This window comes from Canis lupus, chromosome 30 (assembly GCF_003254725.2).
Source record: "Canis lupus dingo isolate Sandy chromosome 30, ASM325472v2, whole genome shotgun sequence".
In the NCBI taxonomy this organism is placed as follows: Eukaryota; Metazoa; Chordata; class Mammalia; order Carnivora; family Canidae; genus Canis; species Canis lupus.
Genome location: NC_064272.1, coordinates 38,154,176 through 38,291,721, shown reverse-complemented (window position 1 = coordinate 38,291,721; position 137,546 = coordinate 38,154,176). Strand labels below are relative to the sequence as shown.

Genomic DNA, 137,546 nt, shown 5'->3' with positions numbered 1-137,546 from the left:
CAACACACTCACCTGGACTCGGGAGATACACACCCACTCGGGCAGATACACACCCACCGGGACGCGGGCCGGAGGTCCCTAAGGCGCCGGCCGACCGCAAGCGCAGCGCCGAGGCGTCCCCAGCCGCTCACTCCGTCCACCCACACGGGCGACCCGAGCTTCACGGGCACAGACAGGAGACTGAGGTCACACACGCGAGCACACGCCCCCGCGGACCCACGGCCTCCACACACACACACGCACAGACACGCGCGCGGGCGGAAAGTGAGGTCACGCACACTCAGTCGCGGACCGACAGCGAGCGAGGCTCCCGGGGCTCCTACCGCGGGGCCGAGAGGACACAGCCCCCTAAGCCCCCAAGGTCCTCACCCGCGCCTGGGGCGGCTCGCGCAGCCCCAAATACCGCGATATCTCAGCCGCCCCTGCCGCTGTGTTCCGCTCTAGCGCGTAGCCACGCGAGAGCGGCCTGCTACCCACGTGAGGCGCAGCCTTCTGGGAGTTGTAGTCTACCTCTCTGCTTCCTGGTAGTTGTAGTCCACCTGGGAGTCCTGCCGCGAACGCCAGGTCCGAGCTGCTCTTCGTGGGGCTGGCGCCCTCTCCGGGGTCTGGCCTATCTGCCCTCCTCACCGCACACGTACGCACTGCTCATCACTGGGCACTTAATACTGAGCTTTGCCGAGCTTTCCTGTGTTTTAAATGCACAGGTGACAGAGCTAAATCAGAGGGCAGCCCGGGGGGCTCAGCGGTTTAGCGCCGCCTTCAGCCCAGGGCCTGATCCTCGAGACCTGGGATCAAGTCCCGCATCAGGCTCCCTGCATGGAGCCTGCCTCTCTCTCTCTCTTTCTCATTAATAATAAATAAATAAGGGCAGCCCTGGTGGCGCAGCGGTTTAGCGCCGCCTGCAACCCAGGGCGTGATCCTGGAGACCCTGGATCGAGTCCCACGTCAGGCTCCCGGCATGGAGCCTGCCTCTCCGTCTGCCTGTATCTCTGCCTCTCTCTCTCTATGTGTGTGTCTCTATGAATAAATAAATAAAATCCTTAAAATAAATAAATAAATAATAAATAAATAAATAAATAAAATCTTAAAAAAAAAAAAAAAAGCTAAATCAGACCTGTCCCTGCTCTTGAGACAAGCAGGGGGACAGGAAATTAGATTAAGATCCTCCATGAAGCAGAGGGACCAAACAACTAGAGGCAGAGAAGCCCTCAGAGGAGTCACTCAAGCTGAATCCTGAAGGATGACCAGAAACTTAAAGTTCCAGCACAGCACTTTCGGGCAGCCTGGGGAGCTTAGCGGTGCAGCGCCTGCCATTTGGCCCAGGGCATGACCCTGGAGACCCGGGATCGGGTCCCACGTTGGGCTCCCTGCATGGAGCCTGCTTCTCCCTCTGCCTCTCTCTGTGTGTGTCTGTGTGTCTCATGAATAAATAAATAAAGTCTTAAAAAAAAAATTCCAGCACAGTGATCTAAATGGAGGGCACACGCTCCTCCAGAGCAGAGAGAGCATACGGGGTACCCTTCGCTGCTGTCTCTCTGCCATCTTCATTCTTCACCATCCAGAGACAACCCTCCCCCCCCTCCAAGCCCTGTGTTTGTTGAGGTTGCTCAGTCAGCTGCCAGTCTCCATCAGTGAGAGCTGAGGTGGGGTCCCTCTGTGTTCTACCCTTGCTACCCTTGCCCTTGCCTGCAGTGACTGTCTGGACCAAACCACCCCCCATCCATTAATCCAGCCTTCCACTTCCTCCTTTCCTCAGGCAACTCTGAACTCCTCCTCCGAATAGGACAGGCAAGGTGGCCTGTGTGGCCTTTTCAAGGCCTACCCAAGGTTGCCTCGGAGAATCACACAGAGGTGTGTGACTTCTGGCCTCTGGGAATGACAGGCCACAAACCCACTTGACCCACCCTACCGCCATGTCCCACACCCCCCAGTGAAGCTCCACACAGGCCCACATGAAGACACAAGATGCAGCAGGGCACACAGGGCCAAATGTTCCCCTTTATTATGGTTCACTTAGTTACCACAGACAGACATTAGCTCAGGCAGATCAACTGCCAGTTGGACAATGGTCTGTGTCTCCCAGAAACAAGGAGGAGCAGTAGGCACCAGTAAAATGCAAAGCAGATCACTGGCTGGCCAGACCTGAGGATTCCCAGAACTGACCTGGGCCTTCCTCCACCACACCCCCAACCCAGACCATCCAGCAGAGATGAATTCATGCCCAGCCCCCATATCTCATACTAGTTCCCTCCCTAGGAAAGTGCATAGTTGCCTGGAGATGCAGCATCCCAGGGCCTGGACCAGCTAGGCCACCACACAGGTAGCAGGCCTTCCCAAGAACAGAGCCAAGGCATGGCCATATAGGTCTGGGCCAGGAAAGAAGAGAGGCAGGTGGGACAGGAAATTGACTGCAGGTGGCATCCAACAGGGATGAGATCTACCACAGGCCTCCTGGGGCTACCAGAGAGACTAAGAGAAAGGGAGCCAGAGGTCTAGGGCAGGGGAGAGGAAAGGCGAAGAAAACCTAGACCTTGGGTCTCTTCTTAGGTACTAGAGGCTGTGACACCTGCTTTCTGGAGAGAAAATGGTAGGGCAGAGAGCCAATCATATTCTGGCCCAAGCCTAAGGGACCATTAGGAAGATAACTTTTCAGAGGTCTTGGCTCCCCTTACAGGAAAATGAAGTGCCTGGAGCTCTAAGCTCAGGATGGCACCTGGAAGCCCAGATGTTGGGTTCCAAGCTGGAGCCAGCCCAGAGTGACCAAGCTGGGTTGGCTACATTTTGCAGGCCAAATAGCCCAGGCAGGAGATGGGAGGATGGAAAATAGGCAGCTGCTCCTTGGGTGAGAATCCACTCCCTCCAGAACTCAGAAAGAGCCAGGGACATTTTCACAATGCTTGGAACAGAACATCCCCACGGGCCTTAAATCACTATCCTGCAAGGGAAAGGGGGTCCTGACAGGGTGAGGAAGGGCCAAAAAACAAGTCTAATAGGCAGAAGGGAAAAAGCAATCTTGATTTGAAAACAAAAAATCAAACCAGAGGGCTTCTACTCCCACCCCATCCAACCTGAAATCCCATTCCAGCCATTGTGCTTGTGGACAGGACTGGACATGTGCTTCTTCCGGGGCCTGAGTTCAAATGCCCAGAACTGCTCCATGACCAAAAGCAAGCTGGGGTGGGAAGAGGCATGCTCTCCTCTCACTGGGCCCCGTCTGCCTTCTCCTTCGATCTTCCCAGCCTCTGAGCCTGCCACTCTACCAGACCCAAGCAGAACAGCTATTTGCTCCTAGGAATCCAATGGTCATTCAGAGATAGCTGGTACCTGCCCAGTGGGCTTGGGCCAGCCAGATCTCACACAGAGACCAATAATTATTTATATATCCTTGGCTCCAGTTGCACCTTTACACCTGAACATTACCTGGACACCACCCAGCTCTTCAGAGAAGGCAGTGGAATCTGCCCTCATGGATGGCAGATGCCACTTAGCATAGGATGGGGCTAGGCTAGCAGCTGAGGGTATGGGGAGGGACACAGGCAGAGAAGTTCAAGGGGGCTCTGGGAAGAGAAGGAGGGGAAGCAGGACAGAGAAGAGAGGAGCCTACTCCTGCAGGCCAAGCTCTGAGATGACCCTGCATTTCCACTTTCTGGGAGTCGGGTACCCAGGTAGGCTGTGCATCTCCAGCTGTGTGCCCTCCTACATGGCGCCTAAGGCTCAGCTCCTGTCTACTTCCTTGGTTTGGGAATGGGCTCAGTCTCAGGAGCAGATACAATTGGGACACTCAGCCTTGGGGAAGACAAAGATAAGCCACATGGGGAAGAGAGAGACCCTGGGCAAGAAAAGAAGCACAGGGAATCTGACACCAGGAAGAGAGGAGGGAGGAGAAAGAGAGAGGAGACCAGATCAGGAAGAGCAAAGAAGATCCCTAGCCTGTCTCCACCTTCCTATCAACCCCCCCACCCCAATGAGTGCTAAATACTGTTACTTCCCAGTGACATCAAAAGTGGAGACAGTTTCAGCTCATAACCCTGGGGAAGGAGCCAGGCTTTCTGCTCTGCCTCCCCCTGGTTCATGAGGGGTCCCTGGGCCAAGGTCAGAGGGGGCACCCTGGTGGAGGGTGGGGGCTGGTTTAGTTCTAAACATACATCTAGCACCGCAACAACAGAGACCTCCACTGCATACTATTTCACAAGGGGACATGGACACAGCTACCACCGCACGGGACAGCTCCACGTGCAGCCCACAGCTCTCGGGGCGCTGAGAGCAGAATCCGAAGGAGTGGGGGAAGGGGGAGTTATATATATATAACTCTGATTCTTTGTACAAAGGTGGGGAGGAGAAAAGGGAGGGAGGAACCCTGCTTGGTTACCACAACAGACAATGTGGCTTGAGTCCCCGGCCCACTGACCCCCAGCCCTGCCCTCCTGGTAGGCGTGGATGGCTCACATCTCATTGGAATATGTGTAGTTGGGGGTGGCGGAGTATTGAGTCTGCGGCTGATTCATGGCCCCCTGGGCCGCCCCCATGGCTGCGTTCTGGGCCGCCTGCTGCACGTGTGGGTTCTTCCAAGCCCCCGTGGTCCACTCCTCCTGAGCTTTGCTGAAACTTCCCCCACTGCCCCGGTAGAATTTATGAACCTGTAGGAGGAGGAGCACAAGGAAAGGTTAATCAAAGGGAAGGGGCAGCCTATCCAGGAAACACTTGGAAGCCAGAGATAAGTCCCTGTAAAAGCCAGTCCTCCCTCCCACACCTGCCCTGTGTTCTAGGAGCAAAGTCCACCAAGCCATTCTAGACTGAGTCCCTTGGAAGACCTCTGGGTCCTCCTGTCACATGGAGGAGGGGTTGTTACAGATCGTAGCCCCTTCCCAAAGCCGCCCTCTCAACCTTGAGGTGACCACATACCATGCTGAGGGCGATGAAGGAAAACACAGCCACGACCGTGAACATGATGGTGGGAATGAGCATCACCACTGCTGAGCCAACATTTGTTCCGAAGAAGGAGATGGTGGCGATCCAGCCGCTGCAAGAAGAGGCCAGCTGTGGGGCTGCCAGCATGGTGAGAGATAACCGGGAGCCACCCCACCACAGCCAGGAGCCATCTCATTGTCACAGGGAGGGGCCACAACATCGGATGCAAAGAGATCATCCAAAGGGCCTGTGGCAATGGTTCAGAAAAATCCTTTCCCAGGACTCAGGAGATAAGCTCCTCAGACTAAAGCTTCCTGCCCTTGGGTTCTCCCATGATGCTTCCTGCTCTTGGGTTCACCCCTTGGTAACCTCAAAAACCACTGCGAGGTTCTCCTTCCCCTCTGCTGCTATGGCTGTGTCTACTACACTACCCTGAATCCTCTTGCAGGCCAAACAGCTAGCCCAAGATGTAAACAAAGGACACACCCAAGGTGCCACAGATGCCCAGGCATGGGTCCATCCCAGACACCCCAATCTCTTACCAGACTCCCCAGCCTGGGATGCCCACGGCCTGGATGATGCTGATGACCAGCTGGGCCATGAAGGTAAAGAAGAATGCCATGAAGCTGAAGGAGCTGTCAGTCCTGCAGCAGAGGAGATGATTCTCATTAACTGGGTAGAGGGCCAGGGCTTCCCCTATCTTCAAGACCCCCCAGGCCTCTCAAGTTTAAATGATTATACAATGGACAGAAGACGCTTACAGGACTTAGTGGAGAGGCAAAAACGGGACCATGTTTACATGGATCTTCGCAAGCTTCTATGTGTTAGTCTTGTGTGTGCAACATTACATAGGGAGAGATCTCCCTACAAATGGACCAGTCAGATGCACAGTAAGTACATGGAGGGTTGGCCCTACTGGCATAGAAATAGATGGGTCAGTTACGGCAGGAATAAATGACTCCATTGTCAAGGGGATGGATAAGCTTACTGGTACCAAGATATGTAGCTCTGCTGGTACATGGATGGACGTTCCCATAAGCTCAGAGACAGAAAGTCCATTGGTATAAGAATGGAACCCTACTGGAACTAAACTAGCCTAACTGACATACGGATAGATGATCTGATTGGCAAAGACATTTGAGGCCCCGTTAACGCTGAGATGGATTCTCCATTGGCACCAAGACAGATATCCTTGTTGGTATACGGATGAATAGTCCCATTAGCACCAAGATTGAAAATTCATTTTACACAAGGTAGACACCCATCGGCACCAAGACAGCCCCACTCATACATGGATGGGTGGTCCCTTTAGCACAGAGTTGGATGACATCATTAGCACATAAACCATGTCAGTAGTACATGGATGACTGATTCCATTCGCACATGGATAGATGGTCCGCTTGGTACCAAATCAGCTGGCCCCACAGGTACAAAAATAGGCAGCCCAATTGGGACAGGTGGCCCCATTGGCAAATCTGACATACAGCTGCCTGGGGAAGGCAAAACAAAAATAGACCTAATCTCCATGCTGTGTGCACCCAAAGAAGTGAAAAAGGAAGTGAGGAGTGAGGAAAGAAGGAACCAAGGCTCTGCCTCCTAGCTCTCTCACCCCAGCACTGCGTTCTCAGGAAGCCCACATCCTATCGGCCATCTGAGCTGAAGATGAACAAGTGAAAGTGAGTTTGGAACAGGGGGTAATAAAAAAAAAAGGGGAGAGAATATGTAAAGAAGAAAAGGGGAGGTAGGCAAAGAGACAAGGTTAGGAGCTGGGGTCGGCACCAACCACTTACTTGAAGGCCTTGTAAATGGGCCGAAACCAGCAGACGTAGGAGCAGGGTGTGAAGAGGATGAGCCAGAGAAAGGCGAGGCCAAAGTTGGTGGCTCCCCCGCCTCCGATCAGCCACGCGAGACAGCCCACCAGGTTCACGGCCAGCGTGACGCTGTTCACTGCAGACCCAGGAGCACATGCACACACAGAGACAAACACCAGGTGCACACACAGACACCCAGGCCCATGCACAGACACGTGAGCAACCAGACATGGACACACACCCATAATTCAACAGACCCACAAGCAAACAAATGGAAGCAGCACAATGTACAGAGAGGTAGAGACACACAAACATACATGAGAACCACATTTACAGAGATTCGCGCCCACAACCACATCAGTGAATGCACACACACAGATACATGAGACACACATACATACACACACAGAAGGAGTAGAGACTGTAAGAAAGAAAGCTGGGAGCTTAGACCAATTCCCCTCCCATACCCACTCCTAGAGATCTGAGAAATCTGGAGAACAAAGAGTCTCCAGACCATGAACCCAGAGCCTCAGCCCGACAAGCCCCACTGAAGGGCCCCAAAGCCTCCAGGTGGTAGAAATGCTCTTCTCCTGGGCACCTGGTGGCTCAGGCAGTTAAGCATCTTCCTTCAGCACAGGTCATGATCCCGGGGGTCCTGAGATCGAGTCTTGCATTGGGCTTCCTGCTAAGTGGAGAGTCTACTTCTCCCTCTACCCCTCCTCCCTGCTTGTGATCTCTCTCTCAAATAAATAAAATATTTTTTAAAAAGAAAACAAATGCTCTTCTCCTTCTTAAGAATGGCCTCAGCCCTTGGCCCTCCCAGGCTCACAGCAATCACCAAGCCCAAAGCATCGGAAACCCTTACATCTTCTCTTGCAAGGGGCACAAAAAGTGGAAAGTAAAGGGCCTTGTAGCAGCATCTCTTCAAGCCATTGTACCATCTGCCCTGTTCTTAAATGGGGCAGGCAGCATTGGCCGGGATTTCAGTCTTTATCTACTTCATTTCTGAGACAACTACCATGCCACTTCCTCCACAAAGCCTTCCTTCACTCCTGCAGCATTATTCATGTCCCATCCCTCCGACCTCGTGCAGACTTGGGCTGTTCTGCATGGTTCCCCAAGTACAAATCCCCAGCCCATCAACCACACTAGGAGCTCCCAAAGAGTAGAACTCAGGCTCCCACTCCTCTGTGCCCACCTACTCTAGATGAACTCAGAACCACAGGGTCACTGAATCACAGCCAGCAGAAACCGTAAAGACTCATGCTGGCATTAACATACACTCAGGGCTTCTGACATCAGGGTGCTTCCTTCCTCCCTTCCTCGAACATTAGATTGAGTCCCTTGAAGGCTCCAGAAAGACCCGCTGAATAAACCAAAGGCAGGGGGCCACAATCTTGGCCTCAAACAACCAGGGATCTGGTTCTTGGCTTCTGAATAGAGCCCTTAAGCATCTCAAGGGTCATAGGCATTTCCTTGGGAGCAGAGCATCTGGCAGATGCCTAGTGAGGACTTAGGAAGGTATTTATAGCCCTTAAATCCAGCTCCTGGATGAGATCTTCTCAGGGGCAGAGTTCTCAGAGCCTGGGGCCAGGTGGGGTGCTCCCCAAGACTGGCATGACAACATGGTCATCTGTGCGGGTACACCCATCTTGGGGCCCCTCATAACAAGGGTGAGCATTCCTTCCTCTGCACTTCAGCTGCATTTCTTCCATCTCTGTTTATTGCTCCCCCCACCCCAATTTCCGAGAATGCTGGAACTCCCAGAACTGCTTTTACTTGCTCAATACATAGAACAGACATTAACCTGTTTTTATATTGGTTACACCTCTCCTCCCAGTCCTGTCTCCCTCTAGCTCACTGGTGCTCGTGCCTCTACTGGGATTATTCTACTACTTCTTTGGAACAGATCCATTAAAATGGCCACTCAGCTTTTCACTACCTCCATTTCTCTCCCTGTCCGGATTTGATTCCATAATTCATTACGTGTTTTCTAATGCTCTCCCCTGCCTCGTTTTCTGGTCACATTCCCCCTGGATGGACACAATTCCCATCTGTACCTGAGCTGAGTGCTGCTAGGAAAGAAGGAAGCCTACGGAGAAGCCTGCAAGGACCATAAATTCATCAGCCAAACTCAAGCGGACCCTGTGAATGGCCTAGAAATTTTAGGGGTCATGTGTCTTTGGATAGTGTCCTCACCCTCTGTCCACAAATGTGCTTTCATTCTAATCCCACTTTCCTCAAAGCTCCCATTCCTGCTTCTACATCACATTTGATTGGAAAAAATAGAAGCCATTAGAGGCGACCTCCTCGTCCTCTTCCCCACATCTACAGACCTAGCCACACCTGCCCCATCTCTTCCTTTCCTCATGTTACTTGGAGAAAGGCTCCTTCTCTGCCCAAAGGCGAAGCCAAGACTTGAAACTGAGTCTGTCTATCCTACACTCCTTCTACCATCCCATGAAGAACCTGCAAAGACAGCGTTCTTTACCACCTCGCTGGCATGAGCAATCACCTCCCCAAGTCAGCAGCTAAGTGTGGGCTGACTCAAGGAACATCACATGTGACAGACCCTGGCGGTGGTCCACTGCAGGTCTAAGGTTCCAGGAGGCCAGGTACCCACTCAGGAAAGCCAGCCTGCCCTCCCCCTCCTTGTACATGCCTGGAAGGTACTAGCCTGGGCACAGCCAAGTCCCATCCCTCTAAAATGATACTTTCCCACCGACCTGACACAGACTATCAGCAACTAGAGCCTTTAAACTCTGGACCTCGACTCTGTAGAACATTAGACCTCTATATTCTTAGAGAACAACACAGAACTCCTTGGAACCATAGTGATCACTGACTCAAAACTCTCCTGCTATAAGTGAGGGGACCGTTGCTTAGGAAGAAGGACAACCAGCCCAATTTGATCCCATATCTCCCAATTCCCAGTTAATGCTCTTTTCTCTGAGCAGTTTTCCAAAGGAAGCCAAGACAAATGTGGCTTTGAGACTAGGATTTCTCTCTGAATCCAGAATCCCAAGGTCCTGGCAGCCACTGGAGGCTCCCTGGCAAATCACCCAAGCGGGAAGGGGAAGGGAGCACAAGAAAAGAGAAATGATACTGCGGCCAGAAATGCTCATCCAGATGCTCTGTGAATGAGAAGTGGAGGGCAAGGGGATGAGGGAAACCGGGGCCCAGATGGGGGGTCGGCCCATGAAAGGAGGCTGCTGGGAGATGGCCCATGCAGATGCTGCAAGTGTGGCTGAAGGACAGCCAGGCCTACGGGCCCCCATCCTGATGGCCAGCACCCACCAGCCTTCCTCCCTCCTCCTCCCACCCTCCATGGCCCGCCCCCATCCCACAGCACTTACACATCCAGAGGTAGTAGAGGCGCTTGGTCATGCTGAGATGCTGGGGAGGGATGTCTGCCTCAAAGTCTTGGTAGAAACATGGCTTCAGGGGGATGAATTTGGGCAACGGTGGGAAGTTGTTCACTTTCTCTGTGGGTGAAGCATATTGCACAGCATCACCTTGAATGTTCCCCTCCCTGATGACCCAGTATGATCCTCCTTGCCCTGGTTTCAGCTGCCCGCCCCGCCCCCGGCCCCTGTGGTCACAGGCTACACTGCAATCCCCACCTGGCCATCCCTGGTTCCTCAAGTCTGCTCTTAGGTTCCCAAAGTAACCAAAGGCCTCGAGGCAGTGTTACCATCTCTCAGAAGAACAACAATTAAATGGTGTCCAGTTCCAGGCAGATGAAGCAGGATGGGCGAGCCTGGAGATGAGGGTTTCTATGTGCACACCAATACTCCTGTTTTCTGTTTATCTGGTATGGTGGGGCATCAACTAGATAGTCTCTCAACGTCCCTCCAGCTCTGGCATTCTGTACCCGAGCCTTTGGAAACCAGACAATTGAGAAGCCAGAAGGAAAGGGTCTCACAGTATTAAAGAGCAATGGTGACCACGGGACAGGGAGTGAGCCACCTGTGCTGCTGTATCAGTCAGATGGCCAGCAGGACCAGGGCATCGGGATGCTCAATCAGAGACCTGACAGAGCTGGACAGTGTCATGCTGAGGGTTTTGGAGATACAGGCCTCAGTGGGGGACCAGGAAAAGCCTGGGGACAAGAGGACAGAAAGAACTCGACCTCCAAAAATCAGGGGATAAAGAGACTAGGAAGGGGGCACCCATCCTATGCTCACTTGCATGTTCTATCCACGCGACCCTGTCCTTACCTGCCATGATGGCACCGATGGCACCAGCCGGCCCAGCGGCCTGCCCACGCCTCTTTGTCTTGACCTGGAAGGAAAGAAAAGCCAGAGCATGATGAGGATCAGGCCCAGCTCAACCGAGTCCCTCTCTCAGGCCTTGCAGGGTTAGAACCTGGTTCTAATGCCTACAGGGGGGTGAGCCCAGGCACTCCTGTCCTTTGCCTCAAGGTATAGGGTCTATCTTCAGAAAATCCTATTTGAGGAGGGGAAAGATACCTGGGAAGGGACCCCCATGAGAAGGCAAGTGACAGAGAAGGCCTGAGGAGACTAGAGGCCTCTGAAAGAGAAAATTCTTTTTATTTATTTATTTATTCATGAGAGACACGTGGGGGGGGGGGGGCAGAGACACAGGTGGAGAAGCAGGCTCCATGCAGGGAGCCCGACCTGGGACTCGACCCCGGGTCTCCAGGATCACACCCTGGGCTAAAGGCGGTGCTAAACCGCTGAGCCAGCCGGGCTGCCCATGAAAGAGAAAATTCTGTTCCTTGATCCTGAACATGACAAAGCCGGCATCACTCACGGCTGGCCTCCCCTCTCTCCTGCCTTTGCCTTCGGTCATCTGTTGGGGATGTGTAATGTGTCAAGCACCCGGAGACAGCGTAAGACAGATGTGGCTCCTGCCCTCTGCATGAAACAGTCAATAACCTGTGCAGTACATACTCTAAAAGGGAAAGGTGGCTACCATGAAAATATGCACAATAGATAGCAAGGTGATCTAACCTGGTAAGGGGAGTCAGGGAGTCAGGGAAATTTGACGTAAGCAGTGAGCAAAGAGACCTGAAGAATACAGAGGAGATGCCTAGGGCAAGGATTCCTTCCGGGCAGAGTAGAAAGCTTGCACAGACTCTGATGTAGGAAGAAGCCTCACACTTTTAAGAAAGGGAAAAGCAAGCTACCTCAGCCAAAGCAAAGAGTACAAAGTGGAAGCAGCAGCTGGAGAGGTGAGGTGGGGAGTGATTCTTGAGGCGCTTAGGAGGCCAGTTTGAAGGGACCCTGAGGTGGATTTGGGGAGTGGGAGGAGGGAGGCCATCAAGAAGACTCCCTGCCAGCTAAAACCGTAAGTGCATGATGGTGGAGCTATTCACTGAGAGTCCCATCGTGGGAAGAAACCAAGAGAACAGACACAGTGTCCCAGGGAGATAAGAAGTTGCCTTATGGACACACTAAGTCCCAGTTGCTGTGAGAACCCCCTCACCCCAGACAGGGCTGCCTTGTAGACATTGTGAATATTCAAAATCGAAAATGGTCTTTGTGGGTGCCTGGGTGGCTCAGTGGCTGAGCATCTGCCTTTGGCCCAGGGCATGATCCTGGAGACCCAGGATCAAGTCCCACATCGGGCTCCCTGCATGGAGCCTGCTTCTCCCTCTGCCTGTGTCTCTCTCTCTGTGTCTCTCATGAATACAAAATTTTTAAAATCTAAAAAAATAAAGAAAATGGTCTATGACCAAGTACTAAGGTAATGCAACGCTTAAAAGTTCAGTAGAAATTTCTATCAAGGTTAAAAGCAGGCAAAATGAATCTGTGGTGTTAAAAGTCAAGATGCAGGAGAGGAAAAAAAAACTAAAGTCAAGATAGTTTTACCCTTGGGGGAACAGGGAACATACACAGAGGTACTGGTGATGGTCTGTCCCTGGGCCTGGGAGCTGGTTACACAGTGTCAACTTTGTGCAAATTCATCAAGCATGAGACTACACCCTTCTGCTCAGGGTGTGATCCCGGTTCAGGATCGAGTCCTAATCCCAGAGTCCTGATCCCGCATCTGGCTCCCTGCGAGGAGCCTGCTTCTACCTCTGCCTCTCTTTCTGTGTCTCTCTTGAATAAATAAATAAAATCTTTAAAAAGAAAAGAAAAGACATCCCCTTACACAGCTGCATTAATTGTAGCACTGTTTGTAACACCAAAAGATTGGAAACAATTTACACATCAATAGGGGATGATGAAATAAAGGGTACAATCATACAGTGGACTGTTCTGCAGTTTTTAAAATGCTCTGCAAAATAAAATAAAATAAAATAAAATAAAATAAAATAAAATAAAATAAAATAAAATAAAATGCTCTGCAGCTATATATTTATTTTTTTTTATTTTATTTTTTTTTTTTTTTTTCTCTGCAGCTATTTAAAAAAAAATACTGGTGTGGAAAGATCTCCACCATTACTAGTTGTTGAATAAATGACATAAATATAGAACAGTCTAGTCTAGACAATAGGCAAACAAAAGACAAAAGTCAAAACAATATGCTATCTTTTATAGTAAAAAAATAAAAGAGGGGAGAGGAAAATAAAAATATTTTTTCCTTTTGACTCAACAATCCTACTTCTGCTTATTTACCCACAAATAAGAAACAATAAATACATGTCATTCAGTGTGACTCTATTTTGCAATAGCAAACTGTTGGAAGTGACCTAAATGCAACCATTTGAATAAACTGTGGTGCATCATTCAATGGAGTAGCTGTAAAAAAGAATGAAGAGGATCTCTATTAACTGCTGTAGAACAGTTAAATGAAAAAAAAGCAAAGTACAAATAAGTATAAATAGTATGCTACCTTTTATGCAAAAAGGGGAAGGATAACATACAGACAAAGCTGCTTATTTTTGCAAAAGAAACACAGGAAAAGTAAACCAGACACTAAAAAAATGGTCACCTACGTGATGTCAGGGCTCAGATGACTAATGAGACTTCCCTGGGTAAAGATTAATACATACTTTTGTACATATAATATCTAAATACTCAAGAACTTACACCAGAATGAAAAGCAAACCCTAAAAATGAAATAAACAAAAGCAAATGAAGTTAACTGTACAGGAAATTGATAACACGACCACATAGAAAAAAGAACTGGCCAAATAACTTGATCAGAGCACTCTGTGTTCTCTTAAAAGGATATATCTTAAGGATAAAAATAACTGGAAAGAAAGCTTAAGGGGGGGCACCTGGGTGGCTCAGTGGTTGAGCACCTGCCTTCAGCTCAGGGTGTGATACCAGGGTCCCGGGATCGAGTCCCACATCAGGCTCTCCTCAGGGAGCCTGCTTCTCCCTCTGCCTGGGTCTCTGCCTCTCTCTCCGTGTCTCTCATGAATAAATAAATAAATAATCTTTAAAAAAAAAGAAAACGAAAGTTTAAATATAAGCAGGTTTACTGTTACCGCTGTTACAGTGCGGTGATGCTGAAACTTTGTCATGTGTATCATAGGAGAGAGCACGAGTGTACAGGGTGGATATCGTTGGGACGTGGGTTCTCACTGTTAAAACATGGAGAGAGAATATGCAATGTGGGAAGGTAAGAGCCCTATGATGTTGAATTCGAAATGGAGGAATCAGTATGTACTCACGGCTTAAAAAATATATACGGATGGTCTCAAGCCAGGACAAGGAAATACCAGGAGAGCCTAGAACATCTTGTGGTACCAGAAACAAGTAGGTATTCAACAAATGGACGCATGTCAAAAAGACACCAGTTTGAGGGGATCCCTGGGTGGCGCAGCGGTTTGACGCCTGCCTTTGGCCCGGGGCACGATCCTGGAGACCCGGGATCGAATCCCACATCAGGCTCCCGGTGCATGGAGCCTGCTTCTCCCTCTGCCTGTGTCTCTGCCTCTCTCTCTCTCTCTCTGTGACTATCATAAATAAATAAATAAAAATTAAAAAAAAAAAAAGACACCAGTTTGAAAGAGCTACCACCAGCCAAATTTGATACAATTAAGAGTCTCAAAAATAATGATAGTAATATATGACATCCTGAATGTTAAACAATAATCCATGATACACCAAAATGCTCTCAGGAATTTTCATTTGATGGTGGGGATCATAGGTGATTTTTATCTTCTCCATTATTCCCCTATGTATTTTCCAAATTCTCTACAATGGATATATACTACTTCCTCAATAAGATAAATAGTATTTAAAATACAAAAGTTGGGGATCCCTGGGTGGCTTAGCGGTTTAGCACCTGCCTTTGGCCCAGGGCGGGGTCCTAGAGTCCCGGGATCGAGTCCCGCGTCAGGCTCCCGGCATGGAGCCTGCTTGTTCCTCTGCCTGTGTCTCTGCCTCTCTCTCTCTATGTCTATCATGAATAAATAAATAAATAAATCTTTAAAAAGTATAAATAAATAAATAAATAAATACAATACAATACAATACAATACAAAAGTCAAAAATAAATATCACTATTTTGTGGTGAAAAAAAATAATAATCCATGAGTCCAAAGAGACAATCTTATTTTTTAAAAAGAGAGGGAATGGGCAGCCTGGGTGGCTCAGTGGTTTAGCGCCTGCCTTCAGCCCAGGGCCTGATCCTGGCGTCCCGGGATCGAGTCCCACGTCGGGCTCCCTGCATGGGGCCTGCTTCTCCCTCTGCCTGTGTCTCTGCCTGTGTCTCTGCCTCTGTGTGTGTGTGTGTCTCTCATGAATAAAGTCTTTTAAAAAAATAAAAAATAAAAAGAGAGGGAAGAGTTCTTCTTTGCAGAAAAGTTAGCCATAAATGTAGGAGTGACAATTAGAAAATCTCCCAGCTCCACCATCACTAATGTAACCGCTGATTCAGGCAAGAATCCTCAATGGCTTCCAAAACCACTGGACCAGAGACTATGGGGAGGAAGAGTCACGGTCACAAAGTACCAGCCCAGCCCAAAGGGGACTTGCTAATTACAAAAGGGAACAGGTATTTTTATCGTGAAAAAAGCTGGCAGATACAACCTTAAGTGATCACACTTAACATCACCAATAATGGGACAGATGAACATTATGGCCTCCCAGTATGATGTACCAAGGATGCACTATCACCTATGTAGTATTCCTGCCCCAAAATGTTTAACTTGAATCCAATCATGAGAAACAAACGAATTTAAGTTGTGGAGCATTCTAAAAACTAAACTGGCCTGGAGGTGCTTGGGTGGTTCAGTCAGTTAAGCATCCGACTCTTGCTTTCACCTCAGGTCATGATCTCAGGGTCATGGGATAAGGTCCTGGGACTGAGCTCAGCAGGAAGTCGGCTCGCTGCTAGTCGGCTTGCTCATCTCCTTCCGCCCCCCTCCCCAAACACTAGCTCTTTTAAATAAATAAATCTTTAAATAAATAAATAAATAAATGAGTGACTATTAAAAATTAATAATAATAATTCATAAAAATAAATGAAAACTAAACACATCTGGACTGTTAAAAAATGCCAACATCCAGGGGCACCTGGCTGGCTTAGCCAGTGGAGCAACTCTTCATCTCAGAGTTGTGAGTTCAAGCCCCCCACTGGATATTGAAGTTACTTAAAAATAAATCTTGGGTGCCTGGGTGGATCAGTGGTTGAGCAACTGCCTTTGGCTCAGGTCATGATCCTGGGGTCCTGGGATCAAGTTCCACATCAGGCTCCCCCATGGAGGGCCTGCTTCTCCCTCTGCCTGTGTCTCTGCCTCTGTCTCTGTGTCTCTCATGAATTTTTTTAAAAGATTTTATTTATTTATTCATGAGAGACAGAGAGAGAAAGGCAGAGACACAGGCAGAGGGAGAAGCTGGCTCCATGCAGGAAGCCCAATGTGGGACTCGATACCAGGTCTCCAGGATCAGGCCCTGGGCCGAAGGCAGGTGATAAACCGCTGAGCCACCCAGGGATCCCCAAGCACCTAATATATGTTAAGCAAATACTAACAGATCTGAAGGGAAAGGTAGACAGCCACACAATAATAATAGAGGATTTCAATATCCCACTGTCAACAATACCTAGATCATCTAGAGAGAAAATCAACAAAGAAACATTGGATTTGAACTATACTTTATACCAAATAGACCTGACACACATCTACAGAACATTCTGTCCAATAGCAGCAGAATACATATTTTAAGTACGAGGAACATTCTCCAGGATGGCTCATATGATAGGTCACAAAAGTCATGGCAATTTTTTTAAAAGATTTTATTTATTTATTCATGAGAGACAGAGAGAGAAAGGCAGAGACACAGGCAGAGGGAGACGCAGGCTCCAGAGAGGGAGCCCGATGTGGGACTTGATCCTGAGACCACGGACCACGCCCTGAGCCAGGGGCAGGTGCTCAACCACTGAGCCACCCAGGCGTCCCAATAAAGTCTTTTTTTAAAAATCTTAAATAAATAAATAAAATATTAAATAAAAGATTTAAATTAAAATCTTACATAAATTTTTTTTAATTTAAGATTTTATTTATTTATTCATGACACACAGAGAGAGGCAGAGACACAGGCGGAGGGAGAAGGAGGCTCCATGCAGGGAGCCCGATGTGGGACTCGATCCCAGGACCCCGGGATCACACCCAGAGCTGAAAGCAGAGGCTCAACCACTGAGTTACCCAGTGCCAACAAATAAAATCTTTTTTAAAATGACAACATCCGGGATCCCTGGGTGGCGCAGCGGTTTAGCGCCTGCCTTTGGCCCAGGGCGCGATCCTGGAGACCCGGGATCGAATCCCACGTCGGGCTCCCGGTGCATGGAGCCTGCTTCTCCCTCTGCCTGTGTCTCTGCCTCTCTCTCTCTCTCTCTCTCTGTGACTATCATAAATAAATAAAAAATTAAAAAAAATAAAAAATAAAATAAAAATAAATAAATAAAATGCCAACATCCTAAAAGATTTTTTAAAGTAAAAAATAAAGGATGATCTAAACTAATGGAGACTAAAGATATATGGCAACAAGAACCAACGCAACGTGTAAGTAAGCCTCGATTGGATCCTTGTTCAAAGGGGAAACACTATAAAGGTCATCACTGGGATGAAAAGGAAACTAAATAATAATTATTGTGTCGATCTTTACATTTCTTGGGTGTGATAATTTAATTGAAGTTTTACAGGAGAATGCCCTTATTCTTAGCAAATATGTATTCAAGGGCTTAGGAGTAATGTGTCATATGTCTGAAACTCGCTTCAAATAGTTCAGAAAATAAAAATGACATAGATACAGAATCAAAGCAAATGTGGCAAAAGTTAACAAGGTGTGAATCTAGGCAAAGCAATATAAATGTCCCTTCTACTTTAGTTTGGTGTAAAAGTTTTCAAAATACAAAGTTGGAGAAGAGTATGAATAATGTCAGGAATAGATTATAAGGAATGAAAAAAATGCATAAGTCCATGGAGATACCCAAAAGAAAAGGAAGGAAAGAGAATGTTCTAATAAACATAAATGGAATGACAATTTTTAAAAGTCATTATCTGGGACGCCTGGGTGGCTCAGTGGTTGAGTGGCTGCCTTTGACTCAGGGTGTGATCCTGGGGTTCTGGGATCGAATCCCATTATCAGGCTCCCTGCAGGGAGCCTGCTTCTCCCTCAGCCTATGTCTCTGCCTCTCTGTGTGTCTCACGAATAAATAAATAAAATCTTTGAAAAAAAATACAAACAGAAAATAAATGAATGAATGTATGAATGAATGAATGCCAGGCAGAAGAAATGAGCTGGCAAAGAATGAGGAGAGCAGTCACTGAGGCAGGAGGAAAATCAGGAGCATGGAGTCTCCAAAGTTAGGAGCAGACAGTGAACAAATATGACAGATGCCACTGAGAAGTCTGGCATGAGAAGGGCTAAAGACTGGTGTGTGTAACACTCAATAACAACTAGTCATCTATGCCCCGGGCAAGAATTGTTTTGATGGCCACAGATGGGTGAGGGTGGGCAGAAGTAGAAGTCAAATTAGAGCTAGTTGAACACACAAGCTGAGAGCAGGCATAGAAAGCTCTTTGAAGAAGCCTGTCTAGGAAGAGAAGAGAGACAGGTACTATGTAGGTGGGCTATGGGGTCCTGGGAGGGCTGCAGCTGCTGGGTGTTTAAGATGGAAGTAAGCTAGAGATGGGAAAGATCCAGGCAAGCTGCAATGACAATAGAAACAGAGGTTAACACAGAGCAAGCCCCTAATAAAGGGAGAAGGATGAGGTCCAGTGCCGGGAGGTGGGACAAGCCTCAATACTAGCAAGTGGGAAGGAAAACATGATGCAAACAGATGCGGGTTTGAGGCCTTGGAAAGGACAGTGAGAGTCCTGTGTATCTGCTTCAATTTTCTTTATAAAAGAGGAGACAGGATGGGGTTGAGAGGGAAGAGGGAAGAGTGGAGAACCCAGTTAAGTCAATGGGCAATTATAACACAGCCTGAGAAGTGTCGTGGAAGAGCAAGTACAAAAAGCTGTGAGAACACAGAAGAGCCCCTCCCTGGTCTGTCCTGGAGGAGCCATGGAGGGCTTCAGAGAAGACCTGAATCCTGATGGATGAATAGGAGTCAGCCAGGGAAAGACAGGGAAACAAGTGTGGAAGTCAGGACAGCGATAGCATGGCATATTCAAGGGACTGAATGAAGCTCAAAGCAAAGGGAAGGAAAGAAAGGCAAAAATCATGTTGAAAGGTAGAAGGGCTGGGTCATCCTGGCCTTGAAGGCTATGGGCAGAATTTGGGCTTTATCCTCAAGAGTCTTGAAAGCCACTGAAACATTCTATTCCTCTCCTCTTTAAAAAAAAAAAAAAAAAAAAAAAAAAAATACCCTCATGGGGTGACTGGGAGACTCAGTCAGTTAAGCATTCAACTCTTCATTTTGGCTCAGGTCATGATCTCAGGGGTGTGAGATTGAATCCTGCACTGGGCTCCACACTGGGCCTAGAGCCTGCTTAAGATTTTCTCTCTCTCCCTCTACCCCTCCCCCCCACAAAAAATAAAAATAAAATTAAAACCAACAAAAAGAAAGAGCGCCTTGTGTTAACTAGCTATAATTTAAATAGAAACTAAAAATATGTATATATAGTCTCATAGGTTTTTTTTTTTTTTGTAGAATGAAAATGTTTTTAGCTTTGTATAAAAATATTTGGGGGATCTCTGGGTGGCTTTGGGGATCCCTGGGTGGCTCAGCGGTTTGGCGCCCGCCTTTGGCTCAGGGCGTGATCCTGGAGTCCCGGGATCAAGTTCCACATCAGGCCACCTGCATGGAGCCTGCTTCTCCCTCTGCCTGTGTCTCTGCCTCTCTCTCTCTCTCTGTGTGTCTCTCATGAATGAGTGGGTGAAATCTTTAAAAAAAAAAAATTTGCAAGTTAAAAAAACAAAGTGTATAAAGTTGAAAATAAAAGTTCTTCCAAATCTACTTCTCAAAGGCCATCTCTTTAAAAGATTGACCTCTAGATTTCTGTTTTGCATATATGACAAAAACAAGATCATTTTGTACATGCTGTTTTACAACCTGTTTTTTTCCACTCAACAATATCTCTTGAAAATTTTTCATGTTAATGATACAGGTTATCTCAATATTTTTAATGATTGATCAACTGGATCGACAACATCATGGGCCATGGAGCGGTGAGGTGTGTCATGGGCTATTTGGCAGTTTAGAGGTCACAGCTTCAGGAAGTGGTAGGGCAAAGGCCAGCTGCCAAGAAATGAAAACAGGAAAGAGAAGAAGGGACAAGTCTAGCAGACTCATCTTTCAGAAAAATTGCTGAGATTTTAATACACACACACACAAAGATTATCAGTGGCAACACTGTAACACCATGTGCCAAAGAATGAATAGTAGTCATGTTTGGATAATAAGATTATAAGTTATTTGTTTTCTTTCCTTCTATCTTTGTTTTCGAAAATTTCTACAATGGTCTCATATCACTTTTTTTAAAAGATTTTATGTATTTATTCATGAGACACACACAGAAAGAGAGGCAGAGACACAAACAGAGGGAGAAGCAGGCTCCCTGCGGGGAGCCCGATGCGGGACTCGATCCCAGACCCTGAGATCACGCCCTGAGCCCAAGGCAGAAGCTCAACCACTGAGCCACCCAGGCGTCCCCTCATATCACTTTTGTAGTAAGATACAATAGGTTTTAAACAGCAGCAGCTGGAGGAGGACATAGGGTTAGAAAGGTTTTTCCAGATAGGATACTTGAGTATATATATTTGGAAGTGGGAGGAAGGCATCAGGGAAAACAGTGGCAGATACAATAGAGAGTGAAACAGCTGATGGACACTGGGACCCCAGAAGACAGAAGGGCCAGCATCCATAGCACAGAGTAGACAGCCCTTCTTCCACTGGGATTGAACAACCAAACTCAAGAAATGGAGAAACGTGGGCACAGTCCTACCTCCCACACACCCACCCAACTCTCCTCCTTGGGAGCAAAAGGCTTTGCGAAAGTGGTCCAGTTTGGGATACTTCTCCACAAAATGGAATGGGGAGCTGATGGGAAGAGGGGAAGGGTTTCTAAAGTGACAGAGGAACAGCTGAGGCTGGAGACCATGCACCGACATAGAACCAGATTGCCCTGGTATGTGATAGCACCCAGAAACTTTTGTGTTCTGAGTGTAGAATCCAGAAATGGGGGGTCTGCTGCTGTAGTGGGACACACAGACAAAGTGGTATGGCTGTTGAGGCATGAACCAGAGAATGGTTAAAATCCTGGACCCTGGGGTCCAGGAAGGACATGGAAGGTGTAATGCTCATGGAACAGAGGAAATGGAGGTACCAGAGAACTAGAGGTCTCCTTGAGATCACAAAGCAGATAAAATGAAGTTGGGCCTGACGGTGCTCAGAGGATACTGTAGTTTAAGATTTTAGAGGTAGTCACATGCCAATGATGGCCAGATTCAAATGTGGCTGGTAGAAAGGATGGTAGAAGGAAGCAATGGAGTGAAAGACTGTGGCCCGGCACTAAAATCCTCCATAAAAACAAGGAGGAGGGAGGCAGATAATAACTTGGGTTGTGGGATGGGATGCCTGGGTGGCTCAGCAGTTGAGTGTCTGCCTTTGGCTCAGGGCGTGAACCCGGGTTCCTGGGATTGAGTCCCATTTGGGGCTCCCGGCAGAGAGCCTGCCTCTCCCTCTGCCTGTGTCTCTGCCTCTCTCTCTGTATCTCTCATGAATAAATAAATAAAATCTTAAAAAAAAAATAACTTGGGTTGTGGGAGAGTCAAAGGAGGAGACTCCAACCCTGCTCCAGCCTGACCCCCATCCTACTCCCGGGGTTTCTCCCAAAGGTGTGCCCATGGTTACAGAGAAGTCAGTGTAGCAAAGTATGGATGACTCAGTGCAGAAGCCAGAGCACAGAGCAAGGCTGCTAAGACGGAAGTTCCCCACTCTTGCTTTACCTCTGATCCGCTTATCACACCCCAAGCCCACATCCCCAGCCCTAAAGTCCCAGAACTATGAATCATCCTCAGAAAACAGCACTCTTCTGGCATGTGGCTGTCACTGTCCTGTGATGCCTGTTCAGTACCCCTGCTGATCCTGAGCCTGGCTGGCATTTTAGGCATCTGCCTTCGGCTCAGGTCGTGATCTCAGGGTCCTGGGATCAAGCCCTGCATCAGGCTCCCTACTCAGTGGGAAACCTGCTTCTTCCTTTCCTGCTCCCCCTGCTTATGCTTGCTTCTCACTCTCAATGTTAAATAAATAAGTAAAAAAAAAAAAAAAAAAAAAAAAGACTTAAAAAGCCTCCCAAGGGGTGGGAGTGGAGCACCTGCTGCCCTTCCCCCATCAGGCTAAGCCCACAAACTTCTGTCAACCCTGCTGTACCATGCTTCCTCCAGGAAGCCTTGAAAGATTCCAGGCTATCAGTGGGGAAGGAAGCACAGCCTGTAGAGGAAATGCTGTGGGGAGGGGGCAGAGAGAGGGGGAGGAAGGCGAAGGGAGGAGGGAGGAAAAGAAAATGAAGAACTGGGAGGGACGCTCTAAACTAGATCAAGCAGCTTCCTCAAGGGAGGACAGTATTTAGTCCTATTATTTCTTCCCCAGAGAAAGGTGCTGGCAAAGAGCCGCCCAAAAGGGGAATCAACTTGTTCAGAGGTAGCTGGCCAGCCAGGGAAAGAGTTAAAGAAACAGCGGCAGAGCCCAGAGCCCGAGGCCCCTCTCCAGAGTTCTCTTCCCCGATCCCGCTGACTCTCCACCGGGTTTGCTACACCCGCGACCCTTTCTTCTGTGAAGAGAGACATTCGCCAGAGACATCCTCTCTCAGCTCCAGGGACTCTGCCTTCAGGCTCCCGGAGTACGCCCCGGTCAGATCTAAACTAGCAAGTTTTGTGAAGCCCCACACAAAATCCCCCTTGTCAGTCATGCCCCTGCAAGAACCATCCCCCTCTTTCAGGGCCCTGTGCCTGTGCAGGTAGAGCAGGTAAGGCTTGGATCCTTTCAGAGTCCCCCTGCCCCATGGGCACAGGCACAGAGCTGGGGTCACAGGCGGGCTCCCCTCTTAGCCCATACCACTCCCTGGGAATGCCCTCTGGACTCTCCCCCCAACCAAATCTCCCCTCCCCCAGGAAGTCCATTCACTGGCTCTTGCCTCCCTTTCTCCTTCTGTCCCTGGGAAAGTCGGCCAGGCCCTAACTGATCCCCCCATCCCGGAGCTGGGGCATTACGAGATGGTGAATTCTCAGTAGGAGTCCCTCCTCGGTTTCCCCAACCCCCTGCCAGGAGCTCCTCGGGGCAGGGACCGGGATGCATCCCCACGCACCTCACCCCCCTCCTCATGGTCACCTCCTGCCAACACGGGAACGAGCTACCTCGGCGTCACCCCTCCAAAACCCCGGGCTCCGGCAGCCAGTGCACCCATCCCCCGCCGACTAAAGGTCGGCAAAGCAAGGGAGGAGACCGTGGGGGGGGGGGGGCGGTGCACAGGCTGGGTCCACCTGCAAGCACCCACAGGAGGCCACCGTCACCCCGCCGCCAGTCGCGTGCGCCATCCCCCAGAGGAGGAGGCCGGTTTCCAGGGAACGCCAGGTGGGGCTGGGGGGGAAGGGGGCCCGAGCCCAGGCTCCAGGGTCTGACGTCACCCAAGACCCAGGTTCCCGCTGCGGGAGCCGGGAATGGGGGTGGTGGGGGTTGGGAGGCCCGGGGCCACCTGGAGCGATCTTCTCCCGCCCCCGACGGGGAAGGTCACCTGGAGCCCACCTCTCCAGCCGCTCGGCCTGCCCTGCCCGCCAAGGTGGCGCGGAGGGGGGCCCAGCGGGACGGGGGTCACCGCCCCTCGCCCTGCGCCCAGCCTCCCTGGAAAGCCCTGCCCCCGGCCTGGAGGCCCAGGACTCACCGCCGCCGCCGCTCGGCTGCAGAAAGGCCGCGGCGCTGCGCCTGCTCAGCCTGCGACGCGGCGCGGAGCCCTGCCGGGAGCCACTCCGGGGCTGGGGGCCGGGAGCGCGCGCTCCGGGAGGGATGCTCACGTGCCCGCGCCGCCCGCGCCCGCTGCAGCCGCCGCTCTCGCGAGACTCCCTCGCCTCCTCTAGGGCCGCCGCTCCTGCGCTCGCGAGAAGACAGGCCGGCCGCCCCCGCACCTTGCGGGAACTGTCCGAGGTGCTAAGTTCCCAGGCACCGCCCGATCCGGCAGTGAGTGGGCCCCGAGAGGGCGAGGGTGCACGGAGAGCTAGGGCCGGGAGAGAAAGGCCCGGAGCTGGTAGCCTGGCACCTGTAGCCAGAGCCTCAGCTTCCAAATCTGTAAAATGGGGAGAATAACCTCCACGCCACTCCGAGGGACGTATCAGAAAGGAAGAGCTTTGCGAGCAGGACACCTGATGAAGCTCCTTGAGGTCCACAGGCCCGAAGTGGCAAAGAGAGGATGGAGGGTGAAAAATCATAGACGAGGGACGCCTGGGTGGCTCAGCGCCTGAGCATCTGCCTCCAGCCCAGGGCGTGATCCTGGGGACCCAGGATCGAGTCCCACGTCGGGCTCCCTGCATGGAGCCTGCTTCTCCCTCTGCCTGTGTCTCTGCCTCTGTGTGTGTGTGTGTTTCTCATGAATAAATAAATAAAATGTTAAAAAAAGAAAAGAAAAGAAAATCATAGACGAGGGGCAGCCTGGGTGGATCAGCGGTTTAGCGCCTGCCTTCGGCCCGGGGCGTGACCCCGGGGTCCCGGGATCGAGTCCCACGTCGGGCTCCCCGCAGGGAGCCTGCTTCTCCCTCTGCCTGTGTCTCTGCCTCTCTCTCTCTCTGTATGTGTGTGTGTGTGTGTATCGTGAATAAATAAATAAAATTTAAAAAAATCATAGATGAGACAGACAAGACATATGGAGAATGGACACATAGATCTATGGAAATATGGAAATAGGAAGACAAGAGAAGAGCCACTAACATAGAGACATAGAAACATGGAGAGACAGAGAGAAATGCAAACAGATCAAGATTTGGAAAGAAAAAAGATATGGAAAGATAGAAGAGAGAGGGAGAACATGATGAAGTGAGAAAGAGATGAGAAATAGGGACAGGCAAGGTACACAAAGGAATAGAAAGACAGAAGTTTAGCAAGACACAGAAAAAAAGAATGAAAGAGACTGTAATACGCAGAGATGAACACCTAAAGAGAGTAGAGACTAGGGTAAATAGTTAAAAAGCCCGGAACTAGTGACAGTGAGAGACCCGCTTGGAGAAATGGGGCTGAGAGTGAAAGACAAGCTTTTATTGTGAACAGTGTTTATGTTGCAAACCTCCTGTGGAGACCTCTAAAGCCAGGGCCACCCTCTGTCCTGCCAGCCAATGGCTCCTGCCCTCCACAGCGCCCTCCACTCACACCATCTTGGGCCTGGAAGGGAGCCTCAGTGGGTGGGAGACACTGAGGGGATTCTTTGCCCAGAATAAGGGCCTATTGTCTGGCTCTAGCCTGCTGCGAGTAGGGCCACACTCCCACAGCTGGGATGGAAAGGGGGTGGGAGTGAAGAAAGGCAGACAAGAAACAGGGAGAGGGAAGGGAAGGGAGGGAGTCTCAGGGACTATGGAGAGTTGAGTAGGATGCATAATCTAGCCACCAGGCCAATCAGGAGTGGAGAATCATGTGATAAAGGGAAGGACACTGGGTTCTGCTGTTAGTCCTGTCCCTGGTTCACTCATATGGTCAGTGCTCTCCCCCTGCTATAATGCAAGCTTTAGCAGATTTACAGAGCCTTAGGGAGGACCCAATAAGATGAGGAATGGGAACCTGAGGACATTTTCAAACATGGCTCCTACAGGAGAGATGTTGGGAGTCCATGTGAGCCTCAGGAAAGATATAGGGGTTGACATGAGCCTTTTGGAGAGGGGTCTGAGGTCCACATGGAAATTTACAGGGTAGGGAATCCTGGGTGGCTCAGTGGTTTAGCGCCTGCCTTCAACCCAGGATATGATCCTGGAGACCCGAGATCAAGTCCCACATCGGGGTCCCTGCATGGAGCCCACTTCTCTCTCTGCTTGTGTCCTTGCCTCTCTCTGTCTCTCATGAATAAATAAAATATTCTTTAAAAATAAGTTTACAGGGTGTATGTCTGGATTCCACATAGAATTTACAGGAGATATCTTGTGGTTCCTGTGGGTCCTATGGGAGAAATGTTTGGGTTCCCAACTGATGACCTCAGATGATTTTTCTTCCCCAGTTAGGAGATTCAGAAGGGCTTCTTATCTGTCCAACAAATAAGGCAGGAAAAGCATCCAGGCCCAAAGTCATAAGCCCATCTCTGTCCCAGTGGATTACACCTTTGGAGTGTGGGTAAATGGGAAGGAACAATGTTGTCAGTGATAACAATCATTTAAACATACTTTTATTCAATAAGCATTTGCTGATCACCTACAATGGGTGGTTAGAATATGGACTGACGAAGCAGACTGCCTGCCTTTCTCCAGCTGTGTTAGTTTGGTCAAAGTACTCATTCTTACTGAACATTAGTTTTCCACATATATAAAATAAAGCTGGTGATAACAGGACCTGTATCTAGGTTTTCTGTGACAATGAAATGAATTAATACATGTAGAAACATGAAACACAAAGACAGTACCTAATACACAGTTAATAAGTGCTTGTTTATACTATGTGCTGAGCACTGGGAACATGTTTTTCTCATGGTTAGGGGCAGGAATGAAAAAGCCTGAGCCAAACCATGCTATAATGCATTTAAAGCTTCTCACATATGGCAATTGTCACATGCCACTCACCAAAGAATGTCATAGGGCTAATGCATGAGAGACAGAAGATACGCTCTCTCTAGAGGATGCAAGGCATGACAGACAGTGGGGACATCTAATTGCAGGGAGGGAGCAAGTAACTGGGAGCAATAATCCAATCACTCATTGGGCCAGCTCCAGGCTGCTTGGCTTTTCTTGCCCAGCTATGGTTGAATGAGGCAGGTCCACCAAAGCACCTCTGGGATAGCACCTGTTACAGGCCAGTAAACAACTGAAAATAAAAGAGGATTTTTCTAGCATTTACTAAACCATTAATATATCTGAGTAAGATGTTAAGCCTCATGACTATTCCATGAAGTTGTGCTATTATCCCCAATCTGTACATGAGGAAAGCGAGGTTCAAAAAGGTAAAGTGATCTGCCCAAGGAAATAAAATGGATGTATCTAAGACATGGAAGAACCAGTATTTTTAGGTTGGGTTTCCTCAGAAGCAGGCACTGAGATAAGGATGTGAGTACAAATGGTCTTTTTGAGAGATGATCCCAGGAAGCTCTAGTAGAAGCAAAGAAATGAATGGAAACCAATTCAAGGTACAATAATGAGCAGGTTACCACTGTGGGCAATGGTGGCAGGGGTGGCAGGCATCCTACTGGGGACCTCTGAGACACAGTGCACAGTACAACACAGCTGTCCTGCCAAGAAAATGAGGAAACTAAGGATTGAGAACTGCTCCTAGCACTTCCAGACTTTCCTGTGTGCCTTCTGAGCAGAGAAATCCCTCAGGCAGCAAATCCCAGGGACTTGCAGTAAGAAATCATCAAAAATGGTTAAGGAAGTATGGAGAGAACACTATGTAGTAGCATCTACTACAACCAAAATCTAAACTCAGTCTATCTGGCTCTCAAGCCACATCATGCTGCCTTCAAGGTAACCCATTAGTCCTTGAAGTTTGCAATATGGAGTCTCCTTTCTTAAGAAAGAAGCTCCTACTCCCCATCCCACCCCATGCTTCTGGTCTCGTGAGATACCAGCTCCCTGACACCTAGCATATATGCTTGATCACGCAGCACTGCATATACGATGACACACATTCTTGCCTGCAGAACCATGGCACTGTCAGAGCAGTTCATCCAGTCCACTTACTACCAAGGTGGGGAACCCGCAAACTCAGAGAGTTTACCCTAGGTAGGCCCCCTGGACAGTGCCTCTCCCCCTCCACACATCCTCCCTACCACCTGCTCCCTATATTTGTCTTCTCTCCCCCACCAAACTGGAAACTCCACCAAAGCAACCCACAGAATGGGAGAGAGTGCTGACAAATCACATATCTGATAAAAGATTTGCATGTAGAGTATATGGAGAATTCACACAACTCAATAAAACAATGAGGGACACCTGGGTGGCTCAGTAGATTAAGCATCTGCCTTCAGGTCAGGTCATGATTGCAGGGTCCTGGGATTGAGCCCCGCATCATGCTCAGTGAGGAGCCTACTTCTCCCTCTGCTCCTCTCCCCACCCCCCCTCTTTCTCTCATATAAATAAAACCTTTTTAAAAAATACAATGAAAAATAACTCACCTTTAAAATGGGCAAAGGATCTGAATAGAAATTTCTCCAACGAGGAGACACCTGGTTGGCTCAGTCAGTAAAGCATACAACTCTTGACCTTGGGGTCGTGAGTTAAAGCCCCACATTGGGCATAGTGCTTACTTGAAAAAGAAAGGAAGGAAGGAAGGAAGGAAGGAAGGAAGGAAGGAAGGAAGGAAGGAAGGAAGGAAGGAAGGAAGGAAGGAAGGACGCCTGGGTGGCTCAGCGGTTGGGCGCCTGCCTTCAGCCCAGGGCATGATCCTGGGGTCCCAGGATTGAGTCCCACATCGGGCTCCCTGCATGGAGCCTGCTTCTCCCTCTGCCTGTGTCTCTGCCTCTTTCTCTGAGTCTGTGTCTCTCATGAATAAATAAATAAATCTTTTTTTAAAAAAGGAAGGAGGGGATCCCTGGGTGGCTCAGCGGTTTAGTGCCTGCCTTTGGTCCAGGGCGTGATCCTGGAGTCCCGGGATCAAGTCCCACATCAGGCTCCCTGCATGGAGCCTGCTTCTCCCTCTGCCTGTGTCTCTGCCCCCACCCCTCTCTATGTCTATCATGAATAAATAAATAAAATCTTTAAAAAAATAAAAATTAAAAAGGAAGGAAGGAAGAAAATTTCACCTAAGAAGATATACAGATGGCTGATACAAGCACATTAAAACATACTCATCGGGCAGCCCAGGTGGCTCAGTGGTTTAGCGCTGCCTTTAGCCCAGGGTGTGATACTGGAGACCTGGGATCGAGTCCCACGTCGGGCTCCGCGCATGGAACTTGCTTTCCCTCTGCCTGTGTCTCTGCCTCTCTCTCTCTGTCTCTCTCTCTCTCTCATGAATAAATAAAATCTTTAAAAAAATACACGCATCATCATTAGTAAATTGAGAAATGCAAATCAAAACTACAATGAAGCACCATTGTGCATCCACTAGAATAGTTATAATCAAAAAGACAGATACTAAGCACTGACAGGGATGTGGAAAAATTGGAACCCTCATACTCTGCTGATAGGATTGTAAAATAGTGTAGCCACTTTAGAAAATAATCTGGCAGTTCTTCAAAAAGTTAAACATAGAGTTACTGTTTGACCTAGCAAGGTATAAACCCAAGAGAAATAAAAACATAACTTCACAAAAGACTTGCAAATTGGTTGCAACTTTATTCATAGTAGCTGAAAACTGGAAACAGCCAGCAACAAGAGAATGGATAAACAAATTATTATATATTCATACAATATAATATGACTCAAGGAGAAAAATGAATGAGCAATGGATACATGCAGCAATATAAATGAATCTAAAGGGTAGCCCTGGTGGCGCAGTGGTTTAGCGCCGCCTGCAGCCCGGGGTGTGATCCTGGAGACCCAGGATCGAGTCCCACATCAGGCTCCCTGCGTGGAGCCTGCTTCTCCCTCTGCCTGTGTCTCTGCCTCTCTCTTCGCTCTCTCTGAATGAATAAATAAATAAATCTTAAAAAAAAAAATCTTCATTTAAAAAAAATGAATGAATCTAAAATACATTATATTAGGCAAAATAAGCCAGACCAAAAAAACCAAAACAAAGCTATACTATATGATTCCACTTACATGAAGTTTAACAACTGGAAAGTTAATGTGATACAAATGAACCTAGGGGCTGCTGATTGTGGGGTGGGTGGGAGGGGCGAGTTGACTGACTAAAAAGAGAACAATTTTTTCTGGGGCGATAGAAATATTCTAGATCTTGTTTTGGGTCGTAGTTACAAGTAATATAAAATTATCAAAACTTATTAAACTGAAAACTGAAGATCTGTGTACTCTATTGTGTGTAGGTTATAACTCAGTTTTGTTAGCTTGAAAAGATGGGGATCACTGGAACAGCTTGAGTGTAGGAAACAAGTACAATTCCCAATCCCCAACCTCTTGTGGGTGTCACAGGCCCTAGTCCACGGTGGCTTCTCAGTGCTTCCTTCCTGCTCCCAGCAGTGCCTCCGATGGACCACTTGGGGGCAGCCACGCCCGCAGTGACTAACACTGGCAAGAGCTGCTTGGCCACCAGTCTGGTTGCTCAGCAGGCAGCAGAGCTGGGTGCAGGGAGCCGGATGGCCTGTGCAGCTCATGTTCATCGCCGCCACCTTTTACAGTCTAGCCAGAAGCTCTGAACATGCAACACCTACTGTTTACTTGTCGAATTAGCACAGAATTGCCCATCCAAACCTGACCCCACTAACTGCAGGCATAGCACGCCCGGGGGTCCTCAACTTTCCATCCTCTGTCGCTATTGTTCCTGCCCACAGCTGAGCATTGCTCATGGTGTTCCTTTGGCTAGCTGATTCTTACTCATCCTTTGAGCGCCCATGTGAGTCTCAGATCCTCTGGACACCTCCCTGGACTAGATTCCTCAGCACCTTCCTTCCTCATCACCCAGGGCTGTATTATTACCTTCGTATCTGACTCCCCATCAGACAGTTCAGGGCCAGGGGTGAGGGAGCAGGCCGTCCTCTGTGTTGCATACCCTCATCCCACTGCTAGTCTCAGGGACAGTGGACCTCAGTTGAGTAGTGTGTTTGGTAAATGTTTAACAATCAGCTCTTCAGGGAAAAAAAGTACCGATATATTTATTATAAACTTTACTGATATAAACGATGTGTAACACACAACTTATACATAATAAAATATACAATACAGTTTATTATCAATTCCATATAGCCAATCAATCCTCAAAGAATGCTTTCATTGGTCTTTCCTTTACTCTTGTCTCCATAACCTATAGTTACAATTGATGAATGAATGTGATAATTAACAAATAAATAACAATACGTCAAACTCTGTGTTTGTAAGTAATTTCTGTGCTGTAAGTACATCCCCCATGGCTGATTTCAAGCTACTAACATGATGTTACTAAATGCTGGGTCCGGCAAAGAGGCACCACAGCATACTCTTATATAGTGTTACTGCCACAGCGATACAAGAAGCGTACCTTAATTCAAGAGCATGAGGGCAGCGCAGGTGGCTCAGCGGTTTAGCGCCGCCTTCAGCCCAGGGCGCGATCCTGGAGTCCTGGAATCAAGTCCCGCGTTGGGCTCCCTGCATGGAGCCTACTTCTCCCTCTGCCTGTGTCTCTGCCTCTCTCTCTTTCTGTGTCTCTCATGAATAAATAAAATCTTTTTAAAAAAAGAGCATGAATAGTAAAATGTCATAAAGTTATTAGAAAGCGATGAGTTTTGAATGAGTTTAATATTTTCTTTTACTGCAACAAGCTTAATTGTAAGCTGATATAATGAAATTTTTAATAATGGTTATAGTTGAACAGCAGATTACAAAATTGAAATTTTAACAATTGGCTCTCATGGGCCAGCATGAGCTGCTTTTAGCACTCATATTAGGCTTTTCACTATTGATTTCAAAGATCTGTCTGCTTTATTCTTTTGTTTGTATATGCAACTTACTATGAAAATAAAAACATGGTTATGCATATGCCTCCAAAAATCATCTTTCTGGACCAACCAAAATAATAACCAGTTAATATCATACATGACAATCCTCAGAATATTTTTGGTTATCACCAAACTCAGAGACTTATAGCCCTGGCCTTGTCATCCAAAGGCAGAATGGGCCACTGTGATGCTAGGCTCCCTTGTATACTTTGACTCAGGGTTCCCTGGGTTCAGGCCTCTCACCTCTTCCCAACCCTCATTTCTCTCTGGAACCCCAATTCTGTAGCGTCCCCAATTAGCCTCTACTTCCTACTCTCTCAAACATTTTTGTCTGAGAACAATTTTACTTTTTTTTTAAAGATTTTATTTATTTATTCATAGAGCCACCGGGGCTGCCCCAATTTTACTTTTTTTTTTTTAAGATTTTATTTAGGGATCCCTGGGTGGCACAGCAGTTTGGCACCTGCCTTTGGCCCAGGGCGTGATCCTGGAGACCCAAGATCAAATCCCACGTCAGGCTCCCGGTGCATGGAGCCTGCTTCTCCCTCTGCCTATGTCTCTGCCTCTCTCTCTCTCTCCTTGTGTGACTATCATAAAAATTAAAAAATATATATATTTTATTTATTTATTCATGAGAGACACAGAGAGAGGGGCAGAGACACAGGCAGAGGGAGAAGCAGGCTCCCTGTGGGGAGCTCCATGTGGGACTCGATCCCAGGATCCTGGGATCATAACCTGAGCCAAAGGCAGATACTCAACCACTGAGCCACCCAGGTGTCCCCATTTTACATTTTTATAATTATTTTTTTTTACATTTTTATAATTATTTATAACACCATAGAACTTTGTAAACTTGAGTTATTTACCAATATTTACTATATTATAAATTAAAACCAGTAATTTAAAACTTTTTTCTCCATAATTTAATTTAAAATAACAATGACAGGGGCACCTGGATGGCTCAGTTGGTTAAGTGACTCTTGATTTTGGCTCAGATCATGATCTCAGGGTCTTAAGATCAAGCCCCATGTCAGGCTCTGTGCTGGGCACAAAGCCTGCTTAAGATGCTTTCTCTCCCTCTGCCCAACCCCACCTCATTCATGCATGCTCTTTCTCTAAATAATCATCATCATCATCATCATCATCATCATCATCATCTCATTACATGGTAACATTAAAAAATTTATATTTTCCAAAACAAACACACATATAAAAGTAGTGAGAAGTATGGCACTGTTCTACAATTTTGCAGATCTCTTTAATATCTGGATTCATAGAAGATAACTGAAGTCCCATATCTGCTTCTGCATTTATTATTATTTTTTTAATTATCATTTCAGTCGGGGGAGGAGGCAGAGGCAAAGGGAGAGAGAGAATCTTAAGCAGACTCTATGCCCAGTGCAGAGCCCAACAGAGGGCTCGATCTTACCACCCTGAGATCATGAGCTGAGCTGAAATCAAAAGTCGACTCTTAACCAGCCGAGCCACCCAGTCACCCCTGCCTCTGCATTTAATCTGTTGAAATATCATATCATGCAATCTTTGGAAAATTCCACTGAACCTTTGTGAAATAATAAGAATGAAAAAGGCAAATAATGTATTAGTTTGTTATAAAAAGTTTTGACCTCTGGGGATCCCTGGGTGGCTCACCGGTTGAGCTCCTGCCTTTGGCCCAGGGCGTGATCCTGGAGACCCAGGATCAAGTCCCAAGTTGGGCTCCCTGCATGGAGCCTGCTTCTCCCTCTGCCTGTGTCTCTGCCTCTCTTTGTGTGTGTCTCTCATGAATAAATAAATAAAATATTTTTAAAAAATTAAAAATAAATAAAACTTTTGTTTTTTTAAATATTTTATTTATTTATTTATGAGAGACACACACAGAGAGAGGCAGAGACACAGGCAGAGGGAGAAGCAGGCTCCATGCAGGGAGCCCGATCCGGGACTCCAGGATCACACCCTGGGCCGAAGGCAGGCTCCAAACCGCTGAGCCACCCGGGAATCCCCTAAAAAAACAAAAGTTTTAATCTCACAGCTCTCCCTCCCCTCTCTCCGGCCAAAGGAAAGGTCTTAAGGACCTCCAAAGATCCCTGAATCACACTTTTAGAACCACTCGCTGTTCCAGACCATGTCTTAGGGTGGGATGCTGACTTTTCACACTCAAAGAAGCCCAGCACTCGTTCATTCGACAAATACTGTGCACTGAGTATCAGACACTGTTCTTGGGTGCTAGAGATGCAGCTGGGAACAGAACAAAGTTCCGGCCCTCACAGAGCCTACATTCTAATGGGAGAGATTGAAGGAGGAGGATTGTTATTTTAGGGTGGTCAAGGAGGCCTCTTGAAAAAGGTGACATCTGAGCAGAGCCTGCCAACTCTGAGGGAGCTGGTGGGATGCACCCTCCAGGCAGAAGGAGCAAAAAGTACAACAACCCTGATGCACAAGTATGTTCGTAGTGTTGGAGGAAAAGCAAGGAAGCTGGTAGGGCTTAAATGGGATGAGTGAGGAGAGCGGAAGATGAGGTTAGAGGAGGGAGGAGTGCTCAGACTCTGGGCATACTTTTTTTTTTTTTTTAAAGATTTATTTATTTATTTATTCACAAGATACAGAGAGAGGCAGAGACATAGGTAGAGGGAGGAGAAGCAGGATCCATGCAGGGAGCCTGATGTGGGACTCGATCCCGGGACTCTGGGATCATGCCCTGAGCCGAAGGCAGATGCTCAACCATTGAGCCACCCAGGCGTCCCGACTCTGGGCATACTTTAAAGGGATAATGACATGCATGAATCCATGCCCTTCTTTGAGGCGGCAGCAGGTTATATTCTCCAAAAAATGGCCACAGCAATATTTCTAGCCCCACATGTTCTCCCAGAATATTGCCATGTCCTATCAAGAAGTAAAGCGTACTTCCTTTCTCCTTGAACTTGGGCAGGGCTCAGTGACTTCCTTGATAACCAGAATGTGGCAGAAATGACATTGTGTGACACCCAAGGCTAGGTCATAAAGCACAACATGGTTTATGTCTGCTTCTCTCTCTGTTACTAGATACTCACCCTGGAATCCAGTCACCATGCTGTGAGGAAGCGCAAACTAATCCAAGCAGACAAGACCACATGGAGAGGCCCACACGGGGATCTGAGGCTTTCAGGTGACAGCTAGCAGAACCAACAGACAAGCAGGTGAACAAAATTTCAGATTATTTCAGTCCCCAACCTTCAAGTCCTCCAGCTGAAGCCACAGATATCATGGAAAAAGAGAGAAGCCATTCATTGCTAAGCCCTGCTCAAATTCCTAACTCACAGGGATGCCTGGGTGGCTCAGTGGTTGAGCGTCTCCCTCTGCCTATGTCTCTGCCTCTCTCTCGGTCTCTCATGAATAAATAAATACAATCTTAAAAAAAAATTTCCTAACTCACAGAATCTGGAAGCATAACAAACTATTGCTTTACATAAAGACGTTTTGGATAGTTTGTTATGCAGCAATTGGTAACTAGAACAGAGGCCTCTTGCCATTCTATGTGACCTTTCCAAAGTACTAATCTAATAATATAGGCCTGATTAAAATCCTTCAATGACAGGGCCTGATCCTGGAGACGCGGGATCGAGTCCCGTGTCAGGCTCCCTGCATGGAGCCTGTTTCTCCCTCTCTCTCTCTCTCTCTGTCTCTGTGTGTGTGTCTTTCATGAATAAATAAATAAAAATCTTTTTTTAAAAATCCTGCAATGAAAAAAAAAAAATCCTGCAATGATTTCGTAGGCTAAAGTCAAAGGTGGTGATCCCACCAAGGCATTAAAAAAATCTCAGCAATCACTCGGCCTTCTTCCCTCCAGGTTATAACTGCGCAGCTTTGAGATTCAGGCTGATGGATGGTAGTCCCAAAAGCAGATTAATAAGAAGGAAGTAATAATAGTCTGGCATGGGCAGTGCCTAGTTCCAAGAGAAAACCCAGGGTCTCCTTTCCTGGCTATTCCCCCACCTCTTCCTCCCACCATAAAAAACAAAACAAAACAAAACAAAACTCCTGGTCCATGAGGGATTTCCAGGTGAATTTGTTAAAAGTTTAAGTAGAAATCGCAACTGTGAGCCACACAGACCTGTAGGTAAGTGTGTTTTAAAGTATGAGTTACTTGATGTGTTAGACTGTCCACAGAATGGCCACCATTTCTACAAAGGCTCCCATGGCTGTATATGAAGGTCAGGCCTTCCGCTAAGAAGTACAATTTCCCTACAACTAGAATCCAGGCTGGATATTTATCTTGGTTTGACCAACAGACTGCAAGGGAAGTAATAATGTGTGGCATTAAGGCTTGGGCCTTGCAAGGCATCACGGCCCCCACTGTCATCTTTTGGGGATCATGCCACTCAAGAAATAAGCTTGAGACCATGTGGAGAAAAGCACAGCCTGCAGCCCTGGCCATTCCAACCAGCCCAGCTCAGTCACCAGACATGTGAGTGAAGCCACCTGTGGTGTTCCAGCCCCAGTCGAGCTCCCAGCTGAATGCAAAGGAGTGACCCCAGCCAACATTGTGGTACAGAAGAACTGCCTAGCAGAGTCTAGTGAAACCACAGAGGCATTAGAAATAATAAATTATTATTTTTAGCAATGATGTTGTAAAGTGATTTGTTACCCAGCAATAGGGGGCTGAAACAGGTTGATAACATTTTTAAAACATGAAGCTGTCACATAAAACCATGACATTTTTTGGCTTGTTTTCTTGAAAACACTTGGTCTTCAGGGCAGAATCTGAAGGATGTGCACCCCCAACCCACAGTGAAGACATGTGGGCAGAAAAGACAACTACCTCAGAGATCTGCCTGTACCCATGACCTCTCCTGGAGGAGGCAGGAATGATGGGGGCTAGTGACACCCACTCACAACTCTATTATTTTTTCCGAGGCAGGTTCACCAGGAAGGCCATTAATCAGCAAATATACATAATTTCTAGGCAGAGGGAATTCTCCCAGAAACTCTGCAAACAAAATGATGTTCTTTCCCCTGATGAACTACATACAATTTATCTTCTGGGACAGTATGTACAGGGCACCTTGTGACTTACTTCGAACAATAGATGGCAGGCACACTTGGTTAACTTCATCTTTTGCTCAAAGGAAGGAAAGACATAATTAATTACCTGGTGGTAACAGGGAACCCTCATGGCCATAAAGGGGATTTGACCAAGCAGCTCCCTGAACTAGAAGGAGCTCCAATTCACCACCTTGATTTGGGGGTTCTGTTCTGGGCTGGTAAGTAGGATGGGGGATGAGGTGACAGGGATCTTAGATCAAAAAGACCCGTTTCTATTCTCACCACCACAGAGAGGTAGGGAAGGGACAATTGCTTGGAAGAGAGGTGATCCAGGGAAGAGAAGACTGTTTCCTGGCATCTTCCCAGGGCTCCAGACCCTGCCTGCCTCTACAGCAACAAAATGATACGGTTTTTCATAAGCCTGACTCTAACAGGACGTGATGGGAGAAGGTTCTGTATATGTGATATTGAGAAAAGCTGAGACAGCCACTCCCCATTGAAATGAAGCCAAAAGTGTTAAATCACACACAAGCAAATTAAAGCCACTGGGCCCGCATTCCTGCCTAACAGCTGGGGCCCGACAGTTCTGGCTGCCTCATGGAGGTGAACATTCTGTTCTGCCTATGTTGTTTGCTTTTTTGTTTTTACCCCACCTTCCATCTGCCCCCAGCTTTACTGCTCAGTAGCTGAGTGCGCAAAGGGTTTGTCCTGTCTCTCAAAAGTAAGAGTAATGATCCCATAGCAGTACTGGGGGGATAACCTGAGACAATTCCAAGAGGTAAGTACTATTACCACTTACATCCCCATTTCCATTTAACAGGAGATGAAAGTAAGGCACAGAGAAGTTCCAAAGCTTGACCAAGGGCACAGCTAGCAAGGGGCAAAGCTAGGATTCAAACTCAGGCAATGGGCTCCAGAGTCCACACTCTTAACCACCCCACTAGCTGCTTCTGGGTGTTGGATGGGCAAGCATTTTATAACTTGTGGGAAAACTCAGTGCACCCCTGATGGATAGTTTTAATTCTAGGAAGGGATAAACTAAGCACCCTCGCTCTATCCCAGGTCAGAGCTGGAAAAGGAAGAGCAGCCCTGGTGCCCTCCATCCCAGGCGGAGGAGAACTCTACCCTGGAGTTCCAGGACCTCCGTTATGGATAACTAGGGAGGCTGATAGTTGATGGCTTTCAGCCCTGCTGCCCCTTCCTCCTCCAGGAGGGGTCTAGTGCCAGGATTAAGAGCAGATTCTGGGGATACCTGGGTGGCTCAGTCAGTTGAGCTTCAGACTCTTTATTTCAGCTCAGATCATCTCAGGGTTGTGATATCCAGCCCCACATCGGACATGTGCTGAATGTGGAGCACGCTTAAGATTCTCTCTCTTCCTGGATGCCTGGGGGGCTCAGCGGTTGAGCCTCTACCTTCGGCTCAGGGGATGATCCTGGAGACCCGAGATCGAGTCTCACATCAGGCTCCCTGCATGGAGCCTGCTTCTCCCTCTGCCTCTCTCTCTTTCTCTCTATCATGAATAAATAAATATAATCTTAAAAAAAAAAAGATTCTCCCTCTCTTCTCTTCTGCCCCTCCCCACACTTGTGTGCATTCTCTCTCTCTTTTTATTTTTTTTAATATTTTTTAATTTTTATTTATTTATGATAGTCACAGAGAGAGAGAGAGAGAGAGAGGCAGAGACATAGGCAGAGGGAGAAGCAGGCTCCATGCACCGGGAGCCCGATGTGGGATTCGATCCCGGGTCTCCAGGATGGCGCCCTGGGCCAAAGGCAAGCGCCAAACCGCTGCGCCACCCAGGGATCCCTCTCTCTCTCTTTTTAAAGATTTTATTTATTTATTCATGAGAGACACACAGAGAGAGGCAGAGACACAGACAGAGGGAGAAGCAGGCTCCATGCAAGAGCCCAATGAGGGACTTGATCCTGGGACTCCAGGATGGCACCCTGAGCCAGCCAGGCATCACCACCCCCCTCAAATAAATAATCTTTAAAAACAAACAAGCAAACATTTATTAAGTGCTTTCTGTATGCCAGGAAATACATTCAGCTTTCCTGATTCTTTCCACATATTTGCTTCAATATGTTGATTCCTGATTGCCTCTCCTCCTAAATTTGCCTCCCAAATACTCCCCTTCTGCTGCGGTTTCAAAATATCTGCACATTTTTTGAACCTATTTCCTCAGGAAATAGAACCTAATTCCTCTTCAGAGGAAGCTGGGTTACAAAGTGCACTGTGGCTTCCTTCTCATCCTGTCTCTCTTTTCTCTGTCTCTCATCACTTGTTCTGCAGAAACCCACTGTTATGTCATGAGCACATCTATGGAAACATCCAACGTGATAAGGAACTGAGGCCTCTAACTAACGTGAGTGAGCAGGAGAGCAGTTCCCCCAGACTCAGTTGCCATCTTGGCGGTGACCTCAGGAAAGGCCCTGAGCTAGAACCACCCTAACACGCTGTTCTTGGGTCTGTAGCCCTCAGAAACTGTGTAAGATGTGAATTTGTTTCAACCTGCTGAGTTTGGGGGATAACTTTTTATGCAGCAATAGATAATCACTGTACCTTCCCCACTGTAGAAACCCCCACTCTCCCCAAAATCAACTCAAACCTTTACTGGGCAGCTTAATCATTAGAGTTTCCTCCTCTCTTATACTCAGGTGAGGTAGTAAAGTGAGTCAGAGCACCTGCATTCAAACACCTGTGGTTGCTGCTTTTTAGCTGTGATGATTGGGCAAGTTACTTAACCTCTCTGTGCCTCAGTTTCCATATGATGGAAAGGGAGATTATGAAAACTGAATCAGGGAATAGATCTTTGAGAGCATCTGGCCCAATGCTGGGCACTTGGTAGGTGCCTGGTAAGTCTGAGCTCCCTCTGGCCCCCTTCAAAATTTAGTTTTGCATGCTCCCAAGTCCTTGCCCAGAGAGGCTAGGACTAGGACCAGCGCTTTAGGAGCTCCCCATGCTCATTCTTCCTACTACTGGAGACAGAGGAGGAGACCTGTCCTGAGCCTGGGAGGTTCTCCCAATCTTGGGGTGAGAAGAGATTTGTCCACTGAGGCAGGGTGCACTGCTGGAAAGGTCCTTTTGCAAGGCAGGGACTGGTGCTGCATTAGCTGGGCTTGGGCTCCAGCCTAGCCACCCCTCCACCTCCTCTGAGAGTGCAAGGACTATAAGCTGCCACTGACAGTGGCATATAGGAAAACTGCTCTTGCCAAGGTTTTGCCCATTTTCTTTTCTCCCTCATCTCCCTTTAAAATTTTTGTAAAATTTTTGTAAAATGTATTTTAATCTCAGATAATACATGAAAAATATTCGCCGACATTCCTGAGAATTTACCAGCCAAGTTCCTAAGACTGCTATGTGTCTCACAGCCAGTTTAAGAGACAGGTGCCTACATTAGCCCCATTTCATAGCTCAGAAAATCAAGGCACAGGAGTTAAGCAAATTGCCCAAGGTCACACAGAGGCAAAGAAGCTCATGCTGCACGGTCAGTGCCTCCTTTACACAGGCTGTTCCGAGGCTCCGCGCTAAATTCTGTGTTCAGTAGGTCTTGAAGAGGCTCAAAAAACTGGATGCTGCCTCAGAGGTAACAGATGCAGTATGCTCTTTTCTTAAAGATATTTTAAAATACATTTACATCTACAAACACGCACATATGGAAATAGATTTCTCCCCACCCGTCCGCCTTAAAAAAAAAAAAAAAGAAAAATACTTGTGGCCCCACCCAGCTCTTTTATTTTTTTTTTATTTTTTATTTTTTCCACCCAGCTCTTTTTAACAGAAAGCCTCGACCGTCTTTCCACGTTTCTCACCGTCGCGGGGTCGCGGCGCAGTGATCTGCCCACCTGCCCGGAGCCTGAGCCCTCTGCTCCGCTCCCATCTGCGGCCGCCGCTCCCCGGGGCGCATCCTCCCTCCGCGCGGCTCCCAGGCCGCGTCCGCTCTCCCGCACCGCCCTCCCCGCCTCCCCCCTCCCCGCCCCCGCGCGAACCTTCTCGCCTCTCCCTGCCCCCCTCCCGCACCCCCGCGGCCCAGCGGGAGCGCACAGCCGGCGGGCTAGCACGCGCGTTGACAGGGTAATGAATGGCTTCGGCGGTAATTAGCGACCCTGCGGCTAATCACGATGTACATTTACATTTTAAGTGCTGCAGAGGGAGCGGGGAAGGGGGGGACGCGGGCCCTTCCCGCGCTCTCCCTCCCCTGGGGAGCGGAGTGAATCCAGCGCCCCACAGCTGGCGGGGCGGGAGGGGGCGCCTTGGAGGGCCCACCCGGCGGCCGCGGAGCAAACCCGGAGCTCCCAGGCACCTTCCGCCCAGCCGCAGCCCTAGGCCCTCCTAGTGAAGGGCCGGCGCAGGCTTGCATGCCCCTGCGGATGGCGAGCTCGCTCCTCCCCGACTCCCCCCCCCCCCCCAGTTCCAGGGCTGGCTCCCAGGCCGAGCCGAAACAGCTGCCCTCTAAGTGCCACAACTACCCCGCGCTAACGGAATGTGAGGTTCTCCGCTCCCCGCCACGCGCTGCAGGCCGCCTGCGTGTTGTCTGGAGGCTGGGGTGCCTCGGCCTCCGTGGCTGCCCCTCGCGGGGCCCGCGGGAGCTGGTGCACAGCCCCAGTCGCGGCTCCAAGCGGAGCACGACCCCGAGGGCCCCGAGCCCAGCGCGCCGAGTCTACCCTGCAGCCGTTCCCCGAGGGCGGTAGCGGGGTCAGCCCGGGGTCTGAACAGCAGGGGCCGGGACCCAGGACAAACCCGATGCCGAGGAGGCGACAGGAGCGGTGGGAAGGGAGAGGGGCACCCCGGCAGGCAGCCCGGGCTCAGGGCCGGGCCCCGCCACCCCCAGGCCCTGCCAGGCCGCCCGCACTTTCAGGCTTCCCGGCCGCGCCTCCGGGGCTCGCCCCGCGCTGGTCGCCCCCACCCGGGCCGGGGCCGCCCCACTCCCCCGCCCGACGGCGCGGGCCAGGGCAGCGCTGCGGGGGGCCCAGTGCCTGCGAACTTCGCGCCCATCCTGTCCTCCCACCCCAGCCCCCGCTCTGTCCCGCCTCTCCCGGCCGGCGGGGTTCCCGGAGAGGGGCACCCGGTGGCTCCACACCGCCTCCGCGGCCTCCACTTCCCACCTGCCACCCTTCTCCCTCTCAAAACCTGCCTTCCTCGGGCCTCCTTTTTGGAATTGGACCCCACTGGGTGTCAGGGGGCCGCGGCTGACCGTCAACGAGTTCCTCCCGGGACAAGGGGGGGGTCCACGTCACCAGGGAGCAGCGCCGGGCTTACCCCAACAGTGGACGCTCCACGCGCGGAGGCGCGCCCTTGGGAGGGGCTCTCCCGGGCTCGTCCCACGCGCCGCAGGGGCAGCCTGGCCCACAGCCTCACCCCCGGCCCGGGCCTGCCGGGGTCCGCGAGCTCCAGCTCCGGCTCCACCCGTCCCCGGCCGCCGCGACGTGGCGCTCCGAGGGCAGCGCGGGGGGCAGCGCGGGGCGCAGCTGCAGCCGGGCCCCCGCACTCTGCGGCTCGCGCCCCCGCCGTCCTTGAGGCGGGAGGAGCGGCTCGGGCGCGGGGGGGACGGGGCGAAGGCGTTCCCCCGGGGGGCGGGGGGCAAAACCTCCCTGCGAGGGCACGGGGGGCGCAAGGGCTGGGGCGCCCGGCTCCAGGCGGCTTTGGCGTCGCACACACAGTTTTTACGCAGGTCGCCCGTTGACGAGGGCTGGCTCAGGGAGGGCAGATGGCGACTCCGGGGGAACTGCGCCCCGCAGCTCCGCCCCGGCGCCGCCGCCGCACCTCCCCGCGCACCGCTCCGGTGGCGGGACTCGGGACTGGATCCCGGAGGCGGCCGGGGCTCGGGCGGGGGCGGGGCCTGGCGGGGGCGGGGCCTGGCGGGGGCGGGGCCTGGCGGGGGCGGGGCTCCGGGCTCCGGGGCGGGGCGGCCGCTGAAGGCGCGGAGCCCGGGGCGCGGAGAGCGCGGCGGAGAGCGGCGCCCGCTGGAGCCGGTCGGGGGCGAGGATCGCGCCGTCCCAGCCCGCCCGCCGGCGTCCGCGGCGCTCCCGCACCCCGAGCCCTGCGGGCCCTGGCCAGGGGCGGCGGCGGCCATGCAGCCCCAGGGCTGAGGCGGCCCCATGGCCAAGTCCGCGCCCCCGCGGTCCGGGCAACGACGGCGCATGGAGAACTTCCGTAAGGTGCGCTCGGAGGAGGCGCCGGGGGGCGAGGGGGCCGAGGGGGGCGGCCCGGGCTCCGGGCCCTTCGCCGACCTGGCGCCGGGCGCTGTGCACATGCGGGTCAAGGAGGGCAGCAAGATCCGGAACCTGCTGGCTTTCGCCACGGCCAGCATGGCGCAGCCCGCCACGCGCGCCATCGTCTTCAGCGGCTGCGGTCGAGCCTCCACCAAGACCGTCACGTGCGCGGAGATCCTCAAGCGCCGCCTGGCGGGCCTGCACCAGGTCACGCGGCTGCGCTACCGGAGCGTGCGCGAGGTGTGGCAAAGCCTCCCGCCGGGGCCCGCGCCGGGGCACAGGCCTGGAGAGCCGGCCGCCAGCCTCAGTGTCCTCAAGAACGTGCCCGGCCTCGCCATCCTGCTCTGCAAGGACGCCCTGGATCCGCGCCAGCCCGGCTACCAGCCCCCGGACGCCCATCCGGGACCCTCGTCGCAGCCCGCCGCGCCGACGTCCAAGCGGGGCCCGGGGGGAGCCGCGGCTGCCGAAGGCTCCGCCAAGCGCCTGCGACCTGAGCCCGGGACCGCGGAGGAGCGTCCGATGGCCTGAGAGCTCGCGGGGCCGGCCCCTCCTGCCCCCGGAGCCCCGACCTTGAGCCGCATCTCCAGCCTTTCATGCCCCGGTGCTCGGTGCCCGGGAGGTGCTCGGGACGTAGCTCCTCGCGCCGTCAGCACCGGGCCCGGGGCTACGGGGCGGGGACCCCAGGGAAGCGTCGTGGGCGCTTGGCTGCTCCGCCACTTGGGCTGCCTGGAGACGCACAAGTCCACCGAGCCATGCCGGGACCTTCTTCGGGGAGGGGACGGTGGGCAGGGGGACTCTTGAGCCTTGCCCAGGACCCCCGAGGATTGGAGGCATCCGGTGTTCCCGAGGACAGTGTGTGGCCCCAGGAGAGCTCTTGGCACCCTCTCCACCGTTGGCGGCTGAGGCAAGGGGCGAGGAAGGACAGCAGACGGCTGGAAGGCAGGACAGTGGGGGGGGGGGGGGCGGTCTATGTCACCGGGGAAGACCTCTTCCTCTCTAGTTTCCTTACCCTGCTGCTGTTAAGGAGCATCCTGCTATCTTGGTGCAGGGGCGTCCCCATGGGCTCTAGCTCTCTTAACAGTCCCCCTTCCCCTGCTGGCCCAGAAGGACAGACCCCAGACAGAACTCTCTGCCTTACCCCCTGAGCTGGAGTCCTGCTTCCAATAAAACAAACACAAAAATGGCTCTGGCCCCAGGTTTCTTTCTTAGCACTTAACCTATGTGGAAACTGCTTTGGCCTGTGGCCTTGGGTCTCCATCCCCTCCAGCCTGCAGTCTTGTTCCAAGGTGGAACAAGGGGCACGTTGCCCAGTCCCTGGCCTCTTCTCCTCTCAGCTTTCTGTCTGGCTCTAGGCTCAGGGGCTGGTAGCCAGAAGGGGGCCTTTGTGGCCCCCCCCCCCCCCCCCCCCCCCCCCCGTGCACCACCACTGAGGGAAAGAGAGGAGCTCATTGCTTTCCTGGGAAGGCAGGCAGGCTGGCAGGCCCCAGTGAACTCCCCTGGGGGTCACTGCCAAGGGAGGCACACCCCACCGGGCTCCCTAAACCTGCCGCCTCCTGCCAATTGACAGCCATATCCAGAAAGCTGGCACCAAACCCCTCCTCGCCATCCGTAGGATCTCCCCTTCACTGCTCTCTCAGAAAGGACAGCACACCCTTGGGAGAGGGGGAGGAGACAGACTGAGCACAAATCCACTGCTGGAAATTACTATTCAGCAGAGAAGCTGGAACTTGGGCTGTGAATCACTGCAGGCTCCCTGATAAGCTGCTGCCTCCAGCCCTGCACAGCTGTCTGTTGAGAGATAACAGCCTCGTAAGCCTCTGGGTCCAGCTCAAGTCAGCTGGGGCTGGGGGTGGGGGGAGGAGTGCTGTGTGCCGGAAGGACTTTGGCCAGTGAAGGCGGACGGGGTGCTGGGGGGGCACGTAGCCCCAGGATCTCAAGCAGACCCTACCACTTGCAACTTAACAGCAAGTACGGAAAGAAGATGGGGAGGAATGTTGCTGGCAAGACCCTGAAATCAATCACTCCAGTGACAAGAGGTGAGTCTCCGCAGCTGACAGGAGGGGCTCTTTAGGGAGTTCCTCCCCCACCCCTACCTCCCCTTGAGCTTTGGATCAGTGAGCCCCGTCCCCCAGACTCAGGCACTGTCTGCCCTCCCCAATTTCTTGATGAGTCCTGCAAAAGGCCAAGGGGTTTATGTGTGCTTGTCCGACCCTCACGGGTGGGTGGTCCGAGAAGGTTGGAAAAAATCCACTAGCCTGACAGCTAAGCTGCCCTGGGCTGATCCTGGGCTTGTGCATTGAAAGTAAATGATGAAACTTGGAAGAGGTCCTGCATGGTAGACTCTTAAAGAAGACTGGTCTTGGTTCTGGAAAAGGGCCAGCTTTCCAAAACCAAGATCTGAAGTCCTGATTGCCAGGTCAGCAGGACCACGCAAGCAGAGGCTTTCTTTTCTTGTTGGTAGGGAGCAGATTAAGTCCCTTTCCTGCCTAGAGATTGTTTCCTCACCTTCAGAATATTAACCTGCCCTGATGGTTGACTGAGTCTCTGCCGCCCATACCAGAAAGCAGGTTATGAAACCTTTTTAGCACCCCCACTCCACCCCCGCACGTTCAGTTCCTAGGCTTTTGATAGGTACGCACAAGGACAGTAGAATCCAGCACACCTGAGCATCCTACCCCTGCCTTACCCATCCTCTGGCCCTGCCGACCCAGGAGCAGGCTCCGAAGGAAGGGGACTGATACCCCTTTGCACCCCCACCCCCAAGACCGAGGGGGGAACCTGAGAAGTTCTGGGATAAGGGGGGTGGCTACAGGAGCACCTCAGGGATAGCTCACTGACTACTGGCAGAAGTGGAGGGAACGGAAGCAGCTCTGTGAGATCCCATCTTTCCACTAGTGACCTCTGTCTGGGAGCTTTCTGGGCCGGGTCTCGGGGCACTTGCAGACTAGGGGTGGCAGTGAAGGCTCACATCCACAAAACTGTCAGGTCACAGTCAAAGTCTATTTGGAAACATAAATGTATCTATCAGCCAAGGCCAGAGCTTGTGGTCAGGTGGGCAGTGGAGCCCTAGCTGGGCATTAAGGGATGTCGTGTTGTGGTGCCGGCTCCTAGGCACACAGTGTGGCTGGGGGCAGGGCAGGGAGACGTGTAGGGGGAAGATCACAGTATAATCCGACATTGTTCCCACCTCAAGGATGTCCCAGTTAGGGGCACCTGGGTGGCTCAGGCCCAAAGTGTCTGCCTTTGGCTTAAGTCGTGATCCCAGGGTCCTGGAATCGAGCTCCTGCATCAGGCTCTGTGCTCAGCGGGGAGTCTGCTTCTCTCCCTCTGTGCTTGCTCCCCCTCAAGTAAATAAATAAATCTTTAAAAAAAGAAAAAAGAAAGGAAAGGGACACCTGGATGGCTCAATGGTTGGAGGCTGCCTTCGGTTCAGGTCGTGATCCCAGGATCCAGGATTGGGTCCCACATCAAGCTCCCGTGAGGAGCCTGCTTCTCCCTCTGCCTGTGTGTCTCTGCCTCTCTCTGGGTCTCTCGTGAATAAATAAATAAGTCTTAAAAAAAAAAAGGAAAAGATGTCTCAGTGGAAAGAAAGTTGTAACACAATGCAATGATAGTGGGAGAAGGTGAGAGCTCTGAAAAGGGGCACTTAATGCATCCAGAGATGCTGATGGAAGTGGTTGTCCAAGGATCAGGAGGAGTTAGCCACCAGAATGGGACCGGACAGGCAATTCCAGGCAGAGTACAGAGAAGTGATGCTGTGTCTGGTGTAGAGGCAGCCACAAGTAGCTGAAGGGTACCTGGCAAGAGGCAAGTGGGGCTGGAGTACCAGATGGGAGCCAGGTCACTGGGAGCCACCCTGAAGGAAATGGGAGGCCAGTGGGAGCCAGGGAGTGCCCAGTCTGATTGGCATTTGAGAAGGATCCCTCTGACACCTGTGTAGGTGGGGGGTGGATTGGAAGGAGCCTGACCATCCTGGTCACAGGGAGGTAAGAGATGGTGCTACAGGATTCGTTTTACTTTGGTGCCTTTGCTTCTTGGTCACGCCACTTCAAAGAATGAAGAGGTGGCCAGGCAGAGTGGTGGGCAGTCAAGCAGGGTTTATTGAGTGGTAATACAAAGCTCCCCAAGAGGGAGGGGACCGGAGAGGGTTGCCACAGGAGTTCCTAAGTCTAGGGCTTGTTGGCGGGCTGTTTTCACCTGATGAACCCTCCCTGAGCCTATCATCCAATCAGGTTTTTGTCACCTAGCTATCTCTTGGGAAAGGGTGGAGGACGCCTTCCAGAGTAGTGTCAGATCCTTTTAAGGGTGTCCCCACTTGCCTGTCTTCCAAGTATCCTTCATCAGTGGGACCTTGGGACCATGGTAGTAGGGAGGGAGACGGAGCCAGATTTGAGAGCTTCCCCAGGCTAGGCAGGATTTCACAGCCATTACGGCCAGGTCAGAGTGGGGCTTCTCTAGGCATTGACCCTACCCTGGCCAGGGCTTGGCCTGCTATCTTGGCATCCTAGGGAACATGCTATATAAGGGCCAAACAATAAAGGGATTTTTGGAGGGGAGGAGGTCCACAGCTTCAAATTGGTAAAAGCTTTAAGAGCTGTTACCCACTGGCCATGAATCTCCCAGGGCGTGTTCACTGCACAGTAGGGGGAAAACCCAGGTGGGACACTCTCCCACCCTTACCCTTTAACACGAAGCCTCCCACCCCTCTGTCTCCCAGCCTCTACCCCATTAATCCTGCAGTTTGGGTTGTTACTACGCCCACACTACTAGGAATGCTCTAATTCCCTCTATTTCACTGAGATTTTGCAATACCTTCAGGTGTCCCAAGAGAAGGTTAATTGATAAAAGGGAGGGAAGGAGGAAGAATGGGAGGGAAAGGAAGGAAGGGAGGGAGTAAATACAGCAACAGGAAGGTCTCCTTGGTGACACCAGGTTTCTTCTTAGAGCACAGATCTTAGTTTGTAATTGTGCCCTCATTAGTGTGATCCTCTGGTGGTCAGTCACCCCAATAAACCAGAAGCCATGATTGAATGGTTCCCACCTGCCTTGCTCCCTACCCAATCTTGGCACATGAGAAGCCTACAGAGCTGTTGACTGAATGAATAAAATCTAGTTGAGCCAGATTTATGAACTATTTTGATGCCAGATCAAAGTCCTTAACTGTCAAGTGCCATGCACTGTGCCCAAATCTCACCCTGTGCCCACCACAGCTTCTCTTCCCATCTGGCCCTTGGATTGTACCTGCTTTTAGAAACTAAGTATCACCATAGTGATTGGGTGTGTAAGTCCAGCATTAGAATCCTGCTTTTGTTTGATACTTTCTGATTATCCTAGATATTTGGGGGGGTATTCCCCTCCCAAAAGGTATGTTGAAGCCCTAACCTTGGTACCTATGAATGTGACCTTATTTTGAAACAGGGTCTTTGCAGATGTAATTAATATGTAAGAAGAGGTCAGACTGAAGTAGGGTAGGTCCTTAACCTAGTATGACTGGTGTCTTATAAAAAGAAAAGAGACAGGGGATCCCTGGGTGGCTCAGCGGTTTAGCACCTGCCTTTGGCCCAGGGCGTGATCCTGGAGTCCCGGGATCGAGTCTCGCGTCCGGCTCCCGGCGTGGAGCCTGCTTCTCCCTCCTCTTGTGTGTGTGTGTGTGTGTGTGTCTCTATCATGAATAAATAAATAAATAAATCTTAAAAAAAAAAGAGAGACATGTAGAGAGAACAACACATGAAGATGGAGACAGAGATTGGAGTCACATCGCTGGAAGTCAAGGAATGCCGAGGATTGCTGGGAAACAACAGAAGCTAAGAAAAATGCATGGAACAAAGTCTTCCCTAGATCCCTCAGAGAGACCGTGATCCTGCCAACATCTTGATTTTGGACTTTGAGCTTCTAAGAACTTTCAGAAAACAAATTTGTAAAAAAAAAGAAAACAAATTTGTTGTTTTAAGTCACCCAGCCCGTGGTACTTTGTTATAACAGGCTTAGGAATCAAATACAATATGTATTCTCACCACATTCAGTGGAAATAGGGAAGAGGAATGTAGGGTGTTTGCCAAGGTCTTTGTTGTCAGAATTTCCAGTCCTGCATGGAGAGAGGCTCTCTACTCTGCAGGTCCATGCTAACAAATGTAAAGCCTGGCGTCATATGGAACATAGAGGCTTTGGAGAAGGTCAAGCTAACTATGATTTGGGGCAAGTTAATTTTTCTCTGAGCCTCAGTTTTCTCAACTGCAAAATGGGCCACATCACTGTGGGATAAAGGGTATAATATCTTGCTTCCCAACTACAGTTCATCAGAATCACCTAGGGTACTTGTTAAAAATACAGATTGCCTGGGCTGAACTCCAAACTAAAGGGATTAGAATCTCCTAGGAAGGAATGGAAATGGAAATTTATTGTATTTAAAGATTTTATTTATTTATTCACTTAACACAGAAAAAGAGAGTACAAGCAGGGAGAGTGGCAGAAGGAGAGGGAGAAGCAGGCTCCCCACTGAGCAGAGACCCCAATGCAATATGGGGTTGATCCAGGACTCCTGGAATCATGATCCCAGCCAAAGGCAGATGCTTAACAGACTGAGGTACCCAGGCACCCTGGAAATAGGCATTTTAATAAGATCCTTATATGATATTTTGTTTAAGGATTTTATTTATTTATTTATTTATTTATTTATTTATTTATTTGAAAGAGAGAGAGATAGAGAACAAGCACGGGGAGGGGCAGAGGGAGAAGCCGACTCCCTACTGAGCAGGGAGCCTGCTGTCGGGCTCAATCCCAGGACCCCAGAATCATGAGCTGAGCCAAAGGCAGATGCTTTAACTGACTGAGCCATCAGGTGCCCCTAGATCATCATATGATTTTTGATAGTTAATCAGGGTTGACTATTCTTTGAGCTAAAATATAGAGAACAGCACTCACATTGGTAAGAGAGGCATGAAATTAAATCCCCTTTTCTGTCCCTGCACATTCAGCCAGTTTGAACCCTTTTCTGGAGAGAAACGTAACTGTTGAAGAACTGTTATGAGCTGCCCCCTAGGGGCGGTTCTGGGAGACAGAGACTCCGCTCCAGGAGCTCGCAGGCTGAGGGAGATCACTGTAGAAGAGCCACTAAAGGACACAAAGCACAGAGCTTCCCTGCCCTGGGCCCTGTTTCCGGAAAGGAAACTGAGGGTGTGGAGCCCAGCTCAAACAGCTACAAAGACTTAGCTTTCTTTGTTAAAAAAAAAAAAAAAAAAATTGGGGACTCAATTTTTGGGTGGCTCAGTGGTTGAGCGACCACCTTTTGGCTGAGGGTATGACCCTGGGGTCCTGAGACCCAGTCCCACATCAGACTCCCTGCATGGAACCTGCTTCTCCCTCTGCCTGTGTCTCTATATATCTCTCTGTGTCTCTCATGAATAAATAAATAAATTCTTTTTTAAAAATTATAAGGATGTAGAAAAACTGCAACCTGAATACATTGCTGGAAGGAATGCAAAGTGGTAGAAGCTGCTTTGGAATAGCTTGGCAATTCTTCAGAGTTGAACAATAGAGGGGCGCCTGGGTGGCTGAGTTGTTAGGCATCTGCCTTCAGTTCAGGTCATGATCCCAGAGTCCTGGGATGGAGCCCCATGTGAGCCTCTCTGCTCAGTGGGGAGCCGACTTCTCCCTCTCCCTCTGACACTCCCCCTGCTTGTACTTACTCTCTCTCTCTGTCAAATAAATAAACAAAATCTTTTAAAAAACAGTTACCATTTGACCTGTATTATACTCCTACATGTATACCTAAAAGAACTGAAAATAGATATCCATAAGAAGACATGTGCATGATGTTCATAGCAGCCTTATTCCTAACAGCCAAAACATGGAAACAACTCAAATGTCCATAAACTGATTTTGAGTTTATGAGTGGGTAAACAAAGTGTGGTATATCCCCATAATAGAGTATAATTCCGCCATAAAAATGAATGAGGTACTGATTCATGCTACAACGTGGATGAACCTTGAAAACATTATGCTGGGGATCCCTGGGTGGCTCAGCGGTTTAGCACCTGCCTTTGGCCCAGGGTATGATCCTGGATCAAGTCCCATGTCAGGCTCCCTGCATGGAGCCTGCTTTTCCCTCTGCCTGTGCCTCTTCCTCTCTCTCTTTCTCTCTGTCTCTTATGAATAAATAAATAAAATCTTAAAAAAAGAAAGAAAACATTATGCTAACAGAGATACCAGACACACACACACACAAAAACACATATGGTATGACTCTATTTATATGACATGGCCAGAATAGACCAATCCATAAAGACAGAAGATAGATTAGTAGCTGTTTAGGATGTGGTTGGTGAGTGCCATTGGGTAGAGAGATTCTTTTTGGGGTGATGAAAATGTTCTGGAATTAGACAGTGATAGTGATTACACATCAGAGTGAATATATTACAACTGAATTGTACACTTCAAAGGGGTGCATCTATGGTATGTAAGCCACATAGCAATAAAAATTATATCCTTTAATAATTTTCTGATTAAAAAGTAATATTTTAGGGACACCTGGGTGGCTCAGTGGTTAAAGCATCTGTATTTGGCTCAGTGTGTGATCCTGGAGCCCCAGGATTGAGTCCCACGTCAGGCTCCCTGCATGGAGCCTGCTTCTCCCTCTGCCTGTGCCTCTGCCTCTGTGTGTGTGTGTGTGTGTGTGTGTGTCTCATGAATAAATAGATAAAATCTTTTTTAAAAAGTAATATTTTAGGAAATTACATAATAGATATAAGTAAGTACAGTGTGAAAAAAGACCATTAAAGCCTCCATTTAATGGCAGCCCCACAGGATCACCTTTGAAGGCTGCTTCCTTCTTCCTGATTCTCAGGTGACCAAGGTGGATATTTGTGCACATCACCTCCATGCCCTTTTCTCCATATCATAACCTGCCCTGCCCTGGTTAAATAACTATAATTTTACAACAGGAAAATACTTTTCCTAGTTACCATTTATTGTGCCCTGTGTGCCCACTGGGACAGTGTTTCCCATGCATCACATATATGACATCTAATGTAATCTGCCCAATAACCTATTGGATAGATTCCATTATTATTCCCATTTTATAGATGAGGAAAGTTTAGGAAGTGAAGTAACTTGTCTAAGGGCATATGGCAGAGCGGTAATTCAAAAGCAGCGAGAACATCATTCTCTCATGTACCTTCCTCCTTCATCCCCATCCCTCTGGCAGTGGGATCCTCATCACTGGGACTGCTCATGGGGGGCCTGAGGACAGGGAAGCATGTAGGATCAGTCAGCCTACTGGCCTCAGGCACCACGTCCAGCCTTGACAAGCAGCATTCACACTTTCCCAGTATACACTTTGTTCCTACCAGAGAAAACAAGAGTTTTCCTGGACTGTGATCTTCCCTTTACTAGAAATTCCCAGGGTGTAAGACGCCAGGGAGGCTCAGCAGCTGAGCGTCTGCCTTCACCCCAGGGTGTGATCCTGGAGTCCTGGGATGGAGTCCTGCATCGGGCTCCCTGCATGGAGCCTGCTTCTCCCTCTGCCTGTGTCTCTGTCTCTCTCTCTCTGTGTCTCTCATGAATAAATAAATAAAATCCTTCTTAAAAAAATTCCCAGGCTGGAACAGCACCTTTATCCACACAAGCTCCCCAATATTATCATTGGTCCCCTCTGCACACATCAGAAGGGGCTCATCACACCTCATCCAGGATGAAGGCTCTGGGCTGCAGCAGAAGGTGATGGGCTCATCAGTTGGTGGCCAGGACGTCCCTGAGGCATCATCTGGTGAGGGACGTCCCTCCCGAAAGGCGCTCAGGTGGCAAAGCAGGGTGCTATCCTAGGTGGGTCAGTGTGGTCTCAGGATTCCTGGGTTCACAGGAAGACTGGCGGTGCCTGAGTGTGGCAGGTTTCCCAGGCATCGGAGTAGGGAAGCCAGCTGCAATCAGCGAGCCCAAGAGTGGGCTCTCCGCTCGGGGTTGCCATATATGGCATACCTTGGCATGGTTGGGCAACTGCTCTCTGAGCAGGAGCCCAGCAAGCAACAGAACCACTGTGATGAAGTTTTGGGATATAAGGGAGGTTTGGGGGGTGAGGTCCGGAGTTGATGACCAAGAAAAAATTCTTGAGATGTCTTTGGTGCAAAATGGTGGTTTTATTAAAGCCCAGGGCCAGGACCCACAGGCAGGAAGAGCTGCTGCCGGGGCCTGTGAGGGGTAGCTGATTATATACCTGAGGGTTGGGAGGAGTTTGAGGATAGCGCAGTCTCTAAGGAATTTTGGAAGCAAGGTTTCCAGGACCTTGAGGGGGCCAGCTATTGTCGAGAAAGGTCAGTGACTACTGTCTATTAAAACCTGAGTCATGAGACCCTTCAGACGGATATCAGTGGACTTTGTGCTTGGGGGATGATTGCCAACATGTATCTTGGGGGGGTTTAGAGATAAAGGAAATTTCTAAAGGAATTTTTATACAATAAAGTAGATTCACAGGCTCCTGAGGGTCAGGGTAAGATTGCTTTCTGCCCTTAGCAAAGTATTAATTAGATCTAGACAGCTGAGTCCATAGAGGACTGTCCCTCTGCCTGTTTCAAGGACTTGTCAATGTGCTGCCCCGGTCTTGTGCTTTGTTCTCAGCTAGTCCTCTGTTCCCCCATCAACTGCAAGACTCCCCTTCCCCATCTGGGAAGAGTAATGCAGGAGCATGCTGCAGGAGTCTACAGGGTTTGGGGACTCAAAACAGGGTCACATGCCTGAGACAGAAACGCTAGGTCACAGGCTGGGTGAACACAGAGTGCAGAGGGAGACCAAGGAGACAGGAGTGATTGATTGCTTTTCCCTGAGGGTGTGCTGAAGAGTGGGGACCCAAGCTTTCCGCTGGAGATTGGGAGGCCATCATTTTCACTCTCATCCTCTAAAACAGAGTGGAAAGCCCTCAGGGAACAAAAGAGCAATATGAAACAGATTACTTAGCCTGGCCCCCGGCAAGGGTGGTGCAATTCCACCTTGGGCAAAAACATCTGAGAATCGGGGCAACAGGCCCCTCCCTCAGAAGACCAGCAGGAACATCCAGCCAAGATCAAGTTTACTAATCTTAGAGAACTGCAGAACTCCAGCGCTAGGGGGGAAACAGTATGTAGAATTCATTTTTTTCTCCCCATGATTCTTTAGTCTTCAATTTTACTTTTTTTTTCTCTTTTCTTTTTCAATCAGTTTCTTATTTTATCAACTCTTATTTAAAAATCTTTTTTTAGGGGCCCCTGGTTGGCTTATTAGGTTGGGCATCTGCCTTCCGCTTGGGTCATGATCCCAGGATCCTGGGATTGAGCCCCATATCAGGCTCCCTGCTCTGCAGGAAGTCAGCTTCTCCCTCTCTCTCTGGCTGCTCTCCCCCTGCTTGTGCTTGCTTGCTCTCTGTCAAATAAAGAAATAATATCTTTGAAAAACAAAACAAAAAATAAAGAATAAAATCGTTTTTTTTTTAAAGATTTATTTATTTATTAATGAGAGACACAGAGAGAGAGAGGCAGAGACACAGGCAGAGGGAGTAGGCTCCATGCAGGGAGCCTGATGTGGGACTCGATCCAGGACTCTAGGATCACACCCTGGGCCGAAGGCAGGTGCTCAACCACTGAGCCACCCAGGTTTCTCTAAAATCTTTTTAAATTTTTTTAAAAAACTTTTTAAATTTTCATTTTTACAGTTACATTCTATCCTTTCATTGTATTTAATTTTATTTTTGTATATATATGTTTTTCTTTTTTTTAATATGTGTAAGTTCCTTTTTTTTTAAAGATTTTATTTATTTATTCATAGACACAGAGAGAGAGGCAGAGACACAGGCAGAGGGAGTGGGAGAAGCAGGCTCCATGCAGGGAGCGGGATGTGGAACTCCATCCCAGGTCTCCAGGATCACACCCCAGGCTGTGGGTGGCGCCAAACCGCTGCGCCACCAGGGCTGCCCTATATGTTTTTCTTTCTTTACAATTTTGAGATGTAGTTTCTTCTAACAAACTGATTAAAATACACTTAGGATATAGTGTATTGCTCTGTTCTGTTCACCTATTTATATTCCTTCGTTTTTTTTCTTTTAATTTTCTTTTTTCACAGTTATAAACTATCCTTTCATTGTATTTAATTTTATTTTTGTACATATATAAGTTTTTCTTTCTTTACAATTTTGGGATCAAATTTTCTAACAAACAGACCAAAATACACACAGGTTCCAGTGCTTTGCTCTGTTCTGTTTACTTGTCTGATTATATTCTCTCTCTTTTTCTTTTTCTGGTTTCGAGTCTCTGATTTGTGGCTATTTCAGTATCTCGTTCATCTATTCTTCTCTGGGCAGAATGACAAACTCCAGAAAAACTCACCTCAAAAAAGAGAACAAGAGGCAGTACTGACTGCCAGGAACCTAATCAGTATGAATGTAAGTAAGATGTCGGAACTAGGGTTGCTATAAAGATACTAGCTGGGCTTGAAAAAAAGCCTAGGAGACACTAGAGAATCCCTTTCTGGAGAAATAACAGAACTAAAATCTAATCATGTCAAAATCAAAAAGGTTATTAATGAGATGCAATAAAAAAATGGAAGCTCTAATTGCTAGGATAAATGAGGTAGAAGAGAGAATTAGTGATATAAAAGACAAAATGTTGGAGAATAAAGAAGCTGAGAAAAAGAGATAAACAACTACTGAATCATGAGGGTAGAATTCAAGAGATAAGTGATACCATAAAGCAAAACAACATTCGAACAATTGGGATCCCAGAAGAAAAGGAGAGAGACAGAAGGGAGCAAAAGGTATATTGGAGCAAATTATAGCACAGGGCTTCCCTTTCTGGGGAAAGAAACAGGCATTCAAGTCCAGGAGGCACAGAGACACACACCCCTCCCAAATCAATAAAAATAAGTCAACACCCCGACATATAATAGTGAAACCTGCAAATCTCAGAGACAAAGAGAAAATCCTGAAAGCAGCTCAGGACAAGAGATCTGTAACCTACAAGGGTAGAAACATTAGACTGGTAGCAAACCTATCCACAGAGACCTGGCAGGCCAGAAAAGACTGGCATGATATATTCAAGATGCTAAATAAGAAAAATATGCAACCAAGAATACTTTATCCAGCTAGGATATCATTCAAAAAAAAGGAGAGATAAAAAGCTTCCAGGACAAACAGAAACTAAAAGAATTTGTGGTCAATAAGCCAGCCCTACAAGAAATATTAAACGGGATCCTTTAAGTGAAGAGAGAGTTCCAAAATAACATAGACCAGAAAGGAACAGAGACAGTACATAGAAAGTGACTTTACAGGTCACTTTGGCACTAAATTAATATCTTTCAATAGTTAATCTGAATGTAAACCGGTTAAATGCCCCAATCAAAAGACACAGGGTATCAGATTGGATAAAAAGCAAGACCCATTGATATGCCATCTGCAAGAGACCCATTTTAGACCCAAAGACACCTCCAGGCTTAAAATGAGGGTGTGGAAACCCTTTATCGTGCTATCATGCTAATGGACATCCAAAGAAAGCTGGAATTGCAATCCTTATATCAGACAAATTAGATTTGAAACCAAAGACTATAAAAAGATGAGGAACTATATCATAATTAAAGTGTCTATCCAACAAGAAGATCTAATAATTGTAAATATTTATGCCACTAACATGGGAGCAGCCAATTATATAAACCAACTAATGACAAAATTAAGGACGGCTGGGTGGCTCAGCAGTTGAGCATCTGCCTTTAGCTCAGGGGATGATCTCGGGTCCAGGGATCAAGTCCCATATCAGGCTCCCTGTGAGGAGCCTGCTTCTGCCTCTGCCTATGTCTCTGTCTCTCTCTGTGTCTCTCATGAATAAATAAATAAAATATTTTAAAAATAATAATAACAAAATTAAAGAAATGCATCAATAATAATATAATAATAGTAGGGGACTTTAATACCCCAGTCACTGAATGGACAGATCATCTAAGCAGAAGATCAACAAGGAAATAAGGGCTTTGAATGACACATTGGACCAGATGGACTTCACAGATATATTCAGAACATTCCATCTTAAAGCAACAGAATACACATTCTTCTCCAGTGCACATGGAACATTCTCCAGAATAGATTACATACTTGGTCACAAATCAGGTCTCAACTGGTACCAACAGATTGGGATCATTCTTGGCATATTTTCAGACCACACTGCTTTGAAACTGGAACTCAGTCACAAAAGGAAATTTGGAAAGAACTCAAATACATGGAGGCTAAAGAGCATCCTACTGAAAAATGAATGGGTTAACCAAGAAATCAAAAAAGAATTAAAAATTCAGGTAAACAAATGAAAATGAAAGCACAACTGTTCAAAACTGTTGGGATGCAGTAAAGGCGGTCCTAATGTGGAGGCCGAGAAAAATTAAGGCCATCCCACATAAAGTTTAGCATTAGCACAAGTACAGCCATCTTAGGCCCCTGTGAATAAGAGCTGAACTTTATGGGAAAAACTGCAGAATGTCCTTAATGTCCTTGCAGGGAATCCCATATCAGAAAGACAACAGAGCTCAGAATTGCCCTTGGCAGAGAATCCCATATCAGAAAGACAACAGAGCCCATGCCCATGGTAAAAAGTTCCATATTAGAATGAGAACAGAGCTCAATGCCCTTGAAAGCCCCATATCAGAATGTAAACAGAACTTGAGAAATTCCTCCACCCCTTCTGAAAATCCCCTAGACCAGCCTATAAAAAAACCAGCTGTAACCCACTTCGGGGTCCAAGTCCCTGCTCCACTGTGTTGGGTATACTTGGACCCAAGCTCGAGCTTGCTAATAAACCCTCGTGCGTTTGCATTGGTGTCAGCTCCTTGGTGGTTTCTCGGATTCGCAATCTTGGACACAACACTAAGAGGTAAAGTATACAGGAATACAAGCCTTTCTCAAAAAATAAGAAAGGTTTGAAATACACAGCATAACTTTAAACCTAAGGGAGTTGGAGAAAACAGCAAATAAAGCCTAAACCTAGCAGGAGAAGATAATAAAGAATATAAATCAATGAAATAGAAACCAAAAGAACAGTAGAACAGATCAACAAAACTAGGATCTGGTTCTTCAAAGGAATTAGTTAGGTTGATAAACTCCTGGCCAGACTTATCAAAAAGAAAAGAGAAAGGACCCAAATAAATAAAATCATTGAATTAAAGAGGAGAGATCATAACCAACGCCAAAGAAATACAAACAATTATATGAACATATTATGAGCAACTGTATGCCAACGAATTAGGCACTCTGGAAGAAATGGATGCATTTCAAGAGATGTATAAACTACCAAAACTGAAACAGGAAGAAATAGAAAACCCTGAACCGACCCATAGCCAGCAAGGAAATTGAATCAGTAATCAAAAAATCTCCCAACAAACAAGAATCCAGAGCTGGATGGCTTCTCAGGGTAATTCTAGCAAACATTTAAAGAAGAATTAATACCTATTTTTTTGAAGCTGTTGCAACAAATAGAAATGGAAGGAAACGATAGATGTTGGCAAGGATGTGGAAAAAGGGATACCTTCTCACAGTGTTGGTAGGAATGAAACTGGTGCAGCCACTCTGGAAAACAGTATAGAGGTTCCTCAAAAAGTTGAAAATATACTACCCTATGACCCAGCAATTGCACTACTGGGTATTTACCCCAAGGATACAAATGTAGTGATCCAAAGGGGTAGCTGCACCCCAATATTTATAGTAGCAATGTCCACAAAAGCCAAACTATGGAAAAAACCCAGATGTCCATCAACAGATGAATGGATAAAGAAGATGTGGTATACATACAATGGAATATTACTCAGTTATCAAAAAAATGAAATCTTGCTATTTGCAATGGCGTGGTTGGAACTAGAGAGTATTATGCTAAGTGAAGTAAGTCAATCAGAGAAAGACAATTATCGTATGATCTCACTCATGTGTGGAATTTAAGAAAAACAGAGGATCATAGGGAAAGAGAGGAAAAAAGTAAAACAAGATGAAGTCAGAGAGGGAGACAAGCTGTAAGCGACTCTTAATCACAGGAAAAAAACTGAGGGTCGCTGGAGAGGAGAGGCTGTGGGGATGGGGTAACTAGGTGATGAGTGTTAAGGAGGGCACTTGATGGAATGAGCACTGAGTGTTATATGCAACTGATGAATCACTGAACTCTACCCCAAAATAATAATACACTATATGTTAATGAATCTTTAAAGACTCATGGAACTATTAAAAAAACAAACATAAATAAAGGAAAAGTTTGCAGCATGCAGTGACAAATAATAAATTATTGCCATAATTATATTATTTTTTAAAGATTTTTATTTATTTATTCATGAGAAACAGAGAGAGAGATGGAGAGAGAGAGAGAGGCAGAAACACAGGCAGAGGGCGAAGCAGGCTCCATGCAGGGAGCCCGATGTGGACTCGATCCCGAGACTCCAGGGCCACCCAGGGATCCCCATGTCATAATTATATTAAACAAAACACTCTAGTAGCCAATCTAAGACACTGTAGACAAAGTGGAGAGATTGACAGCAGAGAGACCAGCTGGGATTCAGGTGCAATATACCCTAGTACTTTCTTAATTACAGGAATGCTGACCTCATCCTGAGATTTGATAAATATTAATTCAAATACAATGAGGTCAAAGCTTCTCCAGGTGTTCTTTGGTTAGGCTGGTGGGAGGTGAGGGCAGGTGCTTTGAAAAGAAACTCTTTTTTGTCCTTTTGACAGCCAGGGTCATACCCTCTAAAACCACACTGAGAGGGAGGGAAATGAGAAGGGTAGAGGCTCACAGCCAGGAGAAAGAGCCTGGAGTGAGAAAGTGGTACCTGAATGTCCATCTCTTCTTTCCTTGGTGAGTCCAGGGATAGAGAATGAAGGATACCAAGACAAGATACTGTCTCATTAACTCTCGGTGGCAGTATGGTAATTCAGGCCTGGGGAAATGGACCCACTGCCCAGGAGCTCAAAGTTAGGATGTAGTTAATAAGGCCAGATTAGATGTTTAGAGCCTTGGAATGTAATCAACCCCATTTCAGAGCAGTCTGCTATAGGAGCCTTCCTCTAGGGATTGGGGGCAGGCATCTGGCCAGAAATACTGTTTTACTCGAGGCAAATTGTGCTCAGAGACGGAGACTGTCTTTGCCAATAATTTGCCTAACACAGGTTCACTGTGATAATATTTCACAAGCCAATAGCATACAGGATAATGTCTCTTCTGGAGCCAATAAGAAATAACATACTCCAAATCAATGACAGATTACACTATAGTTCCAGACAAAGTGGAGATGAAAGAAATAAAGTCCAAATTTAGTTGAGGTGTACCTTTCTAGGAGTTGGTTCTTGGGAGAGTCAGCCCTTCCAACGAAAAGCTGGGTATCGGCTGCCTGCCTGTGATGGGGGAACACAGGGCTACTGAGGACAAGGCCCAAGCCTGGGGGGCAGCACATTGGCAAGTCCTTGAAACAGGCAGCAGGACAGTCCTCTATGGGACTCAGCTGCCTCCTTGTTAATACTTTGCTAAGGGCAGAAGGCAATCTTAGCCCGACCCCCAGGAGCCTGTAAGTCTACTTTAACATATAAAAATCCCTTTAGAAATTTCCTTTATCTTGGGCAGCCCGGGTGGGTCAGCAGTTTAGCGCCGCCTTTGGCCCAGGGCCTGATCCTGAAGACCGGGATCAAGTTCCGCGAGGGGCTCCCTGCGTGGAGCCTGCTTCTCCCTCTGCCTGTGTCTCTGCCTCTCTCTCTGTGTCTGTGTCTCTCATGAATAAATAAATAAAAAATCTTAAAAAAAAATTTCCTCTATATCTAAACCCCCGAAGATACGTGTTGGCAATCATCATCCTCCAAGCACAAGGCCCACTGATCTCCACCTGAAGGGTGTCATGACTCAGGGTTTATTAGATGGTAATAAGTGACCTTTCCCAACAATAGCTGGTCCCCTCAAGGCCCTGAAATCTTGCTTCCAAAATTCCTTGGAGACTACGCTATCCTCAAACCCCTCCCAACTCCCAAGTCCCATATACTCTGCCACCCCTCACAGGCCCGAGGCAGCAGCTCTTCCTTCCTATGGGTCCTGTCCCCGGGCTTTAATAAAACCACCATTTTGCGCCAAAGATGTCTTCAAGAATTCTTTCTTGGTCATCGGCTCCAGATCTCATCTGTAATTCCAAAACTTCATCACCGAGACTCCTCATTGTTGGGGCACATAGCAAGCAGGCCAAGGCCCCGGTAGGCAAGGTAGGCTGCTTAAAAGGTTACTACTGCAGGGAGCATTACATGTGCCACTGTCTATAAGGAGTAGCCTTGCCAAGGAAGGGACACACGTCCCTATCTACCTGAGATTGTTGTGTGGTTTAATACCACTACCAGGGCATCCCTGGGTGGCACAGCGGTTTGGCACCTGCCTTTGGCCCAGGGCGCAATCCTGGAGACCTGGGATTAAATCCCACGTCAGGCTCCCGGTGCATGGAGCCTGCTTCTCCCTCTGCCTGTGTCTCTGCCTCTCTCTCTCTCTCTCTCTCTCTGTGACTATCATAAATAAATAAAAATTTATAAAAAAAAAATACCACTACCAAACAAGAGCACCCAGCCTGGCCATGGCAGGATCAAGTGTCTCAAGTCCTTCCGAGAATAGCAAAGGGTAGTCTTATCCAGATGGGATGCTCTTGGTAAGTCCTCACGAATTCTTTATAAAGTCTAAAAGTCGGGCAGCCCAGGTGGCTCAGCAGTTTAGCGCCGCCTTCAGCCCAGGGTGTGATCCTGGAGTCCCGGGATCGAGTCCCACATCGGGCTCCCTGCATGGAGCCTGCTTCTCCTTCTGCCTGTGTCTCTGCCTCTCTCTCTGTCTCTCATGAATGAATAAATAAAATCTTTAAAAAAAATTTTTTTTAAAGTTAAAAAGTCCTGGGGGTGCCTGAGTGGCCCCGTGGGTTAAGTGTCTGCCTTCCACTCGGGTCATGATCCCAGGATCCTGGAATCAAGCTGCTTCTGGCTCCCTGCTCAGTGGGGAGCCTGCTTCTCCTTCTACCTCTGCCATTGCCCCCACTTGTGCTCTCTGGCTCTCTCTGTTAATCTTTTTTTTTTTTTTTTTTAAGATTTTTGTTTATTTATTCATAAGAGACAGAGAGGCAGAAACATAAGCAGAGGGAGAAGCAGGCTCCTCATAGGGAGCCCAATGCAGGACTCGATCCCAGGCCCCTGGGATCCTGACCTGAGCTGAAGGCAGATGCTCAACGGCTGAGCCACTCAGGCGTCCCAAATAAAATCTTTAAAATAAATAAATGAAGTCCATCAAGTGATGGACACCAGGGACCTTACTATGCTGCCAATGGCCTAAGGGTCCTCTCTGCTCCAAGTGCAACTGTTTCATCAGTTAAGTCTAAATATCCAACTTCAAAGCAATTTCATCAAAATAAGTCATTCCAAACAAATTCAAACCACAAACAACTTTGTCCAAAACAAGCTTTCAAAACATGGATTCGAAATCATAAGTCGCTATACAACAAATATCCAGGTTAAGTCTTCAGAATGGGGGATTTGAGAACCTTGATTGCCAGCAAGCAATCTGCTTTATGAGCCTGTTTCCTCGCCTGTAGAGTGAAGTGGCTGAACTCAATTTTTAATGCTTGCGGGTTTGTGATGTAACAGTTACTAATAAGATCCTTTAAAAAAAAAAAAAAAAGATCCTTTAAGGGATCCCTGGGGGGCTCAGTGGTTTAGCACCTGCCTTCGGCCCAGGGCGTGACCCCGGGGTCCCGGGATCGAGTCCCACGTCGGGCTCCCGGTGCATGGGGCCTGCTTCTCCCTCTGCCTGTGTCTGTGTCATAAATAAATAAATGAATAAATAAATAAAACAAAATCTTAAAAAAAAAGATTCTTTACACGTACGCGGTTGTGTTTTTCCCCACTTCCTTATTTTAGGCTCCACGGGGAAGAGAAGTCATACAAAGAAGATACTTTTTTTTTTTTTTTTAAAGAAGATACTTTTATTATAACTTAGGGCTGCTGTCATTGTTAACAGTCCCATTTAAATCTCCTTATCTCCTTTTTTTTTTTTTTTTTTTTTTTTTCAGTTATCTCTAAGACCACCTTGGTCTCGATCTCGCGACCCTGAGATCGAGTCGCATGCTTTACCGCCTGAGCCCCCAGGAGCCCCTTAGCGCCCCCATCTGGACTTGAACCCCGACAGGGTCCCGCGGCCGCCGTCGACCTTCCCGACGTTCTCGCCCCCCGCGGACCGCAGCCTGAGCCCGGGCGGAGCTCGGCGGCGCGCGGTGCCGCGGTGGCTTGTCCCCAGCGCGCCACCGTAGCCCGCTCAAGCGCGAGCGCCGCAGTGGGCGGGGCCTGACGCTCCGCCCGACGTGCGTCCGTGCGTGAGTCCGGCCCCCGCCAGCTCCGGAGCGGCCCGCGAGTTCACACCCGGCTTCGCTTCAGCCTCGCACTGCGCGCCGCCATCGCCGTCATGCTCGGCGCCGCTCTCCGCCGTGGCGCCGTAGCCGCCGCCGCCGCCGCCGCCCGAGCCAGCCCCCGAGGCCTCCGGTACCCAGCCCCGGCCCCCGGCCCTGCCGCCGGTAAGGCGCCCGTCGCCCCCGCCGGCGCCCGCGTGTCCTTGCGGTGACCTGGGCTCCCGCCGCCACTCGAGGGCAGGCTCGCCCCGCGGCCTAGCCCCTGCCCCGCGGGCGGGCGGACGAGCCTGGTGGCCGCCGCCGCCCGCGGGGGACTCGAAGACGCCGCCGCCGCCGCCGCCCCGCCGCGGACCTGCCTCCCGCGCGCCGCGGACGCCCTCGTCCCGGGCCGTGGCCGTGGCCGTGCCCCGGCGCCGACCCCGCGGCCACCTGACTGGGAGTGTCCGTCGGCCGCCGGCCTGCAGCGCGTGGGCGAAGGTGACATTGAGCCCCGGGGCGCGCCGCGGTCCGCGTAGGGGCGGAGGTGGCCCTTCCGGACACCCGGGCACGGACACCCGGGGCTGCCTTGGGGACGCGCGCGCCGGTGATCAGGCCCTCCTGGGCCGGCGCTGCGTGTCACCTTCACAGACCTCGGCGGCGTCGCGGGGACCGCCGTGCCGCGCTCCAGCGCTTCCGTTTTTTAGGTTGGGTCTGCGTGTGCGGGGTTGCCCGAGGTCCGGAGGGGAGCCCGAGTGTCGTTAGGTCTAAGGGTAGGGCGCTCGACCCTCGCAGACTCGGGAACACCGCTCTGCAAACGTAAGGGCAGCTTTTTTTTTTTTTTTTTTAAACATTTTTTTTTTTTAATTTTTATTTATTTATGATAGGCACACAGTGAGAGAGAGAGAGGCAGAGACACAGGCAGAGGGAGAAGCAGGCTCCATGCACCGGGAGCCCGACGTGGGACTCGATCCCGGGTCTCCAGGATCGCGCCCTGGGCCAAAGGCAGGCGCCAAACCGCTGCGCCACCCAGGGATCCCCGTAAGGGCAGCTTTATCACTAATTTTTTTTTTTTTTTAATTTTTAAAGATCATTCAGAAATGTTTTCATTTTTTTTTATTTTTGTTTATCTTCTGTTATTATTTTCGCTTCGAGTCGGGAAGCGGACTGCTGGAGTATGAAGAGTGCTGCTGATTCCTGCCTCGTACTTTGCCTTCCCTCCCCTCTGGGGTTTGGGGAGACTCCTGTGGCCCAGCGCTGTCCTCGCAGTCGGTGTAGCTGCTCTGCGGTCTTGGCCCCCGGCGGCGGTATATGTATGCCGCGCTGTGGAATGGAGCCCTGAGCGTGCACATGTAGACGTGTGAACTCAAACCCAGAGCTGAAAAGGTGGCTCCCTTGACTCTTGAGTGTTATACCTGGACCCTTCCGGCACCTAAGAAATGCGCTTCTCTTCATTCAGTTTATTTATTTATTTTTTTAAATTATTTTTTTAAATTTTTATGATAGAGAGAGAGAGAGAGAGGCAGAGACACAGGCAGAGGGAGAAGCAGGCTCCACGCACCGGGAGCCCGACGTGGGATTCGATCCCGGGTCTCCAGGATCGCGCCCTGGGCCCGAGGCAGGCGCCAAACCGCTGCGCAACCCAGGGATCCCCAAAAGAACTAGATTTTTAGATTGAGTTAGCAGAAATGTCCCAGTTTTCAGATAGTAATTTTTTCCCTACTCTGGAACCCTCAGGTTGTGTGAAAGCAATGAGCAATTGCTTTCAAAATACTTTGCCTTGCAAGCCTCAAACCTGTTTGGAAATGCTGTACATAAGTTGGGTTGGTAGGGGAGAGAGAATGTCTATAAACTATATATCTAAAAATCAAAATGTTAAGCATATGGGCATATCCACAGCTAGGAGAGTAGATCCTACTCCTACCCCTTACTGAAGTTAGTGATAGAATTTAAACCATGTGGGAGACCCCCTGGTTTTGCTATGCTGGAAGGGGGGGAAATGTATGTTCCCATTGCATGCTTGATATTATAAGTAGTTGTTTCATAAAAGCTTTTTGGTAGTATAACCAGCTTATAATTTGGGACTTCCACAAGGAAGGTGAACAACTTATTGAAGGTGATCCATCATTCTCCTTGCCTGGGATTTGTAGTTGCTGATCATCTTTCTCTTTGATTAGAAAACAGAACAAAGCTGCTAGTCATCTCTTGAATTCATGCCCAGCAAGAGCTAAAGAAAATGGGTATGAAACACTTTTCTGGGTGGTAGGAAGTATACATGTAATTATCTCTGGGGAAGGAATACGTATATTTCAGTTTTCTTGGGTAAACACTTAGAAGTGGATTTATTGGGTGGTATGGTAGGTGTGTGTTTAACTTGATAAGAAAGCACTAAAGAGTCTTCCAAAGAGATTGTAACATTTTATACTTGAACTTTATTCAGCTAAGGATAATTTTTTAAATATTACTTATTTATGGGACACCTGGGTGGCTCAGCGGTTGCGTTGTCTGTCTTTGGCTTGGGACCAGGTCCCACATCGGCTTCCTACATGGACCCTGCTCCTCCCTCTGCTTGTGTCTCTGCCTCTATCTGTGTTTCTCATGAATAAATCTTTAAAAAAAATAAATAAAATTACTTATTTACTTAAGTAATCTACACTCAGCATGGGGCTCAAACTCACCGCCCTGAGATCAAGAGTCACATGCTCTTCCCACTGAGCCAACCAGGCACTCCTCTAAGCTAAGGATAATTTTAGTTTTTGAAAAAAGTAGCTTACACATTTTTGGTAAGTGGGTTACAGGGTTGTTGTGAACTATACTTTTTTTTTTTTTTTTTTTAAGATTTTATTTATTTATTCATGAGAGAGAGAGGCAGAGATACAAGCAAAGGAAGAAGCAGGCTCCATGCAGGGAGCCTGATGGGTACTCTATCCCCAGGATCACATCCCGGGCTGAAGGTGGCACTAAACCACTGAGCCACCGGGGCTGCCCTGACCTATACTTTCTGATGTATTAAAGTGAATATTAGTCTTGTAAGTATTATTAAATATTCATGTACTTTTGCTTAAATGTTTGCACTAATCAAATACATTTAAGTCTAGAGATACATTATTTTTCCTCACCATAGAAATTAAAGTATGGCCAATTCCAGCCCATTCATATACATGTCCTCCTTCATTCTGGGTTTGGTTAATGGAGGTAATTTATGTCTCTGGGAAGATTGGAACTTGTGCTATGATCCCCTGTGACTAATGGCAGGTAGTTTGCTCCGGGCTCACATAGTAATTTAAATTTTTTTTTTTTTTAATTTTTATTTATTTACGGTAGTCACAGAGAGAGAGAGAGAGAGAGAGGCAGAGACACAGGCAGAGGGAGAAGCAGGCCCCATGCACCGGGAGCCTGACGTGGGACTCGATCCCGGGTCTCCAGGATTGCGCCCTGGGCCAAAGGCAGGCGCCAAACCGCTGCGCCACCCAGGGATCCCCTCACATAGTAATTTAAATGAGAATCTTCTCATTTGTTGTAGTAGTGGCAGTCCATCTCCAGAACTGGCAGTCTTTCATCTTTTTCTGTTTTCTGATCTTTCTCCTGACATTTACTGTATTAAGGATATGAAGGATAGGGACCCTTGGCTGGTGCAGTCTTTGGACATAAGACTCTTGATCTCAGGTTCATACGTTGAAACCCCACATTGGGGGTAAAGTTTACCTTAATTTTTTTTTAAAGATTTTATTTATTTGAGAGAGAATGAGAACAGGAGAGAGAACAAGCAGTGGGGGAGGAGCAAAGGGAAAAGGAGAAGCACATTCCCTGCTGAGTAGGGAGTCCAATGTGGGGCTCAATTCCAGGACCTTGATACCATGACCTGAGCAGAAAAGGCAGATAAGCCACCCAGGCACTCAAAGATTTCTTCCTTCCTTCCTTCCTTCCTTCCTTCCTTCCTTCCTTCCTTCCTTCCTTCCTTCCTTCCTTCTTCCTTTCTTCCTTTCTTCCTTTCTTCCTTTCGATTTTATTTATCCATTCATGAGAGACACAGAGAGAGAGGCGCAGAGACATAGGCAGAGGGAGAAGCAGGTTCCACACAGGGAGCCCGGCATGGGACCAGGTCTCCAGGGTCACACCCTGGGCCAAAGGCAGCACTAAACCACTGAGACACCTGGGCTGCCCTATTTCTTTATTTTTTTGTTTTTAAAGATTTTATTTATTTATTCATGAGAGACAGAGAGAGAGGCAGAGACACAGGCAGAGGGAGAAGCAGGCTCCATGCAGGGAGCCCGATGTGGGACTTGATCCTCCTAACTCCAGGATCACACCCTGAGCTGAAGGCAGACACTCAACCACTGGGCCACCCAGGCATCCCAGATTTATTTATTAGAGAACACAAGTTGGGGAAAGGGCAGAAGGAGAGAATCTCAAGTAGACTGCTTGCTGAGTTTGGAGCCCAACAGAGGCACAAGACTCAAAGGCATGGGACTTGGGGCTGTGTCCCACATCCCTGAGATCATGACCTGAGCCAAAATCATGAATTGGACACTCAGCCAACTGAGCCACCCAAGTGCCCCCTGTAGGGAGCAGAATTCTAAATGTGTCCTGTTTTTCTATTTTTTTTTAATCCCTATTTGCCTACACCCTCCCCTCCCTTCCCTCTGGCAATCACTGGATTGTTCTCTGTATCTGAGTCTGTTTTTGATTTATTTTTTTAGATTCCATATATAAGTGAAATCCATTTGGTATTTGTCTTTGTCTGGCTCATTTCACTTAACCATAATATTCCAGGTCCATCCATGTCATAAATGGCAAGATTTGTATATGTACATACCACATCTTCTTTATCCACTTATCTTATTTATGGATACATACGTTGCTTCCTTGTCTTGGCTATTGTAGATAATGCTGCAGTGAACAACATGGGGTGCATATGTCTTTTTGAATTACTGTTTTTGTTTTCTTTGGATAAATACCCAGATATCCAGAAGTGAAATTGTTGGATCACATGAAAGTTCTATTTTTAATATTTTGAAGAACCTCCATACTGTATTGCATAGTGGGTACACCAGTTTGCAATCCCTCCAACAGTACATGAGTGTTCTTTTCTCCACATTCTCACCAACACTTGTTATTTCTTACCTTTTTGATAATAGCCATTCTGATCAGTATAAGGTAATATCTCATAGTGATTTTGAATTGCATTTCCTTGATAGTGATATTGAGCATCTTTTCATGTGTCTGTTGACCAACTGTATATTTTCTTTGGAGAAGTATCTATTCAGGTCCTCTGCCCATTTTTAATTGGATTGCTTTTCTTTTTTTCTTAAGATTTTATTTATTTATTCATGAGAGACACAGAGAGAGAGAGAGGCAGAGACATAGGCAGAGGGAGAAGCAGGCTCCATGCAGGGAGCCTGATGTGGGACTCGATCCCAGGACCCCAGGATCATGCCCTGAGACGAAGGCAGATGCTTAACCACTGAGCCACCCAGGCATACCTAGATTGCTCTTTTGATACTGAATTTTGTGAGTTCTTTCTATATTTTGGATATTAAACCCTTATCAGTTTTATCATTTGCAAATAGCAACCCCCATTCAGTAGGTTGCCTTTTCCTTTTGTTGATGGTTTCTTTCACTGTGCAAAAGCTTTTTAGTTTGATGTAGTCCCATTTGTTTATTTTTGTTTTTGTTGCCCTTCCTCGAGGAGACAGATCCAAAAATATATTGCTCAGATTGATGTCCAAGAGCTTACTGCCTATGTTTTCCTCTAGGAATTTTATGCCTCTAGTCTTACATTCAAGTCTTTAATCCGTTTGAGTTCATTTTTGTGTATAGTGTAAGAAAGTGGTCCTACTTCATTCTTTTGCATGTAGTTGTCCAGTTTTCCCAACACCATTTATTAAAGAGACTGTATTTTCCCCACTGTGTCCTGTGTGTGTGTGTGTGTGTGATCTATATATCTATTTAAAACTTCTTATATATCATGTAGAACCGTTTTTTTCATTGGGTATAAATGAGAGGGCATGTTGCCTCTTAGGGGATTTATCAGCTTTGCAGGGAAGGGACTATAGTTTGATAAAACAGGTTTTTAAATTGGTATTTGCCAGGATATGTAATTTATTTTGGAATATAATCTAAAGGAAAGCATCAGATTTTTTTTTTTAATTTATCAAAAATATATACGGGATCCCTGGGTGGCGCAGCGGTTTGGCGCCTGCCTTTGGCCCAGGGCGCGATCCTGGAGACCCAGGATCGAATCCCACATCGGGCTTCCGGTGCATGGAGCCTGCTTCTCCCTCTGCCTGTGTCTCTGCCTCTCTCTTTCTCTCTCTGTGACTATCATAAATAAATAAACATTTAAAAAAAATTAAAAAAAAATATATACATTTGTTTAAGAATTGGAATGAGCATTTTTTAAAGCTAGGAATTAGGGCAGCCTGGGTGGCTCAGCGGTTTAGTGCCTCCTTGGGCCCGGGGCATCATCCTGGAGACCCAGGATGGAGTCCCAAGTCGGGCTCCCTGCGTGAAGCCTGCTTCTCCCTCTGCCTGTGTCTTTGCCTCTCTCTCTCTCCATGTGTCTCTCATGAATAAATAAATAAAATCTTTAAAAATAAAAATAAAAATAAATAAAACTAGGAATTAACACTGTTTATCATAAAAATTCAAACATTGTGGAAGTATATAAAGAAATAGGTTTTCTTGGGGATCCCTGGGTAGCTCAGTGGTTTAGTGCCTGCCTTCGGCCCAAGGTGTGATCCTGGAGTCCTGGAATTGAGTCCCACATTGGGGTCCCTGCGTAGACCCTGCTTCTCTCTCTGTGTCTCTACCTCTCTCTCTCAGTGTCTCTCATGAATAAAGTCTTTAAAAAAAAAATAGGTTTTCCTTCCAAAGATAACCACTTTTAACAGTTTGAAGCTAGTCTTTACATGTTAGGGGGCAAAAGTGTAAACATATGTATGTAGTATAGTACTCTTTGTTCTACTTGCTTTTCTTTGCTTAGTTTTTTTTTTTTTTTTTTAAGATTTTATTTATTTATTCATGAGACACACACACACACACACACACAGAGGCAGAGACAGAGACAGAGGCACAGGGAGAAGCAGGCTCCATGCAGGGAGCCCGATGTGGGACTCGATCCCGGATCTCCAGGATTACACCCTGGGCTGCAGGCGGCGCCAAACCGCTGCGCCACCGGGGCTGCCCTTCTTTGCTTAGTTTTTAAGATTTTTTTCACATCGGTACATAAGATTTGTTTCACTTGACCTGCTGAATAATTTTCCTACCATGATAAATATAGTTGATTCAGAATTTAGTGCATTGAATATATTTCACCCCACTGAACTGTATACTTAAAAGTGGTTCAGATGGTAAATTTGATGTTGTAAATATTTTAACACAATTTAAAAAAAAACAAACTTTAATATATTGACAAGATATGTCAAGTATTATTTCTTTCTGCACATTGAAGTCATTGTTCTTTCTTATTATAGCTGTCCAATCAGTTCGCTGCTACTCCCACGGGTCACACGAGACAGATGAGGAGTTTGATGCTCGCTGGGTGACATACTTCAACAAGCCAGATATTGATGCCTGGGAATTGCGTAAAGGTAAGTGGAACATAGGCTTATTTGCCTACTTGGCATAAAATTGGGAACTACTTTGTAGTCTTTCACTACTCTGTTGAAAGCAGCTATTTTGAAAATATGCCTCATGTAAACTGGGTATTGTCACGCAACTTGCAGTTGGGAAAGTTTATAGCCTCCATAGTGTTTCTTGTAAAGCAGAGTTTTAAAGCAGGCACAATTTACTTTTTGGGCCCGATAGTTCTTTGTTGTGGGGCTGTCCTTTGCATTATAGGATGTTTAGCAGCATCTTTGGCTTCAACCTACTAGGTGCCAACCACCAACCCCCACCCTGGTGTGACAACCAAAAATGTCTGCTGGGAGACAAAATCACCCCTGATTGAAAACCACTGCTGTAATGGTAGATCAATATGAGCAAGAGTTAACAGTTTTGTGCCTTTTAGATGATTTAAGCAAGTAGTCATTGGGTTATCTCCCTACTCTTGGTAATAGTTTGGGTTTTTTGTGATTTTTATTCTGAATTGTTATTTGTTTTGCCCTGAATTAGTGTTCTAAGTAACATAAAAATTGTTTTTCCTAATTTGCAGATTTGTATTGAACATGAGTCGGTAACATTAATGATAATTAGTCTAATAGCCAAATAGATAACTATTTTTAAGTGTATGGTAATTTGCCACAGACCAAGAGTTCAGTTTCTGTGACTATATTCTAGTATTGTAGTCACTGTGCTTTTTGTACATATAATAAAATAAATAAAAGCAGAACATCTACATGCTTCAGATTTATCTGCAGTAATGTAATAATGACTCTTAATTTGCTGAAACCAGGAAAATTCTTACTGAATAATCTTAAGTAGCAGTAATGAAAAGAATAGTAATTCTGTGTTTGCGTTAAGAGAATCTTGTTTTATGATGTATCATTTTGTGCAGAGCTGAAAGTAATCCTGCCCAGTCATTTTCTGGTTGAATGTGCACTAATGCTTCTCTATATCTTTGTAATGTCCTCATTTGGGCTTCATTAATTCTCCTTAAGCATTTCTCGGGTTGTTCTTAGATTATTTCCCAATCAAAGCTATTTTAAAGCAACTAAAGTATATTCATTGTAATAAGATTTAAGGATACGACTTGAAAATGACCCTCTTGTTTGAAAAGAAGCCAGCTAATTATTACGAAAATTGTATTAGCATTTAAGAAAATGCTTGGGGTTTTTTATTGTTGTTTTTTAATCTTCAGTCTGCATGCTACTGCATAGTTCCTTCTACTAGTTCATTGTGGAGGATCAACTATGCTCTTACTATCTAGAATTTGTTAAAGGTAGGTTCTCTTATTTTCTAGATAGGAGAATAGAGATCCAAACAGACAAGATCACGTTTATTATTTAATAAACATATAGATAATTGAAATGTAGTTTATATGAAGATATTCCAGGTTGATATGGCTCCTCTTTTTAATTTGACAGGGATGAACACACTTGTTGGCTATGATCTGGTTCCAGAACCCAAAATCATTGATGCTGCTTTACGGGCATGCAGACGGTTAAATGATTTTGCTAGTGCAGTTCGCATCCTAGAGGTTGTTAAGGTCAGTGAAATAACATTGCTAAAGTTGTTCCGGGAAAAAAAAAAGTTCCAATGTGGGTGGGCTGTTGGTAGGTATCAGCATATTCTGTGTTTCTGAATTTGTTAAAATACCTAAAATCAGTTCTTAAAGCTATAGGAAATGTACATTGCAATTACAATCTTTTTGGAGGGCAGTTTTGCACAATTTATGCAAGGTCTTTAAAAAATTGTGCTTGAGGGGCACCTGGGTGGCTCCATTGGTTAAGCTTCTGCCTTCAACTCAGGTCATACTCTCAGGGTCCTGGGATCAAGCCCCTTAGTCAAGTTCCCTGCTCAGCGGGGAATCTGCTCTCCCTCTCCCTCTGCCACTCCCCCTGCTCATGTGCATGCTCTCTCTCTTTAATAAACAAATAAATAAAATCTTTTTTAAAAAAGTTGTGCTTGGGGCAGCCTGGGTGGCTTAGCGGTTTAGCGCTGCCTTCAGCCCGGGGCCTGATCCTGGAGACCTGGGATCAAGTCCCATGTCAGCTCCCTGCATGGAGCCTGCTTCTCCCTGTGCCTGTGTCTCTGCCTCTCTCTCTCCCCCTCTCTCTCTTTGTGTCTCTCATGAATGAATACATACATACATACATACATACATAAAAAAAAGTTGTGCTTGATACTGTCTTGTTTGGCAATTCCACTTGAGAATTTATCTTAAGGAAATAATTAAGGATGTACAAAGATTCTTTGTGCTATTTGTGGTATGAAGTTAAATGTTAGTGGTTTCTTAAGATGATGGGACTTCCTGAAAGAGGTTATCTATTAATGTTATGATAATTAATGCATTTAACATTATATAATTCATAGTATATTATTACTGTTTTCTTTTTTTAATTTTAAATAGGCTCCACACTCAACGTGGGGCTTGAACTCAGGACCCTGTAATCAAGAGTCACAAACTCTACTGACTGAACTGACAGTTGCCCCAACAATTCACAGTCTATTAACTGAAAAAAATAATGAAATGATTCTTTGTGGTGTGACCCCATTTTATTTTTTAAAAAATACATAGATGAAAACATAAGAGGATATATATTTATCCTTTTGATTATGATTCCTGGTTTTTCAGTAGTGAACAAATAAATACATTGCATTTTAAACAAGAATTTTATAATTTAAAACAATACAATTGAGGCGCCTGGGTGGCTCAGTGGTTAACATCTGCCTTTGGCTCAGGTCGTGATTCTGGGGTCCTGGGATCGAGTCCCACATTGGGCTCCCTGCATGGAGCCTGCTTCTCCCTCTGCCTGTGTGTGTCTCTGCCTCCCTCTGTGTCTCTCATGAATAATAATAATAATTTTTTAAATTTTTTTTAAAAATTTTTATTTATTTACGATAGTCATACACAGAGAGAGAGAGAGAGAGAGAGAGAGGCAGAGACATAGGCAGAGGGAGAAGCAGGCTCCGTGCACCGGGAGCCCAATGTGGGATTCGATCCCGGGTCTCCAGGATCCTGCCCTGGGCCAAAGGCAGGTGCTAAACCGCTGCGCCACCCAGGGTTCCCAATAATAATAGTTTAAAAAAAGTAGGTGACTTGATCCTCTGCTACTAGCCTCTGCATATGTGATTAAAAGCATTCTCAATTTCAGTTTTTTAATAGACACAGCTTTTCAGAGAGCTAAATGTAGATATTTTCTTTGCCATCAGGACAAAGCAGGACCTCATAAGGAAATCTACCCCTATGTCATCCAGGAACTTAGACCAACTTTAAATGAACTGGGAATCTCCACTCCAGAGGAACTGGGCCTTGACAAAGTGTAAAACCCATGGGTAAGCAACACTCCACTGAATAAGACAGGAAATGAATCCAGGGAGTGGGGAATGGATAACATTTCAGTGTTCTCAGAGTAAGACCTTTTAATGGCTGCCTTAGTGGCTATGAACATAAAAGATCCAGAGAGCACCAATGATGCTAAATTTAAGGAGCTAGAATTGTTATTTCTAGTTGTTACAATGTTCTCTTATTGGTGTAAAAGCAAGAGGAAGCCCCATTAATTAAAAATCTATATAAAATATTTCAAAAATAAAATTCTAGCCCTTTTACCTCCCCCAAACTAAAAGTAATCCATTGTGTATAAGCCGTTCACCACTCATGCTTTTATACATCTGTTTATTTTTTTAACAGGGTTCTATTAATTTGATGCATTTGTTTTTGTGTGCCCATATTAGAATTTAACAGTCAAGTAAATATTCACTGATAATTAAAACGTATTTGATACCTTATTCTCTGTGGGAAGGCAGGTAATAGAACCAGTCACAAGATTATCTAGGTAGAGAGGAGTGTGCAGAAAATCCTTTGTAAAACAGAAAATGTATAAGCATAACTCATTTTCATTTTATTTAAGCACATATAGTATATATAACTTCCTATGTCAGACACTGTTTTAAATGCTGTATAAATATTCACTCATTTAATCCTCATAAACCATCCCATGAGGGAGTTATTAATTTTTATAATTACTCCATTTTACTATTTTATTAATGAAGAAACTGAGGCACCTTGTCCAAAGTCCTATAGCTAGTACTGGAACCTACACTTTAAGCCAGGCAGTCCAGCTCCACTGCTCCAGAGTCTCTTGCTCTTACTATAACACATCCTATATAAGCATTTATGAAGGCTATATTCATTTCTCAGTAGTAAACAATGAGGCTTAAATAGTGGATTTGCTTCCTTAAAGTAAGAGGACATTTATTTTTAAAATAGTGGAACTAAACTATCTTATAAAAGTACACCCAAAATTATTGAAGGAGCTGGTATCAGATCTCTCACAAGATACAGGTCCAGTGAGCATGGTTAAAGGTTGCTTTGGAGCAGGAGTCTTTTTTTTTTTTTTTTTTTTAATTTTATTTATGGTAGTCACACACAGCGAGAGAGAGAGAGAGGCAGAAACACAGGCAGAGGGAGAAGCAGGCTCCATGCACCGGGAGCCCGACACGGGACTCCATCCCGGGTCTCCAGGATCGCGCCCTGGGCCAAAGGCAGGCGCCAAACCGCTGCGCCACCCAGGGATCCCTGGAGCAGGAGTCTTAACTTTATCTTTGTCCACTCCCATACCACCACCACCTTGCTAAAGTCATTTAGCTCATCTTTGTAGTACATGGAAAGGTTTTTTAAATATGTGTACTAAAGATTTCTGTGAGAAAATTAGGCATTCAGAATAGAAGATTTCCTCCTTACATTTTATTTTATCAAGTAGAATTCCAAGGAGTCCAGAGATCTTTGTTACATAGGATATATCCTAGCTGTGATGACATATTTCTTTAAAAACATTTTTAAAGGGCAACTCCCCAGCACTTTTATGGTTGGAAAAGAGGACCACCCCAGTAAATACTGTTTTAGTAAGATTTCTATCTTTCCTTTATTTTCTGGCTAATTCTTCCTGTTTTCTCTTACAGATGGGCTTCTCAAGGATTTATTCATAATGCTACTTGATTGTAAACAATCACCTGGAAATACTGATGATAACATATTACCTTATTTGAACAAGTTTTCCTTTATTGAGTACCAAACCATGTAATGGTAACTTGGACTTTAATAAAAGGGAAATGAGTTTGAACTGAAATTAGGTATTATTCCATGTGTTTGCTTTGAAAAGCAGAAAATGAATCATCATAGAACCATTGATTTCATGGTTTTGTTGCCACTATGTGCTGAGAGAACTGCTTTAATTCTCTGGAAACCATCTGACATCAAATAATTTTAAAAGTGATCATTGAGATAGTCTTGAGAATGTGCTGTGTAGTAGCCAGCTTCTCTCTTAGTGACCTTTTCCTTCCCTACCTGTTCTCCTTTAGCTGTGCAGTATTAGCCTTGGACATCAAATAACTAGCTATTTTAGATGTTCAGTGCTTTAAGAACTAAAATCAGTTTACTTCTTGAGAGAATTAATAGAATACACAAATCCCATCTTAGTTTAGAAGTCCCATATTATTGGAGACTGGCTGTCGGAGAAAGAGGTTCTAGGTCTGTGTGACTTCTAGTATAGCCATTCAGACTGTAGTGTCAGGGGATAGGATTACTATTAGGTTGAGGTTTGTGTGTCTTCTCCTAAAGCGAAGTAAGAAAATGTTAGTACAATCAGTTTTGGTTAAGGTATCAACACAAATGACATTTTATTTATTTATTTATTATTATTATTTTTTTTTACAAATGACCTTTTATGAAAGACTAGTTACCTACTAAAAAGTCCCCCTCTCCTTTTTTAAAAAGTAGAAATGGAAATAAACTAAAATAGCCACATATGTTTATTTAATCGTATAGTTGATAGGTATGGTTCTTATGTTTGACCCCTCCATAGGCCAGCTCTTTCCCCTCATTCTGTGTAGTATAACATAGCAGTCACACTGCTGTTTTTCCTCCAGATTCTCTTTAGGTTGCTTCCCCTAAGGATGACATAATCTTAAGTCTGCTCTCCCAAATCCTACAGTTGATGGGTGGGGGTAACAGAACAATCACATATGTAAAGATTATCACGGCAGAGATTTTTAAAGTTCTGTGAACATACATATGGGTACTATGAGGAAGGAAGTGACATTTAAGTTGAAGCCTAAAGGATTGAGGGTTTTTGTTTATCCACAGCTTTATCAGAAAGGTAATTTTACTTATTGTATGACCTGTTTGGTCTTTGCACCATTGGAGTGGGGAGGAAAGGTTTGTTTGTTTGTTTTGACAGCTCCCATATGTACATTCATAATCGCATTTAAACCTGTTTTTTCGGGCAGCCCCGGTGGCCCAGCGATTTAGTGCCACCTTCAGCCCAGGGCGTGATCCTGGAGACCCGAGATTGAGTCCCATGTCAGGCTCCCTGTATGGAGCCTGCTTCTCCCTCTGCCTGTGTTTCTGCCTCTCTCTCTCTCTCTCTGTCGTGAATAAATAAAATCTTTAATAATAATAATAATAAACCTGTTTTTTCAATTCCCAGATGTAAAGGATTAACTATAGCTGAAAAAGGGCCATGTCAGGATCATGGGCTCTTACTCTTTATAGGAGGAACAGAAAATGATGGAAATGGTTTCTGTTCTTAAGATCATAGGAGGCGCCTGAGGAGGAAACATAGGTTTACAACCATTTGCAAGAGTGAGAAACGAGTGCTATGATGGTTTTCACACCACATTTATTGGATACCTACTGTATGCCGAGCATTGTGCCAGATACTGGTAATAGAATAGTGAATAAGAAACCAATTTGGAGCCTGGAAAAATTGGAGTTAGGGTCACAATTTAGGAAGTTCTACAGTGTAGTTATAACTAATAAGGACTTTATTTTTTTAAGATTTATTTATTCATGAGAGAGAGAGAGGCAGAGACATAGGCAGAGGGAGAAGCAGACTCCCCACAAAGAGCCCAGGGCAGGACCCAATCCCAGATCCTAGGATCCGGAGCTGAGCCAAAGGCAGATGCTCAACCTCTGAGCCACCCAGGTGTCCCACATTTGCATTGTTATACAGTGTCTGTGGCTGTTTTGCACTACTGTGGCAGAACTAAGTTGTTGGGATAGATATTGCATAGTCCAGAGTCAAAAATATTTTCTGACCATTTATAGGAAATGTTCGTCAATCCCTAATCTAAAATAATGGAAGTTATTTTTGAAGCAAGCAAACTTCTAAATCCTAGGCCTATTACTAAGAGGCAAAAGTGACAAGATACATTTACTGATAAATTTTTTACTCCTGTCAAATACCAGTTTTGTCATGTCAATTCCCCCATTGTCTGTGAGTCAAATTTGACTGACTCCTGTACTGTGCTGGAGAAAGTAGGTACATCTTTTAGCTTAATGGATTCTAGTTCTATCTAAAGGAAGTAGACAATAAATAATGTTCACAATTTATTTTTATTATTTTTTTAAGATTATTTATTTATTCATAGACAGAGAGAGAGGCAGAGACACAGAGGGAGAAGCAGGCTCCATGCAGGGAGCCCCACGTGGGATGGTGGGACTCCATCCCGGGTCTCCAGGATCATGCCCTAGGCTGCCGGTGGCGCTAAGCCGCCGCGCCACTGGGACTGCCCAATGTTCACAATTTAAAGAAAATGATGCTTCAACAGCTTGATGACGGACAAGCTTCTGCCCTAACAGAACTCTTCTTTCCTTATTCTTTATTTCAAAATATTAAAAACTAATAGTTTGCTACATTTGTTTTATACTTAGTATATGTATACACTTTTTTCCTCAACCATTTGAAAGTAAATTACGGCATTTTACCCCTAAGTAGTGAAGCAGACATCTAAGAATAAGGACTTTTCTTACATTATCACAATACTGTTAATATGCTTTAAGAATTTTGCCATAAAATATATATACAGTTCATTTTTCTAAAGAGTCCAGGCCAGCGGTGGTGTAGAATGCTCTACAATCTGCATCTCGCTATTTGTTTCCTGATTATTAAAATCCAGTTAAACATTTTTGGCAAGAATGCTACACAGATGGGGGTGCCTGGCTGGCTCAGTCAATGGAGCATGTGACTCTTGACTAGGGTTGTTGAGTTTGAGCCCCATGTTGGGTGTAGAGATTATTTTTTTTATTTATTTATTTATTTATTTATTTATTTATTTATTTATTTATTTTGTAGAGATTATTTTAAAAATTAAAGGGTGCAGGACACCTGAGTGGCTCAGTGGTTGAACATCTGCCTTTGGTTCAGGGCGTGATCCTGGAGTTCTGGGATCAAGTTCCACATTGGTTTCCCTGCATGGAGCCTGCTTCTCCTCCCTCTATGTCTCTGCCTCTCTCTGTCTCTCATGAATAAATAAAATCTTAAAAAAAAATTAAAGGGTGCCTGGGTGGCTCAATCAGTTAAGCATCTGACCAGCCCAGGTCATGATCTCAGGGTCCTGGGATTGAGCCCTGTCAGGCTCCACGCTCAGTGGGGAGTCTGCTTCTCCCTCTGTCCCTCCGCTTGCTTGTGCTCTCTGTCTCTCAAATAAGTAAAATCTCTTGTGAAATAAGAAAAAATACTACATCGATGATGTGAAATTCCAGTTAGATCCCCTGAAGATGGATGTGATGTATGTCCTAGCATCTTTGTATTATATTTACCCATCAGCTGATGGGAGACAATAATGTAGCAATAAGATGAAGAAATAGGGGCTTTTTCCCTCTGTTCACACATCTCTGGTGTCTCTTATAAAGATACTGGTCCTGTTGGATTAGGGGCCCACTCTGATGACCTCAGTTAATCACTTCCTTAATGGCTTTTATCTCCCAAGAACTGTCACCCTGGGGAGTTGAAACTTAAACATTAATGGGGAGGATAAAATTCAGTCTATAACATTAAAGACATGCACCTGACTGGTACAAAAAGACGACAGCCCCCCCCCCCCCCACACACACACACACACGATAGGCTTTTGAAGCAGATAAGGATTCAATTCTCATCTCTACAACTTTGTGATCTTTGACAGATCAGTTAATCCTGGTGATCCTCACTTCACTTTGCTTATGATAGTGCTACATAAGGATGTGAGGACTGGGAAATCTGTCTTCCCTAGAAGGAGGTGACATGCGTTCATGGGAGGATGAAATTGGAGCTGGTGACCTGGGATCCACAAAGACCTGCAGATTCATGCAATTCTCTGCTTTACCAACAATGGAAGAAGTCAAAGGCTGGAGTCTGAAACCTGTGAGGTGGGAAAAGAGTTTCAGAGGGGAGTACAGAATGAAAATTTTCACTCTTGATGAACATGATGTAAAAACCCTCAACAATATATTAGGAATCTGAATTTAACATATTGAAAAGATTATACTCCATGATCAACTGAGATTTATTCCAGGGATGCAAGGAGGTTCCACATCTGCAAATCAATCAACGTGATACACCACAGTAACAAGGATAAAAACTGATCATCTCAACAGATGAAGGAAAAGCATCAGACAACAGTCTATATATGATAAAAGTTCTGTATATGATCTATATATGATAAAACTGCAACAAAGTATAATGTGGACATACCTTACCATAATAAAGGCCACATATGACAACCCTGCAGCTAACCTACTCAAAAGTGAAAAGCTGATAGTAAGATCGGCACCACCACTATAACTGTTCATATTATTGTCCTCAAGGTCTTTCCCTTTGAAGCCTAGCCTAGGGTGCTGGCTGACTGATGCCCCTCTCTGGCAAAGAGGGAGGGTGGAGGTAGGTGACACCTCTCAGAAGGACCTCTGGGCCCCCCCCCCCCCCCCAGGTGGCTCAGCAGTTTAGTGCTGCCTTTGGCCCAGGGTGTGATCCTGGAGACTGGGGATCGAGTCCCACATCTGGCTCCCTGCATGGAGCCTGCTTCTCCCTCTGCCCGTGTCTCTGCCTCTGTGTGTGTCTCATGAATGAATGAATAAATAAATTCTTAAAGTCCTACAGATAGATGGCCAATAAGCACATGAAAAGGTGCTCAAAATCATTAATCAGGGACATGTAAATCAAAACCAGTGAGATTCCATCTTAGCCTGTTACAATGTCTAGTCTCAAAAAGACAAATAACAACTGTTGGTAAGGATGTGGAGAGAGATCCCTGGGTGGCGCAGCGGTTTGGCGCCTGCCTTTGGCTCAGGGCACGATCCTGGAGACCAGGGATCGAATCCCACGTCGGGCTCCCGGTGCATGGAGCCTGCTTCTCCTTCTGCCTGTGTCTCTGCCTCTCTCTCTCTCTGTGTGACTATCGTAAATAAATTTAAAAAAAAAAAAAAAAAAAGGATGTGGAGAAAAGAACCCTTGTGTTGTTGATGGAAATCTAAACTGGTACAGCCATTATGAAAAACAGTATAGCTTTCCTCAAAAAACTTAAAAATAGAACTCCAGTATGATCCAGCAATTCCACTTCTGGGTGTTTATCCAAAGATGATGAAAACACTAATATGAAAAGATATATGCACCACTCTCCATGTTCACTGCACCATTATTTACAATAGCAAGATATGGAAACGACTTAGGTGTCCATCGATGGATGAATGGATAAATATATATATATATATACCATAAAATATATATAATGTGTGTGTGTATATATATACTTTTATATACCATAAAATACTTTACCATAAAAAGAATGAAATCTTGCCATTTGCAACAACATGGATGGAGCCTGAAAGCATTATGCGAAATGAAATAAGTCCGGCAGAGAAAGACAAATACTGTACAATCTCACTTACATGCGGAATCCCCAAAATAAGAAATGGGTTCCTGGCTGGCTTAGTCAATGAAGCATGTGACTCTTGATCTCAGGGGTCCTAAATTTGAGCCTCATGCGGGTATAGAGATTACTTAAAACAAAAACACCAAGCTCATAGATAACATAACAGACTGGTGGTTGCTGGGGTGTGGCAAATAGGTGAAAGGGATCAAAACAGAAGTTGCAAAATAAACAAGGCAGTCTGGTCCTGGGGAGTATAAAGCCAAGCACAGGAATAAACACCACGTTCCTAGAACAGTGTAAGTTTTGTAAGGTTACTTTTTTTTTTAGATTTTATTTTTAAGTAATATCTCTGCACCCACCCAGGGGCTTAAATTTACAACCCCAAGGGGAATGTTTTGAACTTGTTTTACCCTCTGAGTCAAGTGTCCCCATAAGGGTTGCGTGGGTGGCTCAGCGGTTGAGTGTCTGCCTTTGGCTCAGGTTATGATCCTGGGGTCGTGGGATTGAGTCCCGCATCGGGCTCTCCGTGCAGAGCCTGCTTCTCCCTCTGCCTGTCTCTGCCTCTCTGTGTCTCTCATGAATAAATAAAATCTTAAAGTGTCCCCATAAGATTACATATCTTGAGTTCTTATGTGCGAGCTGCCATTCGGAGAACTTTACAATTTAACCTCACAAGATAGGTACTATTATCCCCGTTTCACTGCTGAAAAAATGGAGAAATGAGTAAGTTAAATACCTTGCCAGTTATTGGCAGGTCACATAATCTGGGTTCAGGGGTCATGTTCAATCACATAGCAATTAGCTGATCATTAATGATGGGAGATCGAGGAGGGGCATGAATGAGGATATTCTGCAAGTTCCTGGAGAGTTTGTGACATCATGTGGGTTCTGATCATGTTTTCTTTGGCCCTTGGAGAAGTTCCCATCAGTCTAACAGGCAGCATAGCCAGGAGGAAAACATTTCTCACCGGCATGAGAAAAACATTCCAGGGAGCTGGGTTCAAATCCCAAGTTTACCACTCAACTGCTGAATCTGACCAAGTCTAAATCTCCTTTGCATGATAGGAATAACAGCTGGTCACGCTGGGAAGTCAAGAGAACTGAGCCATGTGGGGGCGCCTGGGTGCCTGAGTCCACTAAGGGGTGAAGCAAGTCTTGGTTTTCAGTGCAGGTCTTGATGTCAGGGTCCTGAGTTCAGGGTCCTAGATGCTGTTTCCGAATGTGCAGTACGGGGGTGGGGGCGCCGAGGCGGACGGCCGGGGGTCAGGACACGGCCTCGGGGCCCGGGATGGAGCCCGGCTGCCGGCTCTGCCGCGAGTCTGGCTGCGGCGCGCGCTCGCTCTCTTTCAAATAACTATTTTTTTCCAAAGCCTGGAATCTACAAAAATAAACATTCCTCTGTGCTTCTGATGATCCAAAAGCTCGTTTCAAATTCCTTTTTCCGAATGTGCCTGAGGCACACAGTCCTGCTCCCGTGTCGGCCCCGGGGACCAGGATGTCGCTGCGGCGCCCGAGGGCCGGTGAGTCTGCGGCGGCCTCCGCGGGCGGCTCCTCGCGGGCCCGCAGCGCCCTCACCCGCTCTCGGCGGCCCGCCCGGCCCCGGCCTCCCTTTCGCCGCCGCCCCCTGCGCCCCGAGCGGCCGCCGGAAGGCCGGGGCCGGGTCCGCGCCTGCGCGCCACCGCCCTTCTCGGGAGGGCCGCCTCCATGCGGGCGCGGGCTCGGCGGCGGCGGCGGCGGCGGAGGGGACTCGGCGGCGGCGCGCAGGGCCCAGCATGGCGAGCGCGGACCGCGGCGGCCCGGGACCTCGGCCCGGCGGGACCGCGGGGGGCGCGGCGGGAGCCCCGGGGCCGCCCTCGGGCCGAAGCGGCGGCGGGGGTGCCCGGGCGGCTGTGGAGAAGAGGGGCCCGTACATGGTGACGCGCGCGCCTTCCCTTCCGGCCAAGCTGCGTGAGTGCGGCCGGGCGGGGGCGGGGGCGGGGGCGGGGGGCGGCCCGGGGGGCGGGGGACCGCGGGCTGCGGCGCGGGAGGACCCGCTGACCCGCGCCCTCTGCCTTGCAGCGAAGCCCCGGGACCTGGCCAGGGCGGTTCTGCGGAGGAAAGGCGTGCAGGGGGCGCCGCCGCCCCGCCCCGGCTCCTCGGCGAAAAGGTCTCGGCGGGCGCCCCTCCTGCGCGGCGGCGTCCGGGGAGGCCCCGGCCCGAGGCCCGAGGCCCGAGGCCCGAGGCCCAGCCCGCGAGCGCCCGGAGCCAGCCCGTCGGCTTCGCGGCTTGAAGCTTCTCCCCTTTCGGGCCGTGGCGGCGTCACGCGAGGACCCTGGGGCCGCGGGGGTCGGCGGAGGGCGCCGAGGCCGGGCCGGGCCGGGCCGCGAGGGGGAGGGGGAGGGGAGGGGAGGGGAGGGGAGGGGAGGGGAGGGGAGGGGACGCGCCCGAACGGCCGGGCCCCCTCGTCTTTTCCGCAGGGGCTGAGCCCCGAGGCCGGGCGGGAGCCGAGCCGGCGCCGCTTCCCCGTAAGCTAAGACCGAGAGGCGTGAAGAGGAGACCTGGCCTCGGACTTGCAGCCTCCCTGCCCTCCGGTTGAAGGCCGGCGAAGTGGGGAGTCCTCCCGCTTCTGGAAGCCGCAGGCCTTTCCCCCGGAGCCGCAGCGAAGCGCCTGTCCCGAGCGGCTGTAGCCAGACGCGGGGCCGCGGGGCCGCGGGGTCGCGGGGTCGCGGGGCGCAGAGGCGACACGGGAGCCCCGCAGCCCTCCCTCCCGGTGACCGGCGGTGCGTCACCTCTGCCTGCTCTTCCCATCTCCCCCCCAGGTCGGTGAAGTTCAACAAGGGCTACACGGCCCTTAGCCAGAGTCCAGATGAAAACCTGGTGTCCCTCGACTCTGACAGGTGAGTGCCCCCCCCCCACCCCGGAGAAATGGCCCTTGGGGAGTGACGTGGGTCCCACTGCAGACCTCGTCCAGGACCCCCCTGCGCGTTCCAGAGCTGTCTTCTAGAGAGCATCATCCCTCCCCAGGATAGCCTGGTTAGAGGACTCAGGTGATCGTGCTGCTCTTCCGTTTGGAGCACTAACTGCGAGTGGGGGAGTCATCCTCCCTCCTTACGTATTCGCTGTCGGCGACAGTGACCCCCGCCCCCGCTGGAGCCAGTGGTACTCCTGGTTCTGGGCTTGAGTTCTGTGACCTGTGGTGTTCGTATCTCAAGTCCTCCGGACCCCCTTGCATGCTCTCTACCTGGCCTTTGCAGCTGTGCTCCAGAGGCATCCCCCCTGAACTGACTGTTTTCCTCTTCTCCTAGTGATGGGGAGCTGGAATCCAGATACTCCTCCGGGTATTCCTCTGCAGAGGCAAGTCCAGAGCGCCTTTCTGCACGGGGCCAGGCTGCAGGCAGCGTCACCGCCACTGCTAAATGCTTGTCTTGTGCCTGCTGTATACACGGCACTATGCCAGACTTCCGGTCTGTTCTCCAATCTTCTACTCTGCCCTACTCCCCCAACAGAGGTATAGGTGTCTGAGGAAAGCTGTTGAAAATCCAGAAGACCATAGACCCTTAGGGCTGTAAGGACCTCACAAGTCTTCTAGCCCAGGTGACCACTTAGGAAAGGAGTCCTCTTGATAAATCCCACCTAAGTGTTTACCAGCCTCTTCTTGCTTGAATGCTTCTTGCAACTGAGTACTCACTCCCTCCAAGAAGCCTTGCTGCCTGCCCTCCCTCTAACACACGCACACACTCCTTAGGTAGCTCTTAGAGAAGTTTTCCTTATTATTTGAAATGTCTCTTGCAGGATGGACTCAGTCATTCTAGGCCTGCCCCCAAGTGTCTCGCAGTAATTCTAGTCTCACTTCCTCTAATTGCCTTTTATCTGAGATCAGCATTCCTGTCCCTCCCCTGGCCATCCTCCACCAGTCTTGTTTTCTTCTAGTCAGTCCAGACAACTTGTGTTCCTTCAGTTGTTCCATCAATGGGAACTCCCGACTGAGATACCGGTGGGATGGCCTTCTGGACATGTTTACAGAGTGATGGTCCCAGACAGAGACACAGGGGTGTAAAGTTCTGGCATGTGCAGCTTACCACCTTAGAGGCCAGGTGCTGGAGACATGACTGGACTGTACGCCACTTTTATTTTATTTTATTTTATTTAAGATTTTATTTATTTATTCATAGAGACAGAGAGAGAGGCAGAGACACAGAGGGAGAAGCAGGCATCATACAGAGAGCCTGACGTGGGACTCGATCCAGGGTCTCCAGGATCACGCCCTGGGCTGCAGGTGGCGCCAAACCGCTGCGCCACTGGGGCTGCCCTTATTATTTTTTCCTTGTTCAGAAAACCCTTGGCCAACCCCCTGAGTTTCTGCCAAAGAGAATAGAAGCAGTTTGTAAATTTTCTCCTTCTTGAATATCTGGGTGCCTAAGATTGTTAAAACTGAGAAAAGAAAAATTAGCCAAGAGCCAGAGAAAGTCCTACCTTGTTCCCAGTCTCCTACTCCTTCTGCTCAGTGGAACTGGTAAATCTAGGTTGACAGGTTCCACTTTGCAGGGAACAGGCTCTGCTGGCATAAAGGTGCTGCATGTTTAACCAGCAGTACAGACAAGGCCGCTCCCCACCCTGTTCCTATGTAACTCCTATTCTACCCCATTGTCCTGGTTTCATTGTCCCATATTCTTCAGCCTTTGTAGGGACCAGTTTAGGTTCCCAGTGGGAACAGTCAGGCCCTTGACTTTCAAACAATCTGGAATCTGGTATTTACATCAGATGTCTAAGGATTCTTTAGTGAGAACAGCTCCCCTGGGGGTTAGTGATAGTGCAGCCTGGAGAGTACTGGCTTAGGCTGCTTGGGGCCTTTTTTTAAATTATTTTTATTGGAGACACAAAGAGAGAGGCAGAGGGAAAAGCAGGCTCCCCGTGGGGAGCCTGATGCAGGACTCGATCCCAGGACTCTGGGATTATGCCCTGAACCAAAGGCAGATGCCCAACCACTGAGCCACCCAGGTGCCCCTGCTTGGGGCCTTTCCCTGCTGGGTGAGGCACTGGCACTTCCTCTTGTAGTCCAGTGATGCATGGAGTTGGCCTGAGGGTGGAGCATGGAGAGGAAGCTCTGGTAAGCGAAGGTAGGTAGGTCTGCCTTTTGGGCAGCAGTTGTTTCTGCTTTGCCTCCTGGCTTAACAGTTCTCTCCTCTTTTGCCCTTAGCAAGTGAACCAGGATGTGAGCCGGCAGCTGCTTCAAGATGGGTATCACCTGGATGAGATTCCAGATGATGAGGACTTGGACCTCATTCCTCCCAAGCCTATGGCCTCTTCAACGTGCTCCTGCTGCTGGTGCTGTCCTGGGGACTCTTCCTCCTGTACTCTCCAGTAGACATAACCCCCTAAGATGGGCCCTGCTCACCATGCCTGCAGAGCCCTGTGGACCCTTCTTAGTTCACAGAGTGCAGTGGGGACGGCCATCAGCCTCAGAATCACTGGAGGCACTGATCCTCTGGGAAGAAGGTCAATGACCTGCAGTTACGCCTTACCTGGTGCTTCTCAGCCAGAGGCCCCCATCTGGGCCATACGGTGATAGGCGGGACTCTGCAGTTTTCCTCTGGTATTAGAGCAGTTTGGAGAAACCACTTTAATAAGGGCAGGCACACAGGAATTCTGGTTCTGGTGGTGACAAGTTGGCTAAGGAAAACTTGCACATATCTTGACCTGTATTTGTTCCCCTCTGTGGAGGGAGAAAGCTTTCGTGGCCAGGCTATGCTGAACAGTGTTGTATGAAAGCAGAAAATAGCACTTTACGGCTTCTAGCTGGGGGGGTCTTTGAAAAAGAACTGAACTATTTGGGACCAGTTTAAGAAATTCCATATGCTCCCTCTTCCTGGCTCCACGAGGGGACACTCAAGAAAGCATAAAGCAGGGCCCCTTGGCCTTCGTCCCCTTGCACCTGTTTGCCCATGGCAGGGAGTACGGCAGGTTGCCTGATCACACAGCAGGATCAGGGCTTCTAGTAATCCCTCCACCCAGTGGAGAAAAATTGCTCCACTATGTACATATTTTATTTATTTATCTTTCCTTGGTTACCATTCTTTGCCTTGGTCTTAGGTTATTCAACACCCAGCCTTTGAGTGTAAAGGTTAGGTGAAGGGACTGGAGCTCACCCCGAAGCCTGCAGGTTTGGGTCACCAGCAGAGGGGGCTGCAGGAAGCAGTTAGGTGCCTTCCTATTTAGCTTTTGGATCTTAACTAGCAAGGAGAAGTGTACTGGCTCTGCCGTGTGGGTCTTTGATGTGGACAGAGACTCACAGGCAGGATGGGCCCCGTGCCAGCTCCCAGGGCCCCTCCCTAAGGAGATAACCTGCCATTGCGGAGGGTGTCCCTTCACTCCAGCATGGGCCTTCCAAGTAAGCCTCTGGGGCAACCCAGCTCCACCCTCAGTGTGAACACGGCTGAGACCAGCATAATCTCCCCAGTGGCCATGCCCCACCCCAGATGGCATCTCTCGCTATACCAGTCCTCTCTAGAATTGGTTTCTTTTTTTTGGGGGGGGGGTCTCACCCAGAGCCAAGCTGAGGACTGTGAGAGCAGACATGGTTCCTAGCCTAAGGGGCATGAGGATAGGGGGGTGGGCCCTACATGGGAAGTGCCTGGTCTGGTGCTTTATTTGATGTCCTGTGGCCTCCAGAGGTGTGAAGGATGACGTGAACTCTTGCTCTGCCACATGAGGTGACTGGAAGGCTGAGGTGGTCAGTTAAAAAGCCCTTGTCAGATAACTAGGATGATCTATCTGCACTTGACAGGCATCTGTCTTGGTGCTTCTGTCAAATGCTAGGAAGTTAAGGATGTATGGTATCCAGGGGCTGTGGTTGACTTCTGATCCAGTAGCATCACAGCAGGAGGTAGATGGGACCGAGGCCACAGACACGGCAGGTCAGGGTCTGGGGACTAGGAGACCTAGATGGTTTCAGGGGTGGGACTGCAGCAACACACGGGTGCTTCACATGCGGAACACTTTTTGTGCAGGCCTTTCTGGTTTCTGCAGAGGTACAGAAGTACACAGAGGGCACCACCCAGGGCAGTGTGAAAAGACTGTGGTGGTAGCAGGAAGCCCAGTGTGGTGGGGCTACATCGGGGGGGGGGGGGGAGTGGTTAGGACAACGACCTGAGCACTTAGGTGGGTGAAAGTGGCAGCAGGACCCCAAGACCAAGGCCCTCCAGATGGTTGTTACTCTAAGTCCACGCTATCTATTTCCCTGTGTCTGTTCCTGGAGAGGATGTTCTAGAAGTGGTTGGTTCTGTGCGGAAGTCATTACCTTTGTGGAGAAAGTTGGAGGCACCTGGCAGCTAGGCAGGGTAGAAATGGTCTGTTTGGGGCCAGAGGTCCCAGGCTAAATAAAATGTCACCAATAAAGGCACAAAGGTGCCTAGAGCCAAACTGCCTTAATTCAGAGCACCAGGTATCCTGCAGGTGCCTGTCCTGGGGAGACCGGGGTGTATTCGCAGTTAACCTCCCAGAGGGAAGTAGGTGTGTGGTGTTTACAGAGGACGCTACGGAACTCTTGGCTTAGGCTTCCACAACTCTGAAAATTTGTACGAATAAATACAGTCATGCTAGTTGGGCAGTCTCTGTTGCAGTAGGATTTGAAAGTAAGGCTTAGACCACAGCCCCCTGAATTGTGAAATGAAGAGCCTAAGAGGTTCCCCCCGCCCACCCGTGGCCATTCCTCCTGAGACCTGCCTCTTCCTGCAACTCCCAGTGGGCAGTGTTTCCAGGCTGGCGTCACTGGAGGCTGCAGGCCTTTGCAGAGCACTTCTCTTTAGAGGACGTTCCATCTTGCAGACCCTTTCCTTTCCCAGGTCGGCTTTTGCTTTTAGCTGAAAAAAACTTAGAGGCCACGAAGCCCCAGAGTAGGTTAGTCAGAACCATTCTGAAGGTGGTTCTCTAGATTTCCATCATATAGGGCGTCTGGTACGGGCAGCAGCTCAGAAAGATCCTTTTGTGCCGGTTTAAACCGTTACTCCACGGGAGTCTCCACCTCGTATGTGGTGACAGGACCCGACTAGTCAGTGGCAAAACAGACAGCGGGGCCACTTCCTGCAGAGGCGCATGCACGTCTAGAAGGTAGTAGGCACAGCGCGAATAGACATCCTATATGTTTTCTGCCGGTTTAGGAAAAGTAGCTAGGTTTCTCTTCCCAACACAGATTGTGTCATCCTGTCCCCAAATCCCTGTTTGTATGATGACTGAATATGTCCTAAAGTGGCTGACAAATTTCCCTGGAAAGGCAAGTCCATGCTTTAGGCCTTGAAGGCCAGATAGTCTGATGCATCTCCTTTTGCCACTGGAGCCTGAAAGCACCTGGACTCCGGCAGCCTGCTGGCCTTAGCGTGCTGACCCCTGCCCTAAGGCCGAGTGAAAGCACTGGAGAGAGAATCTTGCACTATCTTTAGATCCACCTTCCACATCTTCAGATCCCTTCCCAGATGTTCCTATAAAAGGGCTTCATACATACCCACCTCAGGGAGCTGTTGGGGCAGGAATTAAAGCAAAAACTGGACACCCAGGAAGGGCCCCATCAGCCCACTTCAGAGACTGGCACGCAGACAGCGGACTGCTCTGCCTCCGAGCCTCAACACAAGTGATCTTTAATTGCCTTGACAGAGCCAGAGGGTGACAATATTAGGCCACAGGCCTGCTCTGCCCTCTTCCGCAGCTGAGGAAATGGGCAGTCCCAGGGCCGGAAACCTGTTCTTAAATTAATGACCCTCTTGCTGTGACTGACACTGAGCTAGTCCTGGATGTTACCAGCCTGCCTAATGCTGTAGGCTGGAACAGAGCTGCCGCCTCCGCCCTGAGCAGGCCCTGGCTCCGGTACGGTGAGAAGACCAGGGGAGTGTCTGGTCTTTGTCCCCATCAGGGTCCTCCTCCCGGGAGAGAGATGGTTTGTCCTAGGCTTGCTCAGGAGTCCCTACCTTGGGGCTCACTACTCTACCCCTGCTCTTCAGGGTATGCCCAGCTCCAGAGCAGGGAAGGGGTTGGAGCTGGGCCTGAGGAGAGCCAGGAAGGCTACGGCCTCTACAGCAGGCAGCAGGCACGGAACAGCAGTAGGTCACTGGGCACGGCGAGCTTCAGGGAGACCCTCTCGTTGGCCCCAATGAAGAGCACCCCACCACGCTGCAGAGGAATTGGGGTCTGGGCTGTAGGAGTGCTGGCTGTCACTCTCCCCTGTACAACCAGGAGGATGCTGGCGGAGTCCACTGCCAAGACATTGTATTCCGCGACGGAGCCAGGGACCTGGGCAGAAAGAACAGGACGATGCGGCTGGTGGTCTCTTCCCGGCAGCTCCCAGCGGGCCCAGGACAGCCTCAAGGGCAGCAAGGAGAAGAGCTCTTCTCCCCCGCTGCTCAGGCTCTTGTCAGCGTGCAGGCCCTGTCTGGTCCCTGGTACAAAGGGAATGGGCAGGGCCCTTGACCGTGTCCTGTCATCCTCATCCCTGCCCCCCACTGGCCTCCTCTAAGTTCACTTATAAGGAAACCCAGCTCCCGGTGTGTACTCTACATTGTGGCCTTTGCCAGACTTTTTCAAGCCATACAAGACCCCACCACAACCACTGCCGCCACCCCACTCACCTGCATCTTCATGACCGTGAAGTCCGGCACAGGGGGGTCATAGATATAGAGATAGGGGTCTTCCTGACTCCGTGCTGGGAGAAAGAGCCTGTCCTTGCTGGGGGTATAGCTGAGCATTTCACACAGGGTTGGCACGTCAATGAACTTGGGTGTCAGGCCAGCACGAACAGTGTTATCCGAACACGCCATGCACTCCACACAGTCTGGGGACAGACAGTTGTCATGTACTAATGACCTGATGAAGGATGAAGGGCTGGTCTCCTAACCTGAGGGCCGTGAACCGCCTACAGAGTGCGGCAAAAAATGAGTGAAATGCATAACCTGGGAGAATGGGCTAAGATATCAGATACCAAAAAACAGGTGGTCAGTTGCCCACTGTCGTCAGGGGGAATCATGTCAGCCCCAGACTCCGTTCTACCACAGAATCCTGTCCATGAGGATAGACAGCCAGTAGTCCAGATGTGACACCTTTCTGTGGCAACTTGTTTTCATGTAAAAATCTCTAGGTGGGGAAGACAGACATGCAAAGGTAGTGATGCAGGGGAGAGAACAGCCTTGATCCCAGGTAGCCTGGGTTCACACTGTTCCCAACCATGCAGACAGGGCTTGTCATGAGACTACCGTGACCTCACAAGGACCATGTGAAGGTTCAATTGTCCAACACTAAGCTGGCATTCTGCACCCTACTGGCCACTACCCTGCCCGACCCTAAGCCAGAGCTGGATGGGATCTTAAAGATCTTCCTCTGACCACCCCTTCCGCTTTTATCTAGATGATGAAGCAAAGCTTGGTAGTGGGGCTCACTGCTAAAATGGGGCTCACCTTGGGGCACCTGGCTGCCACAGTCCGTGGAGTATGTAACTCTTGATCTCCACGTTTTGAGTTCAAGTCTCACTCTGGGTACGGAGATTACTTAAAAATAAAATCTTAAAAAAGGGAAAAAAAAAAAAAACAATAACAAACAGGGACACCTGGGTGGCTCAGTGGTTGAGCGTCTGTCTGTCTTTGGCTCAGGGCGTGACCTCAGGGTCCTCGCATCAGGCTCCCTGCGAGGAGCCTGCTTCTCCCTCTACCTATGTCTCTGCCTTTCTCTGTGTGTCTCTTATGAATAAATAAATAAAATCTACAAAAACAAAAACACCCAAAAAAACCGACAAATATGGCTCACCTCCTTTCAGGTAGGCATGGGGCACATTGGCCTCCAGAAACATGGCCTCTCCCGGCTTCAGGGTTAGCAGGTTCAGGAAGTAGATGGCAAAGCATCCTATATCACCTGGATACTGCTGGTGCAGCTGCAGTAAGAGCTCCCCGTAGATGTCCTCCATGTTGTTCCCAGCAGCCACTGAGGGTCACAGAGCACGTGAGGCCACTCAGGAACACTGAGTGGTGTTCACAACTCCACCTTGGCCAGCGAGTCCTGGGGAAATCCCTGCCCACAGGAATCCAGACACTGGTGGGTATGTTCTCCTAGCCACGTCCTCAACCTTTGGGGGCCGGCCTTCCTTGATCTTCCAGCCCACACAGATGCCATTTTCTCCATTTGGACCGTCTGTATGCCCAGCAATACCAGCCACCAAAAGGGCTAAAGTTTGGGGCCAGATAATCCTTTGTTATGGAGGCTGTCCTATGTACTGTACAATGTTTAGCAGCACCCTTGGCCTCTACCCACAAGATAGCACTAGCACCCTAACCCATGTTTTGAGACAAAAAATGTCTCTAGACAACTGCTGATGTCCCCTGGTTGAGAGCCACTGCTGTAGAAGCTCAATCATTCTAGGTGAAAACCCAAGAGTTCTATGTGGGGTGACCCGCTGTCCCAGATAGCCCAGGCCTTTGCCTTTCTTAGCACTGAAGGTACTGTGTCTCAGAAAATCACTAAGTCCCAGACAAACCAAGATGGTTGGTCACCCCAGATGACAAGAGACAGAATGTGCCAAAACTGTGTCCTGAGACGGACCAAGGGAGGGTGAGCTCAGCCTGGACTGGAGTAGTGAGGGAAGGCTTGGAAGTTAGGGGAGGGGAAGGTATGAGCTGAACCCTCTTGAGTGTGCAGAGAATGGGGGAAAGGCAGAGTAAGGAAAAGCTGGATGTGTCGGTGCCAAAGTGAAGAAACCAGCTGCTCTGTCTGGATTGAAGGGTGGTTCTGGGTCTTCACACGAAGACGCGCACACCCGCTCTGTGCTAAGCACTGGGAACACACAAAGGTCAAGGAGACAGGTCTCTGGCCTGCAGAAAACCCCAGTTTTCACAAGTGTGCATATGATGACAGACTCACAGGTGCTGAAGGCTATACCTCACATAGGAACAGGGAGCCCCCAGGAGAGTAATCCATTCTGCTGGGAGTACAAGAAGCCCTCAAGTGGAGGCATGCAAGCAGAGACAACAGCAAAAACTAAACCAAAAAAACCACAAAGTGGGCAGCCCGGGTGGCTCAGTGGTTTAACGCCACCTTCAGCCCAAGGTGTGATCCTGGAGTCCTGGGATCGAGTCCCACGTCAGGCTCCCTGCATGGAGCCTGCTTCTCCCTCTGCCTGTGTCTCGGCCTCTCTCTCTCAGTGTTTCTCTCATTAATAAATAAATAAAATCTTTAAAAAATAAACAAAAAACAAAAACCACAAAGAAAACATAGGATCAGGGGCTTCTGGGTGGCTCAGGTCATGATCTCAGTCCTGGGATGAGCCTCATGTTGGGCTCCCTGCTCAGCAGGGGGTCTGTTTCTCCTTCTCCCTCTGCCCCTCCCCCACACTCTGCTCTATCCCACTGTGCTCTCAAATAAATCTTTATTAAAAAAAAAAAAAAGCCCACATAGGATATGCTTGGGTAAAACAGTTCTCTGTGGCTCAGAGGTAGCAGGAAAATGTGTAGAGAGAGAACCAGAAGAGCTCTGGGGTCTCCTAGAGAAGGGGCTGGGGCTTCATCACATGTGCCACATAAGCTCCTAGCTGGAGTCCGCTCTATCTTGTACACTACTTGTATTGACTCCCCAACCCAAATGTGACAACCACACCCATCACAGTCATTTCCTGAACTCTCCTTAGTTAGCACAAGGTTGGGCACAGAGCAGGTATTTAAGGAAACATGTGTGTGTGTGTGTGTGTGTGTGTGTGTGTGTGTAGATTAACCAAAAAAAAAGAAAGATCTACTCACTGAAAGCTCTGGGCTTCCGGCCTTTGGAGAAGGGATGAGGATTCCCCTGTCCCCTTCCTGCTCTCTAGGCCCAAAGTACAAATCCATCCATGGGGAGCAACTGTTGGGCTGGGGAGGTCTCAGGATGCCTAGGGGGAAGATCTAATAGTTTTCCAAGCCCTCTCCAGTCAGCTAGAGAAAAGAGCCGGTGAGGAAGCAGCACTCAACCTAGCGCCCTGCTCCACAAAGACAAAAATATTCTCAGTTGCTAATAGACCATCTAAGTCATCTAAGGTCCATTTTAGTGTTCTAGGAGAGCAGAAGGGTTGAGAACTTGGACTAGCATCCAGGGCAAGGCAGGAGGGTTCTGCACCCAGGCCTCCAACACCCACCTTGCTGAGAGATCCGCTTCACCAGCAGGTTGAGCTGCTCCACCACCACCTTCTTCTCGCTCTTCATCAGGTGGGAGAAACAGCTCTGCAGAGCAGACGCCATAGACCGGGAGTCACCACCCATGCTCTGCTTCAGCTGAGTTGCCGCCTTATCTCCAATCAGAAACTGGAACTCAGGCACCTCTGCAGGAAAGCCCGGCCAGTGACCACTTCAGGAATGGCAAGAGGGAACCCGCAGAAGTGGGAACTTAGAGGAGGCCCCCTATCCCATCCCTAACCAAGGAGCCAGGCAACACGAAGCAAGCTCTAGCCAACTGCTCACCACCGGCCTCAGCAACCACACCTGAACCCGGCCCCACAGGCCCACCCTGGTGGCTTCAAGAATTCATCGGACTGGGCCACCTGGGTGGCTCAGTCAGTTAAGCGTCTGCCTTTGGCTCACTCAGGTCTTGATCCCAGGGTCCTGGGATCGAGCCCCGTGTCCGCTGGGCTCCCTGCACAGCGGGGAGTCTGCTTCTCCCTCTCTCCCTCCCCCTGCTTGTGCTCTCTCTCATATAAAATCTAAAAAAAAAACAAAAACAAAAAAAGAATTCATTGGGCCAACCAGCCCTCAGCTCCCGTCACACCCAGCCTCTGTTCTCTGCCCCAGTCCCCGCTCTGCCCTGGGGCAGCCCATGCATCCTGGCCCTACATGCATGTTCTTAGCATTCTGCTCAACCTTACTTGTCAGGAACGTCAAAATTTCCTCAACTGGACGGAAACCACATAAACCCTGGAAGGAGGTGAGGGCAACGGCCATCTCTGGCTTATGGTTGGCATCAGGGTAGTGCTGTGGGGCCTGGAGGTGCAGCTTCTCTGCCAGCTCCTGGGGGGTGGCCAGAGGGACACGAGGACAGTCAGGGTGCATCATGACCTAGCAGGAACCAGCCCCACCCACCAGACAGCAGTGGCTTCATGCTTTCGGCAATGAGCCCACTCAGGGCAGAGTGCAGAAACTCAGGGTTCAGCCAACCCAGGGAGGAACATGGGCCAAATCTGGGGGAGATTTTAAGAGGCCTGGACTGTGAATCAGGAAACCCAAACACCAAGCCACGCTTTGGATACCAACAAGATGTGTGACTTTGGCTCAATCCTTGTCTTCTCTGGGTCTTATTCTGCCCTCTAGAAATGAGACGTTTGGACAGGCAAATGCCTAGGAGCCGAGGCAACAGCTAGGGCACCTGCCTTGCCCTGGAAGGTGAACTCTCCCAGAGAGCCAGCGGGACAAACAGCACAAGTGAGTAGACCTGGGCTGGATGAGGGGAACCCAGGGAAGAGCACAGAGAAGCTCCCCTGGCACAGGCTGGTCAGCTGCCCACTGAACCTTTGCTGCCAGCCTGTGTCACCAGTATCTAGCCTTCCAGAGCTAAATTGGGAGGCGTCAGGCCTAGATTTAGCTTTGGGCTGGAGAGTGGTGTGGGTGGAGTAAAAGCAGCAATAAAAGCAGTGGGAGGGCCTTGATGAGTTCTTCAGTATCCTGAGCTCCGCACCCCAACTCTGATCCTGTACCTTGTTAGGGTGTGCCTGGATGGACAGGGCCGTTTCAACCGAGAGCACCTTGAAGAGGAAGGGCAGCTTCCCATGGAACATGTCCTTGACCTTCGAGCCCAAGCAGTCCTGGTTCTCTGCGATCCACTGGCCTAGTGTCTTCTGTGAGATGCGGTCGTCAAGTATCTTGGCATCTCCCCGGGGGTGGGATCCCATCCACAACTGGAAAAACAGTAAACTTGGGAGGGAAAGAGGAAGAATCTGGCACCACCAACCTGAATCCCGAGATGGGCGTCCCAGGCCTGGGCATAGATGCTCATGCCATCACAGACATACAGGAAGACAACGGACCCCAGAACACCAGTAGTCTGGAGACCCCGTTCAGGCTCTGCCTCCAGCCAGCTATGGAGGCCTGGGCTAGTTACTTCTGGTCACCCTGTCTGGATTTTCTCATCTGTCCAGTGAGGAGAAAGACGCCTGCCCTGTCAAGGTCACTAAAAAGGTCTCTCACATGGCTCTGAAAAGGCTTAACATTCATTTATTCCAACCTCCAAAGTAGATGCCTTGCTGTGCTTTGGGTTTATGTCACCTCATGGCAGAAAAAAAAAAAAAAAATGCATATTGTAGGCTATTAAAACGTAAAAGCTAGTCAAAGTAAAATTTTCAATTGTCAAAGAGGACTGAATTAAAATTCAGTAAGTGCTGAGAGTTTTTGTTTTGTTTTGTTTTGTTTTGTTTTGTTTTTCAGAGAGAGAGGCAGAGACCCAGGCAGAGGGAGAAGCAGGCTCCACGCAGGGAGGCCGATGCGGGACTCGATCCTGGGACCCCGGGGTCACGCCCTGGGCCGACGTTGGCGCTAAACCGCCGAGCCAACAGGGATCCCCAAGTGCTGAGAGTTCTTAAGGGGGTAAATCCCTGCCTGTTATGCCCAAGCCTCTCTCCTCCGGCGCCACCACCTGGGCTCATCACCTGCCAGGGTCCCGGGGGCCAAGGCCTCCTCCCTCTGCGGTCGCCCCGGCTGATCCACGGGACTGGCCCGGGCCCTCCGAGTGGAGGAAGCCCTGGTCCCACCTGCCGGTAAAGGGAACAGCCCGGGGCTCACCTCCGCGTACGGCTTGTCCTCGGAGATCGCGGCCGCGGGGTCGCTGCTGGCCAGCAGCTGGGCCACCTCGCTGCTGGAGCCCATCTTCCCCCAGGCGTAGTGCTGCACCGCGCAGGAAAGTGGGAACACTGGGGGGCGGGGGCGGCGGGTCAGCTTCCGAGGCCTGGCCCCGCAGCCCCGGGGAACCCGCACACGGGCTGCGGCTTCCGTGGCGGGGGGGGGGGGGGGCGCAGACGGTGGGTGCAGGCCCTCCGCCGCAGGCCTCGACGTTCCCATCTGCAAAGCGGGCAGGAGGGCTCTTCCGCCGACGCGAGGCAGGGAGTTGCGGGGGGCGGGGGGGGCACGCACAGGGAGCAGGGGGAGCCCACTAGACGGCACCCCGCGTCCGAGTCCACGCGCGCTCCTCCCTCACGACCCTGCCGCGAGCGCTGCAGTAACGGCTCTGTCCCCGTCGCGCCCGGAGCCCACCCATCCACACGCGGGGCTGCAAGCCCGGGTCCCACCTGGCGGACACACCGGGTCCGGAGGGGCCCCGCGCGCCCCCGCCCTGCGTGCCCCGGCCCCGCTCGCCCCCGCCCCGCGGCGGACAGCCCACCTTGCGGAGCCGCCATCCTCTCGCTGCCCGCCCGGCCCGGGCACGTCGGCCCTTCCCGGCAGCCCCCGCGGGGCCCCCCCCCCATCTGCTCCCAGAGCCTCATGGGAAATGTAGTTCCTCGAGCGCCTCCCCGGAGGCCCGTGGGCCTTGCTGCGGCCGCGCCCCGGACCTTGAACGCGTGCCCGCCCTCGAGCGGTCCCCGGGAGCTCGCGGAAGCCCGGAGGCTGCCGCCCGCAGTCCTGCGTCTCGTATCCGCTCGTCCCTTCACCGGACGCAGATTGACTGAGCGCTGGCAAAATGCCACGGGCGAAAAAAAAAAAATGCCACGGGCGGTTCCAAGGCCTGGCGGTGAAAGGAAGGTGAAGATCCCTTGATAGCTTTGCCTTCATCGAGCTTACATCCTGGTGAAGAGAAGACGGGCAAATAAGCATAATAAATAAGTAGATCATATAAAATGTTGAAAGGTAAGTGTCACGAAAAGTTAAGCGGTGGGGGAGTGCGAGTGGGAGGCAGTTTGCAGGATTTAAGATGTCTCAGTCTCACTGAGGAGGGGAGGCTTGAGCACAGACTTGGAGGGGACCAGCAATGTTCCGGCCGAAGGAGCAGCTTGAGCAAAGACTCAGTGGTGGGAACGCGAGGATGGGCCTGCTGTATCCGGGAGTAAGTGGCACAGAGGCCAGTGTGGCTGGAGCGGAGTGAGCAGGTGTGTTGTGGGGTGGGAGTGCCCGCCAGGGGGGCAGAGGGCCGAACTTTGCAAACTATTGTGGGGACTTCAGGTTTTACCGAGTACCTCGGTCAGTAGCAAAGAATTGCTGTGAAGAAGTAGGGGCTCACTGGTGCTTGATGATGACAGATGTCACATGCACCTTACCGTCTGAGCTTCAGTTTCCTCCTCTATCAAATGGAAATAACAGGTATGTTAGAGAGTGACATGGGTGCGGTGCTCCTCTGATCCTCCTCTGATCCTATCTGCTCTAAGTACTACAGATACAGACCACCCCCCCCACCCCTCCTCCAGGCGGAGCTGCCCACAGGGCACACACACAGAATTCAGAGAGAATCACGTGGAGCTCCGCATGCCAGAGGCTGGGCTGGGCCCTGTCTGTGGAATAATCTTGCTAATCCTCTGGAAATAGGATCTGACATTTGGAGTTCAATCAGCAGCCCAGGAGGAGGGCAGCCAGCTGAGGCACAGGGAATGAGGGGCTACAGTCCTGACTCTGCTTCTCTTCCCCTCTCCCCAGGTCCCACGGTCTCTACCTCACACCCCCGGGGGGAAAGGAGGGGTGCTGTTTTCTCTGTTTCTGCCTGGCTGTGGACATCAACCTTCCCTGGAGGTCCCCTGGCTCAGATACATCCGCCTGCATTTCAAAGGAAGCTTCTAAGGAACAATAAAATGGAAAACAAGAATCCTACAAACAGCACATCCCACATACCTCCTACCTTTGAATCTCTCTCCTTCTCCTCCTCTCTACCCACCCCCCCCCCAGCCATATGAACCTTTTGGGAGCAGAAAGAGGGATTGGTGTAGGCACGGGGGCTTCTTGGAGCACCTCCCACCACCACTACCACTAAAGCCAGAGTTAGAGTCACTCCTTCATGGTATCTCTGTACAGGGAAGGAAGAACTTAGATCTTTGGGACACACCCCACCTCATGCCACCCTCCTTACACTAAGAAAAATAGTGTGTTTGGAGAGCCCAGAGCCTTTCATCCTTACCTCTTATCTATCTCTAGTGGAACTGATCACACTTTCCTAGTGATGACCTCTTTTCCCTACTAGACCTTATATCTAATTCAGCTTCACATTCCTGCCAGTGCCCAGCTGAGAGCTCAAGCTATAACAGCAGTGAACATGTGTCGTTATGTGCTAAATACCATGCTAAGCCTTTTTCGAGAATTGTCTCCCTTCATTCTCAAGACACCCTATGAGACAGGGAGTGCCTTTAGCCTCATTTTAGAGATGAGAAAGATGGGTTTCGGAGAGCTGAACTGGCCTAACAGCATAGAATTCCAATATGTTACACCTCCTCCCCCACTGAGTGAGTGAATGAGTAAATGATGTCTCTTTCACGGAGAAGGGGGCCGATCCCAGAGGTCTTTAGAGACAGACGAGTAGGCAAGCTCCACATTGGTGATAGCAAGTTCCATTCTTTCTTCACCAGTCCAGCATTGTACTAAGCCGGGCAGACAAGGCTAGCAGGCTAGCCTCATGTTGTGTGGACTGTTTTCCTTTCAGGCTGCAAACAGCAAAGATCTCTATGCTGCCTGTGATGTGTGATATAAAAATGGACTCCTGGCCAAAGTTCCTAGAACCTTTGTAAAGTCCTAAGCAATAAAAGTGCTAGGGGCAGGGGCAGCCCGGGTGGCTCAGCGGTTTAGCACCGCCTTCACCCCAGGGCCGGATCCTGGGTACCTGGGATAGAGTCCTACATCGGGTTCCCTGCATGGAGCCTGCTTCTCCCTCTGCCTGTGTCTCTGCCTCTCTCTCTCTCTCTCTCTCTCTCTCTCTCTCTCTCTCTCTCTCCCCCTGTGTGTGTCTGTCATGAATAAATAAATAAATAAAATCTTTAAAAAAAAAAAGGAAAAGTGCCAGGGGCATTTTTTGTTCCTATAATTGGCCTTTGACCCCAATTCCTGACATAGAACTCCTAAATCACTTATCCCTTGGAACTTCCTGGGTGACCAGAACATCTTCTGTCCTTCTTTTTTTTTTTTTAATTTGTTCATGAGAGACACAGAGAGAGAGAGGGGCAGAGACACAGGCAGAGGGAGAAACAGGCTCCATGCAGGGAGCCCGATGTGGGACTCCATCCCAGGACTCTGGGATCACGCCCTGAGCCAAAGGCGGATGCTCAAACGCTGAGCCACCCAGGCGTCCCACATCTTCTGTACTAATGAGGCAACTCTTTGTGGGTTCCTGGACAGCTTCAGGATGGAGGCTGGTTACCAGAAAGACCAAGCCATGATTCGGAGCTTGGGACCTTCAGCCCTACATCTCCCATCTCTGTCCTCCAGAGAGGGGAGAGACTAAGTTAACAATCAATCAAACGTGCCTACATGATGAAGCCTCCATAAAAACAATCCCTGAACTGGGGCACCTGAGTGGTATAGTCCGTTAAGTGTTTGACTCTTGGTTTTGGCTTAGGTTGTGATCCCTGAGATCAAGCCCTGTGTTGGGTTCCATGCTCAGTGTGGAGTCTATTTAAGAGTTTTTTTTTTTTAATTTTTATTTATTTATGATAGTCACAGAGAGAGAGAGAGAGGCAGAGACACAGGCAGAGGGAGAAGCAGGCTCCATGCACCGGGAGCCCGACGTGGGATTCGATCCCGGGTCTCCAGGATCGCACCCTGGGCCAAAGGCAGGCGCCAAACCGCTGCGCCACCCAGGGATCCCTATTTAAGAGTTAAGACTCTTTCTCCTTCTCCCTCTGCTCCGCCCCCCTCCCTCAAATAGATGAATAAAAATCTTAAAAAAATATATCTGAACTTCAGTGTTTAGAGAGCTTCTGGGTGGGTAAACACATCCATATGCCAGAAGAGTGGCACACCCAGCTCCCTGGGGCAGAACTCCTGTGCTCAAGACCCAGACCTCGCCCTGTGTTATCTCTTCAACTGGCTATTCATCTGTATATCCTTTATCCTATCCTTTATTATATAATAAACCAGTAAATGTTCCCTGAATCCTGGAAGCCATTCTAGCAAGTTATTGAACCTATGGAGGGGGTCATGGGAACCCTAGTTTATAGAAGTACAGGTGACAGCCTGGGGCTTGAGATTGGCATCTGGAGTGGGAGCAACCTTGTGGGACTGAGTCCTTACTTAACCTGTGGGATCTGATGTTAACTCCGGATAGATAGTATCACAACTGCAATGAATGATACAGATCTAATGCCAGAGAGTTGGTTAGTGTGGGGGGGAAAAACCCATATGTCTGATGATAGAAGTGTTTTGTGCAAATAGTAAAGGAGAAACACTGGAGTTTTTCCTTACATTGCCCTCAGAGGAGTGGTTATGGGACGTTAGGGGTAGAGTTTCTAATGGGTTCCTTTGCATTCACCCACTTGAGGAGATTTCCCTGAAGAAAAGTTGAACAGGACCTTATTAAAGGATAGTTGGAATTTAGACAGGAAAGAGGAAGGTAAGAAAAGTGGATGAGGGAAACAATAAATACTTATTGACTATCATGTGCTTGGTACTATGTTAGTGCCAGAACTACAACAGTGAGCAAAACAGACCCTACTCCTGCCCTTGTGGAGCTTACTGTCTAGTTAGAACACAAACAAATAACCGCCTAGACAAGTGTATACTTACAATTTGCAATACTTGTTATGAAGCAAGACTACAGGGTAATGTAAGCATTTGTTATGGGGGAAGGAGGTGACCTAACCTACAGAGTGGAGAGGCCACTCCTCAAGATGGGGCATGTGAGCTTGGATAAAAGGATAAGTAGGGGTTAACTAAAGTTGATGAGGGCATGGGCTAAGCACACACCAGGAAGAGGGAACTTCATGGGAAAGATCCCCCAGGCGGGAGGGAACAGGGAAGTTGAGAAACTGAAAAGCCAGTTGGAGGGACAGATAGGTGGGGGCAGATCCTACAGGACCTAGAGGCCATACAAGAATTCAGGCCTTTTTTCTTTTTTAAGATTATTTATTTATTCATGAGAGACACAGAGAGAGAGGCAGAGACACAGGCAGAGGAAGAAGCAGGCTCCATGGAGGGAGCCCGACGTGGGACTTGATTCCAGGCCTCCAGGATCACACCCTGGGCTGAAGGCAGCGCTAAACCGCTGGGCCACCGGGGCTACCCCGAATTCAGGCCTTTATGGAAAATAATTGAAGGGCTTTATGCAGTAAGGTTTAAGATAATATAATATTATTTTATAATAATATTCTTATAACGATATTTTAAATAATATTATTTATAATAATATTTCATAATATTTTGTCCCTTTTAAAGCCATCTCTGGTTCCAGCATAAACAGCAATAGGCCAATCCGCAGCCCTGTACCAGCCCAGAGGAAGGAATGACAGTGTGGCTGGATTGGGCGGCAGCAGATGCGAACAAAGCAGAAAGATACGAAGAAATAAGGGTAGTGGGGAGTGGCCGTGTCCCCCATGGCTGATGGCTCAATGGCTGAAATCCCGCGTTCACCCGACAAAGGCTTCGTGTCCAGATTCAGATCCCAGATCGGGCCCTACACCTGACCCGGCTCGGGGGTCCTCATTACCCGAACGATGACACTGGGCCGCAGGGGACGGGACCCAGGAGAATCAGGGGTCGCCTGTGCGTGGACGGCGGCACGGTCGGTTCTCCCGAGAGCCCCTGGGCTCGGCCCTACCCCGGGCCCTGGCCTAGCTCAGGACGTCCTCTAGGGCAGGAGCTCCGTCCCGGGCGCGCCCGAACGAGCTCACACTCCGCCCTCCCGCCCGGACTGGCGCGGCTTCCCAGGCCTGCCTCCAGGGACCCCAGGGGCTTGACTTGCCGCCTCCACTTGGTTTACTTGGGAAATTCCCGGAGCGGAGTTGGGAGCCCTCGGGCCCAGAGGTTTTGGGAGAGTCTCCCCGGGGCCTCGGGGCGCCGCCACCCCCAAACTCAGCGAGAGGAAAGCAGCTGGAAGGAGGACGCCCCGCCCCCGCGGCTCCGTGGTGGGCGGGGCGATGGGCAGGGGGCGGGGCGATGGGCGGGGCGGGCCTCTGTGACGCCGCGGACCGCGCCCCCAGGGAGGGCTCCGCGCCTGCGCCAGAACGGCCGCCTCGCTCCCGGAAGTGGAGGGTCTGCACGGAGAGCGCCGCTGGGTCTGGGCGCCCGGAGGCAGAAGTGCCGGCGGAGCTCGCTCCTCAGCCCCCCGACCGCCATGTCGTCCGTCGACACCAACCCCTTCGCAGACCCGGTGGACGTAAACCCCTTTCAGGTACAGTCCCCGACTCCGTTCTCCAAGGCCGCGGCGGCCCGGGCCTCGTTCGCTGGAGCCGGGAGACGTGGCGTAGGAGAGACGGGCTGTCTGCCCAATGGGAGAATGGGCTCTGACGGGCGTCCAATCGTCGTGCCCGGGGGGCGGGGCTAGCAGCAGGTGGCACCGGGAAGGGGCGGGGCGCGGCGGCCTGGAAGAGCCGGGGGGACCCTCCAGCTCGCCCGACGTCGCCCCGCGGGCTGGACCCTGCCAGGCAAGGGGACTGAAGCCGACGCGGCCGGGGAGAGAAGCGACTTCACCGGAGGGGGACCCCTCCCCACCCCGCAGACTTGGGGGGACACCCGCTTCGAGTCCTGTTAGGACAGAGGGTGACAGCAGCACAGCGGGGTGGAAGCCTCTAGTGGGCAGGAGAAGGAGGGAGATCCCAAGGCCAGACAGGCCTACAAGGTGTAGGAAACCCGCTGAGCATTGCTCGGGCGCGGAGGTAGCCAAGGCACGCTGATACACGGACTTGATAAGCACTCGGCACCTTGGCCACGGCTCTGGTTTGGACCGGGATTTAAGCCAGAGCGCAGAGAGCGCCCAGGTTAGGGAGGGAGGAAACGGGAGGGGGCGGGCTCTGAGGGTCCCGAAGCGCTGGCAGGGGCGCTGAGACCTGTCGACCTTTGCGCTGGCCTCGCGTCTGGAGCAAAGGATAACAGCCCAAACCGCGTAAAGCCCAAACCTCTCTGCCTTTGAGCTGCCAAGGGTGTTGTTCTTCCACAACGAGGGCCTGGGACTCCTGCTCGCTCCCTACCTCCCGTGCCTCTCCTTTCATGTCTGCTCAAAACCAGTTCTAGGGAAGCTTAATTGTGCTGACTGGTGACTTACCAGCTCCGACGATTCTGCTCCGTCAGGATGTCACAGGCACGTGAACCCATCCTGCTGGCACTTTATTCTGGTCGTTGGCCGCTGCTGCGAAGTTTCCTGCAGGTGTAGGGGAAGTGCTGACAGGGGTCCTTCCTGCGACTCACAGCATGAGTTTTCTCACCTTGAATTCCTTCAAGGGTCAGAGCAAAGGCAAAGGAGCCTAGAAGGACATGATGGTACACTGTGGAGAGAGTGGACATTTTATGCTTCTTTCTTGGTCTCAAGGGAGCCCTCCAGGCAAATTTTGGTAGCTTGGTCTTTGTAACATCCTGAACAGTCCCCTGGCAGCTTACTGTTCCTTTTTTTTAAGATTTATTTATTTATGATAGACACAGAGAGAGAGAGAGAGAGAGACACAGGAGGAGGGAGAAGCAGGCTCCATGCAAGGAGCCCGAAGTGGGACTCGATCCCGGGACTCCAGGATCGCTCCCCGGGCCAAAGGCAGGCGCTAAACTGCTGCGCCACCCAGGGATCCCTTAGCTTACTGTTTCTTGATAGAACCCTTGCAGGGACCTTGTCTCTTATGTAACGCTGTCATCTCTATTAGCTGAGTACGGAAAAAAACATTTGCTTTTTTTTTTTTTCCTGCCAGTATCATCTGGTAAGAGTTTGGTTTATTATTTATTTATTTATTTAGATTTTATTTATTCATGACAGAAACAGGGAGAGAGACAGAGAGAGAGATAGAGAGAGAATGAGAGGCAGAGACACAGGCAGAGGGAGAAGCAGGCTCCATGCAGGCGGCCTGATGCAGGGCTCCATCCCAGGTCTCCAGGATCAGGCCCTGGGCTGAAGGCGGCGCTAAACTGCTGAGCCACCCGGGCTGCCCAAGAGTTTGGTTTAATTGCAAAACTGCCGTATAACACTGGACTTTGAGTTTTGGTAAGGATCTAGTAGTCCCTTGGAATGGGTTCTGTGTAATAATTTGCTTTTTTTCTTTTTGTCCCCCCCGTCCGAAACAGACATAAGATGTCTGCTGCTATCCAACAGGGGCAGTCAGCTGTCGAAAGATGCAGAGAGTTTGTCCCCCGTGCTAGCAGTGGATGAGATAATTGGCCTGTGTGCTGCCCTGTATTAATAGCAGCTTGAAAGTCTTAGTCTTAAACCACATCTCCAGCCCCAGGAATGATTGTGCAAACTGTGGTCGAAGTAACTTCTGCATTCAAGTGAGACAGTCTGTCCATCAGGCAGCCCCAGGATATGGCAGGACAGGAAGCAGCTGTGGGCCTGTAAAGAGCAACATCTGGTGGGGAATCCTGTGTGGGAAGACAAGAGCTGGCTGGCTGTGACTCTGCTCCTGCTCTGGGTTTTTCCTCTTGGCACACGGCCCCCGGGGGGGGAGAAGAGCTTTGTTCATGAGGCCCCCAAGCTCTTTCTCCTGGAGAGCTGCCCTCCCTGTCCTTGTGATGAAAGTGTCTGCTTCCTTGACTGCCAGGGCTGGGACATTGGGAGGGTACAGCCCTGGGGTGACTGGGTGTGAACCCAGCTTCATTTACCCAGGGTGTTAGCACAGAGCTCAGGAGAGAACAAGGGGAGAGGAGGGCGATAGGCTCAGAAACCGTCACACCTAGCCAGCTTTCAGAGCAGAGTCATGTTTTCTGCCCCTCCATGATGGGTCATGAAAGTATACTTGGTGTCCAGAGTCCCTGAGCTGGGAGCATCCTCAGAAATCTGTTGTAACCCCTCAATTCAGAGAGGAGGAAACCAGGAACCCAGGGATGATGGGACAGTCAGCAGCTAATTTGCAGCTGGCAGGAGCCCACATCTGGGGCTTTTGAAGTTCACATTATTGGTCTTAAACTGGGTTGGGATTATTTAGGCCAGCTAAGGAAGGAATGTATCTTCGTCATCACTGTCCACATTCTTGAATTGAGAGTACTGGTAGTGGTGATTAGTGCTAGTTAAGTGAGTTTTAGTACTCACTAATTAGTGTTAGCTATGCAAGTCCCCCCCACCCCCACCCCCCAGTGTGTGGGACTTGAATAATACAGATGATACTGTGCTTTTTAAGACAAGTATCTGCTTTTTAGGAGCATATGTTCTGAGCAATACCAGTCCTGAAAGGTGCTCAGGGATATGTAGCCATCTAAGTTTGGGAATCACTCTGTATTCCATTTTTCTTGAAGATTGACAAGGGTTGTTAGTTTGCGAAAGGCTCTGAGCAATCCTCTGGTGAAGACATTTGCTCAACTTGATCTGACCCAGTACTTCTCAAAGGTATCCAACTATGGAATCCTTTTTCTGCTAACTCTTATAATAGACTATGCAACTTCCGGTGTGCCTTTATTTATTTTTTTTAAGATTTTATTTATTTATTCATGAGCGACACAGAGAGAGAGAGAGGCAGAGACACAGACACAGGCAGAGGGAGAAGCAGGCTCCATGCAGGGAGTCCAATGTGGGACTTGATCCCAGGTCTCCAGGACCACGCCCTGGGCCAAAGGCGGCGCTAAACCCCTGAGCCACCCAGGGGACCCCCCCTCCCCCCCGCCATGTGCCTTTAAATTGACTTCTTTACTCGTGTTTTTTATCCACCTCCTACTCCCACCCACCTCCCCTGCCCTGTGCTGAGGGTGTGAGCTTTTTGACCTCTTCTTTGCATAGAGTTATAATTGGGATCCTTAGCAAACTTCTGCAAAGCGAGAGCTGTGAAAGCAGAGTTGTCACAAGAGCACAGCAGAAGTTTCACCAAACTTCCAGGAGGAAAGCAGGAAACTGCAAGCCAAATGTTACCGATTTTACAACCTCCCTTGGCACTCCTAATCCCTCTGTTAATTATAGTGCATCTGCTCTGTACTCCGTGTATGCGGGTCCTGCTTTGGACTGATCCCAACGCGTCTGCTCCCGAAAGCTTCTCAGGAAGTCTTGTCAGGGTGGTGAAGAGGTAGAGGGCTGAAGGTGGGCATTGACATGCCCGTTTGAGTTTTCAGCAGTCCACTAACAAGCAGGTCACCCAGGCCAGTGCCAGAGCTGCTTTCCTTCCAGGCATTTCTGCCACGTTGCCCCCAGGCAGACGGCATCGATCTCAAGGAAAGGGAGTGAAGTAGCTGGTGGTGCTCGAACAGAGAAAACCTTTCAGTGTCATGAGTTGCCAGATCACACAATATCACTTTCACACGTTGCCTCCTTGCAATTAAAAGATAATCTCAGTGCTATGGCTGCTTCCCAGTGATTTAAAATGCTTCTCTCCTGTGGGAGGTGAAAGTGGTGGCAAAAACGTGATTTGGGTGTGAACAAAAGTTCCCTTGCACGGACATGGAGGCTTTGCCGTTTCCCAGAGAGGGTGGGCTCCAGCTTGACTGACTTTGGGAATTCTTAAAAGCACCAGATGGACTTGTTGGAAGTTGCCTGTGGAATTGGAGCATTGTCTCAAGCAAATTGAAATTGGTAAAGTTCAGATAGTGTGAGTCCAGACAGCTGCCAGATTGAGGAGGCGGGGTGGTGCTGGTGGTGCTGGTGGTGCTGGGAGTCGTCTCCCTGCCTCTGTGGCTGGCACCTCGTCTCCCTGCCTCTGTGGCTGGCACCTGGAGCTTGGCTGGGTGGTAGAAAGCACCTAGCCAGAGATGCAGCTAGCTTGAACACATTTGTGTTTTCTTTTTTAAGACTATTTATTTATTTATTCATGAGAGAGACAGAAAGAGACGCAGGTAGAGGGAGAAGCAGGACTCGATCCCAGGACCCGGGGATCAGACCCTGAGCCAAAGGCAGATGCTCAACCACTGAGCCACCTGGGCATCCCTACACCTGTTTTCTTTGTAGGTACTTGGAGTAGGTTAATCCTGTGTTTAGAGAAATGGTAATATTTAACCGGGATGAGCAAGGGGTTCTTGCCACTCTGTCAGAGAAGAGTGCTGTGCACGTTAGCAGGGTGTGTGACCTGTCCAGCAGCACTCAAGCAGTGCCTGAGATGCTGACACATGTACGTACATCGCTGAGCTCCTGCTGCTCCGAGGGCCTGTGCCAGAGATGGACGTAAATGAGCACGCGGCCGGCCAGAGCTTCTGATGTGGCCAGAGAGCCGGGAAGTGCTAACTGTTCACGGTGACACCGAGTATGATGACATAGTCAAAACTTGCCAGCAGCAGCTGTGAGGGATCCGAGGAGGAAAGGCAGAGTCAGGTGGTAGGAAGGCTTAGGCTGAGAGCAGGGAGCCTGGCAGATGGGAGGCGAAGGTATTTCATATTTCAGGTGACACAGCACCAGCAGCTATATGTGGCTCCTGTCTGCTGTCGCCAGGCAGCCCCAGGCACCTCCTGCCTCCCCCCGGCTGCAGGCCTGGACGCGCCCGCCGCTTGCATCTCGCTCACCGCTCGGCTAGTGTCTGGTGCTTCTGTCCTCGGCCTCTCACCACCTTCCACCTGTTTTCAGCCTGCGAAAGCTGGAGCTCTGTCCTTGACTTTGTGCTCAGTGGATGCCTCTCTGAGGAAGTTCTTCTGTAGCCAGCCAGGGTGCAGGGGAGCAAGAGCACCAGGCTCCGGGGACCCGACCAGGCCTGGTTCGGCCCCTTGGCGCTGACCAAATCCAGAGGCAGAGAGATGAATGGTGGTGAAACAAGAGAGGGATTTATTGCAGTGAGGCCCACACCAGGAAGGCCGCAGACTCAAGGACTGTCTCCCAAGTGGAGAAAAGACTTTCAGGTTTATCTCGGGAAAGTATGGGACAAGGGTCAGTGCGTGCAGGTACTGCACTTTGGCCTCAGAATAGCATGCACATCCCCGCCGTCCCGGGTCTGGAGCTCTCGGGGCACCTGCGGCTTAGCAGTAGAGCATGCCACTCTTGGTCTTCCGGTTGTGAGTTCAAGCCTCACGTTGACTGTGGAACCTATTTTTAAAAACCCAGACCAGACGTAGGACTCTAGCCCTTACCTTCTCCCGAGCTTCAAACCAGTAGCTCCATGCCTCACCTGGATGTTGCCAACCGTTTCGAGCAGACATAGTCTATAGGTATCTCCCAACCGACTCGGTATCTTCTCAGGGCGTCTCCCTGCTCCCACACCCTCTCCTGACAAACCTGTTCCCCTTCCCCCGCGACCGCTGATCTTGCTCAGCGGTGGCACTGGTCACCAGTCACCCAAGGTAGCCACCCAGTCGCTCTAACTTCCCTTCCCCCTCTCCTGCCCAGAGAGTGATCGAGCCCGTGGCATCTACCTGGGCAGGGTGTCTGGAGTCTGTCCCTGCTGCTCCCCTCCCAGCTGTCATGCTTCACTGTCACCCCTGTGGACTGCAGTCCTGGCCCATCCTCCCTCCCTGCTCACCACGGCAGAGATGCCGGTGCCAGTCTCTAGCTGCCCTGCGCTGCCCTGGGGTGGGGTCCAGGCACCTGCAACCTGCCCGACCTCTGCTTCATGCTGGTTCCTTGGCACTCCTGTTCTCTATACTCTTCACTCCACAGTCCTCAGAACTGTCTTCTGTATAGAGACTGCTTTTATTTTTTACTTATTTTTATTTATTTATAGTTACTTATTTTTAAAGATTTTTTTTTAAGATTTTATTTATTTACTCATGAGAGACACAGAGAGGGAGGCAGAGACACAGGCAGATGGAGAAGCAGGCTTCATGCAGGGAGCCCGATGCAGGACTCGATCCTGGGACTCCAGTATCACGCCCCGAGCCAAGGGCAGATGCCCAACCACTGAGCCACCCAGGCGTCCCTTAAAGATTATTTTAGAGTGGGGGTAGGGGCAGACGCAGAGGAGAATCTCAAGCAGATCCTCCACTGAGCACAGAGCCCAACCCTGGTCTTAAGCTTACAAACCTGACATCCTGACCTGAGCTGAAACCAAAAGTCAGGTGCTTAACTGAGCCACCTGCCGCCCGCCCCTAGAAGCCACTTTATTTTATTATTATTTTTTTGAAGATTTTATTTATTAATTCATGAGAGACACACATACACAGAGAGGCAGAGACACAGGCAGAGGAAGAAGCAGGCTCTATGCAGGGAGCCCAATGCGGGACTCCATCCCAGGACTCTGGGATCATGCCCTGGGCCGAAGGCAGACGCTTTAACCACCGAGCCACCCAGGCATCCCTAGAAGCCACTTTTAAGTCACAGGCTTGAGCACTGGAAATCTGAGTCAGGTAGAGGGCCCATAGAGCCCCCAGCCCCCTAGCGGAATGCAAACAGACTCATTAAGTGACTCACCTCAGAATACCCATGAGCCCCAGCTGACCAGTGGGCTGCTTATAACGGGGCACAGGTACCCAAACTAAATCCCATCCATTCCCATCCCATCCCCCCTTACTTCCCCTTAACTACACCCCCCCGCCCCCACCTCACGGCTGACAGTGTTTCCTTTGCTGTCCTGCCCGCTGCTCCCTTGCAGCATTTTCAATAAACTTCTATGTTCTCTGTCCTGCCTTGGGTGAATTCCAGCCTTTACCCAACTGGGTCACCCCACATCCTGTGCCCTGAACACGTAGAGATGCTGTACCTTTGCAGATGCTGCTCTCGCCTCCCTCCTTAGTGCCTGTTAAACCTCTGTCATCGCTCAAGATCCGACTCCTGTGCCACCTCAGTGAGGCCTTCCCTGACTCCCAGTCTGCTCCCAGTCTGCTCAGTCCCTCCTTCCACTGTGAAGCTATTGCCTGGCCTTGTCCTCTTCCAACACTCCCACCCTGACTGCTTGTTCTCTGTATGTCCACTTCTTGAAGGCAGGAACTAAGGCTTTTTTTTCCCAATGTCCTAGCCCTGTTCTTGGTGTAGGATGGGTTGTGCAGGGAGTAAACCAAAGTGGAAGGAAGTGGCAAGTGGCTCAGTTTGACCAAGGACAGACTGCTGCCAGGGGTGCTGGCACTGGGTCCTGGAGGGCCTCTGGTGCCAGGCCACGTGGTTCAGCCTCACACTCTGAGCTGCTTTGTTCATCACTACTGTGGCAGGTAGAGAGGCTTGAGTGCACCTTGCTCGTTTGGTGGGTTCTCGGGCTCTTTTTAAAAATGTGTGGGTATGTGTGCTTTGAAGGTAAAAATAATGTCATCACATTATAGGAAGTTTATTTATTTTATTTTATTTTATTTTATTTTACTCTTTTAAAGATTTTATTTATTCATGACAGAGAGAGAGAGGCAGAGACACAGGCAGAGAGAAGCAGGCTCCACACAAAGAGCCTGATGTGGGATTTGATCCTGCAACTCTGGGATCACGCCCTGGGCTGAAGGCAGATGCTCAACCACTGAGCCATCCAGGCGTCCCACATTATGGAAAGTTTAGAAGACAAAATAGATCATTTCTATTTCTGTAGTGTTTCTTTTACAACCTTTGTTATTTTGGTGTGTTTTTTACCCAGTCTCTTTTCATATGAGTTCTTTTGACAGAATTGTTATTTGGGATTCATATAACAAGGCCTTTTCTATATTGCTGCCCTGTGTTCATAGCTGCGATTTTTAATGGCTGTTCAGGCCATTGGGGGGATGTGTACTTAAACATTCTTGTGCTCGTTGTCATTGGATGTCCTGATTTTTTGTTTTTTAAAGATTTTATTTGTGGGGTGTCTGGGTGGCTCAGTGAGTTAAGCATCTGCCTTCGGCTCAGGTCATGACCCCAGGGCCCTGGGATGGAGCCCGGTGTCAGGGTCCCTGCTCGGTGGGGAGCCTGCTTCTCCCTCTCCCTCTGCTCCTTCTCTCTCCTCTCCCTCCACCCCCATTCATACTCTTTCTCTCTCAAATAAATAAAATCTTTGAAAAAAAAGATTTTATTTACTTATTTGAGAGAGAGTGAATGAGTGAGTGGAGGGTGAGGCAGAGGGAGAGAGAATCTCAAGCAGACTCCATGCTGAGAGCAGAGCCCAGTACAGGGCTCTATTTCACGACCCTGATATCATGACCTGAGCCAAAACCAAAATCAGATGCTCAACCAACTGAGCCACCACGGTGCCCCTGATTTTCTTTGCCCGTTGTAAATACTGGTGCAATAAATGTTTTTTGCAGATACAGATTTTTACATATTTTCATCATATTTCCTTAGGGTCGATTCTCAGTTAAGGAAATACTGAGGTTATGGCTCTTTTCACTTGGGACCCAGCCAGCCCACCTGGGGATGATTGCCCTTTTTTGTCGTATGACACATACCCTTGTCTCCAAAGCAAATAGGACTTCACAGAGTTTCCAAAGTATTGGTAATTCCCTGCCTCCCAGAGAGAATGGCTGAGTTGTTTTTGTTAATGAGGTATTTATTAATGTGTTTATTTGGAGCCTGAAATAAACCCCCTACTGGCAGCTTGGGTGGCGTGTAGGACGGAAAAACAGGGAAAAGTTACAGCTCATGCACAGCCAGGCCTGTGACATGGAAAGTGATTGCCAAAATGGAAACACGCATGTTTTCCCCGCCCTTCCCAGCGGAGCTCCAGCCTGCCTGTCTGCCTCCTTTGCCTCTGTTCCCTGACACTCCAGCTACACGAGGGGCTCCCCTTCCCCAGGGGTGGTGGGCCTCTCCTCCCCTCTCCTGCCCTCCCTTCCCCGCCCTCCCCTTCTTCACGCTGCCCTGGGCTCTTGTGCTGTGTGCACATGTCTGCTAGAACCATCCATCATTGGCTCCAGGAGGGCAAGAGTTGCACCCCTATTTGTCTTGGTGCGTCCTCCCACTGTAACTCTTCCCTGAATGAAAAGAACCGAGTGCAGGAGAGTTTTCTTTGTTACCAGTTCAGTGACTGCCATTAGCCAGCCTGAGTCCTTTGTGTACCATGGGGGTTTTAGGTTACCTCTCTCTAGGTGAAACTTAGCTCTCGCATCCCTTGAAATAACGACTTGACCCACTTACGAGTCAGCTGATGCTTGGTAAGTGGGAAAGAAGGTTGCTGCAGGGGACTTCTTATTTTCATATGATTTAGAGTAGAAGCCAAGGAATGGTCTTCATTCAGACCGGTCAGTGTGGCCCTTCGTGTGAGACTGTCCGCAATGTCTCCCACCATGAGTGTGTTCCCCAAGGACTTCCCTGAAGTCCAGGAATAAAAATGAACAGAAGCAGGTGTCCCGGTCACTCACAGTGCCCTATCAGTGCTCCTTGGGAATGGGGTTCATTCATTCAACCACACATTGAGTACTTTGCCGACGGCAGCAGGCTTTGGGGGTGCGCTGCTGAACAAGGCGGACTATTCCAGGCCCCTTTTCTGAGGTGGGGTGCTTCTGGACCCTGAGGCTGCCACAGTGATGCAGGTGCTCCTCAGCTTTTGAGCAGTACTCCCAGAGAAAGTAGGGGAGAGCATACAGCAGGTACTCTGCAACATCACGTGAGCTTCTGCTCTGCGTCCAGCCCTTCACCAAGCACTAAGAGCCAGAAGTATGAAATAGACATAGAAGCTTCTGGCTGGAGCGCCTGGAGGGCTCAGTCAGTTAAGTGTCTGCCTTTGGCTCAGGCTGTGATCCTGGGATCAAGTCCTGTGTCTGGCTTTCTGCTCAGTGGGGAATGTACTTCTCCCTCTCCCTTTGCCATTCCCCACGCTTGTGCTGTCAAATAAATACACAAATCTTAAAACAAAACAAAACAAAACAAAACAAAAAAGAAGGCAGTAGCAGCATTTGGCTGCAGAGGGTACCTGCTAGTGGAGACAGTATTTGTTTTTGTTTTTGTTTTTTTAATATTTATTTATTTATTATGATAGTCACAGAGAGAGAGAGAGGCAGAGACACAGGCAGAAGGAGAAGCAGGCCCCATGCATCGGGAGCCTGATGTGGGATTCGATCCCGGGTCTCCAGGATCACGCCCTGGGCCAAAGGCAGGCACCAAACCGCTGCGCCACCCAGGGATCCCGAGACAGTATTTGTTTATGGTGAGTCTAGAGGGGTCCACGGCCAAGAGTTAAAGATTCTAGAAAAAGGAGAAGGGATCACTACAGACAGAGTAGTCAGCTTGCCCAGCCCAGAATCCTCTTCTGGCTGACCTTAGTAAAGGAAATGACATCTCTTCATGGTCTGGAGGTTGCTTATTAAAACGTGTGTGCCTTGGGCAGACATGTGGACCAGCACCCGAAACTGCTACGAGAGCCACCCTCTCTGTCCTCTGTCCCGTGACACAGACTCAAGTAACCAGTTCCTTGGATGGTGGATCTGATTTCAATGACTTCAGCTCACCCGGCCTGCTGGAGCTTGGTGCTATGCGGAGTCCGAAAGGGGATCGGAGCCTGAGCCCCAAATCTTTCTTGGAGGAAGCCAGCCCTGTGATTCTGGGAGAAATCTGCTAGTCACTCAGCTAGCAAATAACCTCAAGGCCAGTTCCCCCAGCTCAGGTGGCCTTCTGAACCTCACCCTACCACTTTGTTCAAGTTATAGGGGCTACCCGGCAGGGCCGGTGTCCAGCAGAAAGGACATTAGCCATGTTGTCTCCTTGCAGAGGACATTGGGTGGGGGTGCAGAGGTGAGGTTCGTCCAGAGAGAAGTGAGAAGTGAGTTGGGGTTGTGTGCCCCGCTCTGGGCCAGCCCCTGGGGCCAGTCAGCCAGTCTCACCGTTCAGGAATTGGAGGCCCAGGTGGGAAGACGAGAATTGGTACATGTGAAAAACCTCAGCAACGCCCACCGCCGACCCTTGCTTCTCTGAATGTACCGAATAGGGACCAGCTATGTTGAGACCTAAGATAAGCACAGCACCCTGGCGAAGGTCTGTTTCCCACAGCCAAGAATTGAGAGGACTGTCCTCGGAAGGTCTGTCTCGTGTGAATATTGTGTTTGAGAATCTGTTTGGTGGAGGCTTCCTGGTGGAGGTGAAGCTGGGCCAGCCAGGTGGGAGCGTGTGAACCAGCCATGAGGGAGGGGGTTAGGTACACAGGGGGGCCAGGGGAGGCCTTGGAACCAGGGCCTTGGCAAAGTCCAGCAGCCTTGTGCCCAGCCTTCACAGCTGTTTCTCCCGAGCCTAGGTCGAGCCTAGGTCGTGCAGTGCTGGACCTGAGCCCCACACCTATTAAGTACCGGAGGGGAGGGCAGGGCAGGGCAGGGCAGGGCAGGGAGGGCGGGGCCAAGGGGATGATCGGGTGATAGAGCACTGGGGAGGGAGCAGGATGAGGCCCATGGCCCCAGGCCAGCACGGAGGCTGCTGGGGTGCAGGAGATGACAGGCAGTGCTACGCAGGCAGGCCCTAGGCCAGAGGGCTGGCCTTGGCAGAGGTCAGATGGGGAAGGGAAGATTGAAAACTCAGGAAAAGACTGTGTTCTGAGGACATTTTTGCATTTTTTGAAAAGAATCCAGGAAAAAAAAAAAAAAAAACCAAACCCAAAAACATTCTCCCAGCTTTTCATCGGAGCCCTTTATGCCTCTATTCCTAGCGAGTGTGCCTGATTTAATAAAATCAGCACTGGCAGCCAGCAGCGTGTTTGTGTTCCACGACCTTAAACTGTCCTTTAAAAAATCAGAGGAATAAGTACTTTTTGTAAGACAATAAATACAGTAACAGAAAGGTTATAAAGTAAAAAAATAAGTCTTTACCCCTGTTCCCCCTCTCGCCCCCCCAAAAAAACCCCACCCCAATCCTGGAGGTCAATGCTGTAAACTGTTTTTCATCTGGAAAGGTTACCAACAAGGATATGGGTGGTATCTATTCTGAGGTCACGGAGTGCGAAGCTTGCTCTGGGTCTCTTCTGGGGAGTCACTGGAGCTGAACTCCTTTTCCAGAAAGGGAGAAGATCGCAGCAGCCCTGGTGTGGCAGGGGCTGGGCACAGGAGCCTTCCCGAGAGGGAGGGGATCCCTGGGAGTGCCTGCTGGCCCTCAGAGGGGCCAAGCGATGGCGATGTGCCTCCCCTTCATCGACAGTCTCTGCTCACGTCTCATGGCTGTTTTCACCTTGGCAGGATCCCTCTGTGACCCAGCTGACCAATGCGCCGCAAGGCAGCCTGGCTGAGTTCAACCCCTTCTCAGAGGTTGGTGAGCATGCCCTCTTTCTGAGTCCCTGGGTCCTCCGGGTGGTGCCACGTTTCCGGGGCCAGGAGCCTTGGCAGAGGCAGCGACAGCTCTGAGAAGCTTCAGTCCTCAAAGGGACAGTCCTAACATGAACTGGGGCGTGGGGGGGGAGGGGGGATGAAGGAGTCACCAGTCTGTGATCTGGGCCCCTCTCTGAAGAGGGCTAGACAGCGCTGGGGAGCCGTGGCTCCAGCAGGGGTGCTGGGTGAAGCATCACGTTGCCCAGCGCCCGAGACTTCGTGCCTCAAAGGGAATGCACCTCACAGGTGTGCCCCAAAGGGAATGCCCCTCACAGGTGTGCCCCAAAGGGAATGCCCCTCACAGGCAGGGGCACATCACTCACCCTGCCATGAGTTTGCCCTTGTGTGGCCGGCCAGTGGAGCCACTCACCTGCCTCCTTTGGGGTGTCGCACACAGACAAATGCAGCGACAACAGTTCCTGTCACGCAGCTCCCTGGGCCCTCGCAGCCAGCGGTTCTCCAGCCTTCCGTGGAACCAACCCAGCCCACCCCCCAGGTAACTGTTGACGAAGATCCCTCTTGCCTCTCCTTTCCAAAAAGGGAAGCCACAGATCAGTAGCTGAGCTCTGAGATTGGAGGGAGAGCGTGGACAGAGGGCCTTAATTCCTGGCTCCCCCTCAAGGGCCCTCTTGGTGATCTCTCTGGAGCTGGTCACTTGCACATGGAGGCTCTGCTCAGCCACCCTGGATCCTTACACCCGCCCACCACTACCACCAAAACATAAGCTCTGCTTACCAGGCTGGAGTCCTTGGTGTCTTTAGAGCATTTGCCCCTGTTGAGCCATTCCAGATCCTTCTGGAGCTTTAGTTTGTCCTCTCCACTTGGGCCCCAGAATCTTTTTTTTATTTTTATTTTTTTACCTCTTTTATTCCTGTCTTCCCTATTTTCCTTTATCCCTTCACCAAATACCGTGAACCCTGTCCGCCTTGTGCCTGACCCTCTACTCCATCACCTCACTGCCCTGCCCCTGTGGTGCTCGCCGCCCCGGTGAGCATGACCCACAGTGGAGTTGTGTGTTGCAGCTCCTGCTTAGACAGGCCAGCAAGTTCCTGCCTACCAGATTCCTGACAGTGAGTGAGCTCTCAGAGAGGCAGATGCTACTAGGAGGAGATAGTATTCTCAGAGACAGCTACATGCGAAAGCTTCCGAAGGTAGGCAAAGCGTAGATGAACGTGAGTGAGGGCAAGGCCCGAGCCAGGCTTTGGACTCTCATGGGTCCCAAGCTGTTCCCGTTGTCTGACTGGACTTGGGAGGGACAGCTGAGACCCTCAGCATGGCCCAGCGTGGTCAGTTCTGGGCCTGCTTTGGCCCCCAGTGCCTGGGATCATCTCCCAGAGGCAGCCTTAGCTCTTCGGAGAACTCGTTGGAGAGAGTGGGAGAGCGAGCGTCTGTATGTGTACGCACACACACACATATACATATGCATGTACGCGTATGCCTGGCTTCTCGTCCTGCAAGATGACCGGTTTCGTGTCCGCTCCCTGAGGACTGTAGACTTCATGAGGACCCGAGCCCCAGGGCCTATCGCACCTGGCAGGACTGGGGCCCTGGGCTGCATTGCTGGGGCTAGCTCGGCTCAGCCTCCCAGAGCTCCCCAGATGCCTCCTCACTCCAGGGCCTTGCTGTCCCGCGCAGGGGATGAAGCCTGCACTTTGTACGACCTCCAAGGTCCTCCAAGCCTGGTGACGGTCCTGGGATGTAACCTTCACAGATTGGTGGTGGGCGGCAGGGGTATCTCCCAGGGTCTGGGGGTGGGGAGGGGTGGTGCCTAGATCCCCGAGGCCTACCCTCAGGTGCCTCCTCTCTGTGCTCACTGCTAGTGGGTTTGCACTGTGCCCCCTTCACACACACACCCTCCAGGCTCTTCAAATGAGGTGTGGCTCTCTGGTTTCTGGTTACAGGTTAGTCTCTTGTGAGGCCATTTCCCCTTTGCTGTTACCCTAACGGGTAATTGAAGTTTGCCTGGATTCCAGAACAGGGGATAGTTCTCTCTGCTCCAACTCAGGGAGGAAGGAGAGAAGAGAGCCCTGGTTAAGGCTGGTGAATGCCTAAGGGAACGGAGGTGGTGTAGAGGCATAGGACGCAGGTCACCTTGGCGTCTCTGTGATGCTCTCTGGTTCCCAAGACGCCGTGGGGCTGAGATTGGCTCTCCCTGCATGGGGCAAGGCCCTTCTGACGTCCTGCTGAGTCTGACACCACCCCTCTATCTCCCATGTCTGGCTGCCCGTGCCTTCTGTGCCCCCCAGGCCGTGGCCTCCGCAGCCCAGGCAAGCCTGCTCCGGCAGCAGGAAGAGCTGGACAGGAAGGCAGCTGAGCTAGAGCGAAAGGAGCGGGAGCTGCAGAGCACGGTGGCCAGCTTACATGGTAAGGGAGGCGGCCAGCCTCTGGGCCAGCGTGTGGGGCGCAGGAGCCTGCCCTGAGCGTGCCTGTCCCGGGGCAGCCCTGGAGCGCTGCTGGGTCTTGGTCATCTCCGTGGTGCTGGGGCCGGTGCGGAGAGCAGGGAGGTGGAGGCCGGGAGGCCGGCCGGCAGTGTGGTCCACGGTGGAGGTTATTTCCGCAGGCATCCCCAGCTCTGAAAGTTCTTGCTAGAGTAGAGGCCCTGCTCCTGCATGTGCTTCCCTCTCATCTTCATGATGATGACCCCTGGTGCTTACGGGCTGGTAGCTCATAAAAGTAACCACTTAGGCCATTTTGCTCTGTTTCCCAGGGCATTTGGGATCCATTATCTTAGAGTGGGCTTGTGGGTTTCCGTGCCCCATCACACTTTGGCCCATCACCCACTCCCCCCATAGAGACCCCTGAGCCTCACTTGCCGGTGCCCTTCTGGGAGCCCTGGTTTGGCCCATAAAGTACCAGAGTGTGCCTCCAGCAAGCCACTGCAGAAGCCAAGGCCTTACCTCATTGCCTCTTTGCACACAGTGAGAGAGAACAACTGGCCACCCCTGCCCTTCTGGTGCCCTGTCAAGCCCTGCTTCTATCAGGATTTCTCCGTCGAGATCCCTGCCGACTATCAGCGGATATGCAAGATGCTCTACTATCTCTGGATGTGTGAGTCCTGCCCGTGCCCTCTGAGCTCAAGCCCTGTCTGTGGTCTGACTGCTCCTCGCTACAGACCCCAGTGCCTCTCAGTGCTGGGCTGAAGGGGGCGCCTTCCGCCCACAGGATTGGCCCTCCACAGGCTACTCCCTGCCCTGAAAGGGCCAGTTCCCGCCACAGATCGAGGAGGGCAGGCCTAGCAGGAGGCTTCAGAGTTCCCGTGGGGCTCGTTGCCCTGAAGGGTCCTCCTTGGGTGAAGGCCTCCCTCCCTTAGGCCCCTCGGATCCTAGGAGCGTGGGTGAATAGAAGACTCCCTGTACCTCCACCATGCAGGGCCAGGGACAAGAATCACCGAGAGAAAGGCCTCTTCCCCGTGGATCAGCCCTTGAGTCTGCCTCCCCACTCCCACCTTCATGTACCCAGGCTGTCCCTTCACCTTTTACGAACTTGGTTCTGTCCCTGGTTCTGCTGCCCCAGGAGCTCACCCTGCCTCCATGTAGACCAGGGTCCTGTTGTGTTTCCACTGTGGCCCTCACTGTGTGGACCTCGCATCCCCTCCAGGGGTGGTTTGCCGGGCCTGGGAAACCTTCAGTCCCCTTGGCACAAGCCCATTTCTCTCTCCTCACCCTCATTTCTCTCTCCTCACCCTCGCCAGTGCATTCGGTGACTCTCTTTCTGAACCTGCTTGCCTGCCTGGCCTGGTTCTTAGTCGACAGCTCCAAGGGAGTGGACTTTGGCCTTTCGATCCTGTGGTTGATCATGTTCACCCCCTGTGCCTTCCTTTGTTGGTACCGACCCATCTATAAGGCCTTCAGGTGAGTGGGGCTGGGGCAAGGGGTGAGCATGTGACTGGCATCCCAGGTAGCCAGCCAAGGGCCTTACGCCCTGGGCTCCCATCCCAATCTTAGAGCAGAACAGGGTGGTAGGGAAATCCACTTTCCCATTCCCACCCACAGTAGAGCAGATGGAGGTCAGGAGCCATTTTCCTGAGTTGTGCCTGGGTCTGCTCTGGACAGTGTCCTTGGACTAGCAGGGGAGACCTGGAGAGGGATTCGCAGCCTGCCTTGTGCCCCCGCCGCTCCCATGCCTAAGTCTGATGCATTAGGACTTCAGACGGATGGGCTTCTTCACCCCCCCTTCAGCTTTCGGGCATGCAGCTCCAAGGAGGTCTGACTTTGATAAGCTCTTCATGGCTTATCACTGGGAGCTTGTGTGCGCCCCTCCTCCACCTCCTCAGGAACTCGCTTGAGCTCACTGAGTGCCAAGTGATTGACCTAGAATGGACACTGGACTGTGGGTCTACCTCGCACACCCCTAGGGCTTGTGGAAGCGTGCCTCCAAGTTGAGTTGATGTTTTCATTTAGGGCCTGGGAGCCTAGCAGGCCCCAGGGATGGGGCAGGGCAGTGGCTGAACCCTCCCATGCACTCGGCAGGCAGTGTTCCAGCCCTGAGGACCTGGAGACGGTGGTTCAGTTGAGAATTCTGCGCCCCCCGAATAACTTTTCTGGCCAATGGTTTTATAATTAGGTATTTATACCTTTGGCATAGATTTCCTTTTATGAAATACAAATCTGTACTCCGGGAAATGGACCCCTCTTAATATTGTCCTCTGGGAAGCAGCTTTATTAGCTCTTTGGTTAAGGGGTCAACCACGATCTCTTAAACTGAGTGACAAGAGCAAGAGTGACAAGCCCTTTTTGATTATGATTATAGATGTCTATGTCCCCTGGACAGTGTGTCTGGTCCCCAGGAGCTCTTCTGCACTCCCATCCTGCCTCCTGGCTCCCTGTGCCATGCGGAATCAGGAATGCTGAGGAGTAAGCCCCGAGCCCGTTTGTGACTTCCAATTTCCCCCTCTCTCCACAGGTCCGACAACTCTTTCAGCTTCTTCGTGTTCTTCTTCATATTTTTTTGTCAAATAGTGATCTATATCATCCAGTTGGTTGGCATCCCTGGCCTGGGGGACAGGTGAGAGCTGGGGCACCACGAGGGAATGATGCTTTCCAGGTGGCCTGGCCTCTCCCGCCCTGTCTCCTGGCTCCTGTCCCAGAGGACCTTCCCCCCCTGGCCAGGAGGGGGCGGGCTGGCTGGCGTCCTCTCCTGGGCTCCTCTGACTCTTCATCGGTTGTCACTTGCTGCCTTGCCTGTTCACCACTCTCTGGGGTTTTGTGGGTGGACTTGCCCTGCACCCTTAGGCTAGCAGGGCTCTGTCCTGTGGTGGATTGCATCCTCCTCTGCTCCTGCCGCGCCCTCCCAGAGGCTGGTGCTACTTCTGGAGGCCCCAGGCGAGCCCTCGGGTTTGGGCAGCTGCCAACGGAGGCCCTGGCCTTTTGCGGACTCTGTGCCGTGACTTTGTCTAGAGACCCTGTAATGTCAGGAGCTGGAGCCCTAGCCTCTCCCGGGTTGCTTTGAGCATGGAGCTGGCTTGAGTTTCCTGGGTGCCGTAGTCCTCAGCTCTAAATTAGCCTCAAAAAGAAAAGCTGCTGGTTGATGTTTTCCTTTCTGCCCCAGTGCACAGGGAACATGACAGAAAGGTCGGGCTGCCACTTGGCTGAGAGCCCGAGGCTGGAAGAGCTGTACTACGTTGGTCCCCACCCTCCAGTGGAGCTGGCCGACCCAGAGCGGAGGGAGGGGACTGACTCACCTTGCACTTGGAGCATGCACCCTGCTCTCCCGCTACCCCTCATCCGGCTCGCCCTGCTGTTTCTAAGCTGGCCCCTTTCTCTCTGAGAATGCCATTCCTCACTATCCTCAGTGAGATCCTGGAAGACAGGCTGTGGCCTAAGTGCTGTTTGTTCCTGACCCGCATTCAGCAGGCTTGAGTTCTGGTCCCAGCCCACCCCCTGCTCAGCCCTCACCCCTGCCCCGCCAGGCTTCCTCAGGAGCTCTGCAGCCCCCAGCTTCCCAGGGCCTTCCTCACCTCCCTTCCCAACCCCCATGGCTGGCTGGCTGGAACCCCATCTTGATGATTATAAAGTACACAGAAGATAAAATTTATTTTATTGACCACTTCAACCATCTTAAAGTAAAAAATTAAGCAGTGTTTAGTAGATCCACAATGTTACACAGCCCTTTCCTCTATCTGGTTCCAGCACATTTGTGTCACACCAAAGGAGACTGTACTACTCAGCAGTCCTCCCCTGAGCCCCGGGCAGTGACGGGGCTTCTCTGTGGCCATTTCATGTAAATGGAACCATGCAATGTGTGGCGGCTTGTTGCGCCCAGCCTTTCTCATCGTGATGTTGTAACACGGATCAGTACTTCTCTTTTTCTGGAATAATCATCCATCCGCTTATCTGCTCATCACTAGACAGAGCCTGGGGTTGTTTCCACCTTTTTCCTGTTGCGAATAGTGCTGGTATGAACATTTTATAAAAGTCTTTGAATATCTGGTTTTGGTTCTTTTGGGTACGTATCTGGAGTAGAATTGCTGGGTCATGTGGTAAGACATGGGGCGGGGCAGCCACGGTTTCCTGAAGTGGCTGCACCATGTTTTCTTTAACATGTCCATTGGCCGCATGTGAGGGTTCTTGTCTTGCCACAACCTCACCAATGCTTATTGTGTTTTGCTCTCAACCTGGAGGTAAATCTCACTGTGATGGTTTTTTTTGTTTGTTTGTTTTTGTTTTTGTTTTTAAGTAGGCTCCACACCCAGCATGGAGCCCAACATGGGGCCCAAACCCACAACTCAAGACCGACTGACTGAGCCACCTACCTAGATGCCCCTCTCACTGTGGTTTTGATTGACATTTCCTGAATAATTAATGATGTTGGCCATCTTTTATGTACTTTTTGGCCATATGTAAGGAATATCTATTCAGGTCTTTCTCTAGTAATGGGGTTGCTTTTTTTGTTGTTGAGTTCTTTATATATTCTGGATACTAGCTTATCAGATTAACACATTTCCCCCTCCCCTTTTCATTCTTGTGATAATGTCCTTTGATGCACAAAAGTTTTAAATTTTGATGAAATCTATTCTTTTGTTGCTTGCATTTTCACTGTCCTATCTAAACCAGTGCCAAATCCAAAGTCATGGAGGGTAAACTGTTTTCTTCTAAGTGTTCTAGTTTTATTTTTATTATTTTTTTAAGATTTTATTTATTTATTCATGAGAGACACAGAGAGAGAGGCAGAGACACAGGCAGAGGGAGAAGCAGGCTCCATGCAGGAAGCCTGACATGGGACTCGATCCCAGGACCCCGGGATCACGCCCTGGGCTAAAGGCGACAGTAAACCGCTGATCCACACGAGCTGCCCAGTGTTCTGGTTTTAGCTCATATTAGGTGTCTCTGATCTATCTGGGGTTGATTTTTGTGTAGCTGAAGTCAAGGTCCAGCTTCATGGTTTTGCATGTGCATGTCCAGCACCATTTGTTGAAGAGTGTTCTTTCTCCATGTAGTGGTCTTGGCGCCCTCGTCAAGGATCAGTTGATGGTAGACATATTGGCGTGTTTCTGGACTCGGTTCTTTTCCATTGATCTATATGTCCTTGTGCCAGTAGTGCACTATTTTGAGAATTGTGGCTTTGTAGTAAGTTTTTAAATCAGGAAGTGTGAAAATATCCCCTTTTATAGGTAAGGATCCCGGGGCTCAGGAAGGTGACATGAATGACGGGAGGCAGAGGGGCTGCCCTGGGCCCTCAGTGGGAGGAGCTGAGGTGATACAGGATGAGTGTAATGGGTTGGCCAGTATTCCTTTTCCCCAGGGGGTGAGCCTTTGGAAGTTAGCAGCCCAGCTTTCCATCTGCCCTTGTAACAGCAGGAAAAGCCCCCCTCCTCGCCCCCCATACTACTCCTGTCTGGGGGCAGCGTGGGGCCTCTCAGCCTTCACAGGCCAAGGGCTTCTGGCCCATGGCTCTATGCTGCAGGGAGGTGCCTGGCTGGTGGCTGGTCAGCCTACAGTGGCCACTTAGAGAAGAGGACCTCTGGGGCCTACTCCCACTGTGTCCTCTCTGGCTTCCTCTTCCCTTTGCAGTGGTTGGATCGCAGCCCTGTCTACACTGAAGCAAGACCACTTGGCTGTGTCGATCATCATGATGGTGGTGGCTGGCTTCTTCACCCTGTGTGCCGTGCTCTCACTCTTCCTTCTGAAGCGGGTGAGTGGTGGGCACTGGGGCAGCTCTCTCCAGCCTCCGCCTCGGGGATGCCCATCACTGGAGGCAGTCGCTCCCCTCTCCCCGAGTCCCAGAGGTCCAGTGACTGTCACCAAGGCTCTGGGTAGGAGATCAAGTGGGCATCCAGGGTGCACTTCTCACCGCAGCCTCTTTCCGCAGGTGCACTCCCTGTACCGCCGGACGGGGGCCAGCTTCCAGCAGGCCCAGGAGGAGTTTTCCCAGGGCATCTTCAGCAACAGGACCTTCCGCAGCGCTGCCTCCTCTGCTGCCCGGGGAGCCTTTCAAGGGAACTAGTCCTGACTCTCCTTCTCTGCCCCAGCCTTTTCTCTCGCCTGCCTTCTAGCTGCACTTGCCGTGGGTGCCTTAAACAATGGTTATGCTCAGCACAGACCCAGGGAGGGTCTTGCCGGGGTCCTTCCTCCTTCCTCAGCCACCAGCTCTCCCATTTTGCCCAAGGGAAGCGGAGGGAGGGACAGGGCTTTTTTTTTTTTTTTTTTTTTTTTTTTTTTTTTACAGAAGAGAAAAAAAAAAAAAGCTGTCTTCTCTGGTGGTGGTTTGGTAGGATTCGAAGCAGTGGGAATGAAGTTCACCCCCCCCACGCACGCACATACACACACAGACACACGCATGTGCACATACATGTGCACACTTGGAATCACCAGCTGACCTGGACCTGTGCCAGCTGGAGTCTTATTTCTGCTGGGTTCCTGGGGCTCCACTCCTCCCCAGCACGCCTAGCCTGAAACTGGCTCCACGGACCCAGCCTGTGGCATCCACAATCCTGCCTCTACCTTCCTGCCCAGGCTGGGGTAGTCGCCCAAGGGCTCCCCTTTAGATGAGCTCCAGTGGATGGAAAGCTCTGTTCCCCAGATTACTCTGAGGTGGTCTCTAGGCCTCCAAAGCCTCGGGCATCACCTGTAGGCTCTTCCCTGCCTTATGTTTCTCACAGATTTAGAGCCGATCAGTGTCCCCTGCACCTGCCCCCAGTATGGGTGGCATGTGTGCCCCTTGGGGCCTCTCTGAGCCCTCCCCTCCATGGACGTACTGAATGTGCAGTGGGCTTGCCTGGGATTTGGGGATGGGAGGGATAGAGGACGTTGACCCCAGGTGGTCCTGCCCAGCCTTTGGCAGTTGTCTGGCAGGGTGGAGTCTGACTGTCCTGCTGTGGTTTGGCCCTGTTTATCCTGATTTCCTCTCCTGAGGAACAGCAGCCCTTTGCCAAGGCCTCGGCTTCTTCCCTGCTCTGCCTTCCACCCTCAGCAATAGGATTCTTCGGGAGGGCCGGAGAAACATTCCAGGACTGTACCCTCTTGCTGGACCCAGAGCCACTTATGGGATGGTCCGCCCACACCCCCAGCCGAACCTGTCTCCTGTCACTGGCCCTGGTAATTCCGTGGGCGTGTCTGTGGGATGGGCACCTGGAGCCCCCAGATAAGCCCTGCACCCTGCCCTCCGAAGGCTGCATACAGGGGTGGGTGTGTGGACTGAGGGCACTTTTCAAAAAGCTGGCCAACTGCCTGCCTCTGGCACCTGGGGCCCACTCCGACGCGGCGCGCGGACTGCCAGCCCGCTCAGCCCCAGAGCCGCCGAAGGCCGTGGCAGTGATCAAGGTTTTGTAAACTTTCTGGTATTTTTTCCCCCGTGTACAAATGTATATGTTCTGTCTCGATTTTTGTGCTTTAAATAAAAACGACATTTTCAGACAACACGGATCCCCCTGTCTGGTATACTTGGGGGGATGGGGAGGCCCACGGAGCCTGCACGAGAGGAGGCCGTCAGGTCAGGGTGCCGCCTCTGGGCCCTGCTCCGCCGGCCTGGAGCCCCCAAGCCGCCTCCCGAGGCTACTCGGCCAAAAGCTCCGTCTCGTCCCACGGTTCTGGGCGGGCGGGGCCCTTGGGGGAGCCTCCGCGACTCGGACGCCAGCCCGCGCAGCTGCTCAGCCGCGCTCCCCGCCGTTGCCCCTCCCGTGAGCCCTACAGCCCGGATGGGATTCCCGCGGGCGGCCACGGCTGCCGGCCTCGGGCCCGCGGAGACCAGCCAGGGCGCGCCCACCCCGGGATTCGCGGAGGCCGCGGGGGCGGGGCGGGGCGGGGCCGCGTGCGGCGGGGGCGGGGCCGGGGGCGGGGCCGCGTGCGGCGGGGGCGGGGCCGGGGGCAGAGCCCCGCCCAGCGCGCTGCAGTCCCGGCGGGCGGCGCTGGGGGCGGCGTGGAGCCCGGGAGCGGGGCGGCCGGAAGCGGCGGGCGCGGGCGCGGGCGCGGGGCGCGGGGATGGCGGGGCCCGGCTGGGGGCCCCCGCGGCTGGACGGCTTCATCCTCACCGAGCGCCTGGGCAGCGGCACGTACGCCACCGTGTACAAGGCCTACGCCAAGGTGGGCGGCGCGGGGGCCGGCGGGGGCTGCACGCGGCCGCACAGCCCGGTGTGTCGAGGCGGGCGGAGGCCCGGGGGCCCCGCGAGCGGCCGAGGAGCGGGCGCCGCACGGGGCGGACGCGGCGCTGGGAGGGGGCTGGGCCGCGGTTCCAGAAGGCCGGCGGCGGAGGGGCCCCCGGGGCGCAGCTCGGTGCGGAGGCGGGGATTCCCGAAGCCGGTGCCCCGCGGGCCTGAGACCCGCGCTGGGAGCCCGCACGCGGGGGGGCGGGGGGGGGGTCGGCGGGCACCGGCTGTGCCCGAGCCCTCGGACCTGCCGCCCCAGAAGGACACCCGCGAGGTCGTAGCCATAAAGTGCGTGGCCAAGAAGAGCCTGAACAAGGCCTCGGTGGAGAACCTCCTGACGGAGATCGAGATCCTCAAGGGCATTCGACACCCGCACATCGTGCAGCTCCGAGACTTCCAGGTGCGCGCCCGGGGTGGGGGGGCCCCCACAGGGCGCTGGAGGGACGCCCCCTTCCAGCTGCCGTCTGCCTGTCGCGCAGTGGGACAGCGACCACATCTACCTCATCATGGAGTTCTGCGCAGGGGGCGACCTGTCCCGCTTCATCCACACCCGCAGGCTTCTGCCCGAGAAGGTGGCTCGCGTCTTCATGCAGCAGTTGGGTAAAGCCTCTGACCCCGCCCGACACCCCTTCCTGTGACCCCTGCCCCGACCCGCCTTGACCCCTCGCACTTGTCTCTGTCTCAGCTTGGACGGTTAGGGCCCGGTCTTTCCCGTGTGCCTATCCCTGGCCTCGGGGTGCCACGAGAGGTGGAGAGAGAAGCCCCCCCACCCTCCGCCGCCTCCTGTGGGGGGAATCCCGGTTTCCATAAGGAACTCTAGCATGTCCCAGGGCCCGGGGGTAGACTCAAGTACTTGGCTAAGGAAAACGAAGAGACCCCAAGGGCTGGGGAGGCTCCTAGGAGGGGGAGGGGACATGCAGGGGTCCAGGGTGCTGGGGGGCAAATTCTTAGAAGTGGCAGGAACCTGATCCTTAAGTGTTAAAGAGCCGAGGTCAGGCTGGGCAGGCTTGAAGGGGCAGATGGAAGGCTGAGGGGAGGGGTCAGAGGCAGGGGAGGGTGGGCTCCTCTGACCTGTTTCTCTGGGTGGGCCTTGTTCCCCAGCTAGTGCCCTGCAGTTCCTGCATGAACAGAATATCTCTCACCTGGATCTGAAGCCACAGAACATTCTGCTGAGCTCCTTGGAGAAGCCCCACCTTAAACTGGCAGGTGTGAGTCTAGAACAGCAGGGATGAGGTTTGGAGGGTGGGTGTGCAGAGGCTTCCCTCTGCCCGGGCTCGCTCAGCAGCCCCTGTTCTCATGGCACCCTCTGTTGAGTCATCAAACAGTGATGGGCTGGGAGATGCAGAGAGAGATGGGCCCCACCACCAAAAGGCAGGACGTTTCTCGGGCTCCCCACGCGTGACTCCAGCAGTGCACTGGACGGGGTCAGGCCTCAGTCTCGGGTCAGGGTCGAGACTCCGTGTGTGACAACAGGATGGGCTCAGTCTGGCAGTGCTGGAGGGTGGGAGGTGGGGGAGGAGGTGGCTGTGGCCCTGACGGGACTTGGAGAAGAATGGACTTGAGCCTGGGAGGCCAGAAAGCAAGATAAACTCTCATCTTCTAGGCCCTACTGGGCCCTAGCCTCATAGCTAGGGCAATCAGGGTGGCCTTCCTGGAAAAAGATCCCCAGAGAGGGCTATGCGGGGTGGGTGGAATTTGTTCCAGCTCCCAGAGGAAGGTGTAGGAGGGTGTTCTAGGCTAATCTGGAGAGAAGGGGTGTGAGCAGAGGCTACAGAGTAGGCTTGATCCTGGTGAGCCTGCAGGTGGGGAGGAGCCCTGCCCTGGACCCAGGGGAGGCTTTAGGGGCAGGAGCGGCAGCAGCTAGAATTGGGGCCCTGCTGCCTGGCCTCTTGCCCGCAGACTTTGGCTTTGCACAGCACATGTCTCCCTGGGACGAGAAGCATGTGCTCCGTGGCTCCCCCCTCTATATGGCCCCCGAGATGGTGTGTCAGCGGCAGTACGACGCCCGGGTGGACCTGTGGTCCGTGGGGGTCATCCTGTATGGTGAGAGCCCTGGCCCTGGCCCCAACCTGGGGCCTCCACCGCGTATCCTCAGGGAAGGCCTCACCGGGCCACTCCTGAAGGGTGCTAACCCACGTGACCCTGCGGGTCCCCCCCACCGCCCCCAGGAGTGGGCCGGGCCAGGCTTGACCCTGTCCCCCCCCAGCCTGCCCTCTGCCTCCCTTCCACAGAAGCCCTCTTCGGGCAGCCCCCCTTTGCCTCCAGGTCATTCACGGAGCTGGAAGAGAAGATCCGGAGCAACCGGGTGATCGAGGTACGTGTTGGAGGGCCTTGGCAACCTGCCCGGCCCTGAGATTAGAGCCCTCACTGCCACCTGCACAGCCCGGGGCATGGGCTCCGGGTGGCCCTGTGTGCGGGGACAAGCTCCAGAGGGGAGGTGGAGGCTTAGGGTTCTGGGAGCCCAGACCGGCTCACGGCAGGGAGCAGAGGGCCTGCCCTCCCCATCCCCCGATTATTGTGCGGGTCCCTGTGGGAGAAGAGCAGAGCAGGCCAGGCCCAGCTTTCCCAGGAGTGATCCAGGGAGGGGAGAAGGACCCATAACCAGGGTTCTGCGACACCAAGGCTTCTGGTGAGGGCGTGGCCCTCCACCGGCTCCATCACCTTGTCCTGTCACTGTTCTTCCCGAGGCTCGGGTTCTCCACCTGCACAGGTGGACCTCTGGGGCGACCCCAGACCAGGGGGTCCTGACAGGGGCGCAGGCTGGGAGCTGAGGTGCTAGAGCCCCGCGTGATGGGTCTCCCCACCCCGTAGCTCCCTCTGCGGCCCCCACTCTCCCGAGACTGCCGGGACCTGCTGCAGCGGCTCCTGGAGCGGGACCCCAACCGTCGCATCTCCTTCCAGGACTTCTTTGCCCACCCCTGGGTGGACCTGGAGCACATGCCCAGTGGGGAGAGCCTGGCACGAGCAGTACGCAGGCCAGCGGGACGGGGTGGAATGAGGGCGGGGGTGGGGCGCTCAGCAGCCCCGTTAGGCGGTGAACAGAGGATCTGCCCTTCTCTGTTCATGGTGGGCATGGGGGTGGCCTGACTCCTGATCTTCCTGTCCCCCAGACCGCCCTGGTGGTGCAGGCTGTGAAGAAGGACCAGGACGGGGACGCCGCGGCCGCCTTATCGCTCTACTGCAAAGCCCTGGACTTCTTCGTGCCCGCGCTGCACTGTGAGTGCGCGGGGCCGGGTCAGCAGTGGTGGGGCGGCCGCAGCTGCACCGGGTGGGCGCCAGAGGCAGCCCCCTTGCCCCCCAGGATTTTGTGGAGGGTAAACGTGACGCTGGGTCCTTTTGAGGATTCCAGAGGATTTGGGGCGCGGCGGGGCACTCCTCACATAACCCCCGCTCTCTGCAGACGAAGTGGATGCCCAACGGAAGGAAGCGATCAAGGCAAAGGTGGGTGAGGGCGTCTCCCAAAGGAAACTGGCGCCATCCCGGGATCTCCGCAGCCTGGCTCTCCTGCAGCCGAGAGGCAGACTCTCCCAGGGAGGCCCAGGCCCGCCGCTGCAGCCCCCGGACGTCACAGCTTGGGGCAGCCACCAGGGACGCGGAGGGAGAACTTGGGAGGTGGGTGCAGGTGAGGCAGGAGTGGGGCTGGGGGGACAGCCTCTCCTCAGCCCCTCACCGCCTGCAGGTGGGGCAGTACGTGTCCCGGGCTGAGGAGCTCAAAGCCATCGTCTCGTCCTCCAATCAGGCCCTGCTGAGGCAGGGGACCTCTGCGCAAGACCTGCTCAGAGGTAGGCCTGGTTCCTGGCCTCAGCCCCTGCCCTTTACCTCCAGCAGGAGGGGCGGCAGCGTGGGGGAGGCTCCCTGAGGTGAAACCCAGGCCGCCCCTCACCCGGAGCCTCTGCCCTCCCCCCAGAGATGGCCCGGGACAAACCTCGGCTCCTCGCGGCCCTGGAAGTGGCTTCGGCTGCCATGGCCAAGGTCTGTATCTAGTGCCAGGGATCCAGGTGGGGCAGGAAGCGTCCTGGGCATGACCCTGTGCGACCCGGTGTGTCTGTGGCCGTAGGAGGAGGAGGCTGGTGGGGAGCAGGATGCCCTGGACCTGTACCAGCGTGCCCTGGGGGAGTTGCTGGTGCTGCTGGCAGGTGAGGCCCCGTGGTCGCTGCCCCGTGGTCGCCCCGAGCCCGGGCTGCCCAGCCCTCACCGCGTGCCCTCCCTCTCTTCGTAGCGGAGCCCACAGGCCGGAGGCGGGAGCTGCTTCACACCGAGGTGCCCACTGGGATTGGGAGGGTCGGGAAGCTTTCTCCCTGCCTCTCCCCCTGCCCCCATGTTGGGGGACCTCCCCAGCTTCCCTCAGGGTGTTCCACATCTGGGAGTCACACCTCACAGTGGCCCTGTGCACTCCTTCAGGGGCTCGGGTGCCAGGGGTCTGGGAAAGTGGGCTGCGCTGCTTCAGGGGGATCGGCCTCCTGGAGAAGGGAGCAGAGACCGAGCTCAGGGGGAGGAGGCTCGGGTTGGCTGGAGGGTTCTGGAGGGCATCTGCAGTGAGGAGGAAAGCAGTTTTCAGGCCCCTACGGCCCGCACCCCTGAGCATGTCTTCCCGTGGCAGGTTCAGAACCTCATGGCTCGAGCCGAATACCTGAAGGAGCAGGTCAAGGTGGGCACGTCTGGGTTCTGGCCCTGTCTGCCCGCGGCTGTCCGCCCCGGCGCCCCTGGCCTGTCCCGCCCTGTCCCGGAGTCTCCCCATCGCCTCTCTGTCCTTTGCCCTCAGGCCGTCACTCACTCAGGGTCTGCTCGGTGGGGCCTGGGCCCGCCTGGCTGCCCCTCACCCCTGGGCCGCCTGTATGTCCCACAGATGAGGGAGTCTCGCTGGGCAGCCGAGACCCTGGACAAGGAGGGACTGTCCGAGTCCGTTCGTACCTGTGAGTCCTGCCCTGGGCTCGGAAGGGCTGGGGGCAGCCCCAAATTCTGCCTCTCTGCCAGAGACTTGAGGCTAGCTTTCCCCCTTCCTCCCCACAGCGTGCACCCTGCAGTGACCCCGGAAGGCTGACCGGACGACCACGAGCCAGCCATCTCTGCGGACACACCTGGACCGACGCCCAGGATCCTGTGGCCCCCTGCAAAGCTACAGAGCAGGCTTCCGGCATGGGCAGCTCTAAGACACACACCCCCAGGATACTTGGCACTTCCCAGGTGGCCTGGTGGCCTGTGTCCCCTGGTGGGGAGCGCTGGGCCTTGGCCCATGGGGGAAGGGGAGCAGGACTCGGGGAAAAGACTTTCCTCTGCGTGACTTCTGTGATTTGGTGACTGCTGGATCCTGAGCCTGTGACTGATCCTGGTGACTGAGGCTGCTGAGCCTGTCAGTTTGGGGGCCCCAAGCCCCTGGCCTTGCTCTGAGAACAGGGCAGGGGGCCCTCTGCAGGGTGCTTCTCCTCTGGCTCTTCCCTGTCAGCAGGCAGCTGTGCCCTGGACCCACCCTGTCCTTCCCGGGAACCCTTACCACAACTCCCTCCCTCCTGGCACTGGAATGGGGCACCCCCAGACCCCTCAGGGACCACCCACCCCGCACTGGGCACTCAACCCCACAGAGCTCACCAGGTTTCCTGAGAGCTGACCCCTGCCGCCCTCTCGATAGTTTAAGATAATCCTTCAGACCTGAAGATAATATACTTTGCAGGGTTGGGACAGAGTTCAGAAAGCCATGCCTTCTTGTTCCCGCTCTGGCCCAGGGGGCACAAGGAGAGCGGTCCTTAGCCTTTAGCCTTCGCCCCTACTTGCCACAGAGCTGGTCCCCGCCTGGAAGGGGGGAGGCATGGGGGTGCCTGACCCATCCGGCTGCAGAGGAGCTAGCAACCCAGGAAACCTGGTTCTGGGTCTGCCCTTGCTGCTACTCCAGTGTGTGACCCTGTGCACGTCTCTTCCCCTTTTCTGGACTGAGTCTCCCCAGCTCTACAATGGGGCTGTGAATACCTCCTCAGCTCCCCACGTGGGCTTTTAAGAGGACAGCAGTGACTTTAATCTGGAGAAAAATGTATACACGTGGAGTTCCTTGGGGGTTCTTTTAAAAAAAAGTCCACAAGGGTGCTGGTGATCTCTGACCTTTGTGCCCTTTAGTGCCTCCTTGGGGCAAGAGGTGTCTTCCTTGCAGGAGACTAGGTGTAAAGAATATAATTCGTTGTTTATTAAATTATTTTCTGAACTTGTGCTTCTCTTCTTGCCCTGGGAAAAAAAGAGAGGTAGCCCCTGTTCACTGGGGCTGGAGGGGCCCCAGGAAAAGCTGGGGAACCTGAGGGAGGGCAGGGGAAGGCCCCAGACAGGATCCCCCGGCCTCGCCATCCCCTCTCCCCCGGGCCTTGTGAGTGAGCAGTGAGCCAGACCCAGGGAAAGGGCATCCTCTCGGGGGTCTAGTGCTCAAGCCCAGCTCCCCAGGACCCTGGGCTGAAGCAGTTTCCGGCAGCCTGCCCTCCGCCTCCCAGGTGTCGATGGGAGCGGCATTCAGGAGCATCTTTGGGGACTGAGGGGAGCAGGAGTCCATCCCCTGGGGCAGCAACCAAGGCAGCAATTCCCTAGGCCTTCAGAACGGGCTTCCTTTACAGGAAGGAAACCGGCTGGGACCGGATTCCCCGGAAGCCTCGGCCTGGCCGTCGGGGGGCAGTGTGGAGCAGTGGGCAGAGGCGTGGCGAGGCTCTTGGCCCTGCCCACTGGCCCTTGAAGCTTGGGGCCCGTGGATGAGCTAGTTTCTCCGGGGAATGAAGATGTGTCTGTAGTGGTTCGTAAGGATTAAACGACCTCCTGTATAGGAGCCTGACCTAAGTTCAACAAAATGTCATTTTCAGATTTAGGGAGAAGGATGTTCTTGATCTCCGGCAGTGGGCCGCACAAGAAAGCCTCAGTGAGAAAAATGAGGGAAAGCGGGAGAATGGGCTCAGAGGGTGGGTCAGTGGGAGGGAGTGGGAAGGAGGGAGGATGGGGGGATGGGGCCGAAAGGCCGGTGGAACAGAAGGATCCCGGGGCAGAGGCTTGGCCTGCAGACCCCGCTGTGGATGTGTACCAGCTGATGGGCTGTGCCCGACCAGAGCCTGAGGCCGCGTGCGGGCGGCCGTGGGGAGGAGAGGCCCAGCCAGGTACAGGAAAGGCCTGGGAGGCCGAGGCCAGGGGAGGAGGCCCTGGGGAAGGGCCCTCCCCGGGAGGAACGTGTAGGTGGCTGGTCCTGTGTCCGAGCCACCTGCCGAGGAAGGAGGCAGCCCAGCCCGACAAGGTGGGGCTTGCGCTCCAGGGTTCTCTTCGAATGGCAGAGACCTATGGGAAATAAGCTAAACTGGTTTTTATTTTTATTTTTTCAAGATTTTAGTTATTTATTAGAGATACAGAGAGAGGCAGAGACACAGGCAGAGGGAGAAGCAGGCTCCCTGCAGGGAGCCTGACGTGGGACTCGATCCTGGCACCACCCGGGGTCACACCCTGGACCGAAGGCGGCGCTAAGCCTCAGAGCCACCCGGGCTGCCCTAAACTGGTTTTTAAAAAATATGTGTTTCCTCCTGAGAGTGAGATTTGGAAACTCTCACCTTTAACACTTCGAAAGTGCACAAAGCTGGGATCCCCGGTTTGGCGCCTGCCTTTGGCCCAGGGCGCGATCCTGGAGGCCCGGGATCGAATCCCACGTCGGGCTCCTGGTGCATGGAGCCTGCTTCTCCCTCTGCCTGTGTCTCTGCCTCTCTCTCTCTCTCTCTCTCTCTCTTTCTCTGTGACTATCATAAATAAAAATTAAAAAAATAAAATAAAATCTTTAAAAAAAAAAAAGAAAGTGCACAAAGCGGGACAGACACAGCCCGATGTCTGCGTGCGCCAGCCGGCCTGTCCTCCCGCTGCCACTCAGCCCCCGAACCCGGAGCCAGCACGAGGCCGGGCTGCAGGAGCCCCTGGCCTGGGTCCCTCTGTCTCCCCAGGGCCCCGGGAGAAGCGGACAGGCCGCCGCTGGAGCAAACTGAGGTGTCCCTGTGCCCAGCTAAGTAGGAAGATGTGGTTCCCACAGGAGGTCATCTAGGAGAGCGCCTGTCCCCGTGTTCCCAGAAGCCAGCTGCTGTCCCTGCCCCCACGTGCGAAGTGGCCCAATCACAGGAGGGAGGGGGCACATCGCTTTCTCTGGGGTGACTCGTACCCACACTCGAGAAATCCCACAGACACTAACAGGCCGTAGGCAACAGACACACAGGACTACCACAGCCACGATCAGGTTCACAGACCCACGCAGGCCCCACCTGGACAGACCGACACTCTGGAGTGCACACGCGCACACACACACACCCCGAGGCACGGTTCCTGCTAATCACAGCTGCAGTGGCCTCCACACCAAGGCTCCCCCAGATCGGGCCACCCCGGCTCACTTGCTCTCCCCGCACCTTGCCCCGCGGGTTCTGGGACCGACTGTGCTGGGCAGGCCCCGGGCCAGGACAAGGCAGCAGCTCCCGTGCCGCCACCCCAGATCCAACAGGCTGAGCAAGCAAACGCTCCCCCGTGTCCCCAGCACCGGCCTCCCTGGCCGAGGGGGGCCCATCTGGCCAGTGGGGGGAGGGGAGGTCCTCTGGACTCCAAACCCCATCACCCTCCCAGCTCTTCCCTGGGGACCTGCTGCCTCCAGAGGTCACTGCTTCCCTCTGTACCCCGCTCCGTCTGAGAAGCAGGCCTGAGCTGGGCGAGTGGGAAGGGGGCAGAGGAAGGGAACCGGAGTAGGGGAAGGGTCACCCTCTTCCCCAAATCACCTGTGTTACAGGGCCAGAGAGTCGGGTGGGGCTGGGGGCCCAGGCCGGCCACCTGTCGTCCCTCTCTTCCAGGAAGCGCGGCGGGGGCCCGGCCGCAGGGCTGTCTCGTCCCCCTTCAACACCTGTACCCTCGGACTGCCGGCCCAGCACGAGAAGGGGAGGAGGACAAGAGGCGAGAAGCGAGAGGCCCGGCGGGTAACCGGCTTCCCCTAAGCTACGCTGCCCCAATGGCAGGGTTTTAATTGCTCTGAAAAGGGAAGTTTGGGGGCCGGTGGCTCTCTCTGTGGCCTTCACATCACAGCAGGTGGGTGGACCAGTCTGGGGCCAAGTGGCTGTGTGCCTAGGCCGGGGGGGACAGAGAGTAGAGGGCCTGGGGGGACAGCACGGAGGAGCCCCCCACTGAGGGTTCCGTGCAGGGCAGGTAGGGGCCAGGGATGAGGCACAAACGGGGAGGGCACCAGTGAGAAGGACACCAGTGAGAAGGACAGGCTGACAGAGAAGCTCTGGGGGCGGGGGATGAAGGGAGGAGGCGGGGAGAGGCCAGCAGAGCCCGAGGCCCCTCGGCGTGTCCTCCGTGCCCACCCCGGCCCGGGCCCCAGAGCTGCTGCCTTTTGCCCAGGAGCCCCCCCCGCCCCCATTCCAGGGACACACAGGTCAGGGTTTCCTGGGGTTCCCAGGCACAGGGAGGAACCCAGTGAGGGGGCTCAGGGCCCCCCACCCGCTCGCTATGTGAGGCTTGGGTGAGGGGTGACCCCAGCCCCCCACGGCCGGCCCCTCTGCCTGTGCGCGCTGGGTCCTGCAAACCACTGAGGGGAAAGGCGCTGTCGGATCCCATTAGGCGGAAGGGCCCCGGGGGGAGAGCGCTGACGCGGGCCCTGCTGCTGACGAGAAGGCCCTCGCCCCCCAGGCAGCCTGCGGCCCCAGCCTGGGTCTCCGCCAGCTCCGGGAAGGTCAGGGCGGCGGGGTTCCTCCGGGGGGGGCAGCCCGGGAGCCGCTCAGAGGCCGGCCCGGCCCTGGAGATACCCGGGTGGCCTGTCCTCGGCCTGCCCCTCCCCGCCGTCCCCCCCCCCCCAATTCTCCATCCTCCCGTTCTCCTCTCCCTCCTGTTTCTCCCCACATTACCTACTGAACAGGCTTTATGTTTCTTGTTCTTATTTTACAAGGGGAGGCCTAATGGAAACTTTGCCCTTGAAACCACCCCCCGTATGGCCGTTGGCCTAGAAGTCGTGGCGGGCTTCCTCCCGGGCTGGTGCCAAGCAGGGACGCCCGGGGGGGGAGCCCGCGGCACCTTGTTGCTGCTCAGGCCCCGGGCGGGGGTGGGGGACTGCTTGTGGTTGGTTTCTGGGACCCCCCACAGGTAAGGAGGATGAGATTTGCACTCTGGTTTTTTTTTTTTTTAATTTTTTTATTTATTTATGATAGTCACACAGAGAGAGAGGCAGAGACACAGGCAGAGGGAGAAGCAGGCTCCATGCACCG

General features: G+C 50.9%; 8 protein-coding genes and 2 long non-coding RNA genes across 36 annotated transcripts in view; 6 read left to right on the top strand and 4 right to left on the bottom strand.

Annotated features, from left to right (window-relative positions):
• The window catches only part of PPCDC (phosphopantothenoylcysteine decarboxylase), a 40,374-nt gene extending 39,918 nt beyond the window's left edge, over positions 1-456 (bottom strand). For 2 of the 8 annotated variants that reach the window (XM_049104096.1, XM_049104094.1), the window contains exon 1: positions 370-452. The gene's annotated coding sequence lies outside the window, so the exon portion shown is untranslated. Of the gene's footprint in view, positions 1-12 lie in introns of all 8 variants that reach the window. The other 6 variants (XR_003145922.3, XR_003145921.3, XM_035709014.2 and 3 more) reach the window with 6 other exon arrangements.
• Positions 457-1,978: 1,522 nt separating this feature from the next.
• On the bottom strand, positions 1,979-24,122 carry SCAMP5 (secretory carrier membrane protein 5). Its single transcript, XM_025472136.3, has 7 exons — positions 23,971-24,122; positions 10,940-11,003; positions 10,076-10,204; positions 6,699-6,855; positions 5,451-5,552; positions 4,903-5,020; positions 1,979-4,637 (listed from the first exon to the last, which is right to left on the bottom strand). Exons 2-7 carry the CDS (start codon positions 10,944-10,946, stop codon positions 4,443-4,445), a joined length of 708 nt encoding a protein of 235 aa, XP_025327921.1. The 5' UTR covers positions 10,947-11,003; positions 23,971-24,122; the 3' UTR covers positions 1,979-4,442.
• Positions 24,123-42,731: 18,609 nt separating this feature from the next.
• Positions 42,732-44,209, top strand: RPP25 (ribonuclease P and MRP subunit p25). The gene has a single exon (XM_025472137.3). The coding sequence runs from the start codon at positions 42,913-42,915 to the stop codon at positions 43,552-43,554; it is 642 nt and encodes a 213-aa protein (XP_025327922.1). The 5' UTR covers positions 42,732-42,912; the 3' UTR covers positions 43,555-44,209.
• A 19,147-nt stretch (positions 44,210-63,356) lies between these two features.
• Positions 63,357-80,533, top strand: LOC112675573 (cytochrome c oxidase subunit 5A, mitochondrial). 2 transcript variants are annotated; one of them, XM_025472138.3, is made up of 5 exons: positions 63,357-63,576; positions 70,863-70,979; positions 72,414-72,535; positions 74,203-74,325; positions 75,952-76,118. In XM_025472138.3, the coding sequence occupies exons 1-4, from the start codon at positions 63,468-63,470 to the stop codon at positions 74,314-74,316; spliced, it is 462 nt and encodes a 153-aa protein (XP_025327923.1). In that variant the 5' UTR covers positions 63,357-63,467; the 3' UTR covers positions 74,317-74,325; positions 75,952-76,118. The 2 variants fall into 2 exon arrangements, with proteins under 2 accessions (XP_025327923.1, XP_048960316.1); XM_049104359.1 differs by lacking the exon at positions 75,952-76,118 and adding an exon at positions 79,957-80,533 and having other exon boundaries at positions 63,381-63,576.
• Positions 80,534-81,540: 1,007 nt separating this feature from the next.
• FAM219B (family with sequence similarity 219 member B) lies at positions 81,541-89,258 on the top strand. 5 transcript variants are annotated; one of them, XM_049104356.1, is made up of 6 exons: positions 81,553-83,628; positions 83,740-83,827; positions 84,480-84,557; positions 84,966-85,014; positions 85,167-85,254; positions 86,858-86,995. In XM_049104356.1, the coding sequence occupies exons 1-5, from the start codon at positions 83,091-83,093 to the stop codon at positions 85,227-85,229; spliced, it is 816 nt and encodes a 271-aa protein (XP_048960313.1). In that variant the 5' UTR covers positions 81,553-83,090; the 3' UTR covers positions 85,230-85,254; positions 86,858-86,995. The 5 variants fall into 5 exon arrangements, with proteins under 5 accessions (XP_048960315.1, XP_048960313.1, XP_048960312.1 ...); XM_049104355.1 differs by lacking the exon at positions 85,167-85,254 and having other exon boundaries at positions 81,570-83,628; positions 84,966-85,124; positions 86,858-89,258; XM_025472063.2 differs by lacking the exon at positions 85,167-85,254 and having other exon boundaries at positions 83,102-83,628; positions 86,858-89,258.
• A 1,008-nt stretch (positions 89,259-90,266) lies between these two features.
• MPI (mannose phosphate isomerase) lies at positions 90,267-98,125 on the bottom strand. Of its 4 annotated transcripts, none has more exons than XM_025472141.3 (8): positions 98,017-98,124; positions 97,422-97,549; positions 96,341-96,557; positions 95,516-95,657; positions 94,793-94,975; positions 92,443-92,616; positions 91,275-91,477; positions 90,267-90,939 (listed from the first exon to the last, which is right to left on the bottom strand). In XM_025472141.3, exons 3-8 carry the CDS (start codon positions 96,533-96,535, stop codon positions 90,721-90,723), a joined length of 1,116 nt encoding a protein of 371 aa, XP_025327926.1. In that variant the 5' UTR covers positions 96,536-96,557; positions 97,422-97,549; positions 98,017-98,124; the 3' UTR covers positions 90,267-90,720. The 4 variants fall into 4 exon arrangements, with proteins under 4 accessions (XP_025327926.1, XP_025327925.1, XP_025327924.1 ...); XM_025472140.3 differs by having other exon boundaries at positions 90,267-91,085; positions 96,341-96,541; XM_025472139.3 differs by having other exon boundaries at positions 96,341-96,541.
• On the top strand, positions 98,091-101,699 carry LOC125754077 (uncharacterized). The gene is made up of 2 exons (XR_007407407.1): positions 98,091-98,480; positions 99,261-101,699. It is a non-coding gene; the product is annotated as an uncharacterized LOC125754077 (long non-coding RNA).
• On the bottom strand, positions 98,367-103,688 carry LOC118352931 (uncharacterized). The gene is made up of 4 exons (XR_004810896.2): positions 103,249-103,688; positions 99,277-99,377; positions 98,807-98,910; positions 98,367-98,417 (listed from the first exon to the last, which is right to left on the bottom strand). It is a non-coding gene; the product is annotated as an uncharacterized LOC118352931 (long non-coding RNA).
• A 59-nt stretch (positions 103,689-103,747) lies between these two features.
• Positions 103,748-126,592, top strand: SCAMP2 (secretory carrier membrane protein 2). Of its 3 annotated transcripts, none has more exons than XM_025472143.3 (10): positions 103,748-103,932; positions 116,610-116,678; positions 117,136-117,234; positions 117,761-117,889; positions 118,985-119,102; positions 119,658-119,786; positions 120,430-120,589; positions 121,641-121,742; positions 124,748-124,868; positions 125,046-126,592. In XM_025472143.3, the coding sequence occupies exons 1-10, from the start codon at positions 103,876-103,878 to the stop codon at positions 125,178-125,180; spliced, it is 1,119 nt and encodes a 372-aa protein (XP_025327928.1). In that variant the 5' UTR covers positions 103,748-103,875; the 3' UTR covers positions 125,181-126,592. The 3 variants fall into 3 exon arrangements, with proteins under 3 accessions (XP_025327928.1, XP_025327929.1, XP_025327930.1); XM_025472145.3 differs by lacking the exon at positions 103,748-103,932 and adding an exon at positions 104,447-104,518; XM_025472144.3 differs by lacking the exon at positions 117,761-117,889 and having other exon boundaries at positions 103,749-103,932.
• A 519-nt stretch (positions 126,593-127,111) lies between these two features.
• On the top strand, positions 127,112-133,507 carry ULK3 (unc-51 like kinase 3). Of its 10 annotated transcripts, none has more exons than XM_035708999.2 (16): positions 127,112-127,255; positions 127,580-127,717; positions 127,797-127,917; positions 128,419-128,523; positions 129,217-129,360; positions 129,549-129,631; positions 130,129-130,284; positions 130,428-130,533; positions 130,718-130,939; positions 131,057-131,099; positions 131,225-131,289; positions 131,375-131,453; positions 131,537-131,577; positions 131,918-131,965; positions 132,080-132,230; positions 132,328-133,507. In XM_035708999.2, exons 1-16 carry the CDS (start codon positions 127,154-127,156, stop codon positions 132,356-132,358), a joined length of 1,635 nt encoding a protein of 544 aa, XP_035564892.1. In that variant the 5' UTR covers positions 127,112-127,153; the 3' UTR covers positions 132,359-133,507. The 10 variants fall into 10 exon arrangements, with proteins under 10 accessions (XP_035564892.1, XP_025327935.1, XP_025327934.1 ...); XM_025472150.3 differs by having other exon boundaries at positions 127,577-127,717; positions 130,718-130,758; positions 130,997-131,099; positions 132,164-132,230; XM_025472149.3 differs by having other exon boundaries at positions 127,577-127,717; positions 130,718-130,758; positions 130,997-131,099.
• The last annotated feature ends 4,039 nt before the right edge of the window (positions 133,508-137,546 follow it).

Coding starts and splice junctions, on each gene's coding strand:
- SCAMP5 (XM_025472136.3), bottom strand. Junction 5,553..6,698: donor CCCATTTACAAGGCCTTCAA/GTAAGTGGTTGG, acceptor CCTCTGCTGCAG/GACTGACAGCTCCTTCAGCT. Junction 5,021..5,450: donor ATCCCAGGCTGGGGAGTCTG/GTAAGAGATTGG, acceptor CTCTTCTTGCAG/CGGCTGGATCGCCACCATCT.
- RPP25 (XM_025472137.3), top strand. CDS start 42,913: ATGGCCAAGTCCGCGCCCCCGCGGTCCGGGCAACGACGGCGCATGGAG.
- LOC112675573 (XM_049104359.1), top strand. CDS start 63,468: ATGCTCGGCGCCGCTCTCCGCCGTGGCGCCGTAGCCGCCGCCGCCGCC. Junction 63,577..70,862: donor GGCCCCCGGCCCTGCCGCCG/GTAAGGCGCCCG, acceptor TTCTTATTATAG/CTGTCCAATCAGTTCGCTGC. Junction 70,980..72,413: donor TGCCTGGGAATTGCGTAAAG/GTAAGTGGAACA, acceptor TTAATTTGACAG/GGATGAACACACTTGTTGGC.
- FAM219B (XM_025472063.2), top strand. CDS start 83,127: ATGTGCCTGAGGCACACAGTCCTGCTCCCGTGTCGGCCCCGGGGACCA. Junction 83,629..83,739: donor TTCCCTTCCGGCCAAGCTGC/GTGAGTGCGGCC, acceptor TCTGCCTTGCAG/CGAAGCCCCGGGACCTGGCC. Junction 83,828..84,479: donor CCCGGCTCCTCGGCGAAAAG/GTCTCGGCGGGC, acceptor TCTCCCCCCCAG/GTCGGTGAAGTTCAACAAGG.
- MPI (XM_025472139.3), bottom strand. CDS start 98,119: ATGAGGCTCTGGGAGCAGATGGGGGGGGGGCCCCGCGGGGGCTGCCGG. Junction 97,550..98,016: donor GAGGATGGCGGCTCCGCAAG/GTGGGCTGTCCG, acceptor CCCGCCCCCCAG/TGTTCCCACTTTCCTGCGCG. Junction 94,976..95,515: donor AATTTTGACGTTCCTGACAA/GTAAGGTTGAGC, acceptor GCTTTCCTGCAG/AGGTGCCTGAGTTCCAGTTT.
- SCAMP2 (XM_025472143.3), top strand. CDS start 103,876: ATGTCGTCCGTCGACACCAACCCCTTCGCAGACCCGGTGGACGTAAAC. Junction 117,890..118,984: donor ACATGCGAAAGCTTCCGAAG/GTAGGCAAAGCG, acceptor TGTGCCCCCCAG/GCCGTGGCCTCCGCAGCCCA. Junction 124,869..125,045: donor CACTCTTCCTTCTGAAGCGG/GTGAGTGGTGGG, acceptor CTCTTTCCGCAG/GTGCACTCCCTGTACCGCCG.
- ULK3 (XM_035708998.2), top strand. CDS start 127,154: ATGGCGGGGCCCGGCTGGGGGCCCCCGCGGCTGGACGGCTTCATCCTC. Junction 130,940..131,056: donor AACTTGGGAGGTGGGTGCAG/GTGAGGCAGGAG, acceptor TCCTCCAATCAG/GCCCTGCTGAGGCAGGGGAC. Junction 131,100..131,224: donor TGCGCAAGACCTGCTCAGAG/GTAGGCCTGGTT, acceptor CCCTCCCCCCAG/AGATGGCCCGGGACAAACCT.